The 144,179-nt window shown below is 36.1% G+C and overlaps 1 long non-coding RNA gene across 3 annotated transcripts; it reads right to left on the reverse strand.

Annotated features, from left to right (window-relative positions):
* On the reverse strand, positions 2,125-99,999 carry LOC110256965. Of its 3 annotated transcripts, none has more exons than XR_002339059.1 (4): positions 99,844-99,999; positions 84,245-84,348; positions 4,863-4,900; positions 2,125-2,514 (listed from the first exon to the last, which is right to left on the reverse strand). It is a non-coding gene; the product is annotated as an uncharacterized LOC110256965 (long non-coding RNA). The 3 variants fall into 3 exon arrangements; XR_002339058.1 differs by having other exon boundaries at positions 4,816-4,900; XR_002339060.1 differs by lacking the exon at positions 84,245-84,348 and having other exon boundaries at positions 4,816-4,900.

Below are 144,179 nucleotides of genomic sequence, written 5' to 3' on the forward strand. Positions count from 1 at the left end.
CTCTTTAACTTTCATTAAATTTCCTTTTCTGTTAATGCAGAAGTTCAGTAATAATTAGGATTGTGATGGATTAATGATTGATCATTTTTCAAGTTAATATTGGCAAGCTGTGGTCAAAGACATGCACTGTTGCTGCTCATCCTCTCTGGCATATTGAATGTTAGCAAACTTGCTTTCCTCCCCTCTGTTTAATGGGCTGGAAGGTATTGACCTGGATCTGCAGCCTGCTCATTTCTGTGATTGATGTATTTCCACTTAAATAGTGTGGATTCTTTGTGCAGGTTGTATTGCCATTGAGAACAGATTTAAAGGAGACTTGACATATCATTAATCCTTCAGCTCATATTTTAAATTATAGGAACATACCAAAAATCACTATAATGGAGGGAAATAACATGTGTTTACCCAGTATAACTCTACATTCAAGACAAATTGTAAATAGGTTTTCTTAAATAGATGTTTACTGTTTAATTCCAAAAAAAAGTCAACTAACATTTTTCAAGCATCCATGAGAATACATGGAAATGAAGGATTCTAAACAAATTATCAATTTTTTTAATATTTCATTTTAATCCCAGCTAGAATTTTGTCTTATAAGTAAGTGGCGACCACAAATATTTTGTTTTTCTTTGTTTTAAGCATGACAGGTACACTACTAAATCTTCTTTTAAAATTATGATGCTTGCACTGTGTATGATGGATTGGAATATAAGAGACTCTGAAGGCAGAAAGACCAGCTAGAAGGCTATTATCGTGTTCCAGGTGAGAGGTAGAGAGTGGTTCTGAAAAATGGTGAGGTGTTGAACTATACTGACAGTTGTAGAGAAGCAGAGAAGGAACTGGATGAAAGGGAGTATGGGCTGATAGAAAGACTATTTAGAAACCAAATGATTATTTGCCCATGAGTTTATGTGAACAGACTGGGGACAAGGGTTGGCAAGAAAAACTTGAGAGATAGGAAGATGTTAAAGGTGACTCAGATCAAACTACTTGGGGCTTCTAAATGGATGATGACCCAACAGCAGTCACATCAAATGTTAACAAATGTCTATCTGTTCTTTTAGGAAAAGAGACGTTGTGTGATTTCTTCATAAAATAAATCAACATTTAAGGAGTTAAACTTTCTGCCAGAAACTGTGCAAAACTAATTAATACAAGGTTGTTTACAACATGTTTCCCCCTAAAAAAAAGATGCTGCAATCAAGACAGACACCTTAAAATATCATCTCAAAATACCTGTTCTATGATATATACATATTCCAAGTTTTTAGATGCAAATAGAATAAAGGCCACTTAACCAAAATGTGCATCAGAAAAAATAGAAGGTATGAAGTAAAAGTGTCTCCATCTTTTTTTTCAATCCCTCTCTCACCACTATCAATTTAATATTTGACTTACATAGTTCAGAACTTTCCCTGTCTAAATCAGTTCTTAAAAAGGGAGGATAAATTTTGAGGTGAGGCAGTAATGATACAGGCAGAAACTTTCTTAAGTCAATTAATCACAACTCAACCTCAATTTCAAAGTAGTCATTTTGTTTAGACCTGTTTGTATAGAACTATGTTACTAACCTTTATTGGTGAGTAGAAACTTAATCTTTTTATTTCATACATTTACTGAACCAGAATATGTTCAATGCTCCCTAAACATGTCTTAGTCACTGGCAATTTCATTTTATTATCAGTACATTCTGCCAAGCCAAAACCCAGATACGAGCACCTAAGTCCTTAGGATATACATCCATAGACTGTCATCCTGTAGGTTAATGCATCAATTCATTGTACTAGAAGGCAGCACCAGATCCTCTACCTTGAGCAAGATAAACTAAATGATTTTTTTTTTTTTTTTTTTTTTTTTTTGCATTTTCTAGGGCTGCTCCCGCAGCATATGGACGTTCCCAAGCTAGGGGTCAAATTGGAGCTGCAGCCACCGGCCTACGCCAGAGCCATAGCAACACGGGATCTGAGCCACATCTGCAACCTACACCACAGCTCACGGCAACGCTGGATCCTTAACCCACTGAGTGAAGCCAGGGATCGAACCCGCAACCTCATGGTTCCTAGTCGGGTTCGTTAACCACTGAGCCACGATAGGAATTCCAAACTATATGAATTTTTGTGTGCAATTCAATCTTTAGGAATATCTGTCCTCCCCACAGCACTTACCAGCAGAAAACATCATCTATTTACAGCTGAACACACTTCAATAATTTAAAACAAATAAAAAAGTGCAAAATGAGTTTTAAAAAAAGGTCAGTAATGTTTCTTAATATGAAGAAAAGAAGACACCTTGAATTCTAATACTCTATATATTTTACAGATTTTTTTTTTTACATAAGTGCAAACATCATCAAAAATGACTTACAAAACAATTCTAGTTTTGTGCAGGCTTCTAATTATTAACATGGCCACCAAAAGCATATGGTCACCCTTTTTAAAGAGCTGGTCTCCAAACACTGCTTGTTGTATGTAACCCTGACTTGCCATACCTAATTTCCAAAAAAATCCATGAGCCCTGTAAAAGAAATATCAAGGATATTGATCTGCATTTTTTCCTTCTGTATTGCCAATATTATCTCCTGTTAACAATTTGGAAAATAACTGTTTTTGGAAATAGTTACAAAAGACAAATGGAGTCTCCAAATAAAGTTTGTAAGAGATGAAAATCATAAATAACTATAGGTAGAAATATTTTAAATGATTACAACACATTCAATATCTCACACACCAAAAAGTATTAAAAAATGATCATATAAAATAAGCTATTCTTTCAGTTGTGCAATTTCTCCTTCATTAACCTTTATTTCTTGATCTCCTAAAATTATTAATATACTGTGAAAGAAGAAAGACTACCTTCTTAGAACATTTATATCTAAGTATATATATATATCTGAAATAAATACCATAAGAAGCTATGTGACTAATGATATAAAATCTCACGTTTTCATCAAAACGGACTTTTGACAGAATGCACATCATAGTCTTAACAGTCTGGGGAGTCTGGCTGTTCTGATATATTTTTTGAGTATTTCATTTATTAGGTTTGGTCTTTACATATTTTTGCAGCCCAGAAGAATCAGAGTATGGAAATTATATTTTTAAGGCAAAAAGAAAGAAAAATAGAGTACATCTACCTCAAACTCAATAGCTTTTTAAAAATTCATTAAATGCTCATGATTACAGCTAATTGTACTACTCTTTTTATCTTCTTCATTAAAATTCTGCCACCTTAAATAATGTGCTATTGATGTTTTTAGTAAAAGAAATTGTTTTTGTCTTGTTTCTAACACATTGTCTTTCACTTTCTTTTCTGACTTCCTATGACTGTAATAGCTTTTCTATCAGAAATATTCTGGTTTAATAATTTTATTAAATAAAAAGATGTATTTTTCACTCATGAGAAGACGCTAACAGTGACCTAGGCAAGCAGGTATTAAAGAAAATAACTATGTTAAAAAAACTATGTTATCGAAAAGTAGACATGAATACAAATTTGTAAACCTAACCAGAACCATGTTTTCTTCTAAGCTAAAATAGTCACGGTTCCATACACAGCCCTTTGAAACACAATTTGCATTCAACAACCCAAGAGTCACTATGTGTCTCCTGATGAGTCAAGAATTAAGGGACTTCTGAATATACAAAAATTCTATCACTCACAGTGATTCCTCCAAATGCAATAATATACATACAAAATGCATATATATTTAATATATAGTTCTATGAATCTTGAAACTGCATATGCCCATGTAACCTATATCTCTATTAAGATACAGAATATCTCCATAACAGATCCCACAGGCTAACTTAAAATAGCTTTAACTAACATATATTTAAAGATTGTCAAATTTGACTTGTAGAAAAGACAACTAAATGATACATGTAAAAGATGGATCTATGTGATCTACAAAATAAGCAAAATAAGCAAACTGGAAAAGATATATCAGATTAACAGGACAAAAACAAAACGGGGAATCCAATAATAATATTAGTTGACTTTAAATATCAGGTACTGGCATCTAGTGGGTAGAGACCAGAGATGCTTTTAAACATCCTATAGTATATGGGCCAGTTCCCAACTTCCTCAATTATGAATTAGCAGGACTCAAATGTCAACACTACCAATGTTGGAAAAACTTGATACATATCAAACTCCATACAACACCAGGGAAAAAATATTGTATCTTAGAACATTTCTTAAGTATAATTGATATTTAGGAAATAAATATGTATGATTAGTATAACTGACAGTATCCTAATAAACAAAGTAAATTTCAGTAATATTCTAAACTTCAGAATATATACTGTATTCTCTGAACAAACTGCACTTTCAAACTCTCTAAAACTTTAGTATCTCTCCTTTAAACAATTATTCTTATAAGAACCAATATAGAAACCATAGAACAATTAGAAAAACTATTTTAAGAAAATATATCAGCAGAATAAATCACCACTTCAATGTTCAGATTATAATGAATGAAAAAAGGCAATTAAGTACCCAAACAAGGAACAAAAATTTAAAATACCTAAGACATTTGAAAAAGTGGAATTCACAAAGATAAAAGTAGAAATTAATGATTTAGAAAAAAAAAAAAAAAACCTAAACTACAAATCCAAGAGCCTAGTCTATGAAAAAGGAAACCTAATAAAATGTAAAACTGCTAATAGTACAGTTAAAAAAAAAAAAAAAAAAGGAATGCAGAAACACAGAATTAGAATGATGTACTTGCAAACTGTCCTAGTTAGCTTGGGCTACCATAACAAAATACCCTAAACAGAGTGGACTATAAACAAACAATCAGAAAGTATTTCTCACAGTTCTAGAGGCTGGAAGCACAGTCAGATTCTGCTAAGAATCCTCACCCAGATGGCAGACTGTTGCCTTCCTCTTGAATCCTGACCTGGCAGAAAGCAAAGAGAGAGGAAGTGAGCTCTCCTGTGACTCTTAGAAACACAACGACCCCACTCATGAGAGTTCCAAACTCATGAATTCATCTAATTCTAATTATCTCTCAAAGGTCTCACCTCCTAATACCATCACATTAGGGGATATAATTTCAAAATATGAATTTGAGGAGAGAGGCAAATTCAGCCCAAAAGAGAAATAAGTATAGGGTCTGAGAAAAGACAAAAGTGAATCATTTTATCTCTGTGGAAACAGATGTGGACATTATATAGAATGATTGGCCCATAGGTATATAAACTAATTCAACATTCATTCTAGATATTTAAAAAGGATTAGTAAAATAACATTACAATTAATTTAAAAGAAGTAGCATCTCCATTAAAGTCATGGAAAAAAAACAAAAATGCTCATGCTAACATAACACTGTCATAATAGTTCCAAAAAAAGTGTTATGATTTTCAGAATTTATGGATATTAGCAAGTATCTAGAAATTATAAAAAACAACAGAAGTTCTATCGTGGCTCAGTGGTTAACAAACACGACCAGTACCCATGAGGATGCAGGTTGAATCCCTGGCCTTGCTTAGTAGGTTAAGGATCTGGCATTGCCATGAGCTGTGGTGTAGGTTGCAGACATGGCTTGGATCTGGCATTTGCTGTGGCTGTGGCGTAGGCCAACAGCTATAGCTCTGATTCGACCCCTAGCCTGGGAACCTCCATATGCTGCAGGTATGACCCTAAAAAGCAAAAATAAATAAATAAATAAATAAATGCTACTAAAATAATTCTGTGCCACATTTTATACCAAAGTAATTCTTTCTTTTTTCTTTCTTTTTTTTTTTTTTTTTTTTTTTTTGCTTTCTTGGGGCCACACCTGTGGCATGTGGAAGTTCTCTAGCTTGGGGTCAAATTGGAGCTGCAGCTGCCAGCCTATGCCACAGCCACAATAATGCAAGATCTGAGACACATCTGTAACCTATCTCACAACTTGTGGCAATGCCAGATCCTTAACCTACTGAGTGACGCCAGAGATCAAATCCACATCCTCATGGATATTAATTGGGTTCATAAGCCGCTGAGCCACAATGGGAACTCCCAAAGTAATTCTTAAGTTGATAAATACAAAATATAGATAGTTAATATACCAAGATATAATACTCAGAACCAACAATGGAAATATTTTTAAAATATTTATATTGGGGAAAATCATCTAAATTCAAATTATAAGAGCCAAAAAACATTTTTTTAAAGACAAATAGAAGACAAAGGACTGACTTCCTAATACACAAAGAACAATCAGTATATAAATAATTCATAAATATAAAAGCAGACGGCACATCCATGAAAGTAGTTTGGGGAGGGGAGATAACAAGAACAATATAAGGAAATACTGCATAAGTTCGAGTAGAAGATTGAACTTGTGTCCTGAATAGACCTAGAACTGCCTGGGAGGGTGACCTGGATCTGCCATCTCTCACTAACATTACTTTTGAACCTTCCAAGTTAAGATAAATGTAGACTGTGAGGTGGTAGGAGCCGATTTTACTAGGAAGCCCCGATACAAACCATAGCTGAGAAAGCTATGATTCCATATGGAGGTCCTGAGCCTGTGGGATGATAACACAAAAACCTGGTGGAAATCAGAGTACAGCTTTTCTGGGGCAAAGTGAAGTACCTCATGAGATGAGTGCTCCATGTGTGCATGAGGAGTCAGGGTGAGGAGACAAGGAAGCTGCTTAAGGGGGGAAGGTTATGGAGGCTTCACCATGGAGGCTGTGTATGGGAGCTACAGTGAAATTAAGTTGCTATGTACGCTGTCCTATCCACAATACATCTATAAACACTAAACCAGCATATATTACAGTTACTGTGCCTTTTTGGTTTGACTGCTCATCCGAACCTGTGGTCACTGCCACTAGTGGTGGGACACATGGACATGAAGCACTCTCAAATTTAAATGCAAATTAAAAGGATAATGGGACATTATTTTCACCTATCAGATTGGCAAAGATTAATAGTGACGGTAATGCTATGGAGAAAAAGACATCCTCATATATATTTTAGAAGGATCCTTTGGTAGTATCTATAAAAAGCATAAATGCACATACCATTTCCCCCAGACTTTTAACTTGTTGGATTTCACAAAGTAACCATTGAATGCACACATAAAATATATGAACTACCATGCCCCTTTTAGTATTGCTTATAACAGAAAACCTCTCCATCTACAAAGTTTGGAATTGAAGTTCCCTGATGTCTCAACAGGTTAAGGATCTGGCATTGTCACTCCTATGGCTCTAGTTACTAATATGGACTAGGTCCAGTCCCTGACCAGGAATTTCCACGTTATGGGAGTGGTGAAAATAAAATAAATATAAATATATAAAACAATAAAGTTGAATTAATTGTAATGGTCATTACTAGAGTTCACTTTAAAAATTATGGTATATATTTAACAAAATGTTCAGCAAACTTTTAAAAATGAGAAAAAGCCTAAAATATACACATAGAGAAAAAAATACTGACATATTTTATATGAAAAAACAAAATATAAAATGATTTTTTTCATTAATTTTAATAAAATATACACATATGCCTATCTTGCCATGGATAATTTCTTGATGAACATACTAAGTATACTGGCTATTTGAGGGGTATAGGGCTAAATGTCCAGAGTAGCAAATATATTCATTTATTGATCAGATACACTTTTAAATAGTTGGCATTACTTAAATACTAAATATATCTGTATAAATATATCCTTAGAGGTCTTTTCCAGAGTTGTGTCTAGTCTCAGAATTACGAAGATAAAGCTAAATGTGAAAATACAAGTTCATTGAGACTTTGTGCCAACCTTGCCAATATCTATATAATATGTGATAAACTGGTTAATGGCTTCAAGTACCCAAGACAGAGATTCATCAGTTATTTTTTTTTCTCCAAAGAGTAGCAACAAAAAGACTCCTTCCAGACAATCTGAATAAGTATTTAGTGATAAGTTTTCAGTTAATTCAGGAATAACGGCTGCTCTTTGTTAACAGTGTCTTCAGACACAACTACAGAAAATTAGAAAGAATTAGGACATTTCTGCATGAGAAAAGTCTAAATATAATCATTAATTTTGTCTGCAGTTGGTACAAAAGGAATTTTGGTTTGCATGTTGATTTAAAATTCTTTGTGCCAACAAAGTATAACCAAGCAAAGCAAGTCACTGATTTATTATTTTTTCTACAAAAAAGGAAAACAATATGTAATCATAATATCCCAAACAATATCCCCAGAGGAATTCTTAGTTCAACTCCTTAGCAGAAAAAAATGAACACAATAACTGCATCTTCCAAAAACGCATTCTGCTCTGATACAACAGAAGACAGCATGCTTCTAAAGGACTGATGCAATGGATATAATTCACTTTTGAGGATATTTTATAATAAGAAAACATTCTGATTTTATGAATATTTTCTTATAAATTAACTAAGAACTAATATTAATCTTAACTCTCATTAAATTAATGAATAAAATATGAAACCCAAGTAAGTTATCAACTTCTAGTAGAGTTTTTGCATTTACTGTCTATAATATATACTCTAATATATACTAGTGTATATAGTATAGTATAGTATATATCATATATTTAGAGTCTGTAATACCAGAAGAAGAAAAGAAGAAAAAAAGACCTCTGGGACTTTAATAACCAAAGATACTAGGTCTGCATGATGGGTCATATTTGTTAGAAATATTTGGTTCTGTTTTGTGGAAGAAAGAAATTCCTCTAGTTTGGAATCCTTTTTATTCTTCTATGTTCTGTTCCAGGGGCCCAACATTGTCCCTAGGTTGTAGAAGACCTCAACTTATACTAGTGATATGGATCAATGGTATTTACTTAATCCAGGAATTAATTTTTCCTTTTACTTTGTGGTAAAATGAACACACATCCAATGGGAGATATTTTCTAATATGAAATGTTGGTAGCAAGATTGATAATAAATTCACAACAGACACAAGAAAAGTGATGCATAAGAATCTCTGATTTATTAGTTAACACAACCCAGTTTATCATCTGAACACTACAATTCTTATTGTTACTCTCACTTTCTCTCCATGTACTATTATATTTTAATGTTTTAGACTTCTTGTTTTACACACACACACACAAATATATATGCTTTCTTTAAGTTACATTGTGGGATCCTAGAGTGAAATTGGCCAGGAGGAATGATTTGAGGGCAGACTGGGTGGTAACACTTCAGTCTTTTATAGAGCAGAAATTCTGAGTCACAAAGTAGACTTATGGGTTTAGGAGGCGGTATTGAATAGTTCTGTATCATTGTATCCTTACAAATCACTGATAAATAGATTTAAAAGTTCTACAATATTCTACATACAAGATGAACAAGCAAATGTTTAACTGTCTTGCCAACAAATCTCACTATATATTCAATACTTTGTCTTTACAAGGAAAAGATCAGAATATATAGTATAGTATTCCCCTTTTAATTAACAAATACTTTTCAAATCTCTCCTGAAGGATGAGATTATTCATCATTCAAAAACTCAGTAACCTTGCTGTACAGTGGGAAAAAAAAAAAAAAAAAACAAACAAAAAAAAACAAAAACTCAGTAAAATTTTCAACAGATATCAAAAAATATTCATAATAACAAAGAAGAAAGTGTCCTCCAAAATAAGAGACAAATTTGAACTAGCTTGGATTTAGTAAGCATTTTGTCCATTATTACTTTCAAAATCAGAGTTCCTGTTGTGGCTTAGTGGGTTAAAGACCCAATGTTGTCTCTGTGAGGGTTCAGGTTAGATCCCTGGCCTAGCTCAGTGGGTTAAGATCCAGCATAGGTCCCAGATGTGGCTCAGATCCAGTGTTACTGCGGCTGTGGCGCAGGTAAGCAGCTGCAGCTCCAATACAATCCCTAGCCTGGGAACTTCCATGTGCCACAGGTTTAGTCCCAAAAATAATAGTAGTAGTAGTAGTAGTAAAACTCAGAGATTTTTCAATAATGAAAAAATTTTCCATTTGGAATTTACTTTCTGTTTTTCTGTGCATACTCTGAATTTTACTAGTTAATATTATAGACGTTCATTTTTACAACCGAGCTCACCTCAGTAAAATCCACTTAGATTTGTCACATGTTATCAGTGATTTAAGAGAAAAACTCAGTACTAAGGATCACTAAGAATCAGCTAAATTACAGTTGAAGCTTTTTTCCTTACTACAAATTTCAGTTTGGTGTTGGTATTGAATTTAGGTGGCTTTAATTACTTGGAGGTCAGGACTTCTGGAGCACATTATTCTTACAAAGAAAATAATTTCAAGACTATTTAGGATTATCAGGCAGCCAGGAACTGTGCAAACCTAACAATGGTTCTATCAACTGTTTCTGGACATGATGACAGTGTGGCATCTTACAGTGATGGTCTGAAAAATAATTACTGATTATTGAGAAAAGAAAACTTTGAAGGTAAAAGTTTGGAAGTTTTCCATTTCCATTTTTATCTCCAAATTACTTAAGCTAAAATCATTTTAGGTAGGTTGACAGCAACATTTTCTCAGATCCACCTCTTAGAGGAATGACAGTAAAAACAAAAATAAACAAATGGGACTTAATTAAACTTAAAAGTTTCTGCACAGCAAAGGAAACCCTAAACAAAATGAAAAGACAACCCACAGAAGAGGAGAAAATATTTGCAAATGAATCAACTGACAAGGGATTAATCTCCAAAATTTATAAACACCTCCTACTGCTCAATACCAAAACAAACAAACAAACAAACAAAAAAAAACCCCTCAAAAAATGGGCAGAAGATCTAAACAGACAGTTCTCCAAAGAAGACATATGGATGGCCAAAACACACATGAAAAGATGTTCAACATCACTCATTATTAGAGAAAGGAGCATCAAAACCACTCTGAGGTACCACCTTACACCAGCCAGAATAGCCATCATCCAAAAGTCTACAAACAGTAAGTGCTGGAGAGGGTGTGGAGAAAAAGGAACCCTAGTACACTGCTGGTAGGATTGTAAATTGGTGCAAGCACTGTGGAAAACACTATGGAGATGCCTCAGAAAACTACAAATAGAACTACCATTTTATTCAGCAATCCCAATCCTGGGTATCTATCCAAAGAAAACCATGACTCGAAAGACACATGTACTCTGATGTTCATTGCAGCACTATTTGCAATAGCCAAGACATGGAAACAACCTAAAAGTCCATTGACACAGGAGTGGATCAAGAGGTTGTGGTACATATACACAATGGAATATTATTCAGCCATTAGAAGGAAAGAAATAACAGCATTTGCAGCAACATGGATGGACCTAGAAACTATCATGCTAAGTGAAGTCAGTCAGACAGTGAGACACCAACATCAAATGCTATCACTGACATGTGGAATCTAAAAAAAGGACACAATGAACTTGGCAGAACAGATAGTGACTCTCAGACTTTGAAATACTTATGGTTTCCAAAGGAGACAGTTTGGGGTGTGGGGGGGTGTGCTGGGGGTGTGGTATGGAAATACCATAAAATTGGATTGTGATGATTGTTGTACAACTATAAACATAATAAATTCATTGAGTAATAAAAAAAGAAATAATCTGAAATGTAGAAAAATATTCATGTTCAAAGATAATACTCTTTTTCTTGATCTCGTAACTACAATCCCTACTCTTTCCCACATTCTCCTCCTTTCAATTCAAATCACATGTTAATTTGCGTGTTTATGCATGTGTGTGTATTACTAGTCTAACTGAATGGGTTGAATTATATGGCAGATAAATGGATTTTCACTTCTTTATATTATTTCTTTGTAAAGTGGTGTAATATAGTGTTTATATATTTTTTATTTGTCCAGCAACTTTCAAGTATAATTGGAAAATGAATTTATAGGTCAACTTTATTTTGTCAACTTTATAGTGTATATACACTATACTGAATTTATATACTATTTGTGTGTGTATATATATATACACATAGATTTTTATATATATATATATATATATATATCCTTTATAAAGTTGACATGTATTCACTTTGAGTATTACATTTGAAAATCACTGGACAAAGAAAACATATGAAACACTAATACTATAATCCTTTATATATGGATACTATACTATCTTATATATAATATAAATATATATAAGAAAAAAGTAACGTGTCTAACATAACTAAGCTATATATTAATACATGTGTGTATATATGCATTTACTTTAGTGTCATTTTTCTTTAGCTACTGACGTTCTTGAGAATAGCATGCTGTGATAGTTTTTTTATTTTATTTTATTTATTTATTTTTTGTCTTTTTGCTATTTCTTTGGGCCGCTCCCGCAGCATAGGGAGATTCCAGGCTAGGGGTCCAATCGGAGCTGTAGCCGTCGGCCTACACCAGAGCCACAGCAACAAGGGATCCAAGCGGAGTCTGCAACCTACACCACAGCTCATGGCAACGCTGGATCGTTAACCCACTGAGCAAGGGCAGGGACCGAACCCGCGACCTCATGGTTCCTAGTCGGATTCGTTAACCACTGTGCCACGACGGGAACTCCTGTGGTAGTTTTTTTAATATTTACTTTATAGCTCTTATTTCCCTGATGAGAAAATTCTGAAAATTTAATCAATGCTAAAAGCAGATAAAAAACACTTTCAGTATATTCAAATTAACACTTCCTCCTCTCTTTGACTTTTGGGCTAATTACACTCATGAATTTTTCCCTTTAAGGATGCCCTGAGCTCAATAGTTCTGGCTGATTAGAGTTGTTTCACTTTTTTTTCAATTTTCTTGTTAAATTTTCTTTTTCCATTTTTCTGACATTTTTTTAAACATGCCTATAAAATATTCATACCACCTTACTTTTATTTTTTAAATTATTTTATTATTTTTCTAATTTTTCTTTTTTTTTGGCCACCCTGCAGCATACAGAGTTCCTGTGCCAAGGATCTGATCCAAGACACAGTTGTGACCTAGGCCACAGCTACAACAATGCCGGATCCTTAACCCACTGCGCCAGGCCAAGGACTGAATGAACCTGCATCCCAGTACTCCAAAGACACTACAGATCTTGTTGTACTACAGCAGGAACTCCTCACCTTACTTTTAAAGCATTCATTCTTAATGAGGGTAGTAGATAATAAACTTAAGAATCATGGGGTTTTAATTAAATTCTGTGCTAGTGTTATAAAAACTGACTCATTTTCATCAAGTACGTTGCATTCATTGGCACTATTATTTTTAACTAAGAATTTGCTTAATTTTTTTCATTTCGCTCCTTAATCTAATAATTATACTTCCATTGTCCAAATTTGGGACGTTGTTAAAAAGCCTCAGTGATTAAGAAAAATTTCCATCACAAAGGAAACATACTATCATTATAAACCTTGTAACATTAAAGTCTATAATAAAATAATAACACCAAAAACATCTGCATCTTTTTTTTTCATTGTGCAAAGTGACAATCTATTATGTCGGCAGATCCAAATACCAATCAAGTAATACAGAAAGTCAAGGACATTTGCACATATTAAAACCAGGAGTCACAGACATTAAAGTCTCCAAAAGAACTATTTAACAAGAGAGAAAATTCTACAACCTAATATCCAAATCTCCAAGAATTTTTCCAGATAATTTCAAAATTTACCAAATCTTTTGCCTATCATAGTTTTCTCTGAGGAAAACTTTTACATCTTCCCTAATTAATCTCTTAACTTCATGACCAATTATGAGATCACAGTCCCCATACATAGGACCAATTAAGGTACATTTAAGATAAAAACTACATATGTATATATATTGAGTACTGTATGACAGGCACTGTTCTAGCTGCTAGAGAATTTTTTTTTTCTTTTTATGGCCACGCCTTTGGCATAAGAAAGTTCCAGGCTCAAGGGTTGAATAGGAGCTGCAGCTGTGGTCTATGCTGCAGCCACAGAAACACTGGATCTGAGCCACATCTGTGACCCCTGCCATAGCTTGTGGTAACACCAGACATTCAACCTGCTAAATGAAGCCAGGGATTGAACCTGCATCCTCACAAAGACAATGTCAGGTCCTTAACCCTTTGAGCCACAATGGGAACTCCATAAAATTTTTTGAATTCAGTTCTTATACTCAAGAAAGTGACAATCTACCAGAGAAGGCAGGTCCAAAGGAAAATAATTTTATATATGTTATAATAACATAGGAATCTGACAAAGAATGTACCTTCCATGGACTCGTAGATGTGCAAGTGAATTCAAAAGGAAGGTATTTCCCAGCGATAAAAAAGACAGAAAAAAAATCATTCTTTTAGCTTGGCAATCCATCAGCTAACATGATTATATACTTGATATAGCATGACTATATACTTGATTAACCAGTATCTAAAACAACAAGCATAAACTGATACTGTCCTGTGTAAACCCAGACTTATGGTTGCCCTAGCTTCTCTACAGAGAGAAAGACCATATTATAAGCAAGATCTACAAGGAGCAAATCATATTTCTACTCAGAAGTCACTCTGCCATCCGTCTCCCTTTTATCATGTAATGCTATCACACCACTCATTTATTCAAGAGAAAAAAACTGGAGATTATTCTAGACCTTCCCTATCTGCTCCATTACGATTTAAAAAAAAAATCATCTAAAACATTGCTTTAGTTCCCTCTTCCCATCACCACCACCACTACTCTAAATCAGATCTTGTCATCTCATGCCTAGACTTTTTTTTAATTTTTAGGAAATTACTTATTAAAATTAAAGAAATAGTCATGCTACTATACACATGTATGCTGAAGAGGCATGTGGCAAAATTCAACAACTCAAGATAAACTAGTACTACAGAATTAATAAAAAATTTTCTCAATGTGTTTGTTTTCAAAAATGCCTAGACCTTCTGTGTCTGCTAATCAGTCTCCTTCCTTCAGCATTGCCCTTTATTTTTTCATGAGGACTAAGATTACCTTATCCACAATCCATACATGGTTATGGCATTCACTGGAACTGCAGGTTCAGTACATACATACTGGCAGACACATAGACCTTTCCTTATCTGCCCCACCCATCAATCAGTTTTCCTTCTATCTTGCTACTTCTCTCTCACTCTTTACACTCTAGAGACTTAATAATATACCACTAAATACAGATACATTTTTCCTCCACTTCTGAACGTTTATAATATGCTACTTTCTCTGCCTGCAATTTCTCTCTTCCTTATCTTCTTAGAGAAGAACAGTATCAAAAGTCATTAAATCTTTTTTTCTTTGATAATCACAAATAGGAGTATAACACTTTTTGTTCTTTGCTGCCATACAAATATTGTGTTTGTTGATTTATATATTTCTTTCTCTTTGATTGTCAGCTCTGAGTACAAAGGGTAGATCTATGCCCTTTTCTTCATTGAATCCTAAACTACTGGCTAGTAATCAACACAAAGCAGGCCATCAATATATGTGATGAATTTTATTCTCTGTCAAAACAAAGTGGTATGCATGGAATGATGTGGCTTATTTGCCAATCAATAATAAGCAGGCTCAATTCAGAAATCATGCAAATGGTTTTTATCCACAGCTGGAGATATCCTCATGTCACTCTTTCTATGAAAATACATTTAATAAAAGATGATTAACAGCATTACTAAATATACCTGGATCTGATGGTAATTTTGAATATCTTTTTTTTAATAGAATTTTCTGCAGAACAGTAACATATAGATGATTTCTTCCTAACTACAAATAAAAGCATAGCTCATTTATTACCATGTTTTTAGCTTATTCATTTGTGTAATATGAATGTGTATTTGCCCTCTCATCTCCAAGCAGATGCACTGGACATCAAAGTCCTCATTTTTAATACTAGTCATCTAAGATGGCACAGGGGTGGGGAGTAGGGGGACAGTGCAGAGGAGAAAGGAGGTATTTCAAGAGAATTTATGGCAATTTTACTTCATAATTATTTTAAAATTGGAAGCAGATAGACACTTATTCCATTATAATTATTATTGGTTTAGAATAAAAGAAGATCTTCCATGCCCCTTTCTAGTTCCCTTGGGTAGATTAATTATATATATATATATATAGAACGTACCTTGAAATATTTAGAGAATAGCCTAGCACATATGCAAGTTATTGTGATTTAACTATAAAAAATGAAACTGCTCTACAAAACATAAATTTAACAACCCTATGAAGTTAACAGAATTTCAAATTATGGAAAACTCTATAGTTTTAAACTTGAAATTAGAGGAGGACTGCTGGTTTCACAAGTAAGGGTGAGGAGTTTAATTTGTTTTCTACTGTTTGCCAAATCTATAAGATGACTCAACAGAATTCATGACTACAAATGTGTTTATGGTATGAATTCCCTCAGGATAACTATGAAAGCCAAATTCATCATCCTAGCTGAGACTAGGAGTCATATAGGGCACCAATAGCATCTCTGTCCTTGGAGGGAAAAATTCACTTTGAAAACAAAAGGAAGTGAGTCACCTCAGGACCTTAAATATTTAAGACTTAAAAGTCTTAAATACTGAAAATCATATGCCTTACTGTTCTCTAACAATAACAGCTCAAAGTCACCAAACTGTACTTATTCTATCTACAGAAATTTTAGTAAATTAATGAAAACTCAAAGTTTATATTAAAGTATACTTTAGGATATTGTTTAGAAATGGAAGAAAAATAATTAGAAAATATGCCCTTGACTGTGAACCTAATATATGAAAATGAAATACACTCAAAGCTATAAATGCAAGAAGGCAGCCTAATTTTTATGTTAAAATATTCTGATGTTGGGTCATATGGAATTCAAGGGATCACAATTTTATGAGCCAATGATTTCTTTTTTTCTTTCCTTCCTTTTCAAATACAAGACACATTGCAGTTGTCTCCCTGGTTTATTTAAAATATGGAAAAACAACAATGTAAATCAAATGGTGAATGAATATACAAATTGTGGTACATCCATGTAACAGAATACTTACTTGGCAATAAAATTAAAGAACTACTGATATATGCAACAATGAGTGAAGCTTAGGAAAGAAGAGATAGAAAAATATATTTGAAGAAACAGTGAATGAATATTACTAAAATTTGGTAAAAAAACTTCAAACTACAGATTCTAAATAACTTTGGTTAATCTTAAGTGGGATAATATTTAAAAAACCATACTGTGATACATCACAAATAAATAACTTAATATAAAGGTAAGGAGGACATATTAAAAGTATCCAAACTAAAATGGCACATTGCATACGTGATTGTTTACACAGAGGACCAAAGTTAAAAAGTAAATAAACTTCTCATCATAAACAATGAAGATATGAAGACAAAAGTTAAACAACTTTAAGGTGTTAAAAGAAAAAAAATATTTTTTTCACCCCAAATTTTTATACCCAGCAAAATTATACCTCAAAATATAAAGACATCTTAGATTTAAAACAAACAAAAAACTGGTAGAATTTATTACCAGCAGACCTGCAGTAAACATCAAAGGAAGTTCTTTAGACCAAAGTAAAATGATACCAAACAGGAACTCAGGCCTATAGTAAGAGTGAAACTATCAGAGATATGTGGACAAATATTAAAGACTATAGCTAAAAGCTGTGTAATAAGGCAAGAAAGAAGCATCAAATACATATACCTAGTACCCCATTCACTGGTCCTTGTATCCATATATTTTCCAGAATGTATTTTTCTTCAGCCTAACACATTCACTTGGAGATAAACCTCAAAACTTAACTGAATAAGCCTTTATCAATTTTTTCAAGTACCTCATTTGTTTTATAATTTTTAATTCGCTTAAATGAATGGTAAAAGATAAAAGCAGGAATTTTCTTCTTTAAAAAAGTGTACATATATTTAAATAAATATATAGAATATATACTGTTATGCTATAATGTATTATAAACATTATATATGTAACATGTTATAACATTATATATAATATGTAAACAGATATTTTATATCAGGAAATTACCAAAAAAAATCTCTTTTGTTTTTATTAACTTTTTTTAAGGCCACACCTGCAGCATATGGAATTTTGTAGACTATGGGTTGAATCAGAGTTGCAGCTGCTGGTCTATGCCACAGTCACAGCAATGCCAGATCCTTGGCACAGCTTGTGGCAACACGTGATCTTTAAACAACTGAGTGAGGCCAGGGATCGAACCTGTGTCCTCACAGACACTATGCTGGGTTCTTAATTTGCTGAGCCACAACAGGAACTCCTCTTTTTATTAACTTTTATAAATAGCCCATAGGCATTTAAGGCAAAGATATTGGGGGAAAAAATTATATCTAAGCAAGTCCTATGGGAATTGCAAATCCCTATAAGAAATCTTTCAATGTCAGAATTCAGTCTATCATAAATCAAATTTAGAATGTATAATAAAATGCAATGCACATAAGAATATATAGTCAGGTCTTCCATATCCATGGGTTAAAAAAACCTAGGATTTCAATTTGTAGTTGGTGGAATCCCCAGATGCATTACCTGCAGATATGGAGGGCAACATACAATGCTATTTTATATGAAAGACTTGAGCATCTGAGGATTTTGGTATACATGAGGATCCTGGAATAATTCCCCCATGGATACCAAGGGGACTGTACTCATCATAGTCATACTATGTTAATTATATTATGTACACTAAATGTAATATAACACTGTGTAATTATAATAATCATTTTATCTAATAAAGAAATATATTTATTTCTGAAGAAAAAACTTTTTAATGATTTTAGATTTTCCAATATAGTTGGTTAATAGTATTCTGTCAATTTCTACTGTATAATAAAGTTACCCAGTCTTATATATTTTTTTTCTTTTTCTCACATTATCCTCTATCACAAGTGACTAGATATAGTTCTCTGTGCTATATAGCAGGATCTCACTGCTTATCCAAAATCCTAACTTAAAGAGACTGACCAGTATCTAAGCTTATTTTAAAGAGAAAATAGTGACTCATGAATGTGAATCTTACAATAAGTGTGACTGTCAAGTATCAAGCACCAAATGGTACTATATTTAGACTAAAAATAATCATTTTTCTCTTCTACTATCATTCATCCTGACTCTCTACATCTCTTTTTAAAATGTTCAAATAAGTTTCTTAATTTCTTTACATAGACATAATGATATTAACAGTAATTTTTATAATCCAATTCTTCTCTAAGTGCATTAAAGTTTAATGTAGTCTGGCAATGGCAATTTTAGCAAAAACATAATTTGCATAAAACATGAGGCAGCAGTTATTCAGAAGGGATTCAGGCTTCAGATATTAACACTCACAATTTAATTCAATGCCATGAAAACACACACACAAGTTTACAATTCAGAATTAATGAAAGTTTCAAAGTTCCATTGGTATAACAATCATATATCCTCCTACTGCCAACTGTTCAGAATTCAGAAATGTAAGTGTGTATTACTGTAGAACTTGTCAAATCTGATACTGCTTAGGCATGTACAGGCCAGCATCTTCATGAATCTCAAAACGTAATACACTCTTCATAAGTTTTATGAAGAGTTTTAACCTTTAGGTACCCTAACATTAAAATAATGTATTAATAATTAGATGTAGCATTAATGAATTTCACTATATTGCAATACATACTGAGAATGTGCAATGTTCTATATTAATATAATTATGATCAGCCATCAACTGCCTCCTGCTTTATCCATAGCAAATTATATGTAGAAGAAAGTATGCTGTCCTTGAGGTATTCAAACTTTTATTTTAAGACCTGAAAAACAAAAGGAAAGACGGGCAGGATGGAACAAGCCATTTCTTGGCGATAAGAGACTTTTTATTTCTGGCCAGGGTCTGATGAATCATGCAATCACATAAACAGAGAGAGATAGCAAGTGAATGAATTTATTCATATACCTCTAGCACAGTAAGAATGAGCTGCTTCTCCCATCACAGATTAAACTTAACATGTGTAAACTCAAATACTTAACTAAACTTGCTCCTCTGTTATTTTATTTTGTGCATTTGTTATTGTTTGGTTTGTTAGCTGGAAAGATAATTAGGTTGGTGTTTTTATTTATTTATTTTTAATATTTTATTTATTTATTTTTGTATTTTTGCCATTTCTAGGGCCACACCCACGGCATATGAAGGTTCCCAGGCTAGGGGTCTAATCAGAACTGTAGCTGCCAAGCCTACGCCAGAGCCACAGCAATGCGGGATGCCAGCCGCATCTGCAACCTACACCACAGCTCATGGCAACGCGGGATCCTTAACCCACTGAGCAAGGCCAGGGATAGAACCTGCAGTTCTTAGTCGGATTCATTAGCCACTGAGCCACAACGGGAACTCCAGTTTTTTTAAAATAAAACTATACTCCACATGGGAAATCAGTCACTTTCACAATTTTGCTTGCCTCTCATACAAGCCACTTAAGTCTACCACAAACCTAATTCTGGGCTATGATAGAAGAGAATGCGTCAGCAAAGATGTGCTTACACCTCTCATTTTACTCACAAGAGTTAAGTTCCCAAATTCAGAAATATATAGGTAACATATAAAAGCAATGTTGTAACATCTGTTTGGTTCTCCCATCTCAATACTATACTAGAACAAAGCCTCATGCTTTGCTCAGGATTTAAGCAGTACGCAATCAGGCAGCAGTCATATTTATGCATCAAAAAACTCAGTGAAATGCCTTGAATATATTCAAAATTTTGGATCCATTATTCAATTGAGAGGGGAACTAACCAAATTCCATCCCTTTTATTTCCAGATTTGATTGCAATTGATCTGTCTCCTGCTGATTCATCTTGGTTATCCTTGAGCAAGATTGGAGGGAGATTTATACTTACCCACAAGGAAAGAGCGAGCCTAGGAAGTTTCACCCCAGCCTGTATTTGTATAAAATTTACTGCCATGACTATAGAGGAATAGATCACTGCACTACAAAGTCAATAGTTAGAATATGCATAAGAAAATACTGTACCATCAAAGCAAAGTTTCAGCATGAAATAAAAGATACCACTGGGCTTGATGGAAATGATCCTTTCTTTTACAGCTCTCAAGAGCATGCCCTTGGTGAGAACCCATGCTGATATCCTCTATCAGCTTACCTTGTACAAGTGGATACAAACTGCACTCAAACCAGAAGCCAATTTTATTGTAAATTTTTTCATCACTGCGATTGACTCACAAGATGCTCATTTTCTGGTGGGTCCCAAAGGATAGCAGTCACACAGCGTTGTTTAAGCAAATGCATTACTGTGCAAGCAATGCCACATAAACCTTCAATCCCAAACAATAGAATCCATAGTATAAACATACTTCTTTAAATGAACACTTTAAACCAAAGAGAAGCTGTAGTTTAAGCATAAATCAAGACATTTCCTATAAAGACGATTAACAATGGCACCAAGACAGACTTTTTATGTGCAATGTTTTTAAGTGCTTACTATGTGCTAAGTAGTTTAAGTGAATAATCTCATCATCGGTACGAGAACATAAACGATGCACAAAATGAGTCTCTCTAAATTCTGGGCTCTTGTTTAAGGCAATATAATCTCTTCAGCAATGAGAGTTTTCAGCCCAGTATCAAAATTCCTGGATTATTTTTACATTATCTAGAACTCTAGCCTCATTCCAAACTCCAGGGTTCCTGCTTCTAGTTACTGGAAATTTAGTAAAAATTCATGTTGTTTTAGAAAGATAGAGACCTTGGTGGGCGTAATAGTGTGGGCACTGATGATGTCTGATACCTGCAGATGGTTATCTGGGAACAATCAAAAGACCAAGTTCTGTCCTCGTCACCAAGTAAACATATGCTTTGCCTCTCCAAAATGTGAACATGAACTGTGCTCTCTGAGCTCAGGCTTGGGACTCAGATAACCTGAGTCCTATCATTTACCAGCTGTGTGAGTTTCAGTGAGTTTTTTAATTATTCTAAACTTCAGCTTAAATGGAAAGTGCCAAAAAAGTAAATCAACAACGCTAAGCAGAAAAGAAGACTTTATTCAAGACTGTTTTATTTGGGGTCAAAGCTATTGTAATTGAGGACAGAAACAATATAACTCCTTTGTAACAAAAGGCAGGTGGAATCTGAAGCCCTGGAATGAGCTAAAGGAAAAGTACTGGGGAACATTGGGAGACACTGGTCAATATGATTAGACCATCTGAATTTGAAGATTTTCCAACAGTTTTATTGAGATATCATTGATATATAACATCATGTAAGTTTAAGATGTACAATACATAATAATCCCCATCCCCATCCCCCATCCCCTAGTCCCTGGCAACCACCATTCTACTCTCAGATTCTGAGTTTTCCTATGAGTTTGGCTTTTTGGATTTCACATACCAGGGATACCATACAGTATTTGTGTTCTCTGACTTACTTCACTTAGCATAATGCCTTCAAGTTTCATTCACGTTGTCACAAAAGGCCGAATTAGTGGCTGAATTACGTATATTTACATACTCTTTATCCATTCATCCATAGACTTAGGTTGTTTTCATATCTTGACTACCAGTAGTGAATAATGCTACAATGATCCGGGGGGTAGGGGGATTGCAGGTATTTTCTTCAGATCCTGTTTTCATTTCCTTTGGATACATACTCAGAAGTGGAACTGCTGGATAACATACTATTTCAATTTTTGACTTCTTGAGGAAGTTCTACACTGTTTTTCATAGTGTCTGTACCAGTTTACAATCCTACCAAGAGTGTAAAAGTTCCCTCCACATTTATTTATGTATTTATTTTGGATGACAGTCTTTTTAACAGATGTCAGGTGATATCTCATTGGTTTTGGTTTGTGTTTCTCTGATGATTAGTAATACTGAGCATCTTTTTTATGTACATGTTGGCCATCTTGGTCAGGAGATAATAATGTGTTTACCATGGTAGCTGAGAGGTTTGAGATTGATAATGCCCATTAACTTATCATCAGTGTGGTTGACATAACCATTAAAAATATAAATGTAGCTATTTATCATTATCATATTAATCACTGTTTTTTCTCCTCTCACTACCATGTCTATTCCTCCCCTTATTAGCCATCACAAATTTTGGACACATCATTGCATGAACCACCTTACATCCTCAATGCCTACCCAGATATTTTCCCATCTTCTTAGCTTTAGGCAAGAGATTTCCAAAATGTTTAAGTCTGTGATGCCTTTAGTATCTCAGGTTCCCCCCCCCACAGCAAACCTAAGCCAAATGAAATAACTAAGAGTTCTAATTAGTAAGTATTACACCCAAACAACTTAATAAGTGTTTAGATACTAACAACTTAATAGCCATTAGGAAAAAATGATAAATATATATATACTGCTTTTGAGGGCCACACCCACAGCATATGGAGGTTCCCAGCTAGGGGTCAAACTGGAGCTACAGCTGCCAGCCTACACTATAGCCACAGCAGCGCCATATCCGAGCCATGTCTGTGACCCACACCACAGGTCATGGCAATGCCAGATCCTTAATCCACTGAACAAGGCCAGGGATAGAACCCGCAACCTCATGGCTCCTAGTTGGATTCGTTTCTGCTGTGCCACGACGGGAACTTCAAAATAAATTTAAAAGATAATATTTTATTACATTTTAAAATAACCACAATTGCTTGCTAAGGGGATGTGTGTATCATGGCTCCACTAATTTTTCAAATGCTTTTCCCATCACATTAGTCAAAGCTCTGGTAGTCTTTCCTTTGGAGAAAGAAGGATGAGCTTTGTGCAACTCCTACAGAATCACCACTGATTTTCTGCTGGTACCTCTATATCCCAACCCTTTGAACCATTATAGTGAGTTCAGACTGTCCTCAAGTTGGAATCCTGAGGAATAATCAGAGAACTTAAATGAAAAAATCACCCTCCAATTATAACTAGGCACATCTGAATGCTGATTAGGAAAACTGTTTTTTGATGTATGTCACTACTGTCAAATTTATAGATTTCCCATGTGCTGTGAATGAGATTTTTCATGATTTAGTAATAAAGGGGCTACAAATCACCTAGCCACAAAACCTGAGGATACTGATAGCAATACCTTCTATTCATACTTTAGAAAACATCCAGAATGAGTCAATGAGTAAAGCTATGAGACAAATGACACTCAAAAAAAGGGGGGGGGGAGGAAAGGAACAGAGGGAAAGGAAATGAGAGCAAGAGGGGAAAGGATAAAGGAAGAAAGAAAGAAGAGAGGGAGGAGGAAGGAAGGAAGGAAAGGAGGGAGGAAGGAGGAAGGGTGTTAGTAGTTTTTCAGGTTTGTGGACAATCCTCATTATCAATGTCTTTTCACAGATTCTCTCTCCAAGGAATATCCAGCAAAATCAAAGTACTTTTTCTGAATTTCCAGCTATTGAAGAGGATAAAAAACTCAAGATGATGCTTCCTTCCTGAGGACACTGCACAAAGCCAGCCAAATAGAGCACTTGGTCATGTAAGCCTGGTTAGAAGTACTAAGTCTCAATAAAATGGTTAAAATATCCAATCCTAAATTTTTCCAATCATTAGCTTATTCATTCAACTAATTATTCATATATTCAGTCAATATTGGAGAACCTTTTCTGTGCAAAGTACTAAATTAGGTATTGGGAATTCAAGAGTGATAATAAGGTCTTGGAACTCAAGAAGCTTACATTATAATGGCAGTTTGATAGGTACCGCCTTTAGACCTGAGCCCCACACTATGGCTAGACCCACGTATAGCAAGCACAAAAATAATCCATGCATTAAAGGACACTTAGGTACCTTTTACAGTACATATATACATAAAATATGTTATATGTATTACAGATATAATTTCTCTCCTTGTTTGTTTACATAATTTTGTTAATGTCACCTTTTGCGGAAAAGGTTTACTTGTTTAATAAATACAAGTTATTGATTATTTGGTAAAATTTACTTTTCCCTTTAAGAAATTCTTCTCTAACTTGTAGTGAAATATTCTTCACATTTTCTTCTGCTGTTATAAATTTAATTTTCACTTTGAACACTCCAAGTATTTGAAGCAGTCTGTGTATGGAATAAGATTGGGATGTAATTTTGTGTTTTCCATGTGGAGAGCCAATGCTAAGAACTATGAAGGGTTTGATATTTTACTCTATAAGCAAGCTAAAATATCAGCATGCCTATGTTTTATAGATGCTGGTAGAAGATATGAGATTTCTGGGTTAATAATTACAGTTTATTAATCACGGCAATATAGCAAGAGCCAAACTGTCAGCTTTTTTGCCCCAATTTCCACAAGGGAACTTGAAGGGGACAAGATGACACCTGCAGCCATGCAGTGGGCTGTGCTACAAGAAAGAACTCTAAACTAAAGCAAACCAAACCTTTTATAATGGGTGGTAAGGATGCTTTCCTTTGCTCCAGAGAGATAAGATCTCTATCTTACAAGTCTGTTACTACAAATATATCCTGTAAAATAAATATTGGAACAAAGGGCAATAATATGGCAGAAACACAAGAGACCTATGGGGATTTGTTTCCAACAGCCAACTGTCCCAACAATGTTTTCCTGCTGAGAGTTCACTCTTCTATAAGAAAAATTGAATATATAAGTAATTTACCTTTCACCGAGTCAATGAACAGGTATATGCATGTATCCTCGGTTATCTATTCTATTGATTTATATGTTATGACTAATCTAGGCTCATGCTATTTGAATTAAAATCTCTTGTTTAAACCTCTATATCTAGTAGTAGTGGAAGCCCATTGCCCTTTTGATATTGTCTTTTAAAATATTTTTAATTCTTTCTGAACATTAACTACTATATTTTAGAATCCGTTCGACAAGATTCCCTTAGAAAAGGGTTTTTACTGGAAATACTTGATAATTTGTAGAAACGTGTAATTCTAAAATAAGTTTTACTATCCATTAATGCAGGAACCCCTATACTTATTTAGATTTTCTCATGTATTTAGGTTTGCTCCTTTTTAAGTGTTTTGTCAGCCATCTTAATTAGTGAGTTAGATCATCATTTTTAATCTTACTTCACTTTCGCCTACTTTTTGCCATATGTTATACTCATCGTCTTTCATCCTAATTTTTTCATTCTGTCTGAAATTTAATTTACCTTATTTCCATTTCTGCATTGCTGTGTTCATATTAGTTTGCATATCAAATTTTTTATACTACATCTAGTTATAATCATATCTATAGCCTCATCATAAATAAGACTTTAACCTCAGCATGTTTTTACTATTCCAACCACTCTTTCTCAAAAATATCACTTTGAATTTTAGTGCAAACTTTTTATTTTCAAAGACAAAAATAACTCTTATCCTTTCTCATATATCACTACCTACTCTAAATTCAATATTCCTTTGCAATGAATTACATCCTCTGTTTTTTTTTTTAAAAAAAGAACATTTTTTAGAGCTGTTAATAGGTTTACAACAAAATTGAGAGGAGGATACAGTTATTTCCTTTGCTCTCACACATGTGCAGTATCCCATAATCAACATCATTCTCCAGAATGGTACATTATTTTTACCAAAAATGAACCAACATTGTCACATCACAGTCACCCAAGTCCACAGTTTACCTTAAGGTTAACTCTTCTTGTTATACTTTCTATGGCTTTGGATAAAACTATAATGACGTATACCCATCATTATAATACCATAGAGAATATGTTCACTGTCCTAAAAATCCTTTGTTCTGCCCATAAATCTCCACTTCAACCCATGACAACCACTGATCTTTTTTACTGCAACTATAGTTTTTCCTCTTCCACAAGGTCATATAGTTAGAATCATTTGGTATGTAAACTTTTCAGATGGGCTTCTTTCATTTAATAATAAGCATTTAAAATTTCTCCCTTTCATGTCTTAATAGATCAAAATTTTAGTGCTATGTAATATTCCATTGTCTGGAATATTTTCAGTTCATTTGCCAAGTTTTGGCAATTAGGAATAAAGCTACTATAAATATCCATGTGTAGATTTTTGTGTGGACATGAGTTTTCAGCTCCTTTGGATAAATACCAAAGTAATGATATTGCCAGTTGTATGATAAGAGAATGTTTATTTTATAATAAACCACCAAATTATCTTCCAAAGTGGCTGTACCATTTTGCATTCCCACTAGCAATAGATTAGGGGTCTGTTTATCCACACCCTCACCAGCACTTGGTATCTCATTGTTATTTGAATTTGCATTTCCTTGATGACATTATGATGTGCAGCATCTCTTCATACACTTATTTGCCATCTTCATGTATTCTTTGACAAGGTGTGTGTTAAGGTATTTGGCCTACTTTTTTAATTATTTTCTCATTGTTTAGTTTTAATTCTTTATATATTTCAGATGAGTCCTTTATTAGATGTGTCTTTTGCAAGTATTTCCTCCCAGTCTATGGGAGAAACTGTTTTCTCATTTCTTGATCTTGTCTTTGACAGAGCAGATGTTTTTAATTTCAATGAAGTCCAATTTATCAATCATTTATTTTTATGGCTTGTACCTTTGGTGTTGTATCTAAAAAGGCATCACCATACTCAAAGTCATTTAGGTTTTCCCAAAAAAGTTTTTACTGTTTTACTTTTAGGCTTATGACCCATTTTGAGTTAATTTTGGTGAAGGGTGTAAGGTCTGTGTTTATATTTCCTTTTTTTGTTGTTTTTTGGAATTTTTTTTTTGTATGATACGTCCAGTTGTTACAGCACAATTTATTAAAGAAACTATCTTTTTTCTGATGCCTTTGCTCTTTTGTCTACTTCTGGGCTATTTTGTTTCACAGATCTATTTGTCTTCCCTTTCATCAATACTGTGCTGCCTTGATGTCTACAGCTTTACAGTAAGTCTTAAAGTTGGATAGCATCAGTCTTTCAACTTAGTTTCTCTTTGTCAATATTGTGTTGCTATTCTAGGTCTTTTCCTCTCCATATAAACTTTAGGATCGATTTATCAATATCCATAAAAGTAAATTTTCTGACATTTACTGAGATTGCGCTATAGATCAAGTCAAAAGAACCGACAAACTGACATATTTAGTCTTTACTAAAGACTCTGATTTGTGTTAAAGTTAGTATATGTCTATAATGTGAATGGCACTGGCTCAGATGTGGTGATCCTTTTCATTTTGCCACCTGAAAGGCGGTAGGCAAAACTATGTAAGATATAAACAAAAGCCAAACAGGGTACCAAAGAAAGTGCATAAAAAGGGATCAGGCTCAGATATATAAGCAGTCTTTATAACCATCACACTTCTTCATTTTCCCTAAAATGTGGCTATGAAATATGAGAAGAACATCTGAGGACAACAGAGACAGGAAACAAATACACAGAATCTGAGATTTTGTTGCATTGCTGTGTAAGTCCTGACGTATCTAATTTTTCCAAGTTACTCTCATTTACTTACATGCAATCAAGTTCAAATCTTAATGCTATCTGCTGTTTTCCCAGTCACTCTCTGTCCGCATCTGAACAGCCTATCTCAGTGTTCTGAACAGGGCAAGAATGAAGCGGGTCTTTTGACGGTGTTCTGCACAGCTAGGGAAATGAGGCTCTTACTCCCAAGTTCTCTTTTTCCCCTATGGGAGAAATCACGGTCTGAGAAGACCTCTCGTGGCACTGAGTTGAGCAGGCTTAGGGAAGGAGTCACATGGATAAAGTGAAACTGTTCCTCTTACCATCTTCAGTGTGTCTGATATCAGACTTTTTGCCCCAGTGGCGCTGGAACTTCTCTCTGGACTCTAGACTTCCATAAAGGCTCTCTTGTCTGTAGGTGATTATCTAATTTGTGTTCATTAGAGAGAGGATGGTAAAAAAAAAAACTCTTATTCCACTACAGTGATGACATCATTCCTAGTAATACTTTTTCAAATGGTGCTACAGTACCATTTTTTCTTTTATCATTCTGAAGCTCTTTGTTTTCCATTCCATTTTTTTAATTGAAGAATGATGATATACAATATTGTATGAGTTTCAGTGTACAACATATTGACTTAACATGTATTTATTTTACAAGTTGATCACTACAAGTTTAGTAACCATCTGTCACCATAAAAGTTACTGAAATATTATTGGTTATAATAACAATGCTATGCAATACATCCCTGTGACTTATTTAATGACTGGAAGTTTATATCTCAATTATCCTTCACCTATTTTTCCCAAATCCCTACTGCCTTTGCCTCTGGTGACTACCAGTTTATTCTCTTTATTGTTAAATCTCTTCTGTTTAGTTTTTATGGTTCATTTGTTTTGATTTTTAGATCTAATATATAATGAAATCACGCAATAGCTGTCTTTACCTTACTTATTTAACTTAACAGAATATACTCAAGGTCCATACACGTTATCACAAATGGCAACATTTCATTCATTTTATGGCTGATTATTATTCCATGATATATATATGGCTCTCTATTAACCACATTTAATCCTTTATTTCTTACTTTGTTTATATATCTGACCTCTTTATGCCATTGTCCTACATTCTGGATTGATTCAACAGACCACTCTTTAAAATGCTAATTCAGGAGTTCCAGTTGTGGCTCAGTGGTAAGAAACCCAACAAGGATACATGAGGATGCAGATTTTATCCCTGCATATATATCTCACATGTTCTTTACCCATTCATCTGTTGATGGACACTTAGGTTGCTTCCATATCTTTGCTATTGCTAACAATGCTACAGTAAGTGAAGGGGTGCATACATCTTTTTGAATTAATATTTTCCCTATTTCAAAAATAAAAACCCAAAGTGAAATTGCTACATCACATGGTAGTTTACTTTTCAACTTTCTGAAGAATCTATATACTGATTTTCCATTGTGGCTGCAATGATTCACATTCCCACCACCACTGCCCAAGGCTTCCCTTTTCTTCACATCCTTGTCAACACTTCTTATTTGTTGTCATTTTTATAATACATATTTTAAAATGTGTGAGGTTATATCTCATTTTGGGTTTGATTAGCATTTCCTTTATAATTAGTGATATTCTGCATCTTTTCATGTGCCTGTTGGCCATATGAATATCTTCCATGGAAAACTGTCTACTCAGATCCTCTGTTCATTTTTTAATTGGGTTTTTTTTGGGATATTGAGTTATTTGAGTTCCTCATATAACTTAGATATTAACCCCTTATCAGATGTTATTTGCAAATGCCTTCTCCCATCCAGAAGGCTGCCTTTTCATTTTGTTGATGCTAAATTTGATTAGCTCCATTTATTTTTCCTTTTGTTTCTTTTGCCTGAGAAGATAGATAGATCCAAAAAAATACTGCTAAAGCTATGTCAAAGAGCATATTACCTATGTTTTCTTCTAGGAGTTTCATATTTTCAGATCTTACATTTTAATCTTTAATTCATTTTGAGTTTATTTTTGTATATGATGTAAGAAAGTAGTCCAGTCATTCTTTTGCATGTAGCTGTGCAGTTTTCTCAATATCACTTATTGAAAAGACTGTCTTTTTCTGACTTTATATTCTTTGTTTGTCATAAATTAACTGACCATATAAGCATGGGTTTATTTCTGGGTTTTCTATTAATCACATTTACATATCTCTTGCTCAACCTTTTTTTTTTTTACTTTGTATATACATCCACCTCTTTATGCCATTGTCCTGCATTCTGGATTGATTCAACAGACCACTCTTTAAAATGCTAATTCCTGTTGTGGCTCAGTGGTAAGGATTCCAACAAGGATACATGAGGATGCAAATTTGATCCCTGGCCTCACTCAGTGGGTTAAGGGATCTGTGTTGCCATGAACTGTCATGTAGGTCACAGATGTGGATTGAATCCTGTGTTGCTGTAGCTATGGTGTAGGTGGGCAGCTACACATCAGATCTGACCCCTGGCCTAGGAACTTCAAGATGCCTCAGGGTATGGCCCTCAAAAGATAGACATATAGATAAAATGTTAATAGAATCATTTGCTCCTTCTATTCTACTATTTAGTCTCTCTATTAAGTTTTTAAAACAAACAAAATTTGCATTTCCCAAACTTCCAGAGGTTGTATCTACAATAACATATTCTCGTATACTTCTCTGAGAATATAAAATTTGACTTATTTACAGCCCTTTTCTGATTGTTATATAAGACTACTCGCTCAGGTGTAAGTTCCTCAGTTTATCTCTCTTTCATGGTATTGTTTTTATACAAATTTCTGGAAATTTCATCTTTTGATCTCATCTGTATAATGTATTACCTACAATACTGGCCTCCATCTGTAAGTAGAGGAGAAATCAGCTGCTGAGGTTTATTCTATCATTACTAAACTAGCATATGCCCCATATACTGGCCATTAATCTTTCACGCTTTTATTTGACTCACTTTTCCATGCAACTGTAAACCACCTAGAACACTCCTGTGCCTTTTTTATTTCAGGGACATATACCACTTAAACCAGGACAATCATTTCATAGTTTCTGCTAAAAGGAACTGGGATAGCATCCAGAAAGTTAATCTCTCTGACTGATCTTGCTCATTTGCCTCAAACAATTGCATTCTTGCTAGCTGCTTCTATCACATTGTTCTGTTTTTGATGGCTTTTCCATGAAATAAAAATTAAAAGATAATTCTCTCTCTGAAATAGAAAATAAAAAGACAGGAGAAAAGATCATTTAAAGTAAGAGCTGGTTCTTTGAGAAGTTTAAAGAAACTGATGAACTACTAGCTAGACTCAATAAGGAAAAAAAGAAGGCACTGATAAATAAAATCTGATATGAAAGAAGAGAAATAAAAACAGATAACACAACAACAGAAATACAAATAATTATAAGAGACTATTATGAAAAGCTATACACTAATAAACTGGACAACGTAGAAAAAAATGGACAAATTCTTAGAATCACTCAAAATGCCAAGACTGAATCAAGAAAATATAAAATTTAAATATACATATCATTAGATCAGAAACTGAAGGAATAAAAAAAAAAGCTACCAAGAAACACAAGTTCAGGACCAGATGCCTTCATAGGTGAATTCTACAACATTCAAAGAAGATTAATGCCTATCCTCCTCAAAGAATTACAAAAAATTGAAGATAAGAGAATACTTATTTTCATCTTTTTTTTAGGGCCACACTTGTGGCATATGGAGGTTCCCAGGTTAGGGGTCTAATAAGAGCTGTAGCTGCCAGCCTATGTCAGAGCCTCAGCAATGCCAGATCCAAGCCATGTCTGCAACCTACACCACAGCTCATGGCAGCACTGGATCCCTAAACCACTGAGCAAGGCCAGGGATCGAACCTGAAACCTATTGGTTCCTAGTTGGTTTTGTTTCTGCTGTGCCATGATGAGAACTCCAAGAGAACACTACTTAATTCACTGTATGAGGCCAACATCATCCTGAAATTAAAGCCAGATAAATATAATAAACAAAGCACAAAAATACAGGTAGATATCTCTGATTAACATAGATGAAAAAAACCTTCAATAAAATATTAGCAAACCTAAATTCAACAATAAATAAAAAACATTATACACCATGACCAAGTAAGATTTATTCCATGAAAGCAAGGGTGGTTCAATATCTACAAATCAATGTGACATACCACATCAATGGATAAAAATCATATGATCATCTCAACAGATGCAAAAAAAGGCATTTAACAAGAATTAGCACCTATTTATGATAAAAAATCATCAATAAAGTGGGTATAAAAGGAATATATCTAAACAATATAAGGTCAACAGACCATATGTGACAAAGATACAGGTAGCCGCATACTTGATGGAAAAACCTAAAAGGCATCCCTCTAAAGATAAGGACTAAGACAAGGTTGAACATGCTAAACACTCTTATTCAATATATTAAAAGTCCTAATCAGAAAAGTTAAGCAAGAAAAAAAAGCACCCAAATTGTACAAAAAGAAGTAAAACTAACTCTTTATAGATGACATTATTTTATATACAGAAAACTCCAAAGACTCCACCAAAAAACTAGTAAAAATAAATTAAAGTTGTAGGACAAAAAAATCAATATATAAGATTCTGTTGCATTTTTACATGCTAACAATGGGCTACCAGAAGGAGAAATTAAGAAACAACATGATTTATAATGGCAATAAAATTAAACAAGAAGGTGAAAGTCGTGTATACTGAAAACTGTAATACACTGTTCAAAAGAAATTAAAGAAGACACAAATAATGGAATGTTATTGCATGCTCATAGATTGTAAGAACTGATATTGTCAAAATGTCCATTCACAAACACCCTGAATAGCTAAAGTATTCTAAAAAAAAAAGAACAAGCTGGAGTTCCCACATTCCCTGATTTCAAACAATACTATAAAGCGAAGAATCAAAACAGCATAATGCTGGCAAAAAACAAATAAACAAAAAATAGATCAATGCAACAGAACAGAAAGCCCGAATTGAAATGTCCATGTACATATGGACAATTAATTTTTGACAAGAAGCAAAGAACATACAATGGAAAAAGGATAGTGTCTTCAATAAATAGTGCTGGAAAAACTGCATAGGCACACGCAAAAAAAAAAAAAAAAAAAAAAGGAAAAGAAAAGAGAAAGAACGAAACAAGATCTCTAACCAAAAAAACAAAAATTGGCTAAAAATGATTTAAAGACTTGAATGTAAGAACTGAAGCCACAAAATTCCTAGAAGAAAACATAGGCAGAACACTCTTTGACATGAATCTTTGCAATATTTCTAAATACGTCTCCTCAGGCAAGGAAAATAAAAGAAAAATAAACAAATATATCAAACTTAAAAGCTTCTGCAGGCTCACCAGTAAAGGTACATATATATTATATACAGTAAAAATACAAAATCATCAATGCACAACTATGCCAACAAAATCAAAAATTGTGAAAAGAGGAGGGCACAAATGCAGACACTGGAGATGCACTTGCAATTAAGAGACCAACAACTTCAAATCTAAATGACAAGGAGATATAACCCCACACCTGTCCAAGTGGCTGTCATCGAAAAGGCAAGGAATAAGAAGTGTTGGTAAGGATATGTAGAAAAAGGAATTCTCATAAAATGTTAGTAGGGGAGTTCCTGTCTAGCTCAGTGGTTAACGAATCTGACTAGGAACCATGAGGTTGCGGGTTCGATCCCTGGCCTTGCTCAGTGAGTTGCGGATCCGGTGTTGCTGTGAGCTGTGGTGTAGGTCGCAGACGTGGCTTGGATCCCAACTTGCTGCGGCTATGGCATAGGCCAGCGGATACAGCTCCAATTAGACCCCTAGCCTGGGAACCTCCATGTGCCACAGGAGCATCCCCAAAAAAATGCAAATAGAGGAAAAAAATGTTAGTAGGAATATATACTGATGTAGCCACAATGGAAAGGAGTATGGAGATTCTTCAAACAATTAAGAGTAAGAGTTCTCCAGTGATGAGGTGGGTTAAGGATCTGGCATTGTCACTGCAGTGACTTGGGTCAGCTGTGGTACAGCTTTGTTCTCGGGCTGGTAAACTTTCACATGCCAGAGGTGCAGCACCCCCGCCCCCCCAAAAAAATTAAGATTACAACTACCATATGATCCAGATACCTCACTTCTGGGCATTTATCCAAATAATACAAAAACATTCAGCCAAAATATATCTGCACCTCTTTGTTCATAATGACATAATTTATAATAGCGAAAATATATGAAAACCTAAGTGCCCATCAACAGATAAGCAAATAAAGATATCTGTGTGTATATATCATCATGACATAATTTTATCTTTAGTAGGCTGATTCTTTAATATATGGCAAATTAAAATAGCTACCTTGGTTGCAACTTAAGACTTCCAATGTGTCACTTTGTCGAATATTAGTATTTAAGTGATAAATTATTTATCCCCCCCATTCTTTTGGTAAAATAGAAAAAAGTTCAAAACGTTTTGATTATTTTTAAGCTAGGCCATAAGTGTGAAATATGATGAGAGTAAACCTTAGTTTTTTTGTTCGTTTGTTTGTTTTCTGCTTTTTAGAACCACTTCCACAGCATATGGAAGTTCCCAGGCTAGGGGTCAAATCAGAGCTGCAGCTGCTGGCCTGCACCTTAGCCATAGCAACACGGGAACTAAGCCACATCTGCAACCTACACCACAGCTTGAGGCAACGCCATATTGCCGACCCACTGATCAAGGCCAGGGATCAAACCCGCATCCTCATGTATCCTATTCGGATTAATTTCTGCTGCACCACAATGGGAAATCCCCCTGAGGTTTTTTAAATCACTCATGATACATTTCTATCTTTGCTAAAACAAACTATTTCTAGCTATTGTGGACAATAGAGTCCATTCCTACAACTGTTTCTCCTCACTCCTTCCCTTAACAGGCATGCAACTTTTACATGCTCTCTTCCTTCATTCCCCCTCAACAAAGGTTAGTCACAACACAAAACATTATAGACTTTATACTGAGATATACATTGCTGATAATGTTTCACCATAATCATTCTGATTACTAGGTGATTTACATGCACATTAAATATTGAAAAACACTAGACTCCCATTCCAACAATTACTTCCATTTTTGCAATCTCTGACATCCTTGACAGTATTTCTAAAATGCCCATGTTTCTTTCATTTAGTAGATAAATACTTCTTAATAACCTAATCATTTTTCCTGAATATATCATTACTCTACCTTATCCCACGAGCTGCTTTGAGAGAATTACTTTATACAAGAAACTTCCATAAAGGCTTTGACTTTTGACCTCTTTCATCCTTGACACTCCCTATAACAATATTAATTACAAAATTTCATGTAGCAGAATCAAGACAGCAAAGGAGTAAGAGGTGATACTCACCTTCTCCCACAAACACATCAAAATAAAAAAAATCTACAATGTAGAATGACTCATGCAGAACACCTACTGAATACTGGCAGAAGACCTCAGAAAACCAAAAAGGGCAAGAAACCCTTCATATAACTGGGTAGAACAAAAAAGAGAGAGAGAGAGAGAGAGAGGGAGAGAGAGGAAGAGAAAAAAAGGAATCAGGACTGGATCAGTACTCCTGAGAGGGAGCTGTGAAAGGGGAAAGGAATCCATACCTGTGAGCTTTCCATGAAGATCAGACGGATGGAGGGATAAACTTAAATCCTCACAGAAAAGTACAGCAGCTGGTCAGAGGAGGGAAAAGGAGAGAGTCGTGGAGACCATCGGTACCACTGCCTGGGACACCACATCCTGAGACACTTGGGCAGGCACTGGGTGCTGAGACTCAGGCTTCAGAGGTCTGTTCCAGGGAGAGGACTAAAGTTGCCTATGTGAAGACAGCCTGAGGAGGGTGGAGAGCAATGCACCACCGGCTGGGGAGCAGAGCACCACAGCTAAGGGAGCACCAGGCCCACAGGAGGAGCAGGGCAACATCACTGGGGAGGGTGAGATGATGAGGGGGCAGGACTGTGATAGTAACATCTTTCTTTGTGCATGTGCCGGGTCTCTGGTGATAGGGCACCTCTTGCATGGGCTACAGGAGTGGGTGCAAACCACAGTAGCCATCTCAGTCTGCTGAAGTGGACGTGGGCTTCTACCTGTGAACAGGCACCACCTGAGACTCCAGCCTCCTCAAGGATCATCACCACTGTGGAGGGCCCTATAAGTGAACACCACCTATTGCCCCCACAACCTTGGAAGCAGAGGCCCCGCTGTTGCAACTGGCAAGGGCTCTGGGTGTTGCCCTCAACTCCCTGAGGGTCACTGCAACTGCCCAAAGCCCTATAACCAGGAGAAGCCTGGGCCACCATCTCCCAATGGGTTTTTGCCACTACCAAGGGCCGAACAAATGGACGCTGGCTATAGGTGCTGCTCATTGCCCCCCCTTCCCCAAAAGTATGCACAGATCATACACTAGAACACCCCCTATCAATAAGGTAATGGCCTGCACATAACTGAGGAAAAAGAAAGCAAGCATCCAAACCAAAAGCAGCCCTCACACACACACAAAATATAGTAAGCCCTCACAAGCATTGCAGGTACATATAAATAGACCTCCAAGACTACAGCAGATAATTGCTTTCCCTAAACTCACAGAACAAAAAAAATCTAAGCAAAATGAAGAAACAAAAGAACCATTCTCAGTTAAAAGAACAGAATTCCCCTGAAGGAGAAAACAATGAAAGAGACTTCTGCAGTCTAAGTGACATCTAATTCGAAAAGGAAGAAATTAAAATTCCTAAAGGAATTAAGAAAGGCTATCAACAGTAACACAGATTACTTTTAAAAAGAACTAAAAACTATAAGGAGGAGCTAAGAAAAATTATAAAATTCATTTGCAGAGATAAAGCTGAGTCAAAGGCATTGAGCAGGAGAATGAAAAATGCAGAGGAAAAAATAAGTGACTTGGAAGATAGAATAAAGGAAATCACCCACTCAGGACAGCAGACAGAAAACCAAATGAAAAAAAATCAAGTAATATAAGAAAGCTATAGGATAATATAAAGCAGGCCAATCTACACATAATAGGGATTCCAGAAGGAGAAGAAAAAGAAAAGGGGATTGAAAATATATTTGAAGAAATTATGGTTGAGAACTATTCAGATCTAAAGGAAACAAATATCAAGATACATACATATATACAATGGACTACTACTCAGCCATGAAAAATGAAATAATGCCATTTGCGGCAACATGGATGAAACTAGAGATTTTCATACTAAGTGAAGCCAGAAAGAAGACGACAAATAATATATGATATCACTTTATGTGGAATCTAAAATACGTACAAATGAACCTATCTATAAAACAGAAACAGACTCACGGACATAGAGAACAGACTTGTGGTTGCCATGAACTGGGAGTTTGGGGTTAGCAGATGAAAACCATTACATTTAGAATGGATAAGCAATGTCCTACTGTATAGCACAGGGAATTTTTCCATCTTGGGATAGACCACAATGAAAGACAATATAAGAGGAGTTCCCGTCATGGTGCAGTGGTTAACAAATCTGACTAGGTACCATGAGGTTATAGGTTCGATCCCTGCCCTTGCTCAGTGGGTTAAGGATCCGGCATTGCCGCGTGAGCTGTGGTGTCAGTCGCAGACGCAGCTTGGATCCCAAGTTGCTGTGGCTGTGGTGTAGGCCTGTGGCTACAGCTCCAATTGGACCCCTAGCCTGGAAACCTCCATATGCCGCAGAATGGCCCTAGAAAAGGCAAAAAAAGACAGATAATATAAGAAACGAAGTGTGTGTGTGTGTGTGTGTATTTATATATCTTGGTCACTTTTCTCTACAGCATAAATTGGCACATTACACATAAACTACACCTTAATTTTTTAAATGTCAAAAAAAATTCATGTAATTTTGTAAGCCTTTGCCCTCCTCTTATTTGACTCATCTGACTATAGCAGACACAGCTGGTTGTCCACCTAGCATCCTTTTCCTTATTCTTTTCTGAGAACATAAATCTGGTTTCATGAAGAAATCCAGCCCTGTTTCAAAGCAAGTTGACCCCATGTCCAAATCTATCACAGGAGAATTTAGTTAGTCTATGCTCTATGCTCATACAGTAGTTCTATTCTGCCTTTTCTAGAAGCATGGGAATATGACCCAATTCTGGCTAAAGAAAATTGGGTGGATTTAAGAATCATTTTCTTCACTCATTATAAAATATCCTTTTCCCCTTGGATACTATTATTTTGTGTGTGAAACACAGAACTGCTACAATCATTCTGGAACTAAGAGCACAACAGTGTCTCAAAAGTGAAATCAATAGAATGAACAGAGAGAGAAGAAACAATCTGCAGTCTTGATGCCAAAACTGATATAATTTATCTTTCAATCATTTTAGAAAGTTTTACCTTACTTCTTATAGGGCCTTATCATACCTTAATTTGCATCACAGTTCTATATAATTCTCTTCTATCCTTCAACAGCCATAAGCTATTTTAGGGCAGTATCTGAATTGTAATGACAGTTATGTACATTTTAGTACATAACAAAGTGTCTTCCACATAGTAGATTTTCAGTACATGCATGTTGGCTAAAAAAATGAGTATTCCTCTGCTTCTCAGTGTATCTTCTTAGCACATAGTAAGTTTTCTGGGTTGTCCTTAATTTTAAGATTAGATATTTTAATACTAAATAGCATGGTGGCATACCTTTGACTGGAGGTATAATTTGAATGAAATAGATGAAGCACTCAGTTCCAATACTGAAGACAAAACAGCTTAGGTATAAACTTTCAATTATGAAAAATAACCAAAATGACATGGAAATACTGTATTTCAGGAGGAAAAAAGAGCTGCCTGAGTAGTATCCATGGCATTTCCCATGGTGAAAAATTTCAAAATTGCAAGTAACCCTATTGACACATGGAAAACATGTGACATTTCATAATGTTTCCATATTTCCTTTTTTCATTTATTTATTTTTTGTCTTTTTAGGGCCACACCTGAGGCATATGGAGGTTCTCAGGCTAGGGGTCCAATCGGAGCTGTAGCTGCCAGCCTACGCCACAGTCACAGCAATGCAGGATCCGAGCCCCGTCTGCAACCTACACCACAGCTCCTGGCAAAACTGAATTCTTAACCCACTGAGCAAGGCCAGGGATCGAACCTGCAACCTCATGGTTCCTAGTCTGATTTGTTTCTGCTGCACCACCATGAAAACTCCTGTTTCCATATTTTCTCTTCTATCACTAGCTCATGGTTATGGACACAACACCAAATCACAAAATCATGTACCTAAGAAAGGATAAGGAGGAAGGTATCCCTATTACATAATCATTGGCTAATTTCATTAATCCACTCAGAGGCACGTGTATATTTGAGCTCACATCCTCTGCAAGTCCCAATGATTCAGAAGCATTCATTTCTATAATTCAGATCTAACTGCATAATTATTAAATTTAATGCTGTGTTTACAAACACTGTTAAATAACAATATTTGTATTTTTCTAAAGAATTACTTTTGTTCCTCGGTAATGTAAAGTTACCAATTAAAATCTCTTCATGTACATTTCCCAGTAAGCCATATGAGCATTTGGTTTGATATGAGGAAAGATGTTTGTTTTCCCTTTTTAAGTCTCTCAATGTTTGGGGCCACCTGTCAGCCAATCCCAATTAGAAGCAGTGCCTGATTAAACTGCTCTCTCTAGAACCATTCGGACAACTTCATTATTGCTTCAGTTTATGATAGCAGAGCAAGCCACACTGCACTGCAGAAAGTCTTGACAGCTTAGAGAGAGCCCATTTGGGCACACAGGACATAGGTCTCGAAATTGTGCACAGTTGCAAAGTTTTGATTGCATGAATTATACATGAGGGTGACCGGCCACTTGTGCTAAACGATGTTAGCCAATCAGCACAGGTGCAGGGGAAAAAAGTAGACTGGGAGAGAGGAAAATCATAACAACTCAGGAAAGCACTTTTTTTTTTTTTTTTTTTTTTGGTTCTACCAACTCAATGCATGACACCTTAAATCTTTTCTGAATGCATTATGCCACTTATTAAAATTTCTCAGGTAGACTAGAAATTTGAATAAACAGACATAGGCAAGTGGAAAGGAGAAAGAAATTTACAAACCTCTGCTTGCAAATTACTGTATACCTCAATGGTTTCTATATGGTGAACAATGCCAGGGTCTCTGAAAGCTCCCTTCGTGACCTTACTAAAGACAGCTCTCCTCTTTGCACTAATTATCTCTCCATTCTGTTACCAGTTCATTTTATTTTTTAAAATGATTTTTATTTTTTCCATTATAGTTGGTTTACAGTGTTCTGTCAATTTCTACTGTACAGCAAAGTGACCCAGTCACACACATATATGCATTCTTTTTCTCACTTTATCCTGCATCATGTTCTATCATAAGTGACTAGATATACTTCCCTGTGCAGGATTTCATTGTTTATCCACCCCAAATGCAATAGGGTTTTGCTTTCTTCTTTTGATTTCCACTTTAGTTGACTCTAAAGAATTTCAAGTGTTTAGGAAGGAAAGAAGCAACAATACCCGTACATGATTCAGATGGTTTATGCATTTCTTTGTTGTTGATAAAAAGAAAATCCTGAGTTAGTATTGTGAGATAACTACTTGTATCTAGAATTTTAAATAAAAAATTTAATAGGGATAAGAAATTAATTTTGATGAAATACATAGTATAAATTGTAAAGAAAAAGAGAAACAAAAAGGAGTTTCTCTTCTCTCCCATCTCCTAAACTTAATTTACATAAGAATTAAAAAATACTACTTTTGTTTCTACCCTTTCACTCTTTAACAGTAGCTTTCATAACAATTCCTATTATTCTTGGGTTAAGAAATACATTGCATGAGATCTACTTTTAAAACACTTCCTTACCAACAGGATAGCAATGAGGCTGATCCTAGGGAAGAATGTTTCAGGGTCACCATTAAACAAATATGCAAGGCTGCTGCCTTCAGGACAGAAGGAAGCAGAGGAAGTCAGCAGGGGAAAATTGTGTATTTGTCAACACTGACAGTTTGTTTTATAGTGGACCCACCTCCTCTTTAAAGTAATTCCCATTCAGTTTATGGTAGATTGGTATACAATGAGGTCAGGCACAGCAAATCAATTCTGATATGATTGCATTTTAGCCACAGTCATATTTCTCCTGGAAATCTTGCCAGAATCAGCTATTCATTTCATAGGAACATTGATCTCCCTACCCTTACTCTCTTACTCTAGTCCGTCTTCCACTCAGCAAAGCTCCTCCTTTAAGGAAAATCATGTAGGTCTCAAACAATCTCCCAAATGGTAGTCTATAGCCACACAGAACACAGTAAATCCTCGTCAATGAAAGAACAGATAAAATTCCATTTCAACAAATGCTATTTCTTAAGAAGGAATGAGTATTACTCTCATTTTATTTTTTATATTATAAGATACTGAATATAGTTTCCTGTGCTATAGAGTAGGTCCTTGCTGTTTATCCATTTTATATATAGTAGTTAATCCCAAACTCCTGATTTATCCTTCTCCCCCTTCCCCTTTAGAAACTAAGTTTGTTTTCGATGTCTGTGTGTCTATTTCTGCTTGTAAATAAGTTCATTTGTATCATTTTTAAGATTCCACATATAAATGATGTCATATGCTCTAACAAATGCTATTTTTAAAAGTTTCTAATAAAGTGATTTTTTTATATGCCAGTAGACAATGCTTTTTCTTTATGACTATATCTTTCCCATAAAAATACTTTCAACAGTTAAAACTTTTTAATGTTTTCCCCCAAGCCCTCTTTCCCTATCAAACAGCATAAAACTTTCTAGATAGCATTCGATAGAAGACTACTCTCCAATCAAGAAGAGACATATAAAGAGCCTTAGGCTAAGAAAGTCTTTGTCATTGTAGAACATTGCTATTAAAAAATTCAGATTGCTGGGAGTTCTCAGTGTGGCTCAAAGAAAAGGAATCCAACTGGTATCCATGAGGATTTGGGTTCGATCCCTGCCCTCGCTCAGTGGGTTAAGGATCCAGAGTTGCCATGAACTGCAGTGTAGGTCACAGATGTGGCTTGGATCTCGCATTGCTGTGGCTGTGATGCAGGCATGTAGCTGCAGCTCTGATTCAACCCCTAGTCTGGGAAATTTTGTATGCAGCGCCCCCCCCCCAAAAAAAAATTCAGATTGCTGATGCCTTTCTCTGATTTCTCTCACTAAATTCAAATTTGGCCTGCTTTTTTGGCCTCTGTTAATGGGTTGCTTCTGGAGTCCTTCACTTAATTACTAAAATCTTTTAAGTATGTGAGTCTCAACACCTAACATGACTTGTGTATTTCTACTCACTTCTCAAATCCATATTTTCAAATGGTTAGATCTCTGGAGCAGAAGGTTGTCGGGAGCCATGGGGCGCTCCAGTAAAGAAAACAAAGCCACAGTTGGCACCTGCATGAGGCTTGTCTGGTTAGCAGAGCTACAGACAAGCTGAAGAAAGAAGGATTGCAGATGCGTGAGGCTTGTCTGGTTAGCAGAGCTACAGACAAGCTGAAGAAAGAAGAAGGATTGCAGAGCAATTCCTTGAAAAACATCGGTTTCCTGGAAAATAAAAATGATATCCCCTAAAAAATATGTTAATCTATTTTTTCTGTGTTTATCCTTCTTTTTCTATCTTTGATTCACAGCTTTTTACAGCTAAGGATTTGCCCCGGGTACGTAAAACACCTGAACCAAAACAGAGTGAAGTCATTTAAACAACATAATGGAAAAAGTCTTTGTTTTGGAATAACAATTTATGGCACCTATTTTGTAAGAGTATACAGGGGAAACTTATGATTTCAGTCCCTTCACATGAAAAGAAGTTTGGGGATGGGAAAAGTGTTGTATGGCCTACAAATTGCTATTTTTTACAATAGATATATTTTTTATTAAATAACAGTGTCACCTGTAACTTTCATCCCTTGTGGGGGCACTTGATAATTTTTGGGTATAATACTCCTTTCTATTGAAATTGGTGGTTTGGAGCTTATGTAAGTTAGGACAATAGGTTATATGCTTAGCTTGCTGGCGCCAAATAAACCGCAGCCTCAAGAATGTCTTGAGCCTAGGGCTTTCATGCGTTTTTGTTAACTACTTACGCCTTTAGTTAAAGAATGTTAGGTATCATAGTTTATTACTTATTAAAGCTTTGTTCTTAATATAGAATAGAACAGCTACTGGTATTGACCTTTTAAGAAAAATACAGTGTGAAACTTTAAGTTTGTAATCTTGAAGAAAAATCTAAAGTTGAAAGGAACATGTTTTAACTAACCTTTTTTTGTATCTCAGGTGGAGGGAACAGAAAGGGCTTTAAATCAAATGTTAATGTCAAATCTTACACAAAACTTGATTGTGAAATGGTATAAAAGCTGATGCTTTTCATTTAATAAATTGGGTCATCTGCAGCATGCAGCTGAGGAGTTGGCTCCAATTCTTTCCGCGCCATTTGTAGCCCATCCTCTCCTTCAATACCCCTGGCTGCTGGGGCTGGACCCGGGCAGAAGGTCAAGTAAAACATACTCTTCAATCCACAGCCATGAACATTAATCTGTGCCAGACTCTTATTTTACTCATTTCCTCTTCTATCTAAGCCCTGGCATCAATCTTCCCCATTTTCTTAATGTGTTTGGGATATATTCCTAAATTTGTGTGTACTTTGAAAGATACACACAGTCATACACACACTCCGTGCACATGTACATAGGCACATAAACATGTACATTTAATGGCTTTGACCACTGCATAGTGTTTTTTGGTAGCTGCCCAGCCTATAAGTAATTCTGCCCTTATGCCATCTTGATATTAACCCCTGGGACTACTGCTATGATTAATACTGTGTTTTCCCCTTTCACAAGAACAAAAGTACAAGTAGGGAAGAAAAGAAAAGCACACCATTGTTCAATCTTCCCTTCCTAGTATTCACCTTTCATTTACCCTGAGCTTCCTATTGCCACTTCCTCTTTTCCCAAACACCGGAATACAATCACCTTCTATTATTCTTAGAAGGTCTCACAGTCTATTTTTAGGTTGAAAAATCCATTAATTTCCCTAAACATTTGTGAGGTCTCAAGGATAGGTTACACACAGAGAGCCAGAAGTCTGTGCTTATTTACCATCATGGCAGGACTTGCAGTCAATGTTTTCTTCTTATGCTCATCTTTGTGCTGGCAGATTCGATTATTAGTATTAGCAAGCATGCACTCATTTCCTGCAAACTTTGGTCTCCATGAAAATCCTCCTTGTCCCACAGACGCTGGGTTTTGCCCTGTGATTTTCTTTGTGCAATGGCATGACAGCATACGTGACAAGACTTAAAATACACATATGCCATTATGCAGACATTCTTGGGCTCTAGCATTTTTGCCACAAGAAAAGCTTCGCCCAGATTGTTTCTGCCTCTTTCAGTTCCAGCTCCAGAATGAATTTACTCAAACAGACATGAGCCCAAACACAGGCTCTGAAACCAAGGCAGCCTCCCTCTGGTCTGCAGTAGAGATACTGTAGGTGAATCAGAGAGGAATGAATAGGAAGTGCTTATTTTGTGTGCCACAGGATTTTGTTGTTGTTATGCAACAGAAACTGATTAACACAGAACTAGTCCTAGAAGCACGGTTCTGCAAAAATTAAAATCTATAATATGCGGCATTGATTTAGGGAACTGGCAGGCTGGTAAGGAAATTCTTAAACGCAGTTAAGAAAAAAGACCTGTGTAACATGGTGGCAAAACACCTGGTAACTCTAGTAGTAATTAAGTAAAAAGGAAAAGTAAGCACTGAATTGGCAGTGTTGAGCTACGCAGTTTTGAGGCAAAATGTTCAGAGTATAAGCTGGTTACTGTCAAGTACATTAGTGTGATGGTTAACGTTATATGTCAATTTGACTGGGCTAATGGATGCCCAGATAACTGGTAAAACATTACTTCTGGGTGTGTCTGGGAGGGTGTTTCTGGAAGAAATCAGCATTTGATTCAGTAGAATGACAATGTGGGTGGCATCCTCCAGTCAGCTGAAAATAAAAGGTAAAGAAAGGGAGAATTCTCTCTCTTCTTATGATAGCACATCCAGTTTTTTTCCTGCCTTTGGTCATCAGAGGTCCTGGTTCCCGGGACTTCAGAATTATGGGTCTACACCATCAGCTCCCCTGAGTCTCAGGTCTTTTGACACAGACTGAATTGTACCACCAGCTTTCCTGGTTGTCCAGCTTGCAGATGGCAAGCAGTGGGACTTAGCCTCTATAACCGTATGACCCAATTCCTATAACAAATCTTCTCTTCTATCTATACATATCCTATTGGTTATGTTACTGCCTAACACAACTAGGTAAGACATTACAAGAAAAAGCTAAGCTCAGAAAGAAGGCAACCTGTTGGTAAGTAAAGTTCAGAGGAACCAGAAAGAGCCCAGACTTTACAGAGTAGAAAAATGGAACTGGTGCTAAGGTGATGATGTAATCAAGACTGTATCTTGCAAAACTGTTTTTAGACCTCTAAAAGAATGAAGGTGATTGTAGTAGATTCTTTCAACTGGATCCAGGGGCTTTTAGAAAGTCTGTTGTCAGCAAAATCAAATATACCAAAATTACTGGTAAGTAAATCTAGAAATCAAGACAAGTCAGGAAAGCATTTGAGGGCATAGCTGTAAGCAGATAAATTTGTTAGAACAAATGCATAAAACACATACGATTATTTCTGAAAGAGTTATACTGGCAAAGTACAAGTAGCCCAGATTAAAAGAAACTGAGATTATATGAAGTATAAAAAGAAGACTGAATCCCAATTTTCTAGTTGCACAAAGAGGCTGAGAGCTGTGCATTCACCAATGCAGGACATTATTTCCCAAAGCTTTCTTTAGAAATTACCAAGGGAAAACTGAATCACTCCCCAAGAACTGTGGAAACTATGGACTGGAAAGCCACTTTAAGGAAGTTAATTGGGGAATAATCAAGGAAACTTGCCTAACAGAATAGCCCAGTAGCATTTATTTGGCCAAATTTTAGAATTTTTAATGAGTCAGTGAATGCTGTATCCTCTGTTTTTGGATGGTACTGTGAATGGAGTTGTCCTGCTCCAGTTCCACTTTTTCATGCTGGGTATACAGGGAGTAAATAACTTTTCTTTTTAATTCACTGGGTTCTGGTTTCAGGGAAGCAAAAGCTTATCCCAGTGAAAATTACAATGTCCTAGACTTTGAGCTTGATGCCATGATTGAAGGAAAATTTTAAGAGAGATTTTTGTCATATTCTTTTTAAGGAGACGCTGAGTAACTACATGGAGGAAGAAAGTGAGTATTTGTGAATGAGAAGGTACACTGTGAAAATAAGAATACTTTTCAGCATATATTTACCTTTGTCCCTCACCCCAAAGGAGTGTATTCATTTGCCTACTTGATAATGGCTTTGATATATCCCATTGGTTTGACCAATGGGATACGAATGGATGTGCACAAGTGAAGCTTATCTTGTGCATCAATGATTGCACTCTAGAGATCACTATACAACTATGGGAAGTGCTTCCTCTGGGCATCTGCTGTTCCTTTATCTGGGTCCTCGAATGAAGACACATGGAATAAAATTGAACCTCATTTGTAACCGAGCTAAGTTGGACTCACAGTTTGAAACAGCTTCCGTGGCTAAATCATATATCCACAGATGAAGCAAATCTACTCAAATGAGTAGCAAATATATGTACAAGAAAGAAACACTTACTACTCAATGTCACTGAGATTTTGTGATTATGTTTTACATGGAGAAACCCAGCTATTATGCCTTGCCAATCCAGATTCTAGACTTGCCTAGCTTTCCTCATTTAAACATTTCTTCAGTGATTCTTGTGTTAATGACACAGAGGATTAATTTGGCAATGAAAATATTAGTTCTTATCTACTCAGGTATTGTATTATTTTACCTGTAAAAGAGAATATAAAAGAGTTCATTTACTTATGGAGACCTTTACATACATGTTGGCTTTTTAACCCATTTATCCTTCAATGTAACTCTCTAAGCATCTGCCTCAAAAAAAAAAAGTACCCAGGATAACATTATTTTTCTACACAAAATATATCTTGATCAAATACTATGTGCAATATATATGAAATGCTTCCCAACTTCCCTTTTTATTACATAGAAAACTTAAAATATCTTTTCAGTGAATTACTGAATAACTTACATGAATTAATATGCTTATGTTATATAACTATAAACAAATACAGAAGGGTATGGGTGATTTTTCAGTGAATATACACTTCAGCATATTAATAATACATTTCTCTATTTTTATTGAAAATTTATCATCATAATGTTTCCAACACACACATACACAAAATTCTGAGTCAGTGATCTATAAAATGTCTTTATAAAATAACCATGATTTTGTAAATTGTGAGTATATTATCTACATAAGAAAAAGCCCTTAACTCTCAATAAGGAACACGACACTTTCATGCAAGTTTGTTCTGTCTATACGTATCACCAAACAATACAGAATCAGCCATCTTTATGTTCTTAAATTCCTGAACGCCCAATTAAAAATTTTACTTTGTCAACTGCATGGACTATATTCATGTACATAGAGCCACAGATATTCATCAACTACAGATCTTTCCTCTTGACACTATGATTGATTAATAGTAAATTGCGTCTGTGTTTTCACACAGCAAAACCAGAAACTCCAGGGTGGTTATTTTTAAGAACTAAGAGACTATTTTTTACTCAATTATCTCTACGCTATGAATGGAACTGTCTCCCTATCCCCAAATTCTTTTTTTTCTTTTTGTCTTTTCGTCTTTTCTAGGGCCGCAACTGGGGCATATGGAGGTTCCCAGGCTAGGAGTCCAAGTGGAGCTATAGCCTCCGGCCTATGCCAGAGCCACAGAAACGCAGGATTCGAGCTGCATCTACAACCTACACCCCCACTCACGGGCAATACTGGATCCTTAATCCACTGAGCGAGGCCAGGGATCAAATCCACAACCTCATGGTTCCTAGTCGGATTTGTTAACCACTGAGCCACGATATGGACTTCCTTACCCCAAATTCTTATGTTGAAGGCCTAATCCTCAATGAGATTGTATTCTGAAATAGGGCTTTTAGGAGGTAAGATTAAATGAGGTCATAGGCAAAACCTTCTTTGACATCAACCATACAAATGCTATCTTTGGTCAGTCTCCCAAGGCAAGAGAAGTAAAAACAAAAATAAACCAACGGGACCTAATCAAACCTACAAGCTTTAGCACAACAAAGGGAACCATAAAAAAATGAAAAGACAACCTACGTAATGGGAGAAAATAGTTGCAGAGGATGCATGAGACAAGGGATTAACCTCTAAAATATACAAACAACATATATAACTCAACAGCAAAAAAACAAACAACACAATTGAAAAGGGGCAGAAGACCTAAATAGACATTTCTCCAAAGAAGATACATGGATAGCCAACATGCACATGAAAAAATGCTCAACATCACTAATTATTAGAGAAATGCAAATAAGATCTACAATGAGGCACCACTTTACACAAGTCAGAATGGCTATCATTAATAAGTTAACAAATAACAAATGCTGGAGAGGATGTGGAGAAAAGGGAACCCTCGTTCACTTTTGGCATGAATGCAAACTGGTACAACCACTATGGAAAACAGTGTGGAGGTTCCTCAGAAAACTAAACAGAACTACTATATGATCCAGCAATCCCACTCCAGGGTATGTATGCTGGCAGAACTTTCATTCAAAAAGATACATGCACCCCTATGTTCACTGCAGCACTATTTGCAATATCTAAGACATGGAAACAACCTAAAAGCCCACTGACAGATTAGTAGATAAATAAGATGTGGTACACACACATAATGGAATACTACTCAGCCATAAAAAACAACTAAATAATATAATTTGCAGAAACATGGATGCAACTAGAGATTCTCGTACTAAGTAAAATAAGTCAAAAAGAGAAAGACAAATACCGATGATATCACTTATATGTAGAATACAAAGTATGGCAAAGATGATATCTACAGAACAAAAACAATATCACAGACATGCAGAACAGACCTGTGATTGCCAAGAGGGAGGTAGAGGAAATGGGATGGGCTGGGAGTTTGGGGTTGGTAGATGCAAACTATTACATTTGGAATGGGTAAGCAATGAGGTCCTGCTGTATAGCACAGGGAACTCTATCCACTCACTTGGGATAGAACATAAAGGAAAAAAAAAATACTATGAAAAAAAAAATGTAAATATATGTATGACTGGGTCACTGCTGTACAGAGAAAGTGACAGAACACTGTAAATCCACTATAATTTTAAAAAAATTTTTAAATATTAAATGAGGTCATGAGAGTAGGGTAAAGTCCTAGTCTGATAATACTGGTGACCCTATAAAGTGGAGGAGATAGAAAAAGGGAGAGAGAAAACTTTCTATCTATACAGACCAGGAGAGGCCTTAGGAGGACATAGTGAAAAAAAGGCTGTCTGCAACTCAGGAGAGTCTTCACCAGACACCAAACTTGCTGGCATCTTCATCTTGGACTTTCCAGACTTCAGAACTGTGAGAAAACAATTTCTGTTTCTTAAATCGCCCACTATGGATTTTTTTTATTTTCTTATTTTTATTTTTTGTTATTTCCCCAATAAATTTATTTTTTCTACCGTACAGCATGGTGACCCAGTTAAACATATATGTATACATTCTATTTTCTCAAATTATCATGCTACATCCTAAGTGACTAGACATAGTTCCCAGTGCAACACAGCAGGATCTCATTGCTAATCCATTCCAAAGGCAATAGTCTGCATCTATTAATGCCAAGATCCCAATCCATCCCACTCCCTACCTCTCCCCCTTGGCAACCACAAGTCTACTCTCCAAATCCATGATTTTCCTTTCTGTGGAAAGGTTCATTTGTGCCTTATATTAGATTCCAGATATAAGTGATATCATATTGTATTTGTCTCTTTCTGGATTACTTCATTCAGTATGAGAGTCTCTAGTGCCATCCATGTTGCTCCAAATGGCATTATGTCATTCTTTTTCATGGCTGAGTAGTATTCCATTGTGTATATATACACCACATCTTCCTAATCCAATCCTCTGTCAATGGACATTTGGGTTGTTTCCATGTCTTGGCTATTGTGACTGGTACTGCAATGAACATGTGGGTACATGTGTCGTTTTTAAGGAAAGACTTGCCCAGATATATGCCCAAGAGTGGGATGGCTGGGTCATATGGTAGTTCTAGGTATGGATTTCTAAGGTACCTTCATACTGTTCTCCATAGTGTTTCTAACAGCTTACATTCCCACCAACAGAGCAGGAGGGTTCCCTTTTCTCCATGCCTCCTCTTCAGCATTTGTTATTTGTGGACTTATTAATGATGGCCATTCTGACTGGTGTGAGGTGGTATCTCATGGTAGTTTTGATTTGCATTTCTCTAATAATCAGGCACTGGAGCATTTTTTCATGTGCTTGTTGGCCATCTGTATATCTTCCTTGGAGAAATGTCTATTCAGGTCTTTTGCCCATTTTTCAGGTGCGTTGTTGGCTTTTTTGCTGTTGAGTCATATAAGTTGTCTGTATATTTTAGAGATTAAGCCCTTGTCCGTTGCATCATTTGAAACTATCTTCTCCCATGCTGTAAGTTGTCTTTTTGTTTTCTTTTTGGTTTTCTTTGCTGTGCAAAAGCTTGTCAGTTTGATTAGGTCCCATGGGTTTATTTTTGCTCTTATTTCTGTTGCTCTGGGAGACTGACCTGAGAAAACATTCATGAGGTTGATGTCAGAGAATGTTTTGCCTGTGTTCTCTTCCAGGAGTTTGACGGTGTCTGTTCTTAGATTTAGGTCTTTCAGCCATTTTGAGTTTATTTTTGTGCATGGGTGAGGTTGTGTTCTAGTTTCATTGCTTTGCATGCAGCTGCCCAGATTTCCCAACACCGCTTGCTGAGAAGACTGTCTTTTTTCCCTTTTATGTTCTTGCCTCCTTTGTCAAAGATTAATTGACGATAGGTGCCCCGGTTTATTTCTGGATTCTCTGTTCCATTCCATTGGTCTGTCTGTCTGTTTTGGTACCAGTACCACACTGTCTTGATGACTGTGGCTTTGTAATATTGCCAGAAGTTTGGGAGAGTTATGCCTCCTGCTTGGATTTTGTTCCTCAGGATTGCTTTGGCAATTCTGGATCTTTTTTGGTTCCACATACATTTTTGGATTGTTTGTTCCGGTTCTGTGAAAAATATCCTGGATAATTTGATAGGGATTGCATTGAATATGTAGACTGCTTTGGGTAGTATGGCCATTTTTACAAGATTATTTTTCCAATCCAGGAGCATGGAATAGCTTTCTATTACATCTTCTTTAATTTCCTTGATTAATGTTTTATAGTCTCGGCATATAAGTCCTTTACCTCCTTGGTCAGGTGTATTCCCAGGTATTTGACTTTTTGGGATGCAATTTTAAAAGGTATTGTACTTTTGCATTCATTTTCAATATTTCATTGTTAGTATACAGAAATGTGACTGATTTCTGGATGTTAATTGCATACCCTGCTCCTTTGCTGAATCTGTTCATCAGTTCAAGTAGTTCTGGAGTTGAGACCTTAGGATTTTCTATATATAGTATCATGTCATCTGCATACAGTGACAGTTTTACCTCTTCTCTTCCTATTTGGGTGCCTTTTATTTCTTTTGTTTGTCTGATTGCTGTGGCTAGGATTTCCAGTACTATGGTGAATAGTGGTGGTTTGAGTGGGCATCCTTGTCTTGTTCCAGATTTTAGGGGGAAGGCTTTCAGCTTTTCTCCATTGAGCATTGTGTTTGCTGTGGGTTTGTCATGAATGGCTTTGATTATGTTAAGGAATGTTCCCTCTTTACCCACTTTGATCCCTTGATCATGAATGGATGTTGGACTTTGTCAAATGCTTTCTCTGCATCTATTGAGATGATCATGTGGTTTTTGACTTTTGTTAATGTGGTGTATGACGTGGATTGATTTGCATATGTCGAACCATCCTTGTGCACCTGGGATGAATCCCACCTGGTTCTAGCGTATGATCTTTTTTATATGATGTTGTATTCAGATGGCTAAAATTTTGTTGAGAAGTTTTGCATCTATATTCATCAAAGATATTGGCCTGTAGTTTTCTTCTGTGGTGGTGTCTTTGTCTGGTTATGGAATTTGGGTGATGGTGGCATCACAGAGTGACTTTGGAAGTGTTCCTTCTTCTTCAACCTTTTGAAAAAGTTTTAAAAGGGTGGGTATAAGTTCCTCTTTGTATGTCTCGTAGAATTTGCCCATGAAGCCATCTGGTCCTGGACTTTTCTTTGTAGGGAGTGTTTTTATGACATATTCAATTTCCTTTCTAGTAATGGGTTTGTTCAGTTGATCTCTTTCTTCTTGATTCAGTTTTGGCAGGCTGTAAGTCTCTAGAAAGTTGTCCATTTCCTCCAGACTGTCAAATTTGTGAGCGTACAGTTGTCCATAGTATTCGCTCATGGTTTTTTGTATTTCTGTAATATCCGTTGTGACTTCTCCTTTTTCACTTCTGATTTTGTTTATTTGGGTTTTTCCTTCTCCTCTTCTTGCTGAGTGTAGCCAGAGGTTTGTCAATTTTGTTTACCTTTTCAAAGAACCAGCTCTTGCCTTTATGGATTTCTTCTATTGTTTTTTGAATCTCTATTTTATTATTTCCTCTTTGATCTTTATGATTTCCTTCCTTCTGCTGACCTTAGGGTTTGTTTGTTGTTCTTTTTCTAATTCATTTAGGTGGTGGGTTAAGCTGTCAATTTGGGATCTTTCTTCTATTTTGAGAAAGGCCTGTATCGCTATGAATTTCCCTCTGAGCAGTGCTTTTGCGGCATCCCATAGATTTTGAGTGGTTGTGTCTTCATTATCACCTGTCTCGAGGTATTTTTTAATTTCCTTCTTGACTTCCTCATTGACCCATGGGTTTTTTTAGTAGCATGTTGTTTAGTCTCCATGTAGTAGATTTTTTCTCATTTCTCTTCCTGTGGTTGATTTCTAATTTCATGCGATTGTGGTCAGAGGAGATACGTGAAATAATTTCTATACTCTTAAATTTGTTGCGGTTAGCTTTGTGCCCCAGGATGTGATCAATTCTTGAGAATGTTGCATGTGCACTTGAAAAGAATGTGCATTCTGATTTTTTTGAATGTAATGTCCTGAAAATGTCGATGAAGTCTAACCTTTTTACTGTGTCCTTTAGGATCTCTGTTTCCTTATTGATGTTCTGTCTAGAGAATCTGTCCATGGATGTGAATGGGGTGTTAAAGTCTCCTACTGTGATTGTATTCCCATCAATTTCTCCTATTATGTCTGTTAGAATTTGTTGGAGGTACCTGGGTGCTCCTAGACTAGGAGCACATATATTCATGATTGTAATATCCTCTTCTTGAATAGATCCTTTAACCATTACGTACTGTCCTTCTTTGTCTTTACAGCCTTCATTTTAAAGCGTATTTTGTCTGAGATGAGTATTGCAACTCCTACTTTCCTGTCTGGTCCATTGGCATGAAATATCTTTTCCCATCCCCTCACTTTCAATCTATGTGTGTCTTTTGCTCTAATGTGAGTTTCTTGTAGGCAGCAGATTGAAGGTTTTTGCTTTTTTATCCAATCTGCCACTCTGTGTCTTTTGATTGAGGCATTCAATGCATTGACATTTAAGGTGATTATTGATAGATATGAATTTATTTCCATTTTAGACCTTGCTTCCCAGTTAATTCTATGTTTCTCTTTTCTTCCTTTTTTGGTTTGGATGGTTTCCATTTCTTCTATGCTTGAATACTTATCTTTTCAGTTTTTGTGAATGTAATGTTTGATTTTGATTTGTGGTTGCCCTGTTTCTTAAGCACGTTAAGCCCTTCCTATATTTGTTCACTTTTGCCTGACAGTCATGTAGGCTCACATTAAAGTAAAAATCAAAAATCTATATTTTATTACTTTCCTTTCCCTCATTGTATGATTTTGATCTTTTTTTTTTAACATCATCATGTTTAGATCTGTATGCTGGCTTATTTAAGTTACTGCTTTCCACTTGTGCTTTCCTCCATCCTAATTTTTCTTTTTCTCTTTTTTCTTTTTTAATTTAGAGAAGCCCTTTCAGTATTTCTTTTAGAATGGGTTTAGTATTACTGCACTCTTTTAGCTTTTGTTTTTTGGAGAAATTCTTTATTTCCCCTTCTATTTTATATGATATTCTTGCTGGGTAGCATATTCTATATTGCAAATTTTTTCCTTTCAGCACTTTAAATATATCTTGCCACTCCCTTCTGGCCTGTAATGTTTCTGTAGAGAAATCAGCTGATAGGATTAGGGGGTTCACTCATAATTAATGCTTTGCTTTTATCTTGCTGCCTTTAGAATCCTCTCTTTAACTTTTGCCATTTTTATTACAATATGTTTTGGTTTGGGCCTGTTTGGATTCAACCTGTTTTGGGTCCTCTGTGCTTCCTGTACCTTGATATCAGTAGGCTTTATATTTGTAAAGTTTTCAGCCACAATTTCTTGAAATGTATTTTCAATCCCCTTTGCTTTTTCTTTTCCTTCTGGAATTCCTATTATGTGTAGATTGGCCTGCTTTATATTATCCCATAGGTCTCTCACATTGCTCTCACACTTTTCATTTGGTTTTCTGTCTGCTGTCCTGATTGGGTGATTTCCATGATTCTATCTTGAGTGTCACCAATCCATTCCTCTTCATTGTTCATGTTTCTCTTTATTGCCTTTAGCTCAGTTTGCTTCTCTGCAAATGAATTTTCTAATGTTTCCTTTCTCCTTATATTTCTAGTTTCCCTTCTAAAGGAATCTGCACTACTGTTCATATCGTCTCTTAATTCCTTCAGTATTTTCACTGTCTCCCTTTTGGACTCAATGTCTGTCAGATTAGAAGTCTGTTTCATTGTTGACTGCTTTAGGTGAATTCTCCTATTGCTTTCACTGGGAATGGTTTCTGTGCTTCTTCATCTTGCTCGTGTTTTTTTCTGTGAATTCAGGGAGGCCAAACTGTAGTCTTGTAAGGCTACTTCTATGCAAGAATACCCCTTCGTATTTTGGGGGTGTTACTATTTATTTTTGGTGTGGGAGTTCAAATATTTGCTGTCTCTTTCTTTGGTGTGAGCAGGCTCTTATTCCCAGGATGCTCAGTGTGTTTTCAGGGAGAAGGAGGCAATGGGTAAGGCCAGCAGGCAGTATCTGGTTGTTGGGCTCTCAACAGCAGCAAGGACCTGAAGGAAGGTGGCACAGGCTACTCCTAGTTGCAGGGCCCTGGGAAGTGGTAATAAGCTCTAGGCAGAACTTCAAGGTAACCAGAGCATTTGGCAGTAGCAACCGCAGGGTGCATGAGTTCCCAGGGGTGTGAGAGCAACAACAACACTTGTGTTTGATTGCAATGCCTTCCTCTGAGGTGACTGGAACCACAGGTGGTGCCTATTCAGGGACCCCCTTTGGGAGCAGGCCATGACCATCTCTAGAGTCAGTGATAACTGCAGTAGTTTGTCCCCGCCACCTGTAGCCCACACATGAAGCAATCTGTATCACTTAGTCTATTTACGAGGTGCTGTACAGGGTATTCCCAGTTGCAGGATCCTGGGAAATGACAGATATCAGGCTTATGGGTACCACCCAGAATGTTCAGCAGTGGCATCAGGGGTGTATTGCCAGGGGTCACGAGAGCACCGATGGGTGGTTTTATCACAATGCCTTCCTTTGTGGTGTCCTTTAGGTGAATGGGGCTGCAAGTGAGTTTTGTTCAGGTATCTCCAATAGCAGTGGGCCATGCCTACCTCTGGAATCAGGGATAACTGCAGCAGTTTGCCCCTGCTGCCTGCAGACCACACAAGAAGCACCCTCTCCCACTTAGCCCACACAGGAGGTGCCGCACCAGTTGCTCCTAGTTGTAGGATCTTGGGAAGGGACAGTGACCAAGTGTCTAGCCACCGTCCGGAGCATTTGGCTATGGCAGCTGCAGGGTGGGTGTATTCCTAGGGGAGTAAGGGCAACAGCGTATGGTGCTTGGTTTCAATGCCCTCTTTTTTTCATTTTTTGGCAACCCCTGAGGTTACTGGGTTCACGGGTGGAGCCCACTCACAGGCCCTCGGTGGTGGCAAGCCACGCCTCCCTCTGGCCTCTGAGATGACTGCTGCAGTCTGTCCCTGCCAACTGTAGATCATGCAAGAGGGACATCACATTTAGCCCCCTTATGTCCTTGGCCCACACAATAGGTGTCTGGCCACTGGTAGCCTGCACAAGAAGCACCTAATCTCCCCTAAACGAGCAAGAGGCCTCTCGCTGCTGTAGCCTCTGCAGAGCCACCCTGCCCTCTAAGTCCACGGGCATGTGCACGCTCCAGAGCTGGGAGTTTCCTATGGCAACCCATCCCTCCTCCTCTCCCCTCCCCAACAATGGTGCCCTGCCTCTCCTGTGGGCCTGGACTTTCTCCCAGGCTCCCTCTGCCATGGTGCGCCCCTCCTTAGCCCATGGCACACTGTTCCTTAGCCCTTTTTTTAATTTTTTTAAGTTTTATTGAAGTGTTGATTTACAATGTTGTGATAATTTCTGCTATATAACAAAGTGATTCAGTTATACATGTACATATATCCATTCTCGTTTAGATTATTTTCTCACATATATTATCACAGAATACTGGGTAAAGTTGTGGGGTTTTGTTGTTGTGGCAGTAGAGACAAAAAATGTTGCCTGCTATTCCAGTAGACAACAAATGTTGCCTGCCATAGCCACTGTCAAGTCATCAGCCACTGCAGCTGCCCTACTACCACAAAGGTACACCCAGAGGGGAATTTAGGGTAGAATAAAACAGGGTTTGGCCCTAAAAAGTTAAAATATGTATCTAAGGAATAATTATTAAATGAGCCCAGATTCTTGAATCTTCCCAAACATAAAGAAGTTCTAAAATCATTAAGTTGAATTGTCTGTTTATGATTAGCAGTAATCTTTTGATGTCTGACTAAATTTCTTTTTCAGCAAAAACTCCTATATATCCCTGCTCCTCCCTAAGCACTCTGGAGCATATCCTCTGAGCTGAGAGGCTGTCTTCCAGACTATAGTCCTCAGTAAGAGCCCAAAATAGAACTTAACTCACAACTTTTAGTTGTTTTGCTTCAGTCAATAGCAGCCTGAGCTAACTAAATAATTATACAAGTACCATATGATATTTTGAAATAGGCACATTTTTATTAATTGGTGGTATAAATACACAAGGAATCTCCCTTAAAAGAGGTTTATTTATTTATTTATTTAGGCCATGCCCACAGCACGTGGTACTTCCTGGGCCAGGGACTGAACCAGTGCCATAGCAGCAACCCAAGCTACCATAGTGACAACACTCAATCCTTAACCTGCTGTGCTATAAGAGAACTCTTTTAAAAAGTTAAGAATTTGAACTTATAAGAGATGATTGTTGTTTTGGACCATTACACAGAATTATGCATCAACATTTAGAAAAGTCAAAGGTCTAAGCAAACAAGGCTGATAACATTTGCCTTATAGGAAAGCACTGTATCTAAAAATTAGAAGTACTATTACCCAATAATGTTCATTCATGTTAGAGGAAGGCAGCAACATATTTACCTACTGTTTCAAGTTATTTTGAAATGAAAAAGTATGTATTTGAACTGGGACACTGGCTGACTAAAATTTTCTTGCCTTTGATTTTGGTTGACCCAGTTAGTGAAGAAGTACTCTGTAAGTGTTTACTGTGTGTCAGTATTATTCCAAGCATGAAAATTCAGCAGTGTAAAAGATAGAGATGGTCTCTGTTCTTGTGGCATCTGTGTTCTAGTAGGCTGGAAAAAAGAAAATAATCAGTGAGAGTCAGAGTAGACCAAGATAGAAACATGGAAGTAGGGCTACATATGAAACAGTTCTCCTAAAGGTGATCTAGAAGCAAGCTGAGTGACTCCTTCACATCAAATGAGTCCTTCCTACATCAAAACACACAGGAAATGCTCAGAAACACTCATCATAAACTCCACTCTTGTCACAGCACCATAAAATCAGAAGGGAACCCTCGATTCCCAGCTTCTCTCTGAGGAGCAAAGGACATGGACCTCACATCGAGTACCCCAACTTTTAAGATTCCCACCAGGCAGATGAGCCCCCAAAACAGCTCTGGAAGACAACAGGGTTTGTGTCCACAAGATTCACAAGACTATAGCAAACAAATAGTTGTTAATAAATTCCCTGCCACTCACTGTAACTATCCTGCAAATGGCTCAGCCCAAAGGGAGCAGGCAAAGATACCCATTTCCTAGTTTCTCCCTAAAAATAGTTTATCTGCATATTTTTAAAAGCTCCTGCCTAAGAACCAGGCTTCTAATTTAGCAGGGACTACAGGATGGCTACTCCCTCCCCCCACCCAGAGTACAAGGAAACTGATTTATTTGGATTTGACACCAAAAGCAAAGGCCACAAAAGCAAAAATAAACAAGTGGGACAATCAAACTAAAAAGCTTTTGCACAGCAAAGGAATCCATGAATAAAAGAAAAGGTAATCAATGTCATAGGAGAAAATATTGGCAAACCATAGATCTTGTAAGGAGTTAATACCTAAAACATACAAAGGGAGATGGGACCAAGATAGCAGAGGAGTAAAATATGGCTTTCACCTTCTACCATAAACACATCCAAAAAAAAAAAAAAAAAAAAAACTACATGTAGAATGATTAGCACAGAACATATGCAGGTAGAAGACATTAAACCTCCAAAAATAGCAAAACAGTCCTCCATACACCTAGGTAGAAAAAAAGGAGGAAAAAAAAAGAAAACAAAAGGAGTCAGGAAAGGAACCCACAACCACCTAACTGATCTCTCCTTCAGTTAGGAAGCCACCTAACTGAAGGAGAGATCAGAAGAGACAGAGGGACCTCAAAGCCTCATAGAAAAGTGCAGGGGCTGGACTGAGGAGGGCAAAGCAGAGTGAGAACTTCAGGGACCACCAGTACTACTGCCCCTTGACACCACAGCCTGAGATGCTCAGGAGAGGGCTAGGCACTGAGACTCAGGCTCCAGAGATCAGTACTGGGGACTAGACTAGGGTTGGTTGTGTGGAGACAGCCTGAGGTGGTAGGGAGCAGTATGCCAAGAGCTGGGGAGTGGAGCACCACAGCCAAGGTAACTCAGGAGGAGGTCTGGGCCTGAAGAAGAAGCAAGGTACCAATGTTGTGCAGGGCAGGAGGAGGAGGGGTGGGCCAACATAGGAATATCTCTCTTTGCACATGGGCAAACTCTCAGAGGGCAGGGTTACGGGTGTCAAGGTGCCTCTTGTGCAGGCTACAGGTGGCAGTGTCTACTGCATGAGCTAACTGCAAAAGGATGCCTCTTGCACAGTCTACATTGATGGCAGCAAACCACTGCAGTCATATCAGACTTCAGAGGTGGGCATGGCATGCTACCACTAGGGGTCTGTGAACAAGCACCACCTGAGGCCTCAGTCATCTCAGAGCTTGGCACTCAACCTAGCACCAACTGTTGTTGCTCTCTCTCCTCTGGGAATACATACGCCTTGCCACCGTCACAGCCAAACTCTCCAGGAGCCATGTACAACTGCTTGGAGGTCACTGCCACTTTCCAAGGCCCTGCAAATAGAAGCAGCTGACACCACCTTCCCACAGGTCCTTGGCACTGTCAAGGGTCCAGGAACCAGGCACTGCCTACTAGCCCTGCCAAATACCTTTATCTCCCTGGAAGTATGCACAGCATCCTATCAAGGGGATAACAGCTGTCACACAATGAGGAAAAAGACAACAAACATCCAAAACAAAAAAAAACACTCATGCCAAATATAAAGCCCTCACAAAATACTCAGGGTAACTCTAACATATAAATAACCCTCCAAGACTACAGTATTTATTTTCCCTAAACTCACAGATTAAGAAAAATAGAAGCAAAACGAATAACTTCAGGAAATATTGCAAGTTAAAATAACAGGAAAATTTCCCTGAAGGAGCAAAAAATGAAACAGACCAATGCAGTCTAACAGACAATGAGTTCAAGAAGGAGACAGTGAAAATGCTGATGAAGTTAAGAGCAGATATGAACAGCAATGCAGATTACTTTAGAAAGGAACTAGAAAATATAAGGAGGAGCAGAGAAAAAATAGAAAATTTATTTGCAGATACTGCAGAAATACAAAAAAAAACCATAAGAGAATACTATGAACAATTAAATGCCAAGAAATTTGAAAACCTAGAAGAAATGAACAACTTTCTAGAGACTTACAGCCTGCTAAAACTGAATCATGAAGAAATAGATCAAATGAACAGACTGATCACTAGAAATGAAATTGAATATGTAATAAAAAAACTCTTCCTACAAATAAAAGTCCAGACCAGATGGTTTCACAGGTGAATTCTACCAAACAAACAAAGAGAAACTTATACCCATCCTCCTTAAAATTTTCCAAAGGGTTGAAAAAGGAAGAATACTCCTAAAGACATTCTATGATGCCACCATCACCCTAACACCAAAACCAGACAAAGAAACCACCAAAAAAGAAAATTAGAAGCCAAGATACTTGATGAATATAGACGCAATAATTCTCAAAACAGACTAGCCAACTGAATCCAACAACACATGAAAAGGATCATACACCATGACCAAGTGGGATTCATCTGAAGTTCACAGGGCTAGTTCAACATAAGCCAATCAATGAATGTCATATACCACATTAATAAAAGAAAAGTCAAAAACCACATAATCATCTCAATAGATGCAGAAAAAGCATTTGACAAAATCCAACATCCATTCATGATAAAAACTCTTAACAAAGTGGGTATAGAGGGAACATACCTTAATCAAAGTCATTTATAACAAACCCACAGGCAATATAATACTCAATGGAGAAAAACAGAAAGCCTTCCTACTAAAATCTGGAACAATATAAGGATGTCCACTCTCACCACTTTTATTCAAGATAGTATGTACTGAAAGTCTTATCCACAGCAATCGGAGAAACAAAAGAAATAAAAGGTATCCAAATTGGAAGAGATATAAAATTGTCACTCTACAGATGACATGATGCTCTATACAGAAAACCCTGAGGACTCCACACAAAACCTACTCAAACTGATCAATGACTTCAGCGAAGTAACAGAATAAAAGATTAACATTCAGAAATTAGTTTCATTTCTATTAACAATAAATATTAAAAAAATGAATGCAATATCTTTTAAAATTGCACCCCCCAAAATTAAATACCTAGGAATAAACCTGACTACAGAGGTGAAAGACTTACATGATGAGAACTATAAAATATTAATCAAAGCAAGTAAAGATAATTCAAAGAAATGGAAAGCTATTATATGCTCCTGCATTGGAAGAATTAATATTGTTAAAATGGTCATACTACCCAAAGCAATCTACAGAGTTAATGTGATCCCTATCAAATTACCCATGACATTTTTCACAGAACTGAAACAAACAATCCAAAAATGTATAACCATAAAAGACTCAAAATTGCCAATGCAATCCTAAGAACAAAAACCAAGCAGGAAACATAATTCTCCCAGACTTCAGACAATATTACAAAGCTACAGCAATCAAGGCAGTGTGGTACTGGTACCAAAACAGACATACATACCAATAGAACAAAAGAGAGATCCCAGAAACAAACCCAGACACCTCTGGTCAATTAATCATTGACAAAGGAGGCAAGAACATAAAATGGGAAAACGAAAGTCTATTCAGCAAATGGTGCTGGCAAAACTGGAGAGCTGCACGTAAATCAATGAAACTAGAGCACGCCCTTACAGCATGCACAAAAATAAACTCAAAATGGCTTAAAGACTTAAATGTAAGACAAGACACCATCAAACTCCTAGAAGAGAACATAAGCAAAACCTTTTCTGACATCAACATACAAATGTTTTCTTTGGTCAGTCTCCCAAAGTAACAGAAATAAAAACAAAAGTAAAACAATGGGACCTAATCAAACTGACGAGCTTTTTCATAGCAAATGAAACCACAAAAAAAAAAGAAAAAAGAAAAAAAAAAACCTACGGAATGGCAGAAAATAGTTGCAAAGAATGTAACCGACAAGGGCTTAATGTCCAAAATATACAAACAACACATCTCTAATCATCAGGGAAATGTAAATCAAAACCACACGGAAATATAATCTCATACACTAGAATGGTGGTCATCAAAAAGACTGGAGATACCAAATACTGGCAAGGATGTAGAGAAAAGGGAAGCTTTGTTTCCTGCTCATGGGGATGAAAGGTGGTACATCCATATGGAAAACAGTGTAAAGATTTTTCAGGAAATGAAAAAAAGAACTACCGTATAACCCACAACTCCATATCTGAGTGTATATCTAAATGAAATGAAGTCACTGTCTTGAAGAGATATCTGTACTCCCATTTTCATTGCAGCATTACTCACAATAGCCAAGGTATGGAAACACCCTAAGAAATCCATTAAAGAATGACTGGATAAAGAAAATATCAAGCACACACACTGTGATATTATTCAACTTTAAAAATCAATTAAATCCTGTCATTCATGACAACATGGATGAACATCAAAAGCATTATGCTAAGTGAAACAAACCAAAGACAAATACTATATAGTATCACTTACATGTGGAATCTAAGAGAGTCAAACTTACAGAAAACAGCAAAGTGGTCATCGCCAGGGATTGGGAGATGAGAAAAATGGGAAAAGGCTGGTAAAAAAGTGAAATTTTCAGTTATAAAATGATTGAACTCTGAGGAGCTAATATATAACATAGTTGCTCTAGTTGATAATACTATATTGTATAATTGAAATTTTCTAAAACATTAGAACTTAAGTGTTCTCAGAAAGAAAGAAAAAAAGCAAGCAAGAAAGAAAAGATATATATGTTAAGTGACTGATAGGTACACTAGAAGGCAGAATCCTTTCACAATATATGTATATAAAACCATCACACTGTACAGTTTAAATATAGTATAATTTTATTTGTAAATTATACCTGAATAAGCTGAAAAAAGAAAAAAAATGTAATGAGATGGCAAGGGACTGAATGGCTACTCTACATTACATGAATTTTAACCTGAGATCTAAACAAAATGGAAAAGGCAATCATGCAATATTCAAAAGGACAGGACATTCCTAACTGAGAAAATAGCTAGTATACAGTGAGTTTGGATTATTCAAGAAATATTTAGAAGATCATTATGGTTGGAGTAATTTGAGCTAGAAATTAGAAAGGTACAAAGGGTAGAGATAAGATGATGACTAAACCATACATCAGTTTATAAACAGTGAAATAAGTTTGAATTTTATTTCAAGTCAGAAAGATATTAAATGCTTTTAAACATGGAAATGACAGAATGTACTTCACATTTCTTAGAGGGAACTTTCTATTCAGTATATAAAATATATCATAAACTAGAATGATTAGAAGAAGATAAAGTTTGGAGGCCACTGGAGCGTCTAGGCAAGTGAAAAAATTAATCGTGGAATAAGGAGATTTATAGATGGTGGAAAAGTTCGAGGATGCCTTCAAGTTAGCAACTGCAGTAGTATTCTAACAGCCAGAGTAGGCGGGTTATTGTTTAGATGTTAGTCATAGAACTAATACTTAAAACTGAGTTTCAAAAAAGAGTGGCAGTTTCTAAAATGACAGGAACAAAGGTTTCAGCCAGAGACTGGGATTAGATGTAGGTGAGAAATTGAGAACTGGAAATATTTTCATTTTATTTTATATGCCACATTATGATTCAATTCCAGTATTAATACCTTATCAATACCTATAGAAGTATCAACTACATGTAAAAAATTGTTTAAATTAAATAACAAATTCTAACCTTTAGATAATGGCACCATTAAGCATACCTGAAATGAAAACAGCAAAACAGAACATGAGCAATTTTGGGACAACAGACACTAAAGCAAATAGCACTTGTGTGAATAGTAATAATGTTTTGAGATTTGAATGAATACTCACACAATCCTATGAATGAGAAGAGTGTAATGTAAAAAGGCGAAATATATGGGGAAGAACATATTGTATAATTCTTTTTCTATATGTGTTTTATTTTACATATATAATATTTCGAATAAAAATTGTGGTGATTAAATGCTTGGGATACCAATTACCAGAACCCAAAGAGAACTGTATTATGAACATCACCTCATGTAAATTTACCAACTAGGGCTGATAACCACTACCTATATGAGGGTCTAAATAAGTAATTCAATGCAATATAAAGTGATTCAAATATCACAGTGCACAATTAAAGACTTGAATTCAATATAACAATGGAATTTCACAAATTCATAGATGAAATATATGAGAATTAAAAAAAAATTAAAAAAGGATTTCCCATCATGGCTCATGGGTTAAGGGATCCAGCACTACAGTGAGTTGTGGTGTAGGTGGCAGACCAGGCTCGAATCTGGTGTTGCTGTGTCTGTGGCATAGGCCGGGGGCTACAGCGCTGATTCGACTCCTAGCCTAAGAATTTCCATACACCATGGGTGTGGCCCTAAAAAGAAAAAAAAGAAAAAATAGAAATCTATGAGAATTTATAATGTATTTCCTGGTTACAGATTAAGAGCCATTAATTTTATCTATATTTCTCTGCACTTTATGATGGATTATTAATAGTACACATTCTTATAAATAAGAAAATAATAAAGTATCTATACAAATCTCTGACTCCAATATAACTTGGCTTGTGATTTTCCCAAGTGGATGAATTGAGCATTTCAATTTGCATAGAAAAATGAAATGCCAAACAGCCTGAATTACTTGGGTACACTATTTCAATCAGTTAAGTGAATTTTTTTTTTTTTTTTTTTTTTTGGTTACATAGTAAGTCTGGTGGATGACACTTTATAGGAAAGCCAATTCAGTAATAAACTTTCCTTCCCCTAGATTTTTTTGGTGCAAGGAACTTGTGTATATGTGTGTTTCTTTTCAAATGCTAAATAATCGTTAACTATGATAGAAAGGTTAGGTACAGAGTGGTTTCAACTTATCTTTTCCACAGCTTTACCTGTTTCAGTTAAAATCTATTTACTCTGCCTCAGCATATTTTACCCTAAAGCTTATCTGACTTAAATGTAAGCTGATGGTACTGGAGGTCTGTCATTAATTTCTTTAAAGATCAAAATGTACGTTCAGTATTCAATATGATTATAATTGAAGAAGACATTTATTTAAAGATAGTGGAATTAAATTTGCCAAAACGTAAAATGTCCATATGGCCTATTAAGCTTTTCATTTTACTTAAAGACTGTAGGTTACATCTTTAAAATTATTATAATTGGCTATTCTCCAAAAAATATAATAACTGCAAAGGAACTCCACTGTCTAAACGATTTCCTGACTATTTTATTTCTGTCCTGTTCTGAAATATTCTTTCAACTACTAATTGCTTTAAGAACACTAGCATTTTCTTATTTTTGAGGCTTTCTCTAGTTAGTTTCACACACAATACTTAAAAGGATTATAAAAAATTCAAAAAGGAAAATACAAAAATATAATTTATCTGTATATGAAATATTTACTATAATGAAAACAACATATTTTGTTAAATTATGGAAGCCAATATTGATATTTCAGCCAGCAAATTGAGTATGTTACTCTTTATCTAGACACATTAAGCAGATGAAGTGTAATAAAAAAATATCAATGGCCATCCTACCCAAAGCAATCTACAGATTCAATGCAATCCCTATCAAATTACCCATGACATTGTTCACAGAACTAGAACAAACAATCCAAACATTTATATGGAACCACAAAAGACCCAGAATCGCCAAAGCAATCCTGAGAAACAAAAACCAAGCAGGAGGCATAACTCTCCCAGACTTCAAGAAATACTACAAAGCCACAGTCATCAAAACAGTGTGGTACTGGTACCAAAACAGACAGACAGACCAATGGAACAGAATAGAGAATCCGGAAATAAACCCTGACACCTATGGTCAATTACTCTTTGACAAGGGAGCCAGGAACATCAAATGGGAAAAAGAAAGTCTATTCAGCAAGCATTGCTGGGAAACCTGGACAGCTGCATGTAAAGCAATGAAATTAGAACACACCCTCACACCATGCACAAAAATAAACTCCAAATGGCTGAAAGACTTAAATATACGACAGGACACCATCAAACTCCTAGAAGAAAACATAGGCAAAACACTCTCTGACATCAACATCATGAATATTTTCTCAGGTCAGTCTCCCAAAGCAATAGAAATTAGAGCAAAAATAAACCCATGGGACCTCATCAAACTGAAAAGCTTTTGCACAGCAAAGGAAACCCAAAAGAAAACAAAAAGACAACTTACAGAATGGGAGAAAATAGTTTCAAATGATGCAACTGACAAGGGCTTAATCTCTAGAATATATAAGCAACTTATACAACTCAACAGCAAAAAAACCAATCAATCAATGGAAAAAATGGGCAAAAGACCTGAATAGACGTTTCTCCAAGGAAGATATACAGATGGCCAACAAACACATGAAAAAATGCTCAACATTGATGATTATAAGAGAAATGCAAATCAAAACTACCATGAGATACCACCTCACACCAGTCAGAATGGCCATCATTAATAAATCCACAAATAACAAGTGCTGGAGGGGCTGTGGAGAAAAGGGAACCCTCCTGCACTGCTGGTGGGAATGTCAACTGGTACAGCCACTATGGAGAACAGTTTGGAGATACCTTAGAAATACATAGAACTTCCATATGACCCTGCAATCCCACTCTTGGGCATCTATCCGGACAAAGCTCTACTTAAAAGAGACACATGCACCCGCATGTTCATCGCAGCACTATTCACAATAGCCAGGACATGGAAACAATCCAAATGCCCATCGACACATGATTGGATTTGGAAGAGGTGGTATATACACAATGGAATACTACTCAGCCATAAAAAAGGATGACATAATGCCATTTGCAGCAACATGGATGGAACTAGAGAATCTCATCCTGAGTGAAATGAGCCAGAAAGACAAAGACAAATACCATATGATATCACTTATAACTGGAATCTAATATCCAGCACAAATGAACATCTCCTCAGAAAAGAAAATCATGGACTTGGAGAAGAGACTTGTGGCTGCCTGATGGGAGGGGGAGGGAGGGATCAGGAGCTTGGGCTTATCAGACACAACTTAGAATAGATTTACAAGGAGATCCTGCTGAAGAGCATTGAGAACTTTGTCTAGATACTCATGTTGCAACAGAAGAAAGGGTGGGGGAAAAACTGTAATTGCAATGTATACATGTAAGGATAACCTGACCCCTTGCTGTACAGTGGGAAAATTAAAAAAAAAAAAAAAAAAGAAAACACTGGATCAGCCTTTCAGAGATATGGTACTTACTTTTAAAGATGTATAGTTTTCAACATACAATTTTGAGGTTTGTGTTAGCTCTCAACATGCTCTTTGTATTGGACTATATTTGATTATTATTTGGCAGTTGTTATTCATAATTTGCTGTCATCTTTATTATTTGATAATTATTTTTTGTGTGTCTTTTTTTAGGGCCACACATGCAGCATATGGAGGTTCCCAGGCTAGGGGTCAAATCGGAGCTGAAGCCACCTGGCTGCACCACAGCCACAGCAACGCCAGATCCAAGCCATGTATGCCGCCTACACTACAGCTCACAGCAACTCCAGATCCTTAACTCACTGAGTGAGGCCAAGGATCGAACCTGCATTCTAATGGACGCCAGTCAGATTCATTTCTGCTGAGCCACGACGGGAATTCCTACTATTTGATAATTATACACACACACATTTTTTTCTTTGTGTGTTTCAGGAAAAATAAAAATATTTTATTCTACCAACCTGAACATTAAATTTACACATTCTTCTTACTATCTATTATCCCCAAAGACTAATCTTTGCAAAATGCAAATGCTATTTATCCCCCTTGTGACACCCTCCAAAGAATTACATTTCTCTTAGACAAAAACTAACAATGGTAACAAAGTATATATATATATATATCACTACATGATTTGTGCCCTAACTCCCCATCCTCACCTTGCAAGGTAGCGGCCTTCAGTTCAGATGCATAGGCCTTCTCTGCCATTTTCATTCGCTTCAAGGCCTTGTGCATACCAATAACAGAATGTGCTTTCCCTACTCACCCATGACTTTGCCATTAACAGCTTTTATGATTCAGAACTCAGCAACCCCAAAGTTACCTTCTTAAGAAAAATATCTGACCTTCCCACCCCATCCTTGGTATATTATCAAAATTTGCATCTTTTTAAAAAAATATTTATCAGAATTGGGATATTGCATACTTATTCATTAAGTGAATGATTGAATGAGGAAAAAAATGACAGAGAAATTTCTTGGTAACTATATTTTACCACCTAAAGTAGCTGATGGAAGAATTTTAAGTAAATAATATAAATCCATATTCATTTAACAATTATCTATTAATATGTTTTGATGTGATTATTCATTCACTAGGATCTATACAATATAATGCTTTAGTGATTTAGCTTGATTTCTCCTGAAAATGATTCTCATATCTTCTTTGTTCCTAGACTCACATGCTTTGTCACTCCCTCACTCTTCTTCTCTCTATATATACAGATACATATATATACCAACAATTACGTATGTATATATGTATGTATATAACTTATCATGAATTAGATTAAAACCTTATGATACTCTCATACAGTTATTAAGAGCATAGCAAATTGATAAGTTCCAGTCCCTGACTCTTCTGACCCTAAAAATCACATATTGGAATTCATATACCTTGTAAACTATGTAAGTACCAGACTATCTCGGTCAGTTTTCAATATGATGAAGTAGTCTGTCAAACTTAATACTGCATTTTATTGCAAAGCATGCACTATCCATTTCAGGCTACATACACTGGGCAACTATATTAACCCTTAGTACTGTGCATTCTATGGACTCCAACAAATGTACTATGACGAGTGTTCACTGGTGCAGAATCGTACTGAGTAGTGTCACCACCCTAACAATTCTCTATGCTCTGCCTACTCATACCTCCTTCCCTTTCCACTCGTTGGTAACCCCTCATCTTTTTACTGTCATTTTAGTTTTGCCTTTTCCAGAATGTCATATAAGCTGGAATCAAACAGTATGCAGCCTTTACAGATGGGCTTCTTTCACTTAGTAATATACATTTAAACTTTCTCCATGTTTTTTTCACATCTTGATAGTTCATTTCTTTTTAAGGCTATGTAATATTCCATTGCTTGGGTGTAGCACAGTTCATGTATCTATTCACCTACTGAAAGATAATCTTGGTTATTATAGGTTTGGGAAGTTATGAATAAAGCTTCTGTAAATATTTATGTGCAGGTTTTTAATGTAGATAGAAATTGAAGAAAATGAACTTCTTTAAGAGAATACCAAGAGCCTGACCATTGAATTATATGTTAAGAGTATTTTTAGTTTTGTAAGAAAGTGTCAATCTGTCTTCTAATTTGCTGGAATATTTTGCATTCCTACTGGCAATGAATGAGAGTTCTTATTGCTCTACATTCTCATCAGCATTTGGTGTTGCTAGGGTTCTGTATTTGGGCCATTCTTGCAAGTGTGTAGTAGTACTTTTTTTCCTGTTTTAATTTTCATTTTCTTGATGACATATGATATGGGGCATCTTTTCATATACTCATTTGCCATCTGTTTATCTTCTTTGGTGAGATACTTGTTAAAGTCTGGCTTTTTTTTAATTGTGCTGTTTTCTTATTGTTGAGTTTTAAGAGTTCTTTATACATTTTGGATAATAGTCCCTTATCAAATGTGTCCTACAAATATTTTCTCTCTGTCTCTGATTTGCCTTATTTTCCTTAGCATTGTCCCTCACAGAGCATTAACTATGAATTTTAAAAACTTTAGCTTATCAATTATTTATTTTATGGATTGTGCATGTGGTATTGTATCTAAAAGTTTACCCTCATACTCAAGGACATACAGGTTTTCTTTTGTTATTTTCTAGGAATTTTATAGATTCACGTTTCATATTTTGGTCTATTATTTATTTTAAATTAGTTTTTGTGAAGGGTGTAAGATCTGTTTCTAGATTAATTTTTTGGTATGTGGATATCCAGTTGTACAGACACCACTAGCTGAAGCTTCCTATTCTGTTCTATTGATCAAATTGTCTATTCTTTTACCATTACCACAATGTTTTAATTACTGTAGCTTTATAGTAGATCTTTAAGTTAGGTGATGACAGTTCCTTTTGTTCCACTCCTTTAATACTGTGTTGACTATTATGGGCCTTTAAACTGTCCATATAAACTTTAGATTATGTTTGTCAATATATACAAAATAACTTGCTGAGATTTTGAGTGGGATTGCATTGATCAATTTTATTTTTACTAACTTTTACCTAAGGAAAATCTAGTGACAGAGATTCACACAGCATATAAATAAAGAATGGGGGTTGAATACCATTATTCTGAGATTATAGAGACTTCCTGATGGTTTCCAATGGATATAAGATCTGTTCATTCTTAAGTTTAGCCTTGGGAAGGAAATTTGAAAATTAATTCCAGGAAAAGAGTGACACAGAGAAAATACCAAAACTCTCCTCCTCTCCTTGGACTCTGCTCCACAATTTTAAAAACAATCTGAAACATGAGAAAGTTTGCTGGATTACATAAATCACTATGGCAATGTACTTTCATGACTATGGATTTATCCATAAATTGAAAGACATTAAAATATACCACATTAGCAATAAGCAGCATATGTACTGAAAGACCCTAATGAAAAACAGGAGAAACATTATGGAAATCCAAAGACAAAATTCCAGAATGTATGAATATTAATGTGGAATTTAAATAATAATGGACTAATAAAGGAACATATAACAGTCATATTTGTATCTATGCTAATTTAAATACTTCAAAGAATTATAATTTTTATTGCAATGAGATAAGCACTTAGTCTTAGCATTTTTTTAAACAATTAATCAGCTATCAAAAGTGGCCTTGTTAAACAAAAGATGGTGTACAGAAGAAATTATTTTATTGTTATCCCTGTGTTTCCTTTATTAAAATATAACTCTGGCATAAATATGTTCTTTGATTCTCTTGAAGATTTATCTCCAAATATCATATTTTATATCACAAATCAAAGAAATCAGTATCTTTTCTCTGTTTAGAACAGTGACTATATTTTATAACAGCAGAGCAGCATGCAATTCAAATGTAAAGAAGATAAACATAGTCATGTTTTAGAATTTAACTTATACCAAAGTTACCTCTTTCCACATTAACAAAGAATCACTTTGAAATAAAAGGAAAAAATGACTTTCAATTAAGCCTAAAGCATATACAAATCAAGCTTAATTAGTCCAATCCTCTAAATATGATCTGCAATTAAGAGATAAATCTACCCACAGAGATTTATTAAATCTTATCATTTTTGAACTGAAACTTCAATAAGCCTGCCTTTAGCTGCACCCTGCAGTGACTGGCAAGGTTGGCCTAATCCTTCTGGTTCCCCAGGTGCACTTTCCAAATAAAATTCTATGAAAAAAATGATATTTTTTTTATTATTGTTGCTGGAACTAGATTGTGTCATTTAGCCCCTTTTTGTTTTCCTGTCTTTTATTTCTACTCTTTTGTTTTCCTACCAGTTGCAACTGGAAAGAAACAGTGCTGGCGCTATATTTATTTAGCAGAAGCAGGAACATTTATCTAATAGAATCACAAAGGTTGAGGTTATGCACAAGCTCAAAATGGTCACATACGGACTGACAGACATAGCAAAATGTGGTTCTGAGACTACCCACTATGCTGCACTGTGATTACACTGGTCCCAGGATGGCACAAATTGTAAATGAAGCATCAACCTGAAGTAATAACCTGCCCAGAGAAACCAACTTGAGAAAGAGTCACAGGCAGATGATATGGAAAAAAAAACACTGGTTAGTTAACCTTGTCCCCAGGGTACAATCTTAAAACATTTCCAAATGTTTTGTTCATATCTGCTTTCACTGGCCAGGAAATGTTCTCCTTGATTTTTAACAATATACCAAGAAAAAGCATCTTTCTTCTCTTAATGCTGGAATTTTCTTTTAATAAAGTCACTAAGTTGCATCTGGTTAAATATCACAAAATGACCCTTTTTCCACTTTAACAGATAAAAATCATTTTCCTGGTTCATTTTTAACAAAGTATTCAGTTGTTCTGTGGGCTTCAGGGATGAGAATGTTTATATACAAGGGCATGTCCTCCTTCCTTTCCTGTGAAATGTTCACCAGCTAACTACCAGAAGTTAATAGAGCCAGTGTAGGAAGGTCATGTGGTGACAGGTGGTAACCTTGATTTCATTCATAACAAAAACTTAAAAACTGACCACACCCAAGTAAATAAATCATTAGGTTAAGAACATGTGTCATAAACAAAAGCACAACTAATTAGCTGACGTATCACCTGATAAGAATGTGTCCCAACTTGAGCAGGGGGTCACACATTTCTGTTTTGCATATGCCAGTGTGGCTGCTGACACCAGTCAGGTGGACTTCTCATCTCCTCTGTTACATCATGAGCTTTATCTGGGTAAGAAACAGGCTTCTGTTTTTAGTCAAATAATAAACCATTAGTAAGTACATAAGGCACACAGAGTGGCTGTTCAACAAATTTAGTTGTTGGTAAAGATGATGATTTTGACAAATATTGAAGACTTACAGAATAATATTTGTATTTCTATCATTATTTGGCTAAATGTTACACTGGAAATTTTTGCATTTTTAAATTCACTTAGATTATTATATCCTAGGAGATTAGGTGTAAATTCTGTTCACCTTGTGTCCCCCTCTGCCAAAGTTTTATTAGTTTAAAAAAGGGAACATGTAATAGATGGTATAGATGCAGAATATGCTGATATCCATTGTTACCTGTATATACTGACTGACTCCCTTGGACTGCTTCACCAGTATTTTAAATCTGACAGCACACAAAATTTCAAAAGAGAGAAGTGCTTAAGGAATAGTCACCCCATAAACAACTGGATTAGAAAAATGACCATCCTGACTGTCTGGCATTTTTTGTTGTGCATTACATATGTATCACAGTTCCACATAAAATTCAAATCTGGATTTTGTATTTTATTTAGTTAAATGAGTAAATACCTATTAATCTACCTTGTATAGACACTGTGCTAGGAAATGGAGATAGTGAAAATATCAAATGGAAATAACAGATAATTACACAAAAACAAAGTAAAACCTCCATGAAGGCAACAACATAGTTTGTTGTATTCACTCTTGTATCCATACACACACACACACACACTAAAATATCTGAATAAAAGGTATGCCGGATGTTTCTTTAATTATGCTTATTTAGTCTCTGCTAATTCTATACCTGTCAGCCATCCTCAGTCTCCCCCAACAGCAAATCCAATTCTCTGCGACTTTTCTTGACGCTGTCCCAGGGGTTACTCTCTTCCTTCATTCCCTCCTCTTCCTACCCTCCTGCTTAAGACATGACTGGAAACTAAAAGAACTGTTTTGATTTGCCACATATGTAGCCCGCAAAGCCCATCTTATTTCATTATTATGCTTATTCTATCTGTAAAGAAAATACACACACGATAGTACGAAATGACATGTAGTCAATGTATTAGTGGTATACACTTTAAGATGCTATATGGAGTTCCCGTCGTGACTCAGCAAAAACGAATCTGACTAATATCCATGAGGACGTAGGTTCAATCCCTGGCCTTGCTCACTGGGTTAAAGATCCAGTACTGCCAGGAGCTGTGGTGTAGGTCACAGAAATGGCTCGGATCTGATGTTGCTGTGGCTGTAGCATAGGCCAGTGGCTCCAGCTCCAATTCAACCCTTAGCCTGGGAACCTCCATATGCCATGGGTGCAGCCCTAAAAAGACAAGAAAATAAAAAATAAAATAATAAGTTTAAAAAAAAGATGCTATGTGAGCAGAAGAGTATTTGATTCTGCTTGGGAAACAGATATAGAAGTCATCATAGAGACAATAAACTGTATAATCCAACTGTTTTACTGCTCAGGTTACATGTGAGGAGCCCTGGGAAATGAGGCTTGAAGGTGGCAGTGGGCAGGGGAGGGGGAGCAACCAGACCTCTGAACCTCTTCCATGCCCTGTTAACATGTATCAACTTTATCTTCTAGTCTATGGAAAGGAATGAGAAAAGCATTATAAACAGTATTTTATTTTATGAAGAACATCTTCTCAGAGGTATTGGAAGGAATCACAAAGATAGGATGTAGAACCAGGGAGACTAACTTCCTTTTTCCCACTATAGTGCAGATGACAAGTGACAAGGGCCTGACCCAAAGAATCAACAAGAGAATGGAAAGCATGGAACAAAATATTTCTTAGTATGAAACAGACTTGGAAAGATATGCAGAGAATGAAGGATAAAGAAGAGCCTGATCATGGGGTATCACTGAGGTTAGAGCAAATGAGTAGACAAGTTTTCCCTCCTTGCAATAGAAAATTCAGAAGGAAGAATTAATAGTGAAACCTTATACTAAACTATATTTCTGAGCATACTGCTTACAAGTATATATGTTTAATAGGTATTAAGGGCTATTCTTACTTTCCTTTAAGTTTTATCCCTTTCTTATTGGATGTTGCCTATTAAAAACCAATACTTGACAGCTTGTAGATTTTAGCTGTCATCTGAAATCTTCTGCCATTATCCTGACCAACAAATACTGCAATGCAGACATGGGCTATTTGCCTTATAGTGGTCTTTAAAAAAATATGTTAATGAGATTAAAAATGTTAAAAATTTTTCATTTTTCAAAGTTTAATTGAAATACAAAAAAAAAAAAAAAAAAAAAAAAAAAAAAAAAGGAGTTCCCGTCGTGGCGCAGTGGTTAACGAATCTGACTAGGAACCGTGAGGTTGCGGGTTCGGTCCCTGCCCCTGCTCAGTGGGTTAACGATCCGGCGTTGCCGTGAGCTGTGGTGTAGGTTGCAGATGCGGCTCGGATCCCACGTTGCTGTGGCTCTGGCGTAGGCTGGTGGCTACAGCTCCGATTCGACCCCTAGCCTGGGAACCTCCATATGCTGCGGGAGCAGCCCAAAGAAATAGCAAAAAGACAAAAAAAAAAATTGATTTAAAATGTTGTGATAATTTCTGCTGTACAAAGGTGAATCAGTTATATACATATATATCCATTCTTTTTCAGATTCTGTTAACAGATGAACTGACTTAGATAATTTAATTTGTTTTGCCCTAATTTATCATTTTTCTAAAGACATGGAATTGGGGCATATAAGGGAGTATAGCTGAAAGAATTACCACAAAGAGATAATAGCATGTGGTGATGACTGAAACATAACCAAACAGAAAATCAAAGAATGTGATGTTTGTACTGGGTTGAAGAGTGTCCCCTAAAATTCATGTCTAGCTAGAATCTTAAACATGGTTTTATATGGCAATAGGGTCTTTATAGATGCAATTAAGTTGGAAAGCAACCACATTCAATTAGAATAGGTCCTAACTGAATGACTAGCATCTCTAGAAGAAAACAGAAAGACATGCAGGAACACCATGTGATGATGGAACAAAAGCTGGAGCAATTTCTCTCCAAACCAGGGAGTGCTGAGGACTACTGGAAATCACCAGAAGGCAGGAGGAGATGAGAAGGGACACTCGTAAAGCCTGCAGTGAATGCACAGCCCTGCCAACATCTTAATTTCAGAGTTCTAGTTTCCACAGCCTTGACAGAATATATTTCTGTTATTACTAGCCATCCAGTTTCTTGTAATTTGTTATCACAACCTTAGGAAACTAATACGATTTCAAAATATATACATATATTTGTCCCACCTAATTCCAAAACAGGTTTGGAGGAGCTGACAATAAAATCACATATAAAATATAACTATTGAACAAAAAGTCGATTAGGTGTTAGAATTGTAATTTTGCAGTTGGATGTAAGATTGGAGATCATCACATTCAGGAGACATTACCTTCTGAATACAAACATCCTAGCTAGCAACACCAAACTATAAGCTCTTTCCCTACTCTTCTGAGTAATGAGAAACAAACAAACAAAAAACCCACATGCAAACAAAAAAGAAAACCACTGAAATACAAAGTAAAAGAAAGAATGTCTGCATAAACATGGGCAATGCAGATATGTTTCATTTTAAGACAGCAGGACATATGAATGTCCACCTCTGTCTGGAGAGGCCAGATTTTTCTTCACTACAAACTTTGAAAGAAATCCATTTAGCATAAGGAAGCATCCTATATACTTTGATGGTTTCCATAACTGTATAGGACAGAACAATCATTGGTGTCTATGGACATGACCCTGAGTCATCAAGAAAAGCTCCCATTCAATGTATTGTTTCATAAAGCAAAGGCTGTCTAATAGATTTATAAAATGGATATAAGTGAGCTGAAAGAGATGAGTGATAGTTTTAGTCATGCTTTGTGTCAGTGGGAAAATAATTGGCAACGTGACAGAGGACATTCAACAGGGCAAGGCGGGGCAATGTGACAGCCGGGTGGAGTACGGTGGTAGGGGGCTACAGAATGATGGAGAAGGGAAAGTGGCCAAAGGACAGAGACTAGAAGTGACCATTTTCCAGGAGAAAAAAAAAAAAAAGTGCTGTAGAGGGAAGAAAGATGGCCATTCATTATTGGGTGAGGGAATGGAAGCACTGGAAGGATTAAGGAATGGCCAGACAGAAAGAAAAGTTATATTCATTTCCTAGATGCCACTACTAAGTACGTAAGCAGTATCATTATCAACCACTTACTGAGTACTTTCCATGTACCAGACATGACGCTAGGCTTTTTAGATACATTATCTCCTTTAATCTTCAAAACAAGCCAGGGAAGTGAACATCATTATGCCCATTTTATGGAGGTTAGGAAACTCATCCAAAACCACCTAACTAGTAAATGGTAGGAAAAATATTGGAAGCCAGGCCCCATTGAGCACAGAGCTTATAACTTAACCATTTCCTTCTAAAGCCAGTGAGTTTTAGAGTAACTCAGGGAATCAAGCAAACAGCTATGACTGCCAGAGAGATAATGTACTTACCTATGGGTCTTGAAAGATTATACCTGTAACCGAATCCTTAGGGAAGACTACAGAGGTAGAAAGGTAGAGATAGAGTAAAAACCCCTAAGCTGGATCAGAAAAACATTCTTCTACTTCACCAAAGGAAGAAATGACAGAAGAACTAATAAATGAGACTGTAGTGGCACGGGGTAATTACTATTTCTAAATGCCATTTACTGAATTATTTTAATATTAATTATATCGATTTAACATTCTATTAATTATTTTTTCAAAAATTCTGACGATTTACTACTTTTTTGTGAGTAGGCTAAATCTTTCTTTTATTTCAGGGTTTTTGTTTTTGTTTTTTTGCCAGTGTCTATCTAAAGATCTGAGGTCAAAAATTTTCTTACATTAAGCATCAATTAGGTGTTCTGAGAAGCTGGAGCATGTATCCTCAGACAGACAAACTTTAAAATAACGCCTAGAGTAACAAGTATCAACCATCCTAGAAGACTGTCATATGCCATCAAGGGTTATATCCCAGGAAATTTGGGGATGGGTACTCTGATGATATTACATTTTAGAGAGATTTCTACCAAAAATGTCTTAAATACGGTTTAACAGAAATAGGTGCCACTTTCAGAATATTCACTCTCAGATAATAGCAAGGGTATAGGCATTGCTAAATAAGGTGAGTGAAATTACATTTTCATTGAAACATTTATAAATCTATATTTATACATCTACATCCGCCTCAGTTTAAAGAAAAATTGACACATTATTTGAAAAGAAAAGATACTAAAATAATAAAAGGAAATGATTTTTTTTTGTCTTTCTTAAGGCCACACCCATGGCATATGGAGGTTCCCATGCTAGGGGTCAAATCAGAGCTGTAGCCACTGTCCTGTGCCACAGCAATGCCAGATCTGAGCTGCGTCTATGACCTTCACCACAGCTCACGGAAACACTGGATTCTTAACCCATTGAGCAAGGCCAAGGATTGAACCTACATCCTCATGGATACTAGTCAGATTCCTTTCCGCTGAGCCACGATGGGCAACTTAACACAAATGATTCTAATAGAAACATTTAAGAAATAAAAAGATTAGTTACATGGGATTCAGTTCTAAAACACTACGATTAAATTTTATGTGCATCCTTCAAACACACGAGGTCGCTTGATTTATTTCTCATATGGTGTAGAAAGTTTAATATGATAGAAATCATGGGACAAATTTCGAGGTGCCCTAGATTTATGTGTATAGAAAATGAAAATGAATGCACTTTAAATCTACACTCTCAATAGAGAATTCAAAGTATTGGTTTTCATGTTTATACTCGATGACTTACCCAGGGAATCACTAAACGCTCCCCACACCTAGCCTAAATTCTACATGCAATGATCTTCATACATCGTTTAGTGTTCAGTTCACATGGCATGAAGGACGGTCATTATTTGGCTCAAGGAGGAGGGGGTAGGATGAGTGGTCCTCTTTGACAGAATGACCTTGTTTAATGCCCTCTGTGCCATTCACTCCTCCATTCTTGATCAGCCAGTTCCATTTATCATTCTAATTAGGCAGCATCTTGCCAGCTCAATCAGCCTCAATTACTTTAGGCCTCATTAGTGACTGACATTCTGTAACAAGTGCATCTTTGAAGGAGCAAGGTCAGATAAAGAAGTTGAATACATAGAGAACAAGTACATTCAGAACAAGTACATTCATTTCTCTTTATATGAGGCTTTTAGTTTTGGCAAGACATTTATAAGATATTTAAACTTTTTAATCCACAGATTATAGCCCTCCGGTCAAAAACATTCTGCTTATATTTAGCATCATCTCAGCACTCTCAAATCTAAATCTCTGGCCAAAGAATTTAAAACAATATTTAAGTTAACAGGTAACAGTTACCCATCACTGAAATGAATTCTCCTATGGTGAGTTTTGTTTCATATAAGGTGATTTGGCAAAAATAAAAACATTTAAAAGAAAAAAAACTTCAGTATTGGTGAACAACGGGTGAGGTTTTCACCATTTCCATTTTCTCAAAGTTAGAAAAATATATGTAACAACATGAAACCATTGCACTTAATTTTTAGATGATATTAATACCTGGAAGAATAGTTATGATATGCTGTTAAGTGAAAATTACAGAGTTTAACAACAAATACAGCTATGTAAAACATGGATACACATGTCCAAGTTCTGGAAACTAATGTGAAAAAAATGTTCAACTGGTAGATTATCATTTTACTTTGTTTTTCTTGTATAAAGTTAACATCTTTTAAGACTTTTAAGGTTTTCTTATTTTTTAAAGTGCAGATTAGGAATATTATATCAAGGTAAGAATTTTCTTATTTTTCTTTTTAGTTTTAAACTCCTATAAATAATCTGCAATTTGCTTCGCAAAGTGGAGGAAAGTTAATGGACCATAACATGATTCCATTTGCTAATCTGTAAATGAATCTTTACTATGTGCCAGTCACCAGTGATTTGAGTTTACATGAAACAAAATCTTTGCTTTCTTAGGACACAGTGATTAAAAGGGAAAACAGATTCATAAACAATTATCATGTGAAATGATACATACAACAATACTGCATTGATAGAACACGGAGGAAGAAACATCTAGGTCTGTCCAAATTGAACACAGAGAAAATGAGATTTATAGAAAATATCAAAGATACAGAGGTGATTAAAAAATAGAGTGAAAAAGAACTGGGAAGAGCAGCAGTCCCAGCAGGAAAGGAGATGGCAAGGAGAGGAAGAGGGTGGGGTATTCCCCAGCTGGAGCAGAGAGCTGGCCTGAAGCTTGGAGCAGCAGCAGCCAGGCAGGCAGGCCCTTGACTAGGGACAGGAGAGCACATATGTCCTGGGCTTTGCCCTTGAGAGTAGGCAATCTCATTCATTAGCTACAGGAATCAAGTACTAGGGTTCCAACCTTTGCTTCTCAAGCTTACACTTGTCTTCCTTGCTTCATCTGCCATCAGCTCACTAACCTCCTAGCTGTAGCCTAGGCTTCAGGTTCTGACTTTGGGTCCAGATATTTCATTTGTTCCACATACTCTGACTCAGGAATAACCACTCTAACTTGACTTCAGCCCTGGTCTTGACTCCTTTGATTCTGATCCCAGATGGCTGCCCAAAGTAGATCTCCAGTTTTTCTCTTTCCCTGAGTCAGCAAGAACCTGTTTTTCAGTTCACAGGTGTTATGATGCTTTTACAGAAAATTATACCATTCAATTGTTTAACTGGATTCAACATCAATAAATAAAATTTAAAATATATTCCAACTCAGGTTTAATAATGTTCAAAAATGTTATTATAAATCTACTGCAGTATTTCATAGAGACATTGTTCAAAACTTTCTTTTTGACAATTGTAATTCATATTTTTTAAGGAGTCATCAAGAAAACTGTCAATGCTTACAGAACAGGAATGAAGTAATATTGACAAGTTGATTAGAGATTTTTTTTTCTGAGAATAAAATCCAACTATGAGAACTTGTATAAGCTTTCAGTTTTCCTATCAAAAGAATTAAATGTGCTTTCAGGTTTCTTACCAAAAATGAGCCACACAATGCAATGTGCACTCAATGATTAGTGGAAAATTATCCAGTCAGAATCATTTCACATGGCTGAATAAATTCCCTGTAAGAAACTAGACACATCTAAAAGACATGTTATCCTTTTCAACTATTAAAAACAAGACATTAAATTTATGAAAAAATGACTTCAAAGTATTTTCAGTGACCCTAACAGTATTAGCTCAGTTTAAAATTTAACCTCTTGTACTTGGAAAATTAAGCAAGAAAACTTATTGCTAGGTATTCCCTATTGGGTCAAACAGATAAACAGACTACTTGACTACATCACAACACTGCAGAAACTAGAGTGTTCTTACAGGTAATATAAGCTTTGTTTTCTTAGGTTTTGTTTATCTTTAGAAATCCATGTGTAAGATTTAGATGCTGGCAAAAGAGAGTGGGTTTTATTTGCAGTCATCCTCTTCTATGCTCCGCTCTGCTCTCCTCTTCATTTCCCTAAATTCTGAATCTGCTCTGGAATGTGTGGCTTTAATTGCATCCATTGTTTTTCATCTTCAGCAGGATCTATGAACCTAAGTTGTTGCTAACCGTTACTCAATCCTTTATAATGTGACAGTCATTTTTTTCCCCTTTTGCCATGAAATGATTAATGTGATAGCTACTCTTAAACTGTGCTTTTGAGAGTACTTGGAGTGTATAGCCTAGTAAACATCAGATAAAAGCCTACCTTACCGCTCATTTGCAATACTACGTTTGGTCCTGGCTGAGAAAATGCACTGGAACAGATCCAGCGGTGTGTATAAATCAATTCTGTTCACACCCCTGAAAAACTGCCTACTCCTGCCAGCTTGAGCTGTTGGCAGATGGAAGGCTGTGTGTAAAAACTTCTGCAGTTGTTTGCAACATTCCTAAAATATATAAAGAGAATTACATCAAAGAATAGTGGGAAACATTTCAGGATAATACACTACTGCTCCCACTAAAATCTTCATTTTTAACAGGGATACAAACAACCTGCAAAACTGCACAGAAAGGTCTGGATCTACCACAGGACTTTAATTTTTCTATTTAATTTGTTTTTGTGCTTAATGGGTTATAATTTGTTTCCATCTACAGAAAACTTCAAAACCCTTTCTGAATATCTCAAAGATTGAAGCGCAGAGAATATAATAAAAATTATGACGCATAAACTGCTACACACGAGCTTAAATACTTGACAGTTTGCATGCCTCCTCGCATGTGTTATTTCCAGCAACAGAGAATAGCGGGTATCAAAATTTCCTTGAGTTATTATAGAGCAGTTGTATTTTTGGAAAGTCTTTTTTGCCCATAGTTCTGCCAACACATACTCACATTACTTCTCAATTAAGAAATGGGAAAAAGGTACTATTATAAATTCAAAGATCGCATAAGCCAATTAGCCAAAAAATACTTAGCAGGTGCCAAAGTCCATCATCTTCATGGGTATCTTTAAAGCTCTGATAGAAGTCTGTTGCTTATATATAGTAAATTATTTTCTCCAACGTGATTTAAGCAATGTTTTAAATATTTTTATTCTCAGACGAACAAGCATATCACTATCAACAAAACTAAAATAACTAATGTCTATTTGTTCCATAGTCCAAAAATCTAATAAAGATGGCTGTTCAGAGTGTTGAAGGCAATGACCACAAAAGCAGAGGTGGTGCACAGATTCTACCCCCTGTACCAATTCTCATCAACTAGTTGTGGATCCCGAGAGCAGCACATAGAGCAGGAACTCCAGGCCTTGCTACAGCTCAGCTGAAAAAGCCCTTGACTTGTTACTGACAGTAGCATGAGTGGGACAGTTGCTGAAAGTCTGTTGACTACAAGTTTTTTAAAGAATATATCTTCACAGATTAAAATGAAATAAAAGTACAATAGGGATCAGAGACTAATAAGAACAGTAAATACAAATTTGAAAATGACTCCCTGTGTACTTGTTAGTTTTTAAAAATCTGTTAATGACACCAGAAGCATGCAAATTAAAGAAAAGCTGGACAAGAAGCCAGAAGACATATAAGAATGCTGGTTGGTACTCTCAGAGTTTATACCCCGTTTGGGCCCCAGAAATGAAAATCCTCTGCTCTGTTTCAAATGCATGTGTCATGATTAATCAGTTGATACTAAAGTCAGCCCTCAAATACTTAATAGTCATCTTCTGATTGAAGAGCATGGGAGCTGCCCAGGAATATCTGATTGACTTGCTCTTCAGAGGAGAGCAATATTAAAGGTTACTTTTTAATCACGGCCTATTACAAGTCAACCAGCTAGGAAATACTGCCAATATTATCCAGAGGTACAACATCATATTCCTGATTTCTGAAACAGAAAATGACTCAGTTAAGTTTATTTTTAATTTGGAAATAAATTACTACCCCAATTTTGGAATGGTATTAGAAGAATTATTATCCTGGGAAAATTTAGAGTTATGAGGCAGAAACATCAGGGAAATCCTGCCCAATCTATTCTAGCTGCAAATCTATTTTTATAGCCCAGAGAACACCACTGATTTAGTCTGGGTTCTCCAGAGAAACAACCCATAGGAAAAAAGTATATATATGTACGTGTGTGTGTATAATATATATGTATGTATGTGTATATATATGTGTGTGTGGTGTGAGTGTGTGTGTGTATAAAGGAATTGGCCTATGTGATTATAAGGCTGAAAAGTATAAAATCTGCAGAGTACACTGTCAGGCTAGAGATCCAGGAAAAGCTGATGCTGCAGTTAAAGTTTAAAGGCCCTGCAATGCAGAGGTTCCTCTTGCTTGGAAGAGGACAGTCTTGTTTTACTCAACTGATTGGACGAGGGCCACCACATTATGAAGGGCAATCTGCTTTACTCAAAGTCCACCAGTTTAAATGTTGGTTTCATCCAAAAACACTCTCACAGTAACATTCAAAATAATATTTGACCACATATCTGGGTACCAATGACCCAGACAAGCTGACACATCAAATTAACCATCACAACCATCAAGCAAAGATAGATAAGTATAAACAAGTCCAAAAAATGATATGTTCCTATTACAGGAAGGCATAATGAAAGCTTGGAACTTTTTACTGTCTTTGCTTGAGAATTCAATTAATTTCATTGCACATTACAACAGATTGTTTTTCATAAAAACGATCACAACAAAATCTTCCATTCCTCATGCTCTTCTGCAATGTGACCCTGATATTCCCCCATGAAGGAGGGGGTCTGATTCCCTTCTCTTTGAATCTGAGTTGTTGTTAATGACTCATTTTTAACCAAAAAAAATCCACTATCAGTGACACTACATGTCTTCATGTCTTCTGAAGGGAAGTCAGACAAATGACCAAGTTCCCACCTTGGTTACTTGAATATTCACTCTCGGGACTCTTCCTCTCACAGTTGCCATGCTTTGAGAGGCCAAAGGCACAAGAGAAATCAAGAAGAGTTCAGGTCTGCAGTTATACCTATGCCCATACCTTGAGTCATCCCATCGCAGATGCCAGAAAGTGAGTGCAGTAACCTCTGATGATTTCAGCTCCCAGCCATGCAGTCAGCCATTGGTGTGTTCCCAGTGGAGTCCCTGACAACATACAGGAAGGAGAGCTATCCCCACTATGATCTATCCAAATTCCTAGCCACAGAATATGTGAGCATGATAAAATGGTTGTTGCTTTATGCTACTGAGTTTAGGGTGGTTTGTGAAACCACAGAGATTAACAGACCAAGTGACTGCTATATATAGGCAATATACTAAGCATCATGAGGGATAAGAAGTAAAATAAAATTAAAAGTTACTGATGTTCCATCTAGGAGTTAAACATTTAAAATACAAAGTAAATTTTCAGGATAAAATAAAGACATCTCTTTTTTAATTCCAAAAAAGGACCAGTCCCTAAGCCTCAAAAGTACATCACTCCTTTATTATTTTATTATTGACATGCATAATATCAGTATAACAGTAATATTTTAAACAGAGGACTTTGTTTAAAAAATAAACATAAACACAGTTTGATTTTACAACTGTGATCACTGGCTGTGTACCCTCTCTGTCTCTGTGAAGTCCTCTTCTGACATTTTTCTACACTGTATAAAGATAACCCTAAAACTGCTAGAGGCAAAGGCGACCATAGCCACTATTAGCAGAGGAGTAAGTGGGAGGAGAATCAAGGAGGTTCTTCTTCCTTTCCAATGCCAGGGGATGTGGGGGAGCAGGAGGCAATCAAGCAGAATATTTCAATAATTCATTTTCTATTTCATGTCCTTCATCTTCTAACAGAATGGATATCTTTAAAAATTTGTATAGAGAGCACCTTGCATTATAAATCTTGGTTCACTAGGTTGTAAACTCTTAAATGACAGGAAGTCTGTCTTTTATCCCCCATGTTCTGAATAGTGTCTTGTATCCTGACCTCTCAAATTTTAAAATCAGTCAAGTCTTAGAACAAAACGTATTCAAAAAATTGGTATTTTTCCATAACATACAGGTCTGCTTCCCTGTGAAGATAATGAAAGGTCTTAATCATATCAGAGTGCCAACTTTTCATTTTCCTGGCGAGTGCTCTGGTACTAAATCCAAATCAAACCCTTACTGCAGTGAAGTTAAGTAGCTGGATGACCAGATAGCAGTCATCTCAGCATCTTCTTCCATCTCCCACAGAGTAGAAGATTGCTCCATAAACCATGTTTCTTGATGCTTATCCAATCCTACTTAAGTGGTGAAAATACTGGTTTAACAGTCTTTAACAAGCCACTTCAAGATCCTCAGTCTAGACTTTCAAAGTCTAAAGGATGTGCTAGGACAACTCTAACTAATATTTAAGGAGTTAATAAATAGCAAATGCAGGATCAAGAACATATTAAGATAAATGAAGCAGTTTTGTCATCCTTACTTATGGAGACAAACAATAGAGGGGCAACTCTACCACTAAGAGAGGTACCCAGATAGTCATCTGACATCCTCTAAGATTTTAGAGCACCTTTTCTTTCAGGCAAATAGAAAGAAGTCTCCCAGCCACAAATGAAAGAGAGTACATTGTATGTGACTGTGCATATGAAACACAGAAGAAATGGGAATACAAATATGTAATAATACCTAGAGGAAAAATTACTGAAAATAAATATAATATACATACCACTTAAATGGTATCATCTAGAAACACGGAAAAGTTTAGACAAATGAATTCCATGAACACACACAAAAAATTTTTGAAAATCTATTTCTAAGTCTCTGAACCAAGACTGAGTGTCTCTGCTAAGATCATAGTAAAAATTTTCAAAATCACAGTTTAAATGTTAATTAATTAATTGCTTCAACATAAAAGAATTCACATAATAAGAGTATTTGAACAGGCAGGTTTTTCTAAATAATTTGCAAGATTTATTTTAAAATGAAAATCAGAGGCTTCTGTTCAAAAATCAGGAAAAGTCTTTTTCATTTTCCACTGTTTTTCTCTCAACATATTATGATGCCTTTTATTTATCTTTAATAAGTAGATAAATATGAAAATATGCATATATAGAGATTAGAGAATATCTGTTTAAGGTCATACATGCTTGGTCATGGGATAACTTCAGGCTGAGCACAGACCCTACAAGTACCTTGCACTGTGAGTCTATCTTCCCCCAAGCCCAAGCCCCAGACCCAACCCAGGGTATAAAGTGGCAAAAGAATCCATCCTGTGAGATCCTGTCCTCTGCACATGCTATTTTTACAAACACACATATTTATAAAACACAAATTCAAAGATACAATTATAAAGAATTTCAAAACAGGCTGAACAACCTTCAACCAAATGGATGGAAACTTTCAAAAAGATATCCTACTTCATAAGACAAGAGGAGGCCACATCAAGAGGTAGGAAGGACAATTACTTGATAAAAGCAACCCATACACTCCAGGTGGGAAGCCCACAGACTGGAAAGTAACTATCACAGAGACTCACCTACAGGACTGAGAGTTCTGAGCCCCACATCAGGTCCCCATGCCTGGGGATCTGGTATTGGAGAAAGAGCCCCCAGAACATCTGGCATGAAGGCCAGTGGGGCTTGTGCATAGGAGCTCCATGGAACTGGGGGAAATGGAGACCCCATTCTTGAAAGGTACATACAGGCTTTCATGTGCACTTGGTCCCAGGTAAAGCAGAGGCTCCACAGGAATCTGTGTTGGACCTGACAGCAGTTCTTGGAGGTTCTCCTGGGAAAATAGGAGGTGACTATGGCTCATTGTGGAGGAAGGACATTGAAGGCAATGCTCTGAGGAATATTCTTCAGTGTGTGTTCCTCTAGAAGTGGCCATTTGGAAAATCTGGCCCCACCCATCAGCACTGAAGCCCCTGGCCAAACAATAATCCAGGTGAGATCACAGCCCCACCCATCAGTAAAAGGCTTCCTAAACAAGCCCAGGCACACAGCTGCCTCTAAAATCACCCAGAGACAATGCTCCACCCACCAGAGGATAAGAATCAGCCTCACCTACCAGTGGGAAGGTACCAGTCCCTCTCATCAGGAAGCCTACAGCAAGCCCCTGTACCAAATTCAGACACAAGGCAGGGCAGACATCAGAAATAAGAGAGGTTACAATCTACTGTCTGCAAAAAGGACACCACACCAAAAGCCTATAAAAATGAAAAAAAAACAGAGAACTATAACCTCAGACAAGGGAACAAGAAAAAACACCAGAAAAACAGCTAAGTGATCTGGAGATATCAGCCTCCCAGAAAAAGTCTTTAGACTGATGATGCTGAAGATGATGCAAGACATTGGAAATAAACTAGAGGCAAAGACTGATAATTTACAGGAAACCCTGAGCAAAGAAACACAAACTTTGGCAAGCAGAGATGCAAAATACAATAACTAAAATAAAAATTCATTAGAAGCAACCAACAGTAAATACAGGAGGCAGAAAAATGAGTAAGCTAGTGGAGGACAACTAGTGGAAATCACTTATGTGGAACAGAAAAGAAAAAAGATGAATAAATGAAGACAGTCAAGAGAACTTGGACATGAAATGCAAACATCTGTTACAAGGTGCAAAAAGAGAAGAGAGAAAGGACAGAAAAAATATTTGAAGAGATAATAGCTGAAAACTTCCCTAACATGTGAAAGGAACTACTCACTCAAATCCAGGAAGCACGAGTCACCATATAAAATAACCCAAGAAGGAACACCACGAGACACATATTAATCAAACTGACCAAAATTAAAGACAAAGAGAAATATTGAAGCAGCTGCGGAAAAGAAACAAATAACATACAAGGGAACCCAATAAGATTATCAGCAGATTTTTCCTCAGAACTCTGCAGGCCAGAAGGGAGTGCAGATATACTTAACGTGATGAAAGGAAAAACCTCTAACCAAGATCACTTACCCAGCAAGGCTCTCATTCAGATTTGAAGGAGAAACCAAAAGCCTTACTGATCACAAAGCTAAGAGATTTCAGCAATGCTAAACCAGCTTTACAACAAACACTAAAGGAACTTCTTTAGGCGAAAGAAAGGCCACAACAGGAAACAAAAATACCACAAATCACAAGCTCACCACTAAAGCATATATACAGTAAATTAGAAATCTCCACGCAAATGCTACCAAATCAGAACCATGAGAAGAGGGGTAAAATGCGGAATGGAGGCACTTGCAATTAAGAGACCAACACTAAAAACAATAAAAAAAAGCCTATATCAAACTTCAGGGTAACTCAAACCAAAAATACAATGATAACAACAAATAAGAAAATCAACTCAAAACACTAAAGTAGTCATCAACCAAAAAGAGAGAACAAAGAAAAGGAAGAAAAAAGAGCAAAAAAACAAATCCAAAACAGTTAATATAATGGCAATAAGAACATACATATCAATAATTACCTTAAACATAAATGGACTAAATTCCCCAACCAAAGACAGACTGGCTGAATGGATACAAAACAAGACCCATATATATGTGTCTTCAAGAGACCCACTTCACTTCTAGGGACACATAAAAATTTACAGTGAGAGGATGGAAAAAAACATTCCATACAAATGGAACCAAAAGAAAGCTAGAGTTGCAATACTCATATCAGACAAAACAGATCTTAAAATAAGAACATTATAAGAGACAAAGAAACATTACATAATGATCAAGGGATCAATCCAAGAGTAAGATATACAATCACAACATATATGCACCCAACATAGGTTCCCCACACATACAGGGCAACTGCAAACAACCTTAAAAGGACAAATCAATGATAACACAATCATAGTGGGGAACTTTAACACTCCACTTACAGCAATGGACAGATAATCCAGACAGAAAATAAACAAGAACACAGGCCAAAATGAAGCATTAACCAGATGACATAATAGATATTAAGGACATTCCACCCAAAAGCAGCACAATACATATTCTTCTCATGTGCACATGGAATCCATAGGATTGATCACATTCTGGCACAAATCAAGCTTGGTAACTTTAAGAAAACGAAATCATAAAAAAAAGAAACTGAAATCATATCAACATCTTTTCCAACCACAACACTATATGACTGGAAATCAAAACAAGAAAAAACCTGCAAAAAACACAAACCATGAATGAAACAACATGCTGCTAAACAACCAATGGATCACTGAGGAAATCAGAAGAAATTAAAAATACCTAGAAGCAAGGACAACAAAGATACATCCCAACAAAACCTATGGGATGCAGCAAAAGCAGTTCTAAAAGGGAAGTTTATAGCAATACAGGCCTACTGTAGAAACAAGAAAAGGCTCAAATAAACAAACTAACTTTACATCTAAAGAGAGAGATGAAAGACAAGACCTAAAGTTTAGAAGTAGAAGAAATCATAAAGATCAGAGCAGAAATCAATGAAATAGAAATGAAGAAAATCATAGAAAAGATCAATGAAACTAAAAGATGATTCTTTGAAAAGATCAACAGTAATCCTTAGCCAAATTTTTCAAAAAAGAGAGGACTCAAATCAATAAAATTAGAAATGAAAAATGAGAAGTAACAACAGACACACAGAAATACAAGGGTCATAAGAGACCACTACATGCAACTATATGCAATAAAGGAAAACCTAGAAGAAATGGACAAATTCTTAGAAAATAATCTTCCAAGACTAAACCATGATGGAATAGAAAGATGAATGGACATCACAAGTACAGAAATTGAAACTGTGATTTAAAAACTTCCAAAACAAAAGTCCAGGACCAGATGGCTTCACAGGCGAATTCTATTAAACATTTAGAGCAGAATAACACCTATTCCTCATACTATCAAAAAATTACAGAGGAAAGAACAGTCCCAAACATTCTATGAGTCCACCATACCCTGATACCAAAACCAAAGATACAACAAAAAAGAAAACTACAGCCAATTTCACTGATGAACATCGATGCAAAATACTCAACAAAATATAGCAAACCAATCCAACAATACATTACAAGGATTGTACATAAGATCAAGTGGGATTATCCCAGATGCAAGGTTCTTCAATATCTGCAAATCAATCAGTGTGATACACCACATAATAAACTGAAGTATAAAAACCATATGATGCAGAAAATCCTTTGACATTATCCAACTCCATTTCTGATAAAAACCCTTCAGGAAGTGGGCATAGAGGAACTACCTCAACATAATTAAGGCCATATATGAAAACCCCACAGCTAACACATTCTCAATGGTGAAAAGCTGAAGAATTCCCTCTGAGATCAGGAGTAGACAAAGATGTCTGCTCTCGTGACTACTGTTCAACATAGTTTTGGAAGTCCTAGTCACAGCAATCAGAGAAGAAAAAGAAATAAAAGGAAACCAAATTGGAAAGGAAGAAGTAAACTATCCCTATTTGCAGATGACATGATACTATACCTAGAGAATCCTAAAGACTCTACCAGAAAACTGTTAGAACTCATCAATGAATCTGGCTAAGTCACAGCATACAAAATTAATACACAGAAATCGATGGCATTTCTATGTACTAACTATGAAAGAACAGAAAGAGAAATTAGGGAAATGATCCCATTTAGTATCGCATCAAAAAGAATAAATACTTACTCTTTAGGAATAAATCTACCTAAAGAGAAAAAGACCTGTACTCTGAAAAGTATAAGATGCTGATGAAAGACTTAAAGATGAAATAAACAGATGGAAAGACATATCATGCTCTTGGAATGGAAAAATCAATATTATCAAATGTCTGTACTACCCAAGGACATCTACAGATTCATACAATCCCTTTCAAATTACCAAGGACAGATTTCACAAACTCAAACAAATATTTTAAAATTTGATTTGAAGCACAAAAGATGGAGAATAGTCAAAGACAGCCTGAAAAAGAAAATTGAGCTGGAGAATCAGGCTCACTGACTTCAGACTATACTACAAAGCTACACTAATCAAAACTGTATGGTACTGGCACAAAACAGACATATAGTTCAGTGGAACAGGAGAGAACGCCCAGCACTAAACCCATGCACTACAGTCATCTAATCTATGAAAAGGAGTCAAAATATACAATGGGAAAAGACAGCCCCTTCAATAAGTGATGTGGGAAAACTGGACAGCCACATGTAGAAGAATGAAATTAGAACACTCCCTAAAACACACAAAAATAAACTCAAAATGGATTAAAGAACTAAATATAAGACCATATACTACGAAACTCTTAGAGGAAACATGGGCTAAACAATCTCCAACATAAACCACAGCAATATCTTCTCAGATCCACCTCCTGGAGTAATGACAGTAAAAACAAAATAAACAATGGGACTTAAAAGTTCTGCACAGCAAAGGAAATACTAAACAAAATGAAAAGACAACCCACGGAATGGGAGAAAATCTTTGCAATGAATTGACTGACAAGGGATTAATCTCCAAATTTATAAATACCTTCTGCAGCTCAATTCCAAAAAAACAAACCCCATCAAAAAATGGGCAGAAGATCTAAACAGACAGTTCTCCAAAGAAGACATATGGATGGCCAAACACACATGAAAGATGTTCAACATCACTCATTGTTAGAAAAGGAACATCAAAACCACTATGAGGTACCACCTTACACCAGCCAGAATGGCTATCATCCAAAAGTCTACAAACAGTAAGTGCTGGAGAAAAAGGAACCCTTTATACTGTTGGTGGATTGTAAATTGGTGCAACCACTGTGGAAACAGTATAGAGATTCCTCAGAAACTAAAAATAGAATTACCATTTTATTTAGCAATCCCAATCCTGAGCATCTATCCAAAGAAAACCATGACTCCAAAAGAGACATGTACTCCAATGTTCACTGGAACACTATTTGCAATAGCCAAGAAATGGAAACAGCATAAATGTCCATCAACAGAGGATGGATTAAGAAGATGTAGTACATATATACACAATGGAATATTACTCAGCCATTAGAAGGAAAGACATAACGGCATCTGCGGCAACATGGATGCACCTAGAAATTATCATGCTAAGTGAAGTCAGTCAGACAATGAGACACCAACACCAAATGCTATCACTGACATGTGGAATATGAATAAAGGACACAATGAACTTCTTTGCAGAACAGATACTGACTCACAGACTAAAACACTTAGGTTTCCAAGTGAGACAGGTTGGGTGGTGGGGATGCGCTGGCTGTTTGGGATGGAAATGCTATAAAATTGGATTGTGATGATTGTTGTAGAACTATAAATGTAATAAAATTCATTGAGTAATTTTAAAAAAGAATTTCAAAGCAGTGGTTGTAGAGCACAGGGACTTCCTGAGCGTGGGATCTTATATCACTACATTTGCTACAGGCGCAGGAAGGCAGCCCTATTATCAGGCAATATTTAGAAAATATATCCTTTAAATTTAGGGTTTTTTAAATTTAACTTAATATTATGCCTTATTAGTTCTAAGGTTGTTTTCTTCTTCTTATAATCTGGTGTGGATTTTTTTTTTCTATTTTAAGATTTTGGGTTTTGTTTAATATGTACTGGGAGGATTTTCTCTTCTACAATAAATTTCTTTAAAATAAAAGGATATGATGATGGATTTTGTAATGGGTCATCTTGACTAGGCTGAATCCAACTTCCCTTCCATGTATGCTTCTGGTTAAAGTGGGCTGTTGGAGGACTAGACGGGAGATTTGGGTGGCATGTGTGAGCCAGAAGTCATTTTGGAGCTTATACATGTTGTTGGTTCTCTATGCTTCATGTTACTGGCACAAGGCAATGGCCAGCATACAGCTGACTATAAGTTTCAGCCTTAGGCACAAGACGACAGCAGTACAGAGATTGTTTAATCAGTGTAAGGTCAAATTCCTACAACATTATAAGATAATCACATATAAATACACACACACAACTTCTATCCACAAAAATCACATTTGTATGTAACTGCATACAATTATAATTTTCTCTGTGTGTGAAGACACATGGGTACACATATACACACACACACACACACACACCTTCTATCCACAAAAATCACATTTGTATGTAACTGCATACAATTATAATTTTCTCTGTGTGTGAAGACACATGGGTACACACACACACACACACAGGTATAACTGTAATTATGTGTGTGCATGCATGTATTCTACTCCTCTGATAGAATCCAGACTCGTACAAGGAGTTATTAACAAAAGATAAAACATTCTGTGATTTACCAGCAAACTAAATACAATTTCCTAGGAAATTTTTTTTTCATTTATAATTGTTGAGATGATTTTAAATAAAATTTGAAAAGTATCCTGTTTCTTATTATCTGAGATTATTTCTCCAATTTTTAGGACCAGATAGCTCTAAACAGCCCATCTGTATTGGCCTTCTCTAGCCCTGCTCTTTACCTCCACATGAACTCACCGTCAGCATCCTTCCCCACACACACCTGCATCTCTTTGACCTAGAAAGTTTATCTCCAGCCATCACAACAAAAGCTTTTACAGTAACATTCTAAGTGGCACATGTATATGATACTTCTAGTCTCAATCTCTACACGTATAAAGTTTCTCTTCCGTATACACAATCTCCCAACTCAATATTTTGCATCATTAATACCAAAAAACACAGAAAGAGGATTATGAGGCCCCAGGGTATTGCTGGTCTCAAGAGAACTGTATATTCCAACTATATTGATAAATTATAGCAAAAAGCTCTTTCCATGCCTGCAAAAGGTACTTAAACTTCGCAGGATATTTCATCCTTTTTATATACTTATTTTTAATTCCCTCATAAATATAGATGGGCAGCATTTTATAATATCTCCAAAGAGTGAGCCTATAAATAACAATTTTGATCTTTTTCCCAAGGAATGTAAAATTCCCAGGTTGAGAGGTGACAGGCAAATAATAAATTTTAATTTTTTACATTTATTTCTTAAGTCATTTTCAGTCCTTTTGTGTCTAGAACTCTTCCAAGACATTTTAGTAAGCTCTCTGTGAACACACAAAATGAAGTCGCCCACTTGTCCTCTGAAAACACCTCCAAAAAGGAAGGATTAATATTGAGAAAACACATTTGCATATTGTCTTTATTTCGTTTTAACAAGGTTACAGGTTTACTTTTAAATACCAAATTAATTTGCAAATGAGAAGCTCTTCTGTGATTTAAAATATCTCTCCAAACTATGTGGTCCCTAAGCTTTTCTTTGTATTGAGCCCAGAGGTCTCATATCTTTAGAACAGTTCCTAGAACTTCAGAGGACTTCCCTTCTTTTTCTCCTGATTAATATGCATTTTTTTTCCCATGGTATGAGGCCTCAACATCTGTGTATAAAACATACCTTCATTTTCTAAGAACTTCTGTTCCTGCCTCAATGTTCAGGAATTTCTGTCCCTCTATGACCACTTTATACACTGGGTTGCCAGTTCATTTGTACCCTAACATGACCCACAAAGGCCCTGATGTAAAAGTAAGAACATACGTGATAAAAGATAAGAATAAATGTCGGTGATCAAAAATATACAATCAATTGTAAAGGTCCATGACAAGAAGAGGGGAAAAAAAAACATTCAAACAATAAAAATATCCATCCTGCTTTTCTGAAACAGAATTTTACTTTGAGCTTCTTGTAAAACAAAGTATAAAGTGAAAACAAACTGAACAATGCAATAATTCTAATTTTGCATGGATATATGGACAGATATACATGCATATACATATACAGGTTATGAGTTAAATCAAAGCATTTCACAAACAATTGCTCTTAAATTCCATATGGTATCAATTTAGGTGGATGATGCACTGAATGCATTTTCAAAAATACAATATATTTGAAAGCCATTTCCAGTAGCTTCTTTCAAAGAAAGTTTACAGTTTATACTAAACTCTAAACACATCCAAACACATCTCACTAAAAACAAGGTTTCAAGAAACCAAAAGAAGGCTATAATTTCCAGGCACTAAATTGCTGAGTTTATTGACAAATGTAATATTTGTCCACCAAATGGCAAGTGTAGTCATGGAATTATGGAAAAGACCTGTTTCATGATCTGTAAATGAAAGATGGAGACTCCACACACTTGAAGCTCGACATTTATGACATTTTCAACCACACCCTAGACTCAAACTTGTTCCTAACATCTACCTTTAAGCAATTCCATCAGAGCAACTAATACATGGAGGGCTCTGTCAGTTGCCCAACCTAAAAGTACACTAAAGCTGGGTCATTAGGCAAAAATCACAATGAAAGCAATTTTGTGTCCAAAATGTTTATACCTCAGATTCTTTGAGTTCTACTTCTGTTTAAAAACTGAAGTGTAGGTATATGCATATTTTAAAAACTATTTTAGATCTTTAAAAAAAAGTTATGATCATACTGAGGTGGATTCTTACCACCATAATTAGATCCATTTGAAATATTTTTTTCCTTAACATGCAACTTTAAATTTTTTATAACCCTCAATTACAAATATCTATTTAAGACATACTCCAATTCTTAAAAATCTTCTCCAGTATTTATGTGTGTGAATATTTTCAAAGCTACGCCAACCCGTATTTTTCACTTATGTACTTATATTGCATTTCTAGTTCACTGGGCTTTTGTGATTCAACACATGGACTTCATGTCCCTGCACTGAACATGAAGCAAGACAGCACTTGCAAATTTAGTTGCCACTCTATTAAAGTGCTTTATACAGAAGTCACACTCCTGATCATTTGAATCTTCCTCTTCCTTAATGATAATGCATGTTTCACATATGATATCCAAGACTGCTTCCTCTGACATTGCTAAGTTAAAAACAAAGCTGAAAATAGGATGGTCTTTAGAAATACCTAAAGAAACCCTAACTCGTCCTCTGGTATTTTTTTTAATAAGAAAAAGACAAATGTGCATTAATGCAGGAAAAGACTCTGCTAAAAATAGTCTTGGTCATTTTTAGGCTGTAGTGTCACTTTTATCTCTTGAAAATTTATTTCTTAATTATTTTACTTTAAACAAGCTTTTAATTTGATATGTACAGAGGAGAAAAGGTATGAAGTCCTTCTTTAAATATATAGTATATTCATGAGGACCCAGCATATAATTTTGACTTTATGTTCTTAATGTTTTTTCTTTTTTGGCCATGCCTATGGCATATGGAAAGGTGAGGGATCAAATCTGAGCCACAACTACAACTTATGCCACAGCTAAGGCAACACCAGATCCTCAACCTACTTCCCCCAGTGGGAACTCCTATAGTCTCAACTTTTATGTAACATGTTTGGATAAAGATGCCTGCTCTTAAGTCACAGTAAAAGTAAATAAATACATAAAACAGTTATGAGTAAAGAATAAAGCCATTTTATAATAGCAAAGGAATTCTGAAAGAAATTTTCAATTTCTTATTATTTATTCAATATTTACTAAGTCCAAATAATCTTTTTCTTTTTTTCAACAGCTGCACCTGTGGCATATGGAAGTTCTCAGGCCAGGGGTCAAATCAGATCTGCAAGTGGTACCTACACCACAGCCATGGCAACACTGGATCTGAGCCACATCTGCAACCTCATTCATTTCATTTGAAATGAAAATATCCAGTAGGAAGTGCAGAAACAAACTGCAGATAGAGAGATTTTCAGATCCCAAAATATGTACTTGTAAATCACACATTAAGGCATCATCACAAATGAAGCCATGGGACTTAATCTGGAGACCAGAGAGAATAATAGTTTCCATGGTCTGATTCTAGGAGTGTAACCAAACTCAAGCAGCACAAAGAGGTTATCATGTATAACATGTAAGAAGTCCTTCAACTTTTACTATTATCTATTCCTGTAAACCACATGATGAATATAAACTCCCACAACAGCAACTGGAAATAGCATACTTGATCAAGAATTCAACCTAAAAAGTATCATGACTTAGAGTCAAATCAAGCAATATGTAATAAAAGCAATGATGCAAAAACCATAATCCTTTTAACTGTAAAAGTTTTTTTATCATAAAATATTAGTTGGAAGATTGTTAAAATATCTTGACCTAAACTTTTATTTTGCAAATGAGAAAACTGACCATCCACAGCAGTCTGTTTCCAGAGATAGTCTCAACAAGCAGATCCATGTCATAGGCGCTTTTACAATCTGCCACTCCAATTAAGAAACAGAGTGCATTTTCCCTTTTTCGGCTGCCTTGTAAATTGTTCTGAGTAAGACAATGTGCTGGAAGTCCTGTCATGTGCCTTCTGGGTCTAGGCTTTCAGAAGCCTTGAAGCATCTATTTATGATCTCAAGACCTGCTGCTGTGTCACAACAAAACGGCCAAAGGAGTTCCCATCGTGGCACAGTGGCAACAAATCCAACTATGAACCATAACATTGTGGGTTCGATCCCTGGCTGCACTCAGTGGGTTAAGGATCCGGCATTGCCATGAGCTGTGGTGCAGGTTGTAGACGCAGCTCAGATCTGGCGTTGCTATGGCTGTGGCATAGGCCAACAGCTGTGGTTCCGATTAGACCCCTAGCCTGGGAACCTACATATGCCGCTAGCGCAGCCCTAAAAAGAAAACCAAAACAAAACAAAAAAACCTCTTCCTTAGAAAATGGCCAAGACACACGGTTGAAAACAAGATCTCTAGCCTTCAGCCAGCATGTGAGTGAGAGCATCTTGACGTTGTCACAGTGAAGACCCCACCTGACTACAGGTGTTCAAGTGAGACCAAAAAGACCACCAGAAGAACCAGTGTGCTGAGCATAGGCTACCCACAGAATGGAGAGAAATAATGGTTGTTATTTTAAGTCACTAAGGTTTGGGATGGTTTGTTACACATGATTAGATACCTGATACAAACCCAGAGACACTGACATATCTGGTTATTGATATACTTATTATCAAACCCACTCCATCTGACTCTTTCTACTAAGTCACGCTAGCCTTAGAAATCTATAACGCACTCTACCTTCAGTAGCCTGCATGTACTATAGAGCACAGCTTGCCTAATGAACTATGAGCTAATAACTTTATTAATATGGCATATCTGAAATACATGTGTCCTGGGAGCCTGAATTCCACAGACTCTCTTCTAATTCAAGCCAGAATTAAGTTCCTAATAAACTATCTATTATTGTCCTGCCTACCAAGACTGACACTCTACAAGTTTTCAAAAGAAACTTGAGCATCTCGATCCACCCATGGACTCAGCGATGACTCCCCTAAAACCAAAAATTACTTTTGTTTTAATCATAGACCCTCAAGTCTTCTATCTTAACATTACATTATCCTTTCAGACAACAAACTCAGTACGTGAACACTTATTAAACTCTTTGTAAGTGGTGAACTCTGAAAACAGTGATGAACAAAACCAACACAGGCCCTGTTAACTGTGTAGGGGTGTTCATGTCAATTTGCAAATTTCTGTATCTAAAACATACTTTTCTGATCTGCAATTCAATTGTATAACTATGTCTAGTTGCTCCAAGTATATAGCTTGTCTTTTCATCTTCTTAAGAGGCTCAAGTGCAGAGCAAAAGTTTTTAATTTTGAGGAAATTCAACATATTGATTTCCTCTTTACAGGTCCATGCTTTTGGTGACAGGGCTAAAAAGTTTTTGCCTAGACTTATATTTTGAAAATGCTCTCCTAGGTTTTCTCTAAAAGTCTCCCACTATTACATTTTTATCCCCGATGCATTTTTAAATAATTTTTCTATAGGGTATGAGACAATTTAAGGTTTGCTTACTTATCTGTAAACTTCTTATCTGACAAATGTCTAAAACACAGAATGTATTAAAAACTCAAAACTGAATAGTAAAGGATCAGCAATCCAATTAGAAGATGGGCAAAGAACCTGAAGAGACATTTCACAGAAAACAATATGTAGGCGATAAATGAGCACATAAATAAGTACATTCAAAAAATCACTAGCCACTAGAGAATGCAAATTAAGACCATGACGGCCACCTATCTTTTTTCAAAATGACACATAAAAATTTAGGTAGTTTCACAAAAAAAAAAAAACCTTCTGTATATCCAAAACATCAGTATTTTTAAATAAAGCTTTTATATTATCCAATGAAATATCATAAACATTTACTATCCATTATTCCCTTACAATATGAGAATGCTTTCTTTTTTAACACTTAGCAATTATCTTTCCTTTTCCCATCTGAATTCATATTTCTATTCTGTTTCCCCTCAAATATCTATTCTATTTTATAGTTAAAAGTCTTCTATAGTTAAAACTCTTCAATATTCCCATTCTACCTCCAATAAAAGTAGGTATATCGAAACAAGTGTTTAGGATTAACTGCTAATGGGTTTCTTTAAGCGGCAGACAATGTTCTAAAATTAGATTATGGTGCTGGGTACAATAGACCATAAATACACTTTCAAAAACCATTATTTTATTTATTTTTTTTTTGTATGGTCTAAATGTCTCTGTTCTCCACAAAATTCATACACTTAAATTAATTTCCAAGATTACAGTACTTGGAGGTGAGGCCTTTGGAAGGTAAATAGCCATGAGCTTGCAGCCCTCAGGAATTGGATTCAGTCCCGATGAGAACAGGCCAGGTTGGACCTGAGCACGAAGCCATCCCCCAAGCCCCCCACCTCTACCAATCCCGGTCCTGCCCACCCACCCGACCTACTAGCAGGAATGCACCCCTGCCCAGGCGCCTCCACAAGCTCCAAGTTACCTGATGCCCACGAAGCACTCCTGCCCTGTTGCCCGCACAACCTTCGCGAAGTCCGCCAGAACCCGCCAGCCTGGTGGTCCAGCGACCTTACCAAGCTCATCTGCCAGGTGCACAGCTGCTGGGGCGAAATGCCCTGGCGTGCCACGAACTGGAAAGCCGCCCCCACCCCGTCTCTCCGCGTCTCGCGTGGTCTCACTCCGCCCCGCCCCGCCCGGAAGCTGTGCCGACGCCCCTCCCCCTGCGGCAGGAGGCTCTGCCTCCAGGCTCAAACTGCCTCGTGCTCTGTGGCAACCGCAGGTACCGCCTGTGCACTTGTGTGACATCGAGTTCAGCGTCCTCTGTCGTCGCCCATAAGAAGTATTACTGGTCCTTGCATGTGGAGGAGCAAGTGAGATGATCGCTGGTGCGCTGCAGTTTTTATTTTTTGTTTTTTGTTTTTTGTTTTGTCCTTTTTATGGCAACATCCATTGCCTATGGCAGTTGCCAGGCTAAGGGTTGAATCAGAGCTGCAGCCACAGGTCTATGCCATAGCCACAGCAAGGCCAGTTCCCAGCCTCCGGTTTCTGGAACCTGCACCAATACAGGATCCTTAACCCATTGAGCAAGGCCAGGGATTGAATCCGGTCCTCATGAATACTAGTTGGGTTAGATGCCACGAAGCCACAATGGGAACTCCCAGTTGTGCACTCTAAATGGGGAATTGTATGGGAAGTAAATTATATGTCTTTTAACTAAAGCTGTTTAGGAAAACGTATAAATAGAGAAAAAAAATAAAGGGTTAATATAGTTCTTGGGAAGATGATGTCAAATTTACATGTGACAGAGGGAAAACCTTATCTTTCCTATTTGGTGCTATTGTCCTATCACGAGAATGATGTTAAATGTGAATTTAAACCCAAAATTGAGGAAAGCTAATGTGGCCTCTGTATATTTTAAAGGACTCCAAGGTGATATTTAACTAAATATCACCTAGGACTGTAAAATAACTTACAGGTGTAGTCATTAAATCCCATTTAGTCTGTGAGAAATTATGTATGGAGAATTGGAGGAGGAAGAGGCAGTTTTAGAGACAGACACTCATACAGAATTGTCCAAAGTGCCCTGCATAGAGTGAAAAAAACAGTTGGATATATTTGTGTGGGTCTATACATGGTTCTCTAATCTTTTTCATTGATCTTTGTTTACTCTTCAACAAATACTTTACAGCTTTGATTAGTGTAGCTATAGAATAAGTCAAAATCAGGAAGTTGATTCTTTCTGCTTGATTCTTATTTTTCTAATTGTTTTAGCTATCCTATTTTTTTTTTTTTTGTCTTTTTTGTCTTTTTGCCTTTTCTAGGGCCACTCCCACGGCATATAGAGGTTCCCAGGCTAGGGGTCTAATCAGAGCTGTAGCCACTAGCCTACACCAGAGCCACAGCAATGTGGGATCTGAGCCATGTCTGCAACCTACACCACAGCTCACGGCAACGCCAGATCATTAACCCACTGAGCAAGGCCAGGGATCTAACCAGCAACCTCATAGTTCCTAGTCAGATTCGTTAACCATTGCGCCATGATGGAAACTCCTTAGCTATCCTGTTTTTTGTTTGTTTGCTGACATAGTTTAAATCATCTTGTATCTATAAAAGTTCTTGATGAGATTTGGATAGGGCTTGTGCTAAGCTTGTATACCATTTGGGGATTAGTGTGCTCTTTGTTGAATCTCCCACCACAAACAGTATATCTCATTTATTTAGATTTCCTGGGTAGAGTTCCCACACATGTTTTGCTAATTTTACACCTCAGTAATTCATTTAATTACGCAATTATAAATGGTATTTCATTTTTAATTTTGTATATATTTCTGTTAGTATACAGAAATATATTTTATTTGTATATGTTGACCTTATATCATATAACCTTGCTGAATGCACTTATTAGTTCTAGGAACTTTTTTATAGATTGCTTGAGATTTTTCTACACAATCATGTCACCTGCAAATATAGGGAGTTTATTTTTTTCCTTTCCTATCTCTGTGTTTTATAAGCTTTTCTCCTTTTTTCCCAGGCTAGAACTTCAGTACTATGTTGATAGCAGTGGTGAAAGTAAAAACTCTTGCCTTGTTCCCTATCTTAAGGGGAAATCATTTGGTCATTCACCATTAGTATGATGTTACTTGTAGGTTTTTTATAAACATTGTTTATCAAGTTGGGATTGTTCTCTATTCCACTTTTTTCTGAGAATTTTTTCTTATAGTTTAATAAATTTCCTTTTAATATGTAAAAATACTGATAACTATTTTTTCCTCTTTGGTAATGGAGAGTATTGACAAGTGGGAATATCCATTTATACGATTATTTCTCAGCTTTCTAAAAGTTTGTCTTGCAAAAATCTTACCTTTGTTTATCCTGTTGCCTGCAATACTAACTTAGAGATTTCATTTGCTTTAAGGTATTTTTACCCAAGATGATTCTTATTAATATGCATATATCTTGCCAGAGATTGCAGGTATATGAATCAATGAGGGCCATTAAATACATCACCGTGAATTTGTTGATTACCTTCTACAGAGCTTGAATGGATAAAAAGACATGAGAAAGTTGTCATGGTAAGGAAGATTCAGGATAATTGTAGAGGAAAATGAAGGAGCTATTTTAAGATGACCAAAGGCCTGAAAAAGGACTGAGAGAAGAAAACTTAGATGACCTTGGGTATGGTGATTACTTTTTAGACACAACATCAAAGACATGATCCATGTTGATAAGCTAGACTTCATTAAATTGGTAACTTCTGCTCTGTAAAAATGGTTTCAAGAGAATGATAGAATAAGCCACAGACTGGGAGAAAAGATATTTACCAACAATATACCTGATAAAGGACTACTATCCAAAATATACAAAAAAAAAAAAAACCCCTCTTAACTCAACAATAGGAAAACAAGCCACACGATTCAAAAATGGGGCAAATATCTTAACAGACACCTCACATAAGAAGATATACAGATGGTAAATAGGATATGAAAAGATATTCCACGCATATGTCATCAGGGCAATGCAGAGCAAAACGAGAAGAGATAGCTAGCTATACATCCATTAAAGTGGCCTAAATATGGAAAACTGACAACACCAGTTTTAATGATGTTGGAGCATAAGAATTTTCATTCATTGATGGTAGGAAAGCAAAGTTGTATAGCCACTTTGGAAGATAGTTTCATAGTTTCTTACAAAATTAAACATACTCTTACCATGCAATCCAGCAGTCACACTTGGTATTTACCCACAGGAGTTGGGAACTTATGTCCACACAAATGCCTGCACACAAATATTCATAGCAGCTTTATTCATAATTGCCAAAACTTAGGAGCACACAAGATGTCCTTCAATTGGTGAGTGGATAAATAAACTTCAGCACATCCAGATAACAGAATAGTATCCAATTCTCAAAAGAAATAAACTATCAAGCCATGAAAGGCATGGAAGAAATTTAAATGTATATTACTAAGTGAAAGAAGCCCATCTGAAGAGGCTACATACTACATGGCACTCTGGAACAAATTAAACTAAGTAGACAGCATGAAGATCACAAGTTGACAGAGATGGGGGATAGGAGAGATTAGCAGCTGGAGCACAGGAGATTTCTAAGGCAGTGAAGATAAATACTCAGTATAATATCATAACAGTGGATACATATCATTATACATTTGTCGAAATCCATGACTGCACCACACCAAGCATGAAACCTTAATGTAACCTGTGGACTCTAAGTCATGATGATGTGTCAGTATAGGTTCGTCAGTAATAACACACATAACACTTTGATGGGGGATGTTGATAATTGGGGTGTCTGTGTGGTGGGGGCAGAAAGTGTAAGAGAAAACTATACCTTCTCCTCCAGTTTTTGTGAATCTTAAACTGCTATAATAATACTATTAATATAAAGAAGAAAAAGGAGAATTGAAAGGGAGAGAAGGTGTGCTGAATGAAGTCAACTGGGGAGGCAAAGGCACCATTTAGGTGCTACAGGCTTTGGCTGGGCCATCTGAGTTCCGTCATTCCCTATCTTCCACTACAGTATGTCTGTCAAGAGAGGAAACTAGATATATGTGGGATTTTATGTATTTATTTATTTACTTTCTTATATTAAAGATGTTAGATCCTTATTTTTATTCATATGGAGCACTTTGGTAATTTACTGATTGTCTTTTTGTGTCACTCTCTATACTAAGTATATTTTCCCTTTTTTTATTCTTTTATCTTTTTAAGGCCGCACCTGCGGCATACAGAGGCTCCTAGGCTAGGGGTCAAATCAAAGCTGTAGTTGCTGGCCTACATCACAGCCACAGCAATGTGGGATCTGAGCTGCCTCTGTGACCTACAGTACAGCTCATGATAATGCCAGATCCTTAACCCACTAAAAAGACCAGGGCATAGATGCTAGTCAGATTTGTTTCCACTGAGCCACAATGGGAACTCCTATATTTTCCCTTTTAATACAATTTCAAAATACAACACGAATTTTAAAAGTCGTAAGACACCGTATGTTAAAGAAAAGGTGGTTCCAGGACTCAACATGTGGTATAACTGTATACATAAGCATCAGTGAATTGCATCTATTAAATGTTTTGATCTTAACTCATTTGGCAATGCTCCTATAAACTCAGCCCAAATATCCTGGAGAGTAATGCATGCTAATGAAACCAAAGAGGCGGAGGCTGAATGAAAATAAGTGCTATAAATATTGGATGCTTGTGATTAAATATGCTGAGGTGTGCCAGGAAGATTTAAGTCCCACTAATTATCCAGGAGTTTGGACCAAATGAGGTATCTGTTCAGTTATGTCTTGACTCAAGGAGTCATCCTTTTTTTAAATATATATATATATATATATATATATATATATATATATGCGCATAGAGAGAGAGAGTTCAATAGCATTAAAAATAGATATGTTTGGCTTCCAATGATCAAATCAGTATTTTGTTGGATAAACTTCCATTTGTTTCTTCATTCACTAAAAAGAAGAAAACATCTGGAATTTATTTGGTATTCAGTAAAGTTGTCCTATTCATTTTTTTCCCCAAATAGTTTACCCCCATGCTAGTCTTCATAACCTGATCACAGAAGTGGCACCTTGCAAATTAAATATCTGGAAAAAAGGATATCTTTAAAATGGCTCTGTATATCAAAAGGAAGTCCATGTCACTGTAAAGCTTTTTGATAGATCCCTTTATATGGAAGGCGTAATGATTTTTTAAGGAATACAGAGGAGATCGACTGTCAAGCTCATGGTAAAGTATGACAGGAAGAGAGAATGGCCAGAATTAGAAGAGTCTAACTTCCTGGACAAATCCATTAATTAAGGATGTGCCCTTTTCAGATGCATTGAAACCTGGGTTTTGGAAAGTTTTCCCCAGGTTGCATCTCTGCCTTATAACCCTTACAAAGCTGGGATCAACCATTGCTGTTTAATAATTATGCCACTGCTACTTGGTTTACAGCAATGAGTAGCTTCATCTCATATGGTAATACAGCTAAAATGATACTAGTAGAATCTGTACATTTAATTAACAGGTATATATTCACCACTTACTATAAAGAAAGCACCATTCTAAAGACAAGGGATTAAACTCCTTGCCCTCTAGGAGCTTATAATTAATAAGAGGAAGGGAACTATAGATAAATAATACATTATAAATTTTTCAATAACAATTATGTAATATGCTTAGATAAATCCATACGCATATATATATACATACATGTATACACACAATCATACATTCACATACATGTCTATAAAATAGAATTTCAGAACGAAAGGAAATTTCAGAAGGAAATCACATTCTCCCAATAACTTCTAAGGTAATGGGAGTTTCCATCATGGTGCAGCAGAAACAAATCCGACTAGAAACCATGAGGTTGTGGGTTCTATCTCTGGCCTAGCTCAGGGGGTTAAGGATCTGCTATTGCTGTGAGCTGTGGTATAGGTCACAGATGTGGCTCAGATCCTGCATTCCTGTGGCTGTGGTGTAGGCCAGTAGCTGTAGCTCCAATTAGACCCCAAGCCTGGGAACCTCCATATGCTGTGGATTTGGTCCTAAAAAGCAAAAAAGCAAAGAAAAAAAAAAAAAAAAAAAACCCTTCTAAGGTACTGAATTAATTAGTGCTCTAGATGTCATTTTAATTTAATCATTAAAATAATATTATAAGCTATCTTGTCTCATCCAGACTTTATTTTACTGGAAAACAAACCAAAACCAGAGTCCCCAATAACTTGTAGCACAATCCATGTGCTGCTTATCACTGTGATCCTCAACAAAAACTGCCTTCTGATAAGTAGTTTAGGTTGTCAGTTGTGGAGGCAGTGACTGGATTACTAGGACCAACAAAGGTTCACAGTCGCAGCCACCCTATGAGATCTGTGATTCAGGGCTAACCTTTTTACTACACAGCCTGAGAGGCCATTATCCCAGTTCATCAAGTGATGAGATCAGATGTAAATTCTAGGTTTTGCATAACATTTCTTTCTCATGGTCTAAAGAGTGTTTCCTGAGTGAAGTTCTCAATAGTATTCCATGAAAGGACAAATGATATATTATCGTCTCGTGCCCTGCTAATTCTCTGTACTTGCTATGTTTCCCTATGTGCCCAAAAATGTTACTCTAAGTAATAATGGAAAAAATATTGTGGGTGGATAGTTAGCAAAGTTAATGACCTTGATCAATAAGTCCACCATGAAATAAATAGTCTCACTCTTTAAAATGGTCACAGTTAAATAACAAATTAGATGTGACTCATATCTCAAACTACAAAAAAAAAAATATCATATTGTGTTTGTGATTTCTGGTACTTAGTCCTATGCTAATAGTATGTTTTACTGAACAGCTTCCTAAAGGATTACCTCAGTTTATTGATTACTATTCATTTTTTTAATCATGGTGGAAAAGAATGAACAAGAATCCTAATTATCCACAACTTTCCTTTAGGCATTGAACGTATAGAGATATGAAGGTTTCCTGCTTCAGTTTATTGAACAACTATAGACAACAACCCCCACCGAGTTGTTGAAATGTTTTTCATGGCACATTTAGATCTTTTAAGTGTGTAATTTAGGTATATAAATAAATATTATATAACAAATATTAATAGGCACTCACTATATTCCAAGCACAGTATTATTAACAGTTAAAAATAAATCGTGGGATTATCACAGTATTGTAAATCAACCATACTTCAATAAAACTTTTAAAATGAAAAAAGTAATGGTAACTACTATATGTATAGCGCTTACTATATGCTAATCAATTTACTAAGCACTTCACATGTGTTATTTTATTTAATCTTCATCACAAATTTATGATGTAAGTATCAGAATTCTCTCCCTTTTCCAAGAAAGAAAACTAAGAAGATTTTGCTAAATTATCTCACGTCGAAGATCTGGTAAACAGCAAACCTGGGCTTGCACCATCTAAGACACAGACATGGCCTACAGATTTATTACAAAAGAGACTAAATTATTTTAAAATATTTGGATAAATTTCTGATTGTAAAACATCATTGCTATCACCTGTGGTTTTGGATTCCTCTGTAACTGTCAGGAATGACAAAGGGAGCAGAGGGCACCTGCTGATTTGAGTAGGTAGGTTTCTGGTGGCAAGTGCTAGAGAGGGAGGGAGGCTAAGAATTTGAAATACTGTGTGCTTAATAGCTCTTTGCTGAGATGTCTTCAGGAAAATAGGCAGACAAACAGGAGTTAGGAAATCAACTTGTCTGGGTTATGCTGCAGAGAGAAAATTTCTTTAGGGCTTCTTAAAAATTCTAGGACTTTTCCAGTGTTTAAATATATGGTTCTGTGCAGTGGTATTATCATAATTTTAAAGCTTGGGTAACAGATAGTGACTGAGAAAAGAAATTATGCAATTAAGTGAAAGTAAAATTGTTGATGTGAATAAAGCAATATGGCCCTTTAGAAGTCATTAAATTGTAAATCAATTAACTAAAGATGACTCTCTGGGCATATGTGTTTGAAAAGTTTTTCCAGACCATTAGAAATGGAAAAAAAAAAAAATGCTGGAAACATTAAAACTCCAAAGAGCTTTTGATTGATTTGGATGACAGTTTCCTATACTTTGAAATTCTCCACACTAAAGTTAGAATTTTTCAGTGTATAATTAAAATTTTTCAGTGAGTAGACTGAACATTCTCACCCACAGGGACACAACAGTAATACATATGCAGAACACAATTGAAGCCTCAGATGTTGACATATTGCTTTGCAGATGTTGACATATTACTTTGAATGGTATTTACCAAGAAGTAAAGATCTATTTGTTCTCTATGTTGTCCCTGATTTTTATCCTTGATTTTCACTAATATAATTTTCTTTGTAGATTTTGATAACTGTAGGCAGTACACAGACATGACAAAGATGTCTACCAAAAATTCAGATGTGATATTCCTCTCTGAAAGTAAGTTGAGAAGATTAACATATCATGGAGATATGAAGTTACCTTAGAACCAGAAAAATTCTCGGTCCTTCAAGACTTGTCACTACAACAAATGAATATTTTTCATTGTTATTTTAAAAATACAGTTGCTGGAGTTCCTTTTGTGGCTCAGCAGTTAACAACCCCAACTAGAATCCATGACGATGTGGGTTCAATCCCTGGTCTCGCTCAGTGGGTTAAGGATCCGGTGTTGCCATGAGTTGTGGTGTAGGTGGAAGATATGGCTTGGATCCCGTGTTGCTGTGGCTGTGGCATAGGCTGGCAGCTGCAGCTCTCATTCAACCCTAGCCTAGGAACCTCCATAATACATGGGTACAGCCCTAAAAAATAAATTAATTAATTAATAAACCAACCAACCAAACAAAAAAAATACAGTTGCTTTCTCTGAATAATTTCTGTAAATAAAGAGGCTCTTTTTTCTTTCAGCTACCTGAAAGGCTATGCAGGACAAGTTTAGGAAAATGGGACACAGCATATATCCTCTGTGTGACATCAAAGAAGAATTTACAAAAAAAAAGAGGAGTACCTGTTGTGGCTCAGCGGTAATGAACCTGACTAGTATTCATGAAGACTCTGGTTTGATCCCTGGCCTCACATAGTGGGTTAAGGATCTGGCATTGCCATGGGCTGTAGTGTAGTTTGCAGACATGACTCGGATTCTGCATTGCTGTGGCTGTGGCTGTGGCTGGCAGCTATAGCTCTGATTCAACCCCTAGCCTTGGAACTTCCATATGCTGCAGGTGTGGCCCTAAACAAAGAAATAAACAAAGAGAATTTAAAGTATGGAAGGCCGTTTAGAAAGAAAGAAGCAAGGAACAGAAAGAGAAGAGCAAAGAGGAACACAGGAGGTGAGCTCTACCTAAAGAGAAAGATCCAAGGAAAGGAACCACAGTTAAGGCTTGGCTTGACTGATAGTAATTCTGGGAGATGGGCTGCCTAATAGAAATTTCTTTACAGGCATACCAGTATGAAGCTTCCCCCAGATCTTTAGAACTTCCGTAAAAATCTAGTGTAATTACTGATGTTCTCCATAAGTAGGAATGAACACTTGTGGGTCAAGTTAGAGAAGGCCAGACTACCATATCCGGATCAATGCTTGAAGCAGAACATTTACGAAGCGGGAGTGCCATGGTAGAAGAATCTAGAAGACAACTATCTTCTGGGAATGTACAGATATCTTGGCTATGGTTTCCAATAAACTCCAGAGGTAGAGGAGGTAAAAAAAAAGAGAGGTACAGGAGTAAAAAAAAAGCAGTTTTACTTAGAATTCAGTGGTAGGGATGCTGTAGTTTGCATCTCTGTTATACTATCATTTTTAAAGAATACTTTGATTGGGAAGAGATAGTTTTGAGCAGCATCAAAGCTGTCATAACAGAAAATTCACAAAGGAAAATGTTGATAGTGCCCATCAAGGCTCTTTACCGGGTAGAGAGTATCCTGTTAGAACCAAAGGACTCCATTCCTGATGCTCTTGGTGGAGACAGAGACATTCAACTGCTGTAAATAGATGTAACTAAGTAAATCTCTTCAGCAACTATCCTTTGTTTGTTTGTTTGTTTTAGTCCATGGTTAGCAAGTAATATTCTGATTATAATTTGGTTACCTCACTCACTATACTGGTAATTATACTACTTAGTGAAAATTAATAAAGTGACTTTTTAATTGTATACAACATTTTTGGAGCTTAATTTAAGAGAGTCTATTGGTGAAAATGACTATACTTTCAAGGCTTAAAGGTCATATTACTGACATGCTAAAAGAAGGTCAGCCCCTGGACTGCAGCAAAAATACCATTTGGTATGTAAATTGTAAAACCTCTTAGAAAAAAACCAAATTAGATTCTCCTAATGATAACCAATGATTCACAACACAGAACTTTTACTTGAAAATCTTTGTAACCTACTGTTACAAAGATTAATCCATTGCAAATATATTGGTTTAGCTAAGCTAATATAATACATATACATACAACTACATACATATATAACATATATGGGAACATATTTTTCATTATACAACTTTCATATTTTACAAACACCTGTTGGGTCAGTTGAAGTGGTGGAAATTTTTAATTCACTGTATTTGTAAATAATATGACAATAACTATTTAGAATATGTCTATTCATTCTTTCCTTCCTTCATTGTCTTGAATAATCAAATTAAGAATTACTATTTGGGAGTTCCCATTGTGGTTCAGTGGAAACAAACTTGACTAGTATCTGTGAAGACGCAGGTTAGATCCCTGGTCTTGCTCACTGGGTTAAGGGTATAGAGTTGCTGTGAGCTGCCGTGTAGGTCACAAACATGGCTCAGACCTGGTGTTGCTCTGGCTGTGGGGTAGGCTGGCTACTGTAGCTCCAATTCAACCCCTTGCCTGGGAACTTCCCATATGCCTCAGGTTCAGCCTTAAAATGACAAAAATAAAAATAAAAAAGAACGATTATCTTGATACATTATGTTTCATGCCACTCCCTTCCACTTAAACACTGATCAAGTCTTGATGAGACCCAAGGGTTGGCCTATTAGGAATGAGAATTAGGAAATATTGATAATTACAATTCATATTTAGAGACTATAATTCCAGAGAGAGTGAAATTAAAAGTGAGCTGAAAATCCAGTGTCTGTTTTCTCAACCAAGGTGGAGGTTGGTAGATGATACTATAAAGAGGGCTGACTCTCAGAGAAGGAAGGACCTTTCCCAGAGATCAGATCACAATGCCGATTCCACTTGCAGGCCCCATGGCAGAGAAGCGCTGGAGAACATGAAAAGTGCAGAGAAGGGCTCTGAATAGGGTTTCATTTGCATCGACCACCACTTATCCAGCCAAGAAACTTCTATGATTTTACCCATCTGTTAAAGTTGAATATATTGATCATCTTAATATATTGTTCAAAGATGAATAATATAAATTCTGCCAAGCAAGTAGAACAATTCCTGGCACAGGATAAATGGTCAATATGTAATTGGCAGGATTGTATTTTAGGAATCTTTAATTAAAAGGCTCTGATGTCTGTCCTTTGGAATCTTTCCATTAAGTCAGGAAGTGAAAGGGAGCATTCTATAAACAGTTGGAGACATATTGGTGACTTAACCAACAGCAATGGTTCTAGAGGGGCCACCTGAAATAATCAACTCAGTAGAGAAGAATTAGTTAGTTGTCAATATTAGAAAAAGAGTGTTCTGGGAAAAGATACCTTTGTACGCTTTTATTTTGTTTACTGGACAAAGTCTGGAATGAGAGACACAGTGGGACTAATAATCCAAGAACTTGAATGCCCTCCTGTATTTCTGCTAAAGAACACCATCCTCTGTGCAAAGCTCCCCCAATAGTTCAGGTCAATTGATTTTTTGTACACTCTCCACACCAAAATAAATTCAATCACCCAATGTGTTAGTCAGGATCTTCTGAGAAGCTGTACCAAAAAAACACGAAACAAGCAAGGATTTTATCAGGGGAAATGGGAGTGGGGGTGGGTGGGAGGGGCTTCATAGAGAGGGACTATGGGGACGAGCTATGGAGGCCTGGGAGAAGTGGTTGAGTGGAAGCTTCCTAGATTCACATGCCATGTAAGAAAAAAACGGATAAAGCCCAGAGAGAGTCTTTCAGCCGAAGCTAGTCAGCAAGAAGCCCCCCTTCTCCCAGTTATGGGTCTGCCATTCTGTTCCCTCTGCACTGAGTCACTGGCAAGGAGCCTTTGTGCTGAGCAATGGACATCAAAGCTCAGTACCTGGGGGCCCTTTCCGGAGGTCTATCAGTGGCATTCTCCAGACCTCCATACCAAAAGTGCAGGATTAACTCCTGATGAAAAGTCCCAGCAGCAACCTCATGTCCCCCATACTTAAAAGCACCAGAATCTATACAGTTAATCCAAACATGAGTCAAGTTCCAGGTTTAAAGTCCTCAAAGATTTTTTCCCCCTCTATTCCCATCAATTTCTTTCAGGATAACCTCCTATCCCAAATCTGGACTCCCTCATCGTCACTACCTTAAATTATCACAGGACCCTAGCATCTTTATTGCAGTAGGCTCTTGACTTGTGTCCTTGCCTCCAATATGCCCCCTTGCAAATATACTAACCATGCTGTCTCCATTGCATCCCTGGGAAAATGTTGATCTTATTAGGTTATTTCTATCCCTAAGTCCCTCAGACAGGTTGTTTAATGCCTTTGGAAAGGGCCAACACTTAAGTACATGGTACATAGGTTGGGGCTCTGCTTTCTTTTTACAGCTTCTCCTCCATAAATACTGACCAGCCTCTCTGGGCTCTGGAAATAGTGAAATTGCTGAACTGAATCTAACTGAAAATGCATTTTATATGCTTCTGTTTCTCTTTTCTTATTATTTCTAATGGAATGCCTTTTCCCTCTTGCTGACTTAGCTAGTTTCCTATTACTTTCTTCAAGAACAAAATAAAATTATGTACCTCAAAGAAAACTGAAGGATCTTGAGGTAATTGGGCAGATAAGTTTTAGTTAATAAGTAAAAACAGGTGAAAATAAGAAAAAGATAATGGTTTTATTTAAAGATAGAATAGAAGCAAAAACACTTCTTGTTTGTTTAATGATGCCTATGGGAATATAAAGCAGTGGATTTGGTCTAATTGTTTACAATTAGAATGAGAAATTCAGGGGGGCAGTTGACATAATATGTGAGATAATTATATCCTGATTATGTTTTAAATAATGATTTTTATATTTTAAAGATAGATGATACAGTATTTATAGGTGGAATGATAAGAAGCCTGGGATTTGCATCAAAATAATCCAGTGGAAGAATGGAAATGATTACAGAGAAGGAAAGAAATGAATTAAGAATAGTCAAAACTGAGAGATAAGCACATGAAAGTATATTATACTTTTCTCTATTTTATGTGTTTTACATTTTTTCATGACAAGAATTTTTTTGAAGACACTTGGAAATAGTACTAATATCATATCAGAGAAATATGAGAAAAAAAAGTACTTAGTATACAGAAATTGATGGGGATCTACTGTGCAGAGATGATAAGATCTATACAGAAAGTTTATAAGGCAGAATTAAAAGCTTATAAGACACCTCTAAAGGAAAATATTCCCAAAAAATGCAGTAAAGTTGATGAAAGTCTTATAATAAGTAAGCACTGGAGTTCCCATCGTGGCTCAGAGGAAACCAATTTGACTAGCATTCATGAGGACACAGGTTCGATCCCTGGCCTCACTCAGTGGGTTAAGGATCTGGCATTGCTATGAGCTGTGATGTAAGTTGTTGACTTGGCTCAGATCCCATGTTGCTGTAGCTGTGGTGTAGGCTGGCAGCTGCAGCTCTGATTCAGTCCCTAGCTTGGGAACGCGCATAAAACAACAAAAAATCGATATCTCTATTTACATGTAGGCACGTAGCAGGTGAGTGGTGGAAGAAACCATACTAAAGAGAAAAAAAAAAAACAGTGCAAGCTTTGCTTGAGAACTGCAGAAGATTCTCACTGCAAGGAAAGCCTGATCAGTTGACTAAGTTGTCCCGCCTTGAACAATCACTGCTCATCAAAAGTCTGAGGCACCCCCATAATACACCTAGAAGTGAATTTCCTTCTGAAGCTTGATACAGCAGTTTTCAAATTGGACCAGATGTTCCTTTACTTCCACACTTAAGATTTTGGAGAATTTATACAGTGCATATAATTGAAGGTGATGTTTACTGACTGATCTTTGCTGAGAATCTAGAGAGACTAACAAAGTTACCATCTCTACCCATCCCCCAGACCCCTGCTCCAACCTGCCCTGCCTTGGAGAACACAACAATATCAAAGGAGCTATTCTTTACCTCTGCTTATTGATTTCATGCTAATTTTCATACTGTCACTCATGATAGATATAGTTAATTTTTGCTGTTCTGTATGTATATTGGATATTGTCATTTACACCATTAATCACATGCGTAATTGTCAGAAGAACAGAAATGCCTTTTCTTAGACATTTCATTCTGAAATATAATTATCCAGACATCCTGCCGTTAATGGCACTGAATCCTAATTACTTCAAAATGAAGCCATTATTCATAAACTTAGAGCCTGTACTACATGTGTTTACAGTAAGTAGATGGGACAATATCATAAAATTTATAATCTACAGTAGAGCTCATTTTCTAGAAGCTGATTTAACTGCTCAGTTCTTTAGTACTGCTTTGTCCAACCTCATTAACATATGATAAAGTTTATCAGGTCTTATGTAATCTAAAGAATGATAGTAGAAATTGTCCCTCCCTGAAATCTGACATTCAGAACTGCTTGGCAAACTACATAGTTAATGACAAACGTTGTCATAACAAAAACTGAGCCACTGATAATATGACATCTTCCATTATGACTTTTTTTATGGATTTAATGAAAGATAAATTATGTCAGAGAAGTGTACCAACAGATTATTTCTCAAATAATGTTGGATAGAATATTAGGAGTCATAACTTACTAATTACACATGACATTTCCATGGTACTTTACACTTTTCAGAGTATTTTCACATCTATTATCATGTGTTATCCTAAGTATTTTACTTATATGGTATTTACCTACTCAAAGTTCTTTTCACATGACCAACACCAGCAAAATCTCTCCACATTCCTCATTAATTTCTGATGAACTTAATACTTGCAAATGTCCTTTTCCATTTACATATTACCTTCCTCTTTTTTAAAAAAGACCAAGAAAAAAATGTAGAATGTCCAAAACAAAATGTATTTAAACTAATAATAATGATAATCAATTAATCTTTCTGGCTTGTTTTTCTATCTTTTTTACATTTATCAACATCTATATTTATGTTAACTCAATGAATGTCCCAGGCAGGTATTCTTTTTTTTTTTCTTTTCAGGTTTTAAAATCACTCATAAATTGGAATTTTGTGTAGATTTTAAAGAGCATTTCTTATGTAAGTATTCCAAATAATTTCTGTACCTTCTTATTCTCTTTGTTGTCGAATCTATCAATACCATATTCAAGTCTATCAATCCGTGTAAAACGTCTGATATTTCTTTGTGAAATACTTCTCTAGTTTCCATTTTAATGCTTAATCTCCTTTCTGTTATTATTTATATATGATTTAACTGTGTTGTACTTTCTGTTTTTAAGCATCTCTCTAGGGCATGAAAAAGTAGGCACTCTCCTAACTTGGTAGGCGAGTGAAATTTGGTACCAAAACTCTGGAACATCATTTGTCAACATATGCTAAGGAATTTTGGCTTATTCTCCTCAAAGAGATAATCCACAATGCAAACAAAAATTTAAGCAGGAAAAGGTTCATTACATTATTGCTTTTGAATATGAAGTATTTTATAATCTGGAAAGGACTATGTAACACAGGTATTACCAATCGATAGTGATCCAGTTGGGTGAATAAGTGTGTGCTGCTCTGAAATATGAGTGCCTGGGTTCAAAGCTAAGCTCTGCTACAGACCAGCAGCATGACAGGCATGGCAATAAAACTCTCTAAACCTCCATTTATCATGGTCATGACAAAGCAACTACTTCACAGTGTCGTTAAGAGAATCGAAAGAATGTAAATAAAAGCTTTTAACCCATTGCCTGGTACCTAGTTCAATGAATGCTAACTACTAAAATTATTTTTTAATTACTTTTTGTTTTGTTTTGCCAATTTATTGCGATATAATTGACATATATCATTGTGAACGTAAGGTTTACAGCATTATGGTTGACATATTGTGATATAGTAACGTGGTAATTTTAGCTAGTATCCATCATCTCATAGAGATACAATTAGAAGAAAAAGAAAAAAAGAAAAAAATTTCCTTATAATGAAAACTCTTTTAGGTTTTACTCTTTTTTTTTTTTTTTTTTGTCTTTTTGCCATTTCTTGGGCGGCTCTCTCAGCATATGGAGGTTCCCAGGCTAGGGGTCCAATTGAACCTATAGCCACCAGCCTACAGCAGAGCCACGGGATCTGAGCCACGTCTGCAACCTACATCACAGCTCACGGCAACGCCGGATCCTTAACCCACTAAGAAAGGCCAGAGATCGAACCCGCAACCTCATGGTTCCTAGGCGGATTCGTTAACCACTGAGCCATGACGGGAACTCCTCTTAGGCTTTACTCTTAACAATTTTCCTGTATATCATGTAGTAGAATCAACTATAGTCATCATGCTGTACATTATATTCTAGTACTTTCTTATAACTAGACATTTATACCTTTGACCACCTTCCTCTAATTCATCTTTCTCCCATCCCATTCCTGGTAAGCATAAATCTGATCTCTTTTTCTATAAATTTGTTTTGTTTTTAAATTTGATATGTAAGTGAGATCATACAGTATATACCTTTCACTTAGCATAATGCCCTCAGGATCCATCAGTGTTGTTGCAAATGGCAGAATTTCTTCATTTCTTAATGGCTAAATACTATTCATATGTGCTTGTCTGTCTCTGTGTGTGCACCACAACTTTATCCATTCGGTAAGTTTTCGTGGACATTTGGGTTATTTCATGTCTTGGCCACTGTAAATAATGTTGGATGAACATGGGGGTGTAGATATATTTTCAAGTTCCTGTTTTTAATTTGCTTCAGCTATATTCCCAGAACTGGCATTACTAGATTATATGGTAATTCTCTTTTTAATTTTTTGGGATCCTCCATACTGTTTTCCATGGTGGCTGTACCACTATGTACTGTTTACAATCCCAGCACCAGTGCACAAGTGTTCCCTTTGGCCATATTCTCACCAGCATTTGTTATCTCTTGTCTTTTTGGTGATGGCCACTCTAACAGGCATAAAGTGTCAACTTACTGAGGTTTTTGACCTTCATTTTACCAATTACTAGTGATGTTGAGCATCTTTTCATGCATCTACATCATATTTTTAGTAGAAAATATTTGAAAACTACCCACATATCCTATATCATTTAAAACCTTGAAAAAGAAAATTGTGCTGTGGCTACACAATGGATATGAATAATCTCTCCAAAGCAATGTGGCTCTGTTTTTTTATTTTTGTTCTTATGGTTTCTTATTGTTATCTTTGCTTCTTCCACTGCCACCACCAATACCTCAAGGCCTCCATGTGGTCTGCTCAACTCGCCTGTCTCTAGAATTCTTAAATTTTTTTTAGAATAACTGAAAGAAATGAGTCAAGTAGCCTTCAAGTTCCCCACTACCATATTTAGTTAGGTAACTTACCCTCATTCTTTGTACTCTTGTCCTACCAAGCCAGAGTTTAATAAAATATCATCACTCAGTCACTCTGCATGATAAATGTTTCAAGTCAGATGCACTTACTGAGGCTTTATTTGATACAGATAAAGGTGTTATAAAATTAATCTTTTTGTCTATTTTCTTATACTTGGTAGCCCTAAAATTGATGTTATCAAATTCATTTTTATTATCCCTCTGCTGATATCTCACCATTGGGGAATTAGTAGATGTTTGCAGGACTAATACACACAGACATATGGATTTTGTGGAACTGAGCCCATCAGATTTCAGTTTATGGGACTTAGAACTGTATAGCCTATATATTCAATTTCCCATCCCAGCATGGTTTTTAATGAAGCTGTTTAAAGTTATGCTCATAAAAGTCTTATTTTTATTGAAAAGAAAGAAATGCTTCTGAGGAAATGCTATAGCTGAAAAGAGGGATACAAAATTAAAGTGCAATTGATCCTAACTATATAAGATAACATGCTCACGTGGAAGATGTATACTAATATAGATTTTCCTACGTGAAGGAGAATTTTGCCCTGAGGATTAAAATATTTAGGGAGATTTTTCAAGTTATCCATGTGACCACTACCTACAAATGAAAGATTTATAGCAATAACTATGAAAGATTTGATTTCTCTTAGCACTCTTCCTCCACACATACACACACACACACACACACACACACACACACACACACACACACACACACAGCATCTGTTTTGAAACTCACTGAATAATTGGAATTAATGATAAGAGAATCTTTAAACATGTAAATTGTTTGAGGCAAAAACTGTGATAGAGAATAATTTCACAGAAACCCTAAGTGGTTAATGCTGGGTGGTGAGATATGGGTAGCTTTTTTTGGTAAGCTTTGTTGTTTATATTCTCTGTAATAAACATGTAATTTTAGAATCAGAAAAAAAAGGATTTTTAAAGAACTTATTTTAAGCAGAGCATTTGTATTTCAAAAAGAACTGGAGGAATGTGATATCTCCTCTCAATTTCTCCCATTTCAAAAATCTTATTAATGTTGAAATACAAAAGAACCAATCTTTGTGATATTCTGCATTGATGATATCTAACCTTCTTCTCCTGTCAGTCATGAAAGCTGACCATTGAATCAGTCATGACTTGTCACAGGGCATGAACCACAGATCACCAGGGGAAAATATGCTTTTCAGTGGAAAATGTGGTAGGAGAAGTAGTAGTAACACTTACAGAGTGTTAACTCTTTTTCAGGTACCGTTGTCACTGTTGTATGTGTATTAATGTATGGAATCCTCATGTCCCTATAAGGGAGATATTCCTTTTGTTTCCAGTGAGGAAACAAACTGAGGCAGAGAAATTAAATAACCTGCTCAAGTTCACCCATTGAATGAATGGTAGAGCTCAGAGTTGAGGTCCCAAAGCCAATCAGTATCAACTGTATTAATTCTATGCTTAAATAAATAGAAGAGTTTGCTTAATATGTAATTAAATTGGCATCAGAAACTCCATGATCCATTTTCACTTGATTTCTAATTATGTTTAAAATGTCTTTCTGGAGTTCCCATTGTGGCTCAGTGGTAATGAACCCTACTAGTATCCATGAGGATGCAGGTTCAATCCCTGGCCTCACTCAGTATGTTAAGGGTCTGGCGTCACCTGAGCTGCAGCATAGGTCACAGCTGTGGCTCAGATCCCACATTGCTGTAGCTGTGGTGTAGGCCAGCAGCTGCAGCTCCGATTCAACCCCTAACCTGGAAACTTCCATATGCTTTGTGTGTGGCCCTAAAAAGAAGAAAAAAAATTAGAAAAAAATGCCTTTCTAAGCATAGTTTCTGGCATATCTCAGGCTTTCATTACAGAAATACAGAATATTTTAATAGTATTGGTTATTACTATTATTATTATATTTCTTTTCATTATTTCACTTTCCAATATCATTTATTTATTTTGTCTGTAAAGAATTCTCAGATGTTCATCTTTCATTCTACACACATTTTGGGTCTTTTTTAATTTTGGGAAGATTCATATAATTGCTTGTTTTGCTACCGATTTTATTACACATAATATGATTTCTTAACTTCTTGCTTTCCATTATTTCTGGGAATAGTTTCTGTATGAATGACAGTGTACTTATGAGACACCAAAACCTAGAAGGAGAAATATCTTATTCACCATGTTGCAGATCAGTAATGTTGGTTAGAATCTACAAGTAAATCATTCAACAGATGGCTCGTGTGTCATTCTGCATAAATAATATGAATTACATCTTCTTAATAAATCCTTAATATCACTCATCGTTGAATTATATTTGTTTTTTAGCAGCCTCATATTATTTATCACTCTTTCTGCTGTGCTTCCTTAGTACTTCATTCATTCATTCATTTATTATCTAGCATATGTCAAGGATTCAAGAATTGAAGGTGCAGCATTAGCTTTCAAACATTATATTTTTTGAGAAGATAGCCTCTCCCCAAGGTCAATTATAAAATAAGACAGTTTTTTATGCAAATTTTCTTTTAAAAAAAGGACACCTGGACTTTGAGAATGGGAAGAGGGGTAGTAAGAAATACGATGTCAGAAAGCATTTTCTCAAAAATCAGGTTAATAAGAGTTTGCTTGAAATTGTTGAAATTAGCTAAGAACAAGAGCTACTGTGGATGTGTGTGGATATGACTGTCTGCACATACATGTGTACGTGTGTGTGAGTATATGAGTTCATGTTGTGGGGAAAGGCATGGAAGAGTAGAAAAATGGGAAAGATAGGACGAATAATCCCCAAAAAGAGAGTTAGCAGTTTTGGTGGCATAGCCTATCTCTTCATTCGCAATAGCTCAGTGTGAAAATAGCAAAGGACAAAGCCAACATGATTTGTAGAATTTAGAGACCTTCATTCATTCATTTACATATTAATCCATTCAGTGAATATGTAGTTGACCCCTGATATATTCCAAGCATATTCAAGGTTTAGGGAATATAATAATCAATAAGGTAGGCTAAATTAATACCTAAAGACACCTACATTTTAGTCAAATAAAGAATAAGCAAAAACTATATATAAGATGAGGAAAGATTCTATGTGTTTTACAAATGCATTTTAATTTTATACTGAAGATACAGGGAGTCACTAAAGAGTCTTAAGCAAGGAGTTATATGAGCTGATTTCCATTTAGCCAGACTACTCTGGCATTACTCTGGACTGGATGGCAGGCAGGGCCAATTAATAGGAACCTACATTAACAGAGTTATCAAGCATCTGAATTGAGACATAGAGTAGAGATGGAGAGAAACAGGTGAGGAACAGAGAGGGAGTAAGGAGCATGGCAGCTTTCTGGGATGAAATTTTAGGTGAATGGTTACAGTACCAAAATAAGAAGAATGGAAATAACTGATTGGGGGAGGTGAGTAGAGATGAGGAATTTGACTTGGGGCATGTTGAGTGTGAGGTGCATGGGGAACTTGCAAACAGAGCTGTCCAGTTGGCAGTTGAATGCATTTGCCTGAACACCAGGTCTGAGCTGAAATCGTACATTTATGTTTTTTCATCATGAGACAGCTCATAAAGATATGAGATTATATATAATTATCAATACAGAAGAGGAAAGGTAAAAAGAAAGCAGGGACACAGGGAGATCTCAGAATCAATACCATTATTTTATAACTAAGTGTGCATATTAAAAATATCCTCAAGAGATTTAAAAAATCTGATCATCAGGGCAACTTCAGACCATGTAATAAGCATTTTTAGAGTTGGCAGTTAGACTTTGATTTAATTGTTTAAAACTCCACACGATCTGCTTGAGTTAACTTCTCTTTTTAAACATTTAAGAGACAAACATCACACAAAAGCTGAAAGGAAGAAAAACAAGAGAAGGTGATATATGTCATTGAAATACAAATAATTATATATGTCTTCCTCCCTGTTTTGCTTTTCAAGGGCAGTATTCTCATCTTTGATAAGCACTCAGGAACACACCTTAAAGTGTTTAGTAAATATGTCTGTACATCCCTTTTCCACCTGTACCTCCCCACAAACTACCTTACTGGAGACCTAACTAAACCTGAGCTATTTGTTTCCTTGACTAAAAGATAACTGCATCCTCCCTATCAACCAGCCTCCAAGATAGAAAATCTAGGACCTCACAAATGCATTTATTAGACCTCAAACTCATAATATTTTTAAAAGAATCCTTTATCTGCACTTACAAATAGAAAATATACCTCCAATTATTTTTTAAGATAACAAATAAATCTTGCAAGTTAAACTCCCTCTATGTGATGAATCCAGCACCCTGTGTATCCTCAGCATCTAAACAAAGTAATTTAAATTGGTTCAAATATACCTGCTTTACAAATTGACATTTGAACCCTTATAAAAGTATCTTACTATGAATGTTTTTCATTAAAACCACACTAATATTGCCTTGGAGAAATAAAGCAATGCATGGTCATCAGTGGACCTGTCTGCTTGATTATAATCCCCCCTCTGCCCCTCAACCCATCATTAGAGCTATTGCATGAGCAGCTACTTTACAATGAGCTCTCTCTGGGCTGCAATCACTTGGACCTTAGAGAGACATCGGCTCTAAGCAGGGCAAATGAGTCCCTGCTGTGAATGTTTAGATATAGAACCAAGAGGAAACACAATATCTTTCTATTGTGTAGGGGTGAGATACAAACTTTCAGGAAATATAGTGATCATATTTTCCATAAGAAGAAAACCAGTCTTCGGCAACAAAGACTATGGAAGGAAGCAAAAAGAAGTAGAGTATAGATATAAGTGGATAAGTCATCAATCTTCAAACTCTGGTTCTATTCCAAAGGCCCAGATGCATCTCTGCCCTTACCATACCTTGATTGATAAATTTTTCTCATAGATTACCAGAGATATTAGCATCCTTTACCAATCTCATCCTTTTGCTCAAGTTAGTTCAAACTGAGTGTCTGTGACTTACAGGATAAATAGTCCTACTTAATTCATTTTTAAGAATTTACTGTCATTTCTAATATACAATTATTGGAATGCGTTCTGGTAAATTTCTATCCTGTTTTTCTTTCCACGTTTTCCATTGTATGTTAGAGAATACGACATTAAATCGTATTTTTTTTTCCAGAGTGCAGTGTTATTTCTTTCATTATGGCCACTACACTCAGGATGCCTGAGTTAATCCCATGGATAATGTTCATAGTCATTAGAAGGCCCTGGAAGTCAGATGCCTGTTACATAAATGTGACATTGAGGCTGCATCACAGTATTATTATTAAGTACTCTTTTTAATGACTGTTATTTCACTTATTTATTGATTACACCAGCTGTAGCTTAAAGTCTGGATCCCTGGCTTCTTGCTCTTCACACATCTCTGTCAATATCTGTTTACAGCACCATTTAATGGGTGTTCTTATGTGGCATTTTTGGCTACAGCTTTTAATTAAGAGATCATCTTTATGACATTGAAATTTGAAATGAGGAAGATTTAATTGTAGTGTTTTTATTATATAACATTTTCTTTTATAATGCCTTTTTTTATGGTCTAATCAACCTGAATTTCCATTTAAATAGCCCATAAATAAAAATACAGAAGCAATTAGATATTTTTGAAAGAATATAATTTTGACAGATAAACATCTTAAAAACTCAAAAAAAGGATACATTATTCCTAGTTATAGATATTATAGCTGAAGCCAGGAAAATAGGAGAGTTCAAAGGTGAAAAAAATTAAATAATAAGCTAGTTTTTAGCTACATTTTGTTATTGAAAGACTCAGAATAATATTGCCTCTTTTATTTATTTATTTTTTTATTTATTTATTTTTTAATTATTTGTTATTTCCCCAATACATTTTTTTTTTTACTGTACACCATGGTGGCCCAGTCATACATACATGTATACATTCTTTTTTCTCACATTATCATGCTCCATCACAAGTGGTCAGACATAGTTCCCAGTGCTATACAGCAGGATCTCATTGCTAATCCATTCCAAAGCCTATAGTTTCCATCTGTTAACCCCAAATTCCCAGTCCCTCCCACTCCCTCCCCCTCCCTCTTTGCAACCACAAGTCTGTTCTCCATGTCCATGATTTTCTTTTCTGTGGAAAGGTTCATTCCAGATATAAGTGATATCATATGGTATTTGTCTTTCTCTTTCTGACTTACTTCACTTAGTATGAGAATCTCTAGTTCCATCCATGTTGTTTCAAATGGCATTATTTTGTTCTTTTTATGGCTGAGTAGTGTTCCATCATGTATATATACCACTTCCTCCTAATCCAATCATCTGTCTATGGACATTTGGGTTGTTTCAATGTCTTGGCTATTGTGAATAGTGCTGCAATGAACATACAGGTGCATGTGTTTTTTTTTTTTAAGAAAATTTTTGTCTGTATATATGCCCAAGAGTGGGATTGCCAGATCATATGGTAGTTCTGCGTATGGATTTCTAAGGTACTTCCATACTGTTCTCCATAGTGGTTGTACCAGCTTACATTTCCACCAAAAGTGCAGGAGGGTTCCCTTTTCTCCACACCCCCTCTTCAGCATTTGTTACTTGTGGCCTTATTAATGATGCCATTCTGACTGGTGTGAGGTGGTATCTCATGGTAGTTTTGATTTGCAATTTTCTAATAATCAGGGCTATTGAGCATTTTTTTCATGTGCTTGTTGGCCATGTGTATATCTTCCTTGAAGAAAAGTCTATTCAGGTCTTTTGCCCATTTTTCCATTGGGCTGTTGGCTTTTTTGCTGTTGAGTTATATAAGTTGTTTGTATATTTTAGAGATTAAGCCCTTGTCTGTTGCATCATTTGAAAGTATTTTCTCCCATTCTGTAAATTGTCTTTTTGATTTCCTTTTGGTTTCCTTTCTGTGCAAAAGCCTGTCAGTTTGATTAGGTCCCATTTGTTTATTTTTGCTTTTATTTCTATTGCTTTGGGACATTGGCCTGAGAAAACATTTGTAAGGTTGATATCAGAGAATGTTTCATCTATGTTCTCTTCCAGGAGTTTGATGATGTCTTGTCTTAGATTTAGGTCTTTCAGCAATTTTGAGTTTATTTTTGTGCATGGTGTGAGGGTGGGTTCTAGTTTCATTGATTTGCATGCAGTTGTCCAGGTTTCCCAGCACTGCTTGCTGAAAGACTGTCTTTTTCCCATTTTCTGTTCTTGCCACCTTTGTCAAAGATTAATTGACTGTAGGTGTCCGGGTTTATTTCTGGACTCTCTATTCTTTTCCATTTTTCTGTATGTCTGTTTTGGTACCAGTACCACATTGTCTCAATGACTGTGGCTTTGTAATATTGCCTGAAGTCTGGGAGAGTTATGCCTCCTGCTTGGATTTTGTTCCTCAGAATTGCTTTGGCAATTCTGGGTCTTTTGTGATTCCATACAAATTTTTGGATTGTTTGTTCTAGTTCCGTGAAAAATGTCGCTTCACAGGTGAATTCTACCAAACATACAAAGAGGAATTTATACCCACTCTCCTTAAACATTTTCAAAAGGTTGAAGAAGAACGAACACTCCCAAAGACGGTCTATGACGTCACCATCATCTTAATTCCAAAACCAGACAAAGATACCACCACAAAAGAAAACTATAGGCCAATATCTTTGATGAATATGGACGCAAAAATTCTCAACAAAATTTTAGCCTACTGAATCCAACAACATATCAAAAAGATAATACACCATGACCAGGTGGGATTCATCCCAAGTGCACAAGGCTGGTTCAATATATGCAAATCAATCCACGTCATACACCACTTAACAAAAGAAAAGTCAAAAACCACATGATCATCTCAATAGATGCAAAAAAGCATTTGACAAAGTCCAACATCCCTTCATGATCAAAACTCTTACCAAAGTGGGTATAGAGGGAACATTCCTTAACATAATCAAAGCCATTTATGACAAACCCACAGCAAACATAACACTCAATGGAGAAAAGCTGAAAGCCTTCCCCCTAAAATCTGGAACAAAACAAGGATGCCTACTCTCACCACCGTTATTCAACATAGTATTGGAAGTCCTAGCCACAGCAATGAGACAAACAAAAGAAATAAAAGCCATTCAAATAGGAAGAGAAGAGGTAATTTGTCACTGTATGCAGATGACATGATACTATATATAGAAAACCCTAAGGACTCAACCCCAAAACTACTTGAACTGATCAACCAATTCAGAAAAGTAGCAGGATATAAGATTAACATCCATAAATCAGCCACATTTCTGTATACTAACAATGAAATACTAGAAAAAGAATATAAAAATACAATAGCTTTTAAAATTGCGCCCCAAAAAATCAAATACCTGGTGATACATCTGACTGAGGAGGCAAAAGACTAATATGCTGAGAAGTATAAAACATTAATCAAGGAAATTAAAGGAGATGTAAAGACATGGAAAGCTATTCCATGCTCCTGGGTTGTAAAAATTAATATTTTAAAAATGGCCATAGTACCCAAAGCAATCTACAGATTCAGTGCAATCCCCACCAAATTACCAACATTGCCTCTTTTAGATTTTCATGCACTTCACACATTTTTTGAAAACTCTACCTGATGTTTCTATTACAATTTTTAAAATTTAAATATTTAATTATACACATAGTATTTCTTTAATAACTTAAATTGTTTTGTACATTCTTTTCTAAGTAGAGAGATTCATTAAGACAAGACTCAGCATAGAGCTGAATAGATACTGCAAAAAGTAGGGAAATTGGCATCTACAGTGGGACTTAATGGTGTCCCATTTTAAGTGTTAGTTTCTGGCCTTAAAATTCTACAAGGAAGTCTTTGGCCAGTAGGAAAATCCATTTTCAGCAGAAATATTTTTTCTACTCGGCCAATGGAATTGAGGCAACATATTACGAGTTTTTCCATGTTTTCAGATCTAATCCCATAAACAGAAACAGTGGTATTACTACTTACCTGCCTTCTATTTTGGACTATATAACATCCAATTTATCATGTATACCTGCCTCCCATCTTGGCCCTTGATTTCATTTCCTCCTGTTTCCCAGATACCACACCTCCCCAGTCAATTGAGCTTCTCCATTATCTTGATTTTTTTCCTATTGGCACTTTAACAGCAGCTTTTAAACATTTCATATCTCTCTTATTATCAATATATACGTTTTACTTTTATAATCAACATTATTGAGGTACAACAAATGCACTGTTTTTAAGTGTGTCTTCTGATACATTTTGACAATGAAGATATAGAACTTTTCTATCACAACAGAAATTGCTCTATGCCCTTTTGCAATCAATAACCCACCTGAACCTCCTACTCAAAGCAGCCATTACTTGCTTTGTCACTATACATTAGTTTTAAAATTCCGTATTATGTATATGAAATCATATGTGTAGCATGGCTTCTTTCGGTCAACATAATATTTTTGAGATGTATTTTTGTTGTGCATTTCAATATTTTCCTTTTATATTAATGAGTAGTATTCTATTATATAGATATATTAAAATTTGTTTACCCATTTACCTGTCAAATAATATTTGGATTCTCTCTAGTTTTTAGCTATTATGAATACCATTGCTTGAATACTCAAATATATCTTTGGTGGATACATAGTTTTGTTTTTCTTGGCCAAGACCTAAGAATTGAATTTTTGAATTATCTAAGAAAACAAATAACTTAAAAAAAACTGCCAAAATGTTTCAGATGTTGTTGTGCCACTCTACATTTTCACTAACAATGCATGGAGTGCTCTAGTTGCTCCAAATTCTAATTTTGGTATTTCCAGTCTTTTAAATAGGTGTATACGAGTGTTTTACTGTGATTTTAACTTGCACTTTTCCAATAATTAAATATGTTGAGCATTTTTTCAGATATTTATTGGCCATTTTTATATCTTTGTGAAGTATTCATTAATATTTTATCTACTGTTTATTGTTTACTTTTGGTCTTATAATTGAAGTTTAAGTTTTTATACATTCAGGATAAAAGTCATTTTTTAAATATATAGACTGTGAATATTTACTCTTAGCCCTAAATTCACATTTGTATTGTATGTTTTTTAAGAGCAGAATACTTTAATATTGTTAAAGTGAAATTTATCTTTTTTCCTTAATCTTTTATGCTTTTGATATCCAATCTAAGAAATTGTTGCCTACTCAATGGTCACAAGGATTTTCTATGTGTTTTTTCTATAAACACTATAGCTTTAGCTTTTATATTTAGGCCTATGACTAATTTTAAGTTAATTTTTATGGGTAACATAAAGTCAGATTTTAAGTTTATTCTTTTCTCAAAAAGATGACAAATTATCAGCAAAGAGACCTGCATTACTGAACTTATCTCCTTGCACTGAAAATATCTATTATATGTGCTTATATTTTCCAAGTATATATACCTTCTCAAAAGTAACAATCTTCTCATACTTCTTTCTATATTTAATTCATCTTTCTATCTCTGTGCCTGGCACAAAATATGTATTGAACTGAATTGAAACTCAGACTCCAATCTGAAAGTTAAATTTCTTTCCTAAAGGAATGGAATGGATTGCAAGAAAAAGAACATTGCTCTATGACTCAGCCCGCCTTACATTCAGATCTAAATATTAATTCAAGGAGAAATAAGTGGTAAACAGATATTTTCCATGTTTATGGGAGAGAGGCAAGGCTCCTTCTGATAGAATGAAAAAGATTTAATATTTATTCTTAACTTTGAAATACAACACAAACAAAACTAATACATAATGCAAGGAAGAAAAACCTCTGCATTGGCTGGAATGGCATAAAACTACTGTGGTCATTGAGGATTAGCTGGATCCTGAGGAAAAGGTAGGAAGACTGGAATAGATCAGAAATGTCTATCTGATCCAGGCTTAGCTAAAGGTTACCACCAATTGTATAACCAATAACTTTAGTGCACTACTTGCTAGGTTTTATCAACGATTTATGTTGAACTTAGTTGGTATATGATTCTCCTTCGGGAATGTAGTCACCTTGAATGTACCCCATTTTTTCTTCAAAAGTAGATAGAACCATCATCCTTAACAAATTGTTAATGAAGATTATGTCTTCCTGATTGAGAACTATCTCTGGCCCCCAAACCTGTTCCTTATTCTTAGGTGTCTTCAGATCTACAGTGCAGTACAAGGTCTGATAAAGAGGTGCTGAAAGTAATCTAACATCATTTTTTCTCTCCTCTTTAGCCTTGGCTATTGTTAAAAATTCTTTCTGTAAAGAATTTTGACACTGGAAGGTTATAGAATTTCAGAGGTGCTAGTTCATGGGTTGAATCCAAGTAGCAGACAGTATGGTTTTGTTTTGTTTTGTTTGCTTAGTCATTTTGAGCCACAAGTTTTTAATGCTTTTATGCTGTATATACAGTTTTCAATTTGTCTGCAGTTCTCAGGACTTGCTATTGTCTTATATAGGGTTATTTCTGTTATTTTATTCATGAAAATTACCTGCATTATTTATGGAGTCATTTTCATCTAGGATTTCAGGTATAAGCTCATTCATTATGCTTTTTAAGGAAATAGAGGTGACAAAACTGATGCAAGTTGCTGGATTTTACACACCTGATCAACAGCAGATTCAGCCTGATCCTGAAGTTCTTCTACACCTTCAGCCCAGGCAGTTTCTAACATGATTTGCTGTCTCTAGGCTCATGGTCTATTGGTTCTGTATGAGATGAGAAACATTTGAGAGTGGTGAGGGGAGTGGGTGATTTGAAAACAAAAGGAAGCTGAGAGAGATGTGCAAACCTTTGAAACAATTTGCATGTGTATGCGTGGGTATGTGGGTGTGGATGGAGTAAATCTGTGTACAAGAGAGGGAAGTGGATGTGTGTAATTTCTGGCAATGATTTTCAAAGCTGTGCCAATAAACAATATGAATTTAAGGAGACTGATCAAGGACTACACTCAGTGATGGTGATTTAGGCTGCTGGTCAAGTAATGAAACTTGGATCAAATAAGAAAATACACAAACACTGACAATTTATCATCTAAGGCACATAATAAGAATAACGGCAGGAGTGAAGAGAATGAAAACAGAAAGAAACAAAGGGAGATCATCAATTTTACTGCCGTGTTTGAAGGTGAGAAATATATGGTTTTTTTCTGGGCTTCAAAAAATACGGCCTTTGGCCAAGTCTCAGCTGCAATGTTATCTTCAGCTGAGTTTTTTGATTATGGATTTGTTTGGAAACTTGCTACAGTGGCACTTTGCTATAATTTGCCCTGCCTTCAACAAAAGAATTACATTCAGCTCTCATCTAGCTAGCTTTTCATGCAGATTTGTGATGCATTGTTTCTTGCCGCTGGAGGATTCTGTGACATAAAAACAGTGCCCATTTCAGAAAGTGCTTCGGAAGAGCAGTCAAAACCAAAAGGAGACTCTGAAGCTTAACATTAGTTACCACATTTGATGTGGAGCCCTATTCTCAGCGTACCCTTGAAATACCTTTTCCAGCATGTCAGTGTCCTGAGTAGAAACAGCAGGGCTGATTCACAGCAAGGTCACTGCGTTACCCATAAAGGACACAAAGCTGGGTGTGGGCAATAATGGCAGATCGCCAAGTTTTAATTGTGCTAAGGTCTATCTGCAATGCCCAGGAAAGAAAGTTGCTACGATTCTTGGGCTAACAATAAGGAGAGAGTTGAATTCCTCTTCCATATTTTCCATTCTATAGTCTTTTCAGCTTAATCCAAGTCTCGTGGGACATGACTAGATTCATGAAAGCCAACAGTTCTAGAATCATGAAAATACAATTTTTTCAGTCAAAACAATCCTTGGCAGTTCAACCTTGTGAATTTATTGTCAAAATAAAAAACAGCTTCAGAACACTATCTGACTAATCTGGCCAAGATTATGTGCAGTGGAATTTGAAGTTACCCAAACTCTAATTAGAATCCTCTAGCTCCCTCCTACCTTCTTTGTATTATGAGTTTATATGTGCATTTGTGTGTGTGTGTGTGTGTGTGTGTGTGAATGTGTGTGTGTGTGTGTAGGGGGTGTCTTTATTTCAGTTCTTTTTTATTTCAGTATTATTTCAGTTCTCTGATGATTGGTTTTATTATCTGTGGTGATGTGGTATTTTTACCTGTTTATCTGACACTTAAGTAAGATAATGCATAATAAATACAGTGTTTGGCTTATAGAAAGTACTCAAAACAAGATGACTAATGTTAATTGTAATCATAATAAAGCATTTTGCCTCAGCACAATGAGGTAATGTTCTTTGACCCATATTTTAGGCTGATCATCATGGCTATTTATGGAATTTTTTTTAATGAAGGAATTTATGACTTTACTTCTACAGTTAAAGGTTAGAAGGTCTCAGGTAAGGCCCAGCCATCTAAATTTTAACAAGTTTTCTAAGGATCATTCAAGTAAATTTTGAAACATTTAATATGGCATAAAATAATTTATAGGGAAAATGGTAGTTCTATTTTTAGTTTTCTGAGGAATCTCCATACAGTTTTTCACAGTGGTTAAAACAATTTACATTCCCATCAACAGTGTAATAGGGTTCCTTTTTGTCCACACCCTCTTCAGCACTTATTGATTATAGACTTTTTGATGACAGCCATTCTGGCTAGTGTGAGGTGTTACCTCATAGTGGTTTTGATTTGCGTTTCTCTAATGATGAGTGATGTTGAACATCTTTTCATGTGTTTATTTTGCCATCCATATGTCTTCTTTGAAGAACTGTCTGTTTAGATTTTCTGCCCATTTTTTGATGGGGTTGTTTGTATTTTTGGTATTGAACTGTAGGTGGTGCAATCCCACTCCTGGGCATCTATCCAGAGAAAATCATGACTAGAAAAACACGTGTACTCCAATGTTCATTGCAGTACTATTTGCAATAGCCAAGACATTGAAACAACTTAAATGTCCATCAACAGAAGAGTGGATCAAGAAGATGTGGTACATATACACAATGGAATATTACTCAGCCATTGAAAGGAATGAAACACTGGTATTCTTAGCAACACGGATGGACCTAGAAATTATCATGTTAAGTGAAGTCAGTCAGACAATGAGACATCAACATCAAATGCTATCACTGACATGTGGAATCTGAAAAAAGGACACAATGAACTTCTTTGCAAAACAGATACTGACTCAGACTTTTAAAAACTTATGTTTTCCAAATGAGATAGGTTGGGGGGTGGGGGGATGTGCTGGGAGTTTGGGATGGAAATGCTATAAAATTGGGTTGTGATGATCATTGAACAACTATAAATGTAATAAATTCATTGAGTAATATAAAAAAGAATTTATAGGGAAAATGAAAGGGAAGATATGAGTAATCTTTCTTAAAAAATACTCAGTGTCTAAAATAAGCCCTCTAGTTTATTTTTCAAGCACATTTAGCCAATTTAGTAGTAAGGAGGGAGACTGAAGAACTGGCATACTAGACAGGCTGTGTGACAAATAAAAAAAAATGGAGGATTTTTTGTGTTTCTCTTAATGGATTCTGCAGTTGAATCCTCCATTTAGAGGGTGGGGTAAGGGGGCAGGGAATTGATAAAAACCATGAGATTTCGCTTACCAATAGGTCCACAATTATGTATTTCTCATTTTTCTTTCCTTACCACTTGTACTATGTTTATTCTTCAAGTTACAGAGAGGCATAATGCAAAGAGTAAGAGCTATAGGAACAGAAACTGATTTAAAAGTCTGGCTCTTCCACCTCCTGTGTGATTTTTGGCAAGTTATTGCAGCCCTTTTCAAGAGAATTGTCACACTCCCAGATCAAGGCTTCCACCAGAATCCTGTGATTTAAATGGGACTGGACAGTTCAGTGCCCACTACTTGCATACTATGAGCCCCATGAAGAGGAGAGACATATAATTCAAAGGAAAAAAATCAGTAATCATTTATTTGTTAAGACAGAATTAAATTCTAGAACTGGGTCACATCCCCAAATTTTCCACCAAAGTAACACCCACATAATGAAACATTATATAGTTATTAAAAATCCTGCTAAAATTGTGATAATACTATAATAACATAAAAAAGCAAACTAAATATAACATGTTTACTATATAAAGATCTTTAAAAATATTAATAATTATTGGCTGGTAGCACAATTTTATATTCTTTGTACCGGTCTTGTATTTTCTTTCCTTCCTTCCTTCTTTCTTTTATTCTTTCTTTCTTTCATCATTTTAAGACCACAACAGCGGCACATGGAATTTCCCATTCTGGCGGTCAAATCAGAGCTACATCTGGGCCTACGCCACAACCACAGCAATGCGGGATCTGAGCCATGTCTGCAACCTACACCATAGCTCTCGACAACGGCAACACCAGATTCTTTAACCCACTGAGCAAGCCCAGGGAGTGAACCTGTGTCCTAATGGATACTAGTCAGGTTCGTTACTGCTGAACCATAACAGGAACGCCCCTCTTGTATTTTTTAAATGTTCAGTAATGCTAATGTACTACTTTTGTGTCTAAAAATTGTTTCAAATTAATTTTTGTTTACTTTCACTTGGGTAATTTAACTCATTAAGGATATTTCTTGCTTCACTATCAGGCTTATGTTTGATACATCAGCATATTGGCAGCCCTACAAGAATCCCCTGAACCTATTCCTTGATCCCAGTAATTCAGGGTGATTAAAGCTTCATGGGATTCATATCTTTCTTTGTAGTGACTTAGGAGAGAAACCACAAATCACAATGGTCCTTATCAATTCTTAATTATTCTCTATTATAATATGGAGAGAGAAGGAATTGAAAGTTTTAAGTATGGCACAGGGCAGTCAGTTAGAACTTAAAATTCAAGAGGCAGCATCTGCTGAAACAGACTCTTAGCAAGAGTTAGCCATGAAGGGCAAACAATGAAAAGTTAATAATTTTTTTTTGTCATTTATCTTTTTAGGGCCACACTCTTGGCATATGGCATGTGGAGGTTCCCAGGCCTCAAATTGAATCCTAGGGGTCGAATTAGTGCTACAATTGCCAGCCTACACCACAGCCATAGCAATATAAGATCTGAGTCCTGTCTTCAGCCTACACCATAGCTTACAGCAACACCGAATCCTTAACCCACTGAGTGAGGCCAGGGATTGAACCCACCTCATAGATACTAGTTGGGTTCGTTAACTCCTGAGCAATGATGGGTGCAATGAGCAAAAAGTAAATGATTTTTTTAAGGGTTGTCAGTATTTATTATGGTTTAGAAAACAGGCTTATAGAATAATCAAAAGAATATGCCAAGTTTCCCACCCTTCCCTTAAAAAAAGTGAATCGATAAGAAACAAAACTAAGACCAAGCTGAAATTATTCTTCTGTAAGTAACTTTAAATGCTGAAGGTGCAGATTCTTGAAAATCTTTACATCATTGCAAAAGGATATTTGCATGGATTAGGCTTAAAGGTAAATTATATGCAAAAAGAAAAGGATGAGAGAATATCTGAACAAATTCATATTGAAAATCAATTGGGCTAAACTGGAAATAACCTCTACATCCTTTTAAAATGCTCAGTCCAGTGTGTGCTATATACGGATAAAAAGCTTTCACAAGTTGCTACAGAGGAGTTTCTGTGTGGATGACCTAATAGGGACATACAGGAGAAAATGAAGTTTTTTTTTAATTAAATGTGTCTTATTTCTTTGCTGAAGGCTGGCCAGTAATAAACTGGCTTGTCATTTAAATGGAATAGTAGAATGAATGCATTCTCATGATATGCTGGAATTTTGTGAAAGAAAAAAAAATTAATAATAATCAGAATCAAAACCAATTTTTTTGTTTGTTTTCTTTTGTTTTTGCATTTTAGGGCCACACTTGAAGTATATGGAAGTTCCCAGGCTTGGGGGCAAACTAGAGCTGCAGCTGCCAGCCTATGACACAGCCTTAGCAACTCAGGATCTGAGTCACATCTGTGACCTATGCCACAGCTCATGTCAATGCCAGATCCTTAACCTACTGAGTGGGGCCAGGGATCAAACCCACATATTCATGGATACTAGTCAGGTTTGATTCCACTGAGCCACAATGGGAAGTCCCCACCAGTTTTTTTTTGTTGTTGTTTGTTGGTTTGTTTGTTTTTTGCCTTTTTTGTCTTTTTAGGGCCACACCCTCGCCATATGGAGGTTCCTAGGCTAGGGGTCGAATTGGAGCTACAGCTGCCGGCCTACACCACAGCCACAGCAATGCTAGATCCAAGCTGTGTCTGCGACCTACACCACAGCTCACGGCAACGCTGGATCCTTAACCACTGAGAGAGTCTGGGCATCGAACCCACAACCTGATGGTTCCTAGTTGGATTCGTTTCCACTGCGCCACAACAGAAACTCCCCCACCAGTTATTTTTAAATTAAAAATGGAAGTAACATTTTATTCTATATTACCTTATATATTTTTAAGTATTTAAATTCATAATTTTACAATGTCATTTTATTTACATTTTCATCTGAGTTAGAAAAAATTCATACACATATATATAATAATCTTCAGATATGACAATTTTTCATTTCAATACTCTAGATTGTCAAATTATGCCTAATGCACAATGAGAATCTTTGTTTTCATCTCTTTTTGCACAGTTTTGCAATGAGCAGTGTGGAGACTGATGTGACACAAGATTGACAGATTCTTCTAAACATCAAAGTGGGAAATAGCACAACTAAGTGTGACAGATCTCCTGTGAAGGTGCTATTTGAAGTTTAGTGTGAGGTTACATATAACTAAAAACATTTTACTTCTCCCTAATTAAATGATATATTCAGATCATCCCATGTGTGTGAGGAAATTAATCCCATAGAAATATACATGTTTACATACACATACACATATAAAATATACATATTCAGGAGGAATCTACATAAATATCCATTCATTTATCTAAAAACCATTTTTGAGTATTTACAATGGGTCAACTGCAGTGTAATTTTGCTCCCAAACAAAAAGAAGTCATAACAGTTAAAGAGGAAGACAACAGATTCTAATTTCGCCAATTTTCCCAGAAGTTAGAATCACATTTTCAAAGCAAGGGGGTGAGAAAGAGCCTGAAAGATCAGAGAACAATGACTAGTTCAGTGTGAACCAATGGTGGATAATGAAACACAAAGTAATGGAGAATGGAGAAGAGCAGGGAAGCTGATGAAAAAAGAAAGTGGGATGTGATTACGGGACTGACTCATGAATATGGACCAACTTACCAGATTTTCTAGCTGCCACCTCTCACATCCTGAGTCCTGATAAAAGTGACAACTAAGAACAGAGATGCTGCTCTGAGGGTATGTATGATCTGTTGAGCAGATCATTAATTCTCTCAGAGCATCTATGGAAAGGAAAGGTACGCCAGACTTTTTGATATCAAACTCAGAGTGAAGAATATCTGCAAACACATCCTACCTCCTTAAAAAAATCTCATCAAGGTCAAGTCAACATGAGTTAACTAAAACCTATTTGAAATCATCGATAGTCTTCTCTGATCTTCTCATAGAAAATTACTTTCCATGGGTTGATGACCTGAATCACAAAGTAATACTTCATTTTATTTACTCTACATTAGCATTCAGGTATCAAAAATTCCCCTAGATCTAACATTCTGAGAGTTAACTCTCCAATTACGTTCCTTATTTTACAGCTATTGATCATAAATAACCACATTCTAAACTCATCTTCCTCCTATGAAAATATTAGGAAGTAACCTCTGATAAGTATCCATGGTGTGTGGCTGGGGTTATCTTGCAGCTGGGTAGCTGGACTTGAGTAGCTCTATGTTTACATCTGGAAATGGCCAAGATGAAAATGAGACATCCTAGGGAGGAATCCTATGCTAGTTAAAGTTCAAAACTTACCTAGAAGTATCCTATATTAGTTTGTTTGCAATTTTGAGTCTATGTAGCTTGATGGCATGCATGTGTTTTCGTTGGTCACTCAGCCCATTTTTAGCTGTCATCAGCAGAGTGAAAAACAAACAGACAAACGAACCAAAAAACAAAAACCCTCATTCAGAAAACCAGTGCCCAAGCTCTCTCAAAAATAAAATCTCTTTCATACATCTTGGATGATTCATAATCCAAAGACAAAGCATATCCAACCTGTGGAACTGAGAGTTCCCTGGAGTGCTGCCTCTGGAAGTCCTGGACTCTTTATCTTTATTAATGTCTTTCGTGAGTATTCCTTATTTGGCCACCTGAGACCTTCCAACTATACAAACTCTTGTAGCCACTTCATCTAGTCACACTCTTCCAGATTAACAATGTTGCAGACTTTCTCATACTTTTCCACTTAAGCAATATTTACACAGCAGAGATCCTCAGAAATTTTAGGATAGATCATGAATATTTCTTTGAAATTGTGTGTTTATTTGTAAAGGTATAAATGATGTTATTTCCCCTAAAATGCCAAAATGAGATGGTGTTTTGAGAAAAATATATACACCCATGAATTTCATGTATCTTCAGAACCTGTTCCCCAGTTAAGCCTCCCACAAATGTGAGTAGGATGATTGACCATCCTATTTGTTCTGGACTGAGGAGGTCCCTGGGACATGAGACTTCCAGTGCTGAAACCAGGAAAGTTCCAGCTAAACCGATAAATGGACCTTAAATGGTGACTTTTTATTTTCCCATATACATTCGCCCCAAAGTTATATTTATTGCCTCAAGAGTTCATATTTTCTGTGAAAACATTTACCCCATTGAAAATGAAGTTGCTTACAATGATCACTATTCATTTTTTTTTTTTTACTGCTCAATTTGACTGTCTTCAGATTGCTAAAAACTTGCTTGTAAAAATTTTAAAAAGTACCAGCATCATGAAAGAACATCAGATCAGAAGTCAGAAGATTACAAAGGGTCTACGTTTGATTCTTGAAACAATAAAACCATAAAACTATAACATTATTTTAACTTGGAAAAGCCATTCCACTCTCTGAGTACATTTATTTATTAAACAAATGTTTATTAATCTTCTACTTCATTCCAACACTGTGTTAGCTGGTGGGGGGAAGCAGGGAGAACAATCAGTAAGGTAGTCATAGCCTTCCTTTCATAGGCTTACACTCAAGTGGACAAAGATCTTTAAAGCCCCACTCAGCTTTAAAGTTCAATGACTATGGAGTTCTCTTGTGGTACAGTGGGTTAAGGATCCTGCATTGTCACTGCAGTGTCTGGAGTCACTGCTGTGGCCTAGGTTCAATCCCTGTCCCAGGAAGTTCCATATGTGCAAGCATAGTTAAAAAATAAAAAAGTTGAAAATCTGTTAATCCAATGGCTACATGTATTATTCCATTGCATAGCATCCTGGCCTTACCCTTTGTTAATTATCTGTCTCTTTTTATAGCCTCATACTCTCATATGGAACTATGGTCTCAAGTAAAGACCTTTCTCACTTCTGAAAAAAGTGATTAAAGGAAAGATGCTTTTTCAGCTTTCCCTTTTTCAAAAATATATAATTTCTCCATGACCTTAGAAATATTTAAAAGTTTTTTCTTGACACTTGGTTTGAGATGATAATTTTGAGGTGATTATTTTGGAAGGAATACTGGTGAAAAATGTTTAGAGCCATTGTGAAAATACATTTAATAAAACTAAGGAAATCTATATAGGATACAATTTTTCTGAAGGGAAGTCAGGGTTTAAATTTATATATTCTCTAGTATAAAGTCAAATATTTGAACTTAATTCTCTTGCCCTCTAAATCAGAAATTCTTATTCTTTCAGAAAGACAGCAATCCTTACATTCTCACTGTTAACCCTATTTAGACAATACATTTTAAAGAAACAATAAGCTGGTGAGCTAAACTTTAAGGCACTGCAAATCCACAGGAACTCTAACAACTAGCTGAATTCAGTGGAAGCTGATAAAAGTTCTATCTCAATTTCCTAGGATGGGCTTGGATTTGATACAACAACAATGTAACTTAATACCAGGCATAGCAATGACACACCTGTGTTCAAGTGCTCTGAATTATTGTATCTAGAACTGCAACTTTTCAGCTATTTATGTACTTCTGTGTCTCTAAATAACATCTATTATGTAGCAAGAATAGAAATTTGTTCTGGCATTTCCTATTCAAGATACAAATCTTGTCTTCCCTATAGTAATATGCTGCTGAATGGGAAAACAAATATGCTGATTAAACTGCTTTTTCCAAGCCATTGTGAATTTGTGTATCTTTGTCAATCAGTACAACCTTTCCCTTTTGTGTCATTTTCTCTGTACCTCAGATTATAATTTGTGCATTCCCTCTTTGGGTAAATAAACATTTTGATGACCAAAGACCCACGCTAAATATGTTATTAGGAGAGCTATATTCATGTGAAAATATCATTCCAAAGGGTCAAACTTAGGTCTCTTGGACAATAAATAACCAAGTAGTAGCTGTATGATTTTGTATTCATCTTTTATGTGTGAATATAATCTTAAAATCAGTTAGTGGCACTATCAGTTTTTCTACAAGCATACAAACTTTTAATACCTTCTTGCAATGATACGACAAACTAACTCCCAGGTTGTCTAAGCCTAAGCCTGAAAGGAATTGAAAGATTTTGTGAAGGAGTCCAGTTTAAAGAAATCCATGAGCCCAGAAGGAAAATGATGAAATGTGTCTTTCATTTTACCTATTCAAATGAAACCTACACTATAGCCCGTGGCTTTATTGAAAAAAAATTTCACAAACTCATGCAATTTTTCATTTAACCCACATTAATTGTTGCAAATATTTTATAGAGTGACAATGTTCTGTACTTTGGGAACAAATCCAGCTTTTTACTGAAAAAAAAAAGAAGAGGGGAAAAAAAGGTGCAAGGATGCATCAACACCATCATGAATATGGAGTCAGGATATTAAAATTCATGAAGTCCTGTCAACTGAACTGATGCAAACTCTATTTGCCCAAAATACATGATGACATTGCAAGCCAGCAAAGATGAAAATGGTTTGCGAAAGCTTTTTCTGATGCTATTTCATTCCTCTGAATATCAACTAAGCTGCCTTTCTCCAGGTAGAAGCCATATGCAGATTTGCCATTCTCTAAAGTTAGGCCAGAGCTGGTTTTTTAAAAACAAGAGTTTTCCATCCCTCTGCTGTCCCTCTTGTTCCCTTCTCAGCATGCTCCCTGTATATGGAACAGAAGAATTCTCTGAACCATGATGGCATTTTTTCAGACAAGCAATGTCCTCTCTTGTCGCTTGACTTGAATTGAAACCAAACAAGCCCCATGGATACATTTGCATTCAGACTCAAACACTCCTTTAAAATATTGTCTCGGGGACTATTCCAAAGAACTCTGACTGGTTGCTGTAACAAGGGAGGCAGCTTTAATGCAATCTGGGAATGAGCTAGAAGATACACTAGCCTGATAGAAGAATTCTGACAAGCCCTTAGGTAAAGATCTAATAAAACATGGCTACAATTGTTAGTGCTTTAAACTAGATTGTTTCTGCCATTTTGCAAATTAAATAGGACAAGTCAATTTTTTTCTGATTTATAAATTAAACAGGACAAGGAAATGCTTTGAAATTCCTTGTCATCAATCATCATGAATCTTTTCATTAAAGCTCTTGCAAATTGTGACCTATTCTTAAATACAGTTTGAAAGAGACCTGAAAAATTCCTTCCAATCAAAGACCCTGTCTTCTGTGAATTCAGTAAAAGATTTAGCATTTGGCTGGTACAATTCAAGTTTAATTATGATCACAAGAAAAATTATGTGTAGATCCAGGAGGGACCTTGGGAGGTCAAAGGTCCAAAGACCCATTTCAGGCTATGCGGCCGCCAAGCCCTCTCTGGAGCTAAGAATTTATCTTATTTAAAAGAGATCTTAAAAAGAAAATCTCATGGCTTTTCACTTACTCCTTAAAGTTTATAACCTGGTATAGAAATATTCTTCCTTCAATATCTACTCTATTATTATGGCTTAAACCCTTCATTCTCTAGAATAGAGTGCTGCCCAATAGAACGCTGTGAAAAGATGATGTATTCTATTTCTGTGTGTTTAATACAATAATCACTAGCTACATGTGACTACTGAACACTTGACATGTGGCTAATGCAACTGAAGAACTAAATTTAGCATGTTGGGGATTTCCGTCATGGTGCAGCGGAAACGAATCCGACTAGGAACCATGAGGTTGTGAGTTCGATCCCTCAGTGGGTTAAAGTTCTGGAATTGCTGTGAGCTGTGGTGGAGGTCCCAGATGTGGTTCGGATTCCATGTTGCTGTGGCTGTGGTAGGCCAGCAACTGTAGCTCTAATTTGACCCCTAACCTGGGAACCTCCATATGCTGTGGGTGCAGCCCTAAAAAAGCAAACAAAACAAAACAAAAAAAATTAGCATGTTTAATTGCAATTAATTTTACATTGAATTTAAATAGCTGCATATAGATGATGGCTGCTTTATTGGTAATTCTAAAGATTGTGTTCATCATAGCTTTAGTTAAAAATGCTGCCTTTTTATCTTTTCATTTGTCCAACAGATATTTACAGAGGATGCCTTTGGCGTATTCTGTTCCAGGCACAGTTCCAGTTGGAAGAAATATAGTGGTGAATAAAAGAGAAAGGAACCCTATCCAGAGGACTTAATTCTAGTGGAGGAAAACATAAATCAAGAACACGATAACTAGAAACACGAAGAAATATAATAAAGGAAAATAGCGGGACAATGTGATGAATAGTAAGTAGCCAGTTTTTAGAGTTACTATTTTATAAAAAGTGATCAGGTAAGTCCTTTCTGGAGGGTGACACTGGAGCTGAGACCTGAATGATGAGAAAGAATCGCTCACGTTCCGAGCCAGGAAAAAGCAACCCAGAAAGAAGGGAGTGAGGGCGAGGCCTGAGACAGGACTTGAACCCAGTGAGTGGTGGAAAGAGGGGATGAGATAAAATCATAGAGACAAACGAAAGTTAGATCAAGCAGGGTTTTAGAGACCATGGGTAGTAATTTGCTTTTATTCAAAGTAGATAGGGAATGTTAAAGCCCTGAGAGAATGCTCCAATTTACATGTCACAAAGTTAACTTCTAAAGAGAAAAATGAATGATCAGCATGAGAGTCCTAATGACGGCAAGCATAATCAAGAGAGAGAGAGACTATTCTGAACCATGTTTTTTGTTTGTTTTTTGTTTTTGTTTTCAGATAAAAACAGATAGATAAGCATGAGAGAACAGAGAAGAGAAATTAAGAAGAACTCTTTGGATTTTGGCTTCAACAACTGTCTGGATGAGATGGAGATGTAGATTTATGAGGGCAAAATCAAGAGTTCCACCTTGAACATTATCATTAAGATGCCAAACAGAGAGGTGACGTAGGAGATAAGATACGAAGCTGGATTCTTCTGCAAATATCCATCAGTAGTCCTTGGTAGAGTTGATATTTAAAGCCATAGAGCAGGACAGAATCATTTAAGTAAGTAGTGCAGATCAAGGAGAAGTCAAAATAGTTACACTGACATCAAAGGAGAGGATCATTGCAAAGCATTCTCTTGGGTTTGCTTACCTTAAACTATCCTCACAGAACCTATTCTGAATTACAAGCATTGTACAGCTAGAATCTGAAATCTGTCAAATGCACAGTTCTAAACATTTCAGCCATATCACGTTTTCTACAGTTCAACAAATATATTATGTTGTTTCAGATGTCCATGTCTTCATACATATCATCCCCTGGCCCCAAATTCAATCTTGTTGTCTACACTCTTCCACTACTAATCATCTGAGTATTTTTTCAATGGATCCTTCCCTGATCCTTTCCTCTTTTGTGCTCTCTTGTCACTGATTCTGTTCTTGCCATTATTTGTTTTCAAGTCAATCTCCTCCAAAATAATGTCAGCTCCTTAGGATAGCTGTTTTGTTTTATTCATCTTGCTATCTCTAGTAACTAGCACAATTACATTTATTTGGGGGCAATAGAATGATCTCTACTCCAAAAACATGGACTTTCTCTTTTAAATCCTGCCTCACAATAAAAATTCTCTTCCAGTCCAGTTTAGGCAACATTGCCTATAATTCCTCCTCTGAACCACTTGGAGATACCTTTCCTATTGGTAGTTTCACCGAAAGCAGAATTAAGATTCTCAATCTACTCCTCTCAAACATATAGTGATTCACTGGCTTTCAACTTAAGAACATGTTGTCCCTGTTCTTTATGTATCAGTAATAGTTAGGACTTAGGCATATATTTTAAATTTCTTTAAACAAATGGTTTTAAAACATTCATAACAAAACTCATAATAAAGCTATTTAAAATGCTTATTTCCCAGGCCCACCTCCCAAAATTCTGACTTTGTATGTCTAAGATAAATTTTAAGAATCCATATTTTTAATTAGCCTCTTGAGATGCCAATACAGTCTATCTTTCATGACATTTTGAGGAAAGTTTAAGGGTATCCAAAAGCAATCTGACTCCCCATTTGACCACAAAGGCAAGACTGACACAGGCACAGAAACAGTTGGATTAAATTCCAGATTATTATGGAAGCTAGCTATTTAGAAACAATTTTAGAAAGTATTTAATTACCAGAACTTTTTTGCTTAATTCCATTTTAGAAAGGGCTGGATAAAAAAGCATTTCTCATCCCCATTGTTGCTCCCTGTATCTAATTATACTTACATATAGAGTAGTGAAATTATGGAGAAATAAAAAGGAAGGCTGTTTGTTACACTTTTCTTCCCATTTTACAGGCTCCTTTCTGTAGTCTATGTAACATATATCACTTATCTTCATTTTCCTCTCAAGATGTTTCCTTCTAACCATGTACCAAAAGTTTATTTACAGTATATCTATATCTAGACAACCAAGGAAAATAATTCATTTAGCTCTGTCGAAGAGCCAACTAAACCTGGAGAAATAATCTAGCAAGTGATAGTTATGGGGTGCATCAGAGGTGAGCAGAAGCAGCTGCAACTTCCATCATTCCATTAGTCAACAAGACTAAGTCAGCTGTCCTGACTAGTGCTATAGGAATCCCTTTCTCAAATCTCCACTTGTGTTCTTCCCAAAGTTGCATATGTGCACAATACAGGCTTCTCCAACTCAGGATGACCTGCTTTTGTTCAAGAGGCTACAATTAAATATCCTCTGTGAATATCTCTATATGACAATAACCAACAATGTTTTTAAATGAGATCTTTTTTATAAGCAACTCATCTTCTCAAAAGTAAAACTCAGATGACAATAGATATCAATGGGAGACTCTGAGTATACCTGAATGGCAATGAATGAGTCTGTTTTCAACAGTGTAGTTTCAATGATAAACCCAGAGCTCCCATAATTATCAGCAGCTGAACTGGAATAGAGAAGAATGAGTCTGACTCCATATTGGATCTGTCTCTTTGAGCTTAATCTTTGTATTCTATTGCTTTTGCTACGGGTTAATCACTAAAGGGATGTTGCCTATAATTTAAAGTGTTCATAATGGCCCATCTCTGGGAACACTGCTATTCATCCCTAACTATGAAGCTAAAATATCTTTATTTAAGCTCAGAAAACATCCTGACCAGGCCCATCTATGAATGGCTACAGGAAGGAAGAAATTAATACATCCTCTCCGGAGTCTGGCTGGAACCAGGAAATACTTGCAAAAACTTATGGCCTTTTTTATTTTACATTCTCACCCCTCACCCATTTTTGCTCTATAAGAGACATCCAAACCTGGGAAAAATGGTTTTTTGGGATACTTACTCCATCATCTTCTCCTATGCTGGCTTTATAAATAAGGTTACTCTTCCTTGCCCCAAATGCTCATCTCTA

Source organism: Sus scrofa, chromosome 1 (assembly GCF_000003025.6).
Source record: "Sus scrofa isolate TJ Tabasco breed Duroc chromosome 1, Sscrofa11.1, whole genome shotgun sequence".
NCBI lineage: Eukaryota > Metazoa > Chordata > Mammalia > Artiodactyla > Suidae > Sus > Sus scrofa.